Genomic DNA, 142,500 nt, shown 5'->3' on the forward strand with positions numbered 1-142,500 from the left:
CTTTGTACAGCGTTATGCAATAAATATAATGTTTAAAAAGTCATCATCAATCAGTTAGATTCCCCGCTCTCAATTATAATTATATTCTACAGGGGAGCCGTGGCTTTGAGGCTGAAGATATATCCTCTAGAAGAATGACAAGTCACATGACCCCAAGAGTTTTCAAGGAAATGAGTCACCCCCAACTGTTAGAAAGTAACGTTCTAATATGACAAATTGAAAAGAAACTGAATTGATCAGAATTTAAATTTTTTTCCAGGAGAAAAAGAAAACATGTACATACTAATTTTTACGTAATCTTTGAAAGCAACATTGTAGTAAAAACTATTGTGGTGAGGGCCATAGAAATAGTTTCCTGGTGATGACAAATGTACCAATATACGGACGTTATGTAAATTGTACCAATATACGGACGTTATGTAAATACCCACTATAAATATCAACTATACGACCAGTTACTGACGTAAATAATGTTCAACATTCAACATTGCTCCCAGCCTATGAATAGCCTCCTTGATGTTTTATTGTCCAATTGACAATTTCTGATGTGATAATTATAGTGTTAATAAACGACCAGTCTTTTTGTGATTTTTTTTGTCTCCGTATTTCTATAGTTTTTTTTACTACACCATAATTTGTGTACTTTGTCAAATGAACAATATGTAGTAATCTTGTCATCTCACCGACCATCGATACACGCAATCTACTGTCACGTGGTATGTCTTATTATAAGCAATCAGTAACTCTTCAAATTCGCTATGGTGACAATATTAACCTATAATAACCACATGAATATCTGATTATGTGACTAATTTACTCAAGATTTCCAAGACAGTATTAAAAGAGGTCGAGTGAATTGTAACACTAGATATCTGTCAAATGTCTGCTAAACAAACAAACAAACCAATATCCCTCATTATTCGTTTGAATTCAATAATTTGACAATTGAGAGCATGTTTTGGTTGTTAGCATTCAGATATCAGATATAAAATATATGGCATTGTTTGTCGGTTTATAGAATGCATACATAGTCAATATATAAGCTTACATGTTATAAATACCATCAAGACTGTCTGACACACTGAATTGTACATGTGTCTATCACACATTAAATCATTTCGAATTATATATGACATTTTCCCTTTTCCATAATTATAGTAAGAACAAACTACTACTTTATTCACAATCCTAAAGTATCGCAATGGAAAGTAAAAACGCTGCTAAAGCTGCTCTGGTATCATTTTGGGTCACGTGACTGGACATAAGCGATAATTAGTAAGATGGATTAGGCCTATTAAGACAACTCTGCAAGGCCTGGTGAGTGAAACATCTTGGCCAGAAACACTTATTCTATATGTTCAAATGAAACTGCTTAGTGTATATATATATATATATATATATATATATATATATATATATATATATATATAAAGGTGAGTAGGTCACATGATATTGAAATACACGCACACACACACACAAACACACACACACACACACACACACACACGCATATATATATACATATATATATATATATATATATATATATATTTATATATATATATGCGTGTGTGTGTGTGTGTGTGTGTGTGTGTGTGTGTGTGTGTGTGTGTGTGTTCGTGTATTTCAATATCATGTGACCTACTCACCTTTACTTGTATAACTATTGAATGGCTAATACAACGAGATGGTGACAGCTTCTACACGTGACATTAGAAGTCATTGGTCGTTATGAGATATACGTATATAGTCAAATGATGACATTTAAACACATTGGAAGTCATCGATCACCATCAGATGTACGTAGTACGTAGTCAAACGATAACATTGTTAAATGACGGAACACATGCATAGTAAAATGTACACACACAATCAATAAAGTAAGCTGTTTAACATGTATAGTGTACCTTTTGAATCAAGTTATTAAAATCAATCATAAATACTTTAATTTCAATATTGATAGATATTACAAATATTTGACAAAGTTACTATGTTTTTAATAATCAATATAATTTCCTAATTTTATTTCATTATTTGATCCGGTCACCAAAGGTCAAATCGATTATGATACGATGATGTATGCATAATACAGTCTTGACAAATAAATGCATCGTGGTGACTTTTGTCACACTGAGTTCATTTAAAATATGTAAGAGTTAGGGAGCCTTCAGTAATAACGGGGGGGGGGTCAAGCTCGATCTGTTGCGTAACATGTGACCACATCCCTTCCATTCCAATATATAAAAATAACACTGGTGTTAAAATGCTTTCAGATGTAAAAAGAGACAAACAAGTCTCGGGATCAATGGTAAGCACTCGATCCCACCGCTGCCACCATATTTATAATTCTAAAGACATTGATTGTTTGCCACTATTATAATCAGAGTAAATTTGTGTGAAGGCATTACATTAATCAATACCCTTGTTTTGGATCTAATTGGCCGAGCTGAGCTAATGACGTATCATGTCGTAAACAATAATTTTTAAACATAAAAAAAGTGCATTATTAGCGATGACGCTTGGCAAGATTGAGAACACGGTTATATTGTAATACTTGGATTATAATATGAAACAATTTCATAACTATTTTCTCATGCAGGCACTAGGACACCCCTCACCTCACCCCAGAATACATGTATGTCCGCGTCAATAGATTTGTTTCGTTTTTACTTGTTCACCAGGAAATTGTGTATGAGGCATCCCACCTACCTAGATATTTCAGACAATACAAATCAGCTGTTTGTACATACATGTATGGTGGATACTACCAGTTTACATACATGTATGGTGGATGCTACCAGTTTACATATATGTATGGTGAATACTACCAGTTTACATACATGTATGGTGGATACTACCAGTTTACATATATGTATGGTGGATACCACCAGTTTACATATATGTATGGTGGATACTACCAGTTTACATACATGTATGGTGGATACTACCAGTTTACATATATGTATGGTGGATACTACCAGTTTACATACATGTATGGTGGATACTACCAGTTTACATATATGTATGGTGAATACTACCAGTTTACATACATGTAGGGTGGATACTACCAGTTTACATATATGTATGGTGGATACTACCAGTTTACATATATGTATGGTGGATACTACCAGTTTACATATATGTATGGTGAATACTACCAGTTTACATACATGTATGGTGGATACTACCAGTTTACATATATGTATGGTGGATACTACCAGTTTACATATATGTATGGTGGATACTACCAGTTTACATATATGTATGGTGGATACCACCAGTTTACATATATGTATGGTGGATACTACCAGTTTACATATATGTATGGTGGATACTACCAGTTTACATATATGTATGGTGGATACTACCAGTTTGTAAAATTATCCAAATCTAGACTAAGAACTAGATTTGTGTAACAGTTAATTATTTCTTAGGTGACTAAGTCATCAACAACGAAACTTTAGTTAATCGAGGTATTTTTTTTACATAATGTTATCGTCAAAATAATTTGTTCGAGTCAGGAAGTCGAAATACGTGATGTAGTTTGCAGCCCGAGGGGAAGGGGGCATCTCACAGACGACCATACACGGATGGTTGTTATTTTTGCGCTCATAAGGTATGAGAAAGAGGAAAGCTTTTCTTCGCCAGACGATTTTGGAACGACCTGCCCAACTGTACTAGTACATTTGAATTCAACTTTAGCTCAGAATATTTCTATAATTTTCAAAATAATTCTTACAATTGTTAACAGTAAGATTTCATTTATCAAATTCTCAGCTATTTTAGCTATTTCACTATACGAACTGTCGTCTGCATGTATCGTAGACCCGTATAGTATCTATTTTGTGCTATACAATTGGTATGAGAAGTGGTGTCCTCGCCCCCCCCCCCGAGTTTCTTGACAGCGATTGAATTTGAAGGAGGCATCCCATTCTAACTATGACGTGTTGCTTTCCAAGTTTGTACGTTGGTTGTCATAACTACTAGTATTGTTCCCTGACACTTGTGTATTGTTACAGGTTAAGAAAGTTTCAATACGTGAACATGAAGAATGACTCGACATTTTCATTCATATTATGGTGGGAACATAACGTATGACTACGTCCTAATGTGTTCCATATATGCTCGAGCGGCAAAATCAAAGTTTCCAAGGGCACGAGATTGTTACTTCCCAAACTTCAATGTGCCCTCTCTTCAAGTATTTATCTAACGGTGGCGTATTCATAGATTTGATGCTTCAAGGCTTAAGACAGTATCATATGTTCAAATCTTCACATATCTTTCCAAAAAGTTCATTTTTACCCTAGCTGTCAGTTTTTTCCACCGTGAGTAATAACTTGTCGACAAGCTCATGCAAAAAAATCACATAAAATGTCTTTTTAGACAAGAATGTTACCACATTCTAGTAAGCTAGATGAAATTGTCAAATCCACAATAAAAAACAATCGCCACGTGGCTGTTTCTAAGACAGGAACTATATAAAACCTAGCATAGAGATTTGACTCGACATACCACAGGGAACCCAAGAACCGTGTGACAAACAAAACGAAACAAACAAACAAACAAACAAACAAACAAACAAACAAATAAAACACATACATACAAACAAACAAACAAACAAACAAACAAACAAACAAACAAATAAATAAATAAATAAATAAATAAATAAATAAATAAATAAATAAATAAATAAATAAATAAATAAATAAATAAATAAATAAATAAATAAATAAATAAATAAATAAATAAATAAATGAATAAATAAATAAATAAATAAATAAATAAATAAATAAATGAACAACAAGTAATAACAACAAATAAGCAAACGAACGACAAGTATAGGAACAAATAAAATAATTAAATAAGCCAGCAAATATACAGATACTCATGGGGGTATACTAGATATGGTTTTTTTCTATACCATCACTACAAAAATGATGGTATAGAAAAAAAACATATCTAGTATACCCCATGAGTATCTGTTTATTTGCTGGTTTATATAATTATTTTATTTGTGGTCCAATATATATATATATTATATATATTATATTATATATATATATATATATTTACTACTTGTTACAAGTAGTAAAATTTGATCTATAGAATAGTTTTAATTGATTACCAAAAACACAGTACAACTTGCCAAACTTCTAAAATCGACTGTTTAATTCATCATTTTCATCAAATTACAGTTTTCCACCATGCAATACTACGTATTAATATCGTTATGTTAACATATCAAATATTTAGTCTCAATTCAATTCGACATAATTGTAAACTTTTAATTTGACGTAACTCCACCATACGGTGATAAGAATGTTTGATTCCTTGGTATGAGAAAGTGAACTGTTTATTCTCTCTGCATGTCTCTCTCAAAAATAAATAAGTAAATGAATAAATAAACATTACTGCTAAAAGTTGCCTACAAAGTTCTGAATGGTTTATTATGATATGTTTGTACTCGGTTGCTTGGTTTTTTTTGGACGGCTAGGTGAGATACATCACCTATTAACCACTTAACGAGTATAGATAAATACTATGTAAACATACAAGTTGCGTAACAACAACCATAATGACAAAATGAATCATGTCACCATTAATTATATTTCATATCTTTACATTTTACATTACTTCACTGACTGTAAAGCCAACATACGCGTTTACAAAAAGTTGTAAAATACGCATGTAACGTTTTAAACACCAGCTTTTCTGCAATTGATGCAGAAAGTGAGTAGATGCAGAACACCAACACACTTTCAATCATTATCTTTGCTCTGTATCGATCACAATATTGATCAACGAAAGCAAACAGTCAGGTTGCATTGTACTGAAATGTACAGACGATCAAACGCGGCACTACAGTTCTTCACAAACTTGCACAGTGTACACTTGACGGAATCATTCATTGATTTGAGATTTGCTGTTCTACAGGAATTCAGTGCCGAAGTTTTTTTTAGTCTACGCTAGTATTACGTGGTACGCTATTAAAGTTCTCGTCAAAAATTGCCGTTAACTTAAACTAAGGTAAGTAACAGTGGAAGAACATTTAAAAGTCCACCTAAAGACGTCGCTACCTATGACGTAATGTCTTAGCAGTAGGAGCTAGAAAAGATTGGTTTTAGCGACTGAAAAGTATCATGATTGAATCTTTCCATGTGAACATTGACGTATCTATACACCCAGTGTATTCATATATATATATATATATATATATATATATATATATATATATATATATATATATATATATATATATATATATACATCATGTATTCACAACCATTACATTGTATCTGCTCGATTTAGTCAGCAAACTTTACATTAATTCATACAAGACTGAAACCACTGTCAGCTGTAATTGTAAGTCATAATTTAAATGTAAGGCGAGTTAAACCAAGTTGAACGGATATTGCCCACGGTTCACATTAATTCAAGTGAGCTTTAGAGTAATTTAACAGTATTCATGTGAGGCAGTTACTTGTGAGCTTACATTTTATACATGATACAAATGCCGTTACTAGATATTTACCAATATTTGGTGTTTCCACTTAAAAACTATCGTTTTGGGGAGCGGACACCGGTCACGGCATTTTTTGAACATTCGTTAATACCTAATAACGCCATTATTTTGTATAATGACCATCCTTGAATAGAATATCAGCTCACAAGAGTCTGCATGTGGTGTGAGGACATAATTTGTGTTTATGTTGGAATGAACTGGGTTCTTTCTAAACTACCCCAAGATTTCTAAACTCAAACAGCTACAAGTCTTGCCATTATTTTGAGATGCCATATATCAGCAGATCTAGAGTCCATTTTATCAAATGGATGCACGGTCCATCTTATCACCATTAACCAATCATGAAGGTTTACGAATACATTGTTGTTACTGTTGAAGTTTTGAAAATTAATGATGAATTCGGTGTGCTAGTGTAGATCTTGTTAAATAATATGCCTCCTATCAATCGATCCTTTTAATGTGGATCGGAAAACTTGAAACAATGTCGAAATATCGGAAATGTACATTATTTTAGACGGGATATGTGAAATAAACAAAAAACTGATTAAGACGTCTTGTTAATTGGCAAACAACAATTTGATAATGTATTTTCACTTGTCCAGCTTGTTGCGGTATTGGGTCAAAATTCTTCTTGTAGGGGGGGGGGGGCGGAGAGCGTTAAGATTGAACAATGAGCTTACTTTATTCAACGTTCGTGCGATATACATTACATTACGTTTAATTTGAGTAACTTTTCCTAATGAACAAAACATATTCATTTTGTTTTTCCTCCCGCTTTTATTGTTGATTAATTCTCTAAAGGTCCATCATGTCTAACGGCGTAACCATGGTGACCCCTCATGACGCTTTGGCTATGCCATACAACAAAAGATTGATGTTTAACGAAGGGTTGTACCCGTCAGGAAAGAGTCAATCACCACCGCCGGAATATATTGAGTCATCTAACGAATTCCCTAAAAAGAACTTGAAGACCTACAGTGATGTTGTTCAAGAATTTTCCGACAACACCACAGCTCATGGAATTCCTAGAATTATCAACGCGAGGCAGTCTTTGGCAAAATTTTTATGGTTCATCGTTGTTGCTGGTAGTACAGGAGTGTTTGTCTGGCAAAGTTTGGTATTAGTGTTCGATTTTTTCGATTGGCCAGTCGATGTGTCCATCGAGGTGATCACTAAAACTGACGGCGTTGAATACCCAGCCGTAACGGTTTGCAATATGAATCGTCTGCGTCGCTCTGAGATGGAGGGGACTCGCTTTGAAGGAATACTCGACATCGATGGAGGAGGAGATTCGAATATTTGGGATTACGATGGTTTTGAATGGTATTTCTATTCTGATAGGTTTTCCGACTCCGACTCAGCCACAGACGAACCATCGACAGAAGCGTCGGTAATAGCCGGTCGTCGACGACGATCACTGGAACGGGGATATGGTAACGAGGAACCCTCCTTCGACGAGTTCCATCCGGGTGAGGACATTTCGTCAGACAACGACTTTTCCATACCTTTAAAAAATCCGGACTCAGTCAATCCCATCTCTGAAGAGAAAAATAGCAATAAACATGGTCATTGGAAGCGTAGGAAGACAGACACGGGTACGAAACAGTCCAAATCGGGACCATCAAAGAACGATCGCGATTACCCCGACTTTCCAGACTACGAGACTGATCAAAAGCTACACGGACAAGTCCATTCAAGGACACAGGAAAATGATGAAGCAACGCGACAAAGACGTCCCATAGATAGAAAGAAATTCAGTGACGTCATGAAGAAACTGATGGAACCAGAAGTAGAAAGATTTAAGCAACGTAGGCAAGAAGACGTGGAGACCAGAAAGGCAAGAATGAAAGATTTGAAAAAAGTAAAACACGAAAGAAAGCTTAACCGAGAGAAGAGATTTGCTTCGTATGGTGGTAGTGCTGGAATGAACTATGAGGACAGCTGGATGAATGAATTTCAATGGGATGACATGGGTGATTTGGAAATGAGTGACTGGGAATATTACGATTATGGTTGGGATGGTGTCACAGGAGATGACGATTGGGACGGATTTTATGCTAATTCGAGAATGGAAGATTTCAGTGATCTTGCCGATGTTGCTAATCCAACTGATGATGAGTTTAGGGAGATTGGACACCAGGCAAAGGACTTCATCCTACAATGTACCTTTGATAAAAGACCTTGTAACTACACGTAAGTTCTCAAATCTTGTATGTATGTATGTATGTATGTATGTATGTATGTATGTATGTATGTATGTATGTATGTATGTGTGTGTGAGCGTGTGCGTGTGTGTGCGCGCGCGTGTGTATGTATGTATGTATGTATGTATGTATGTATGTATGTATGTATGTATGTATGTGTGTGTGTGCGTGCGTGCGCGCGTATATATGTATGTATGTATGTATGTATGTATGTATGTATGTATGTATGTGGATGTGTGTGTGTGTATGTATGTATGAATGTATGTATGTATGTATGTATGTATGTATATATGTATGTATGTATGTATGTATGTATGTATGTATGTATGTATGTATGTGTGTGTGTGTATGTATGTATGTATGTATGTATGTATGTATGTATGTATGTATGTATGTATGTATGTATGTATGTATGAATGTATGTATGTATGTATGTATGTATGTATGTATGTATGTATGTATGTATGTATGTATGTAATCAAAGTAGGTTGGTTTGAACTTGAGGTGCTTGGTTGTGACTCCGAGTTTCACGCTCAATGCGTTCATCAGACATTGAGTTACAACCAAGCACCTCAAGTTCAAACCAACCTACTTTGATTATTCCCGCCCTGCTTACCCAAGCATCGAGCACTCTATTCTACGAGTTTGATACTATTTACTATGTATGTATGTATGTATGTATGTATGTATGTATGTATGTATGTATGTATGTATGTATGTATGTATGTATGTATGTATGTATGTATGTATGTATGTATGTATGTATGTATGTGTGTGTGTGTGTGTGTGTGTGTGTATGTATGAATGTATGTATGTATGTATGTATGTATGTATGTATGTATGTATGTATGTATGTATGTATGTATGTATGTATGTATGTATGTATGTATGTATGTATGTATGCATGCATGCATGCATGCATGCATGCATGCATGCATGTATGTATGTATGTATGTATGTATGTATGTATGTATGTATGTATGTACGCATGGTATGTAGTTAATATAAATATACATTTTAGTACTATAAAATGATAACTTTATATTCGGTACCTCATAGTAAGCACGTATCATCAAACCAGATAGCAGACACAGTGACACTTACGTGTGTTTGTTTTGATCTAATTCCAATTGTAGTCATTTCTACCAATGGCAAAACAAGAACTATGGAAACTGTTTTACTTTCAACAGTGGTATAAATGAAGCTGTTAGACAAACTGGTAAATCTGGCTCTCAGTATGGTAAGTACGCAATGTGTGTGTTGTCATGGATACGAATCTAAGAGGGAAGTAGTTCGCTTTGTGTGCCTCAGTTTCTTCAATTCAGCGTTTATATGTTACAAAACTAATGTCACAGTGTTATATTTTTTCGCGATTGTTTTCTCGAATGCGTAAAACAAAAATTTAGGTTCGGCAGTGAAACAACTAAGTGGGGTCTGGTAACCGGAGCCAAACATTTTTTTTGGCCTAACACTGCGGGACGAACCGGTACCTATTTGTTTCATATTCCGCGAAGCGCCGACTGTGCCTGAAAGGTCAACAACGGGGTCAAATTTGACAAGTATCTAATGAATATTCATAAGGCAGTATACTAGTATTACCGTCTGGTTTACAACGATTTTGTTCGTACTTGCCGCATGAGATATACATGTATGTCGACAGGCCCTATATTATTGTGCCCGTGTATTAATGTTTATGAATCAAGGAGATGCCTAAACTGGATAATTTTCTCGCAGTAGTCCTTTATTTATATCAGCGCTGCATTTTGGATTTTTGGCGCCGTCATTTTTAGAGACGACCAGCCAACATGTCGTAACATTGTATCAATTTCCAGTGAAAAGAATATCGATCGATACGTCCACTGTTGAGTTACAGTGGAACGTTCGTTTGTATATTATTTACACTCCTTGATATTTTGTCGTGTTAGGACCTTATATCTTACATATATCAGCCATTATTTGGTAGTTTTGATTTTAGGATGAAGTGCCCTTGTAATTCGTACTTTTTATAACATTTACTGACCTATTTTCGTAATTTCAAGCCTACTTTAAAGATGCGTGTTGGCGTAAATATCGTTAGTTTTGTCAACGGCTAAGAATACTTGAAGATAAAATCATACTCAAATACAGATTACAATAATATAGAGTATTAATTCAAAATTCTAAAACGATACGAATTTAGCCTATTATACTCCGAAAATGGTTGCAAAATTTGAAAATCATAAGTCGAAATTTGAAAAAATTGAACCGACGAGAAGTTCGCACCCTGTTGAATTCAGTAAACGCCATTGTGGTCTATGGGAAATCATGGCATCGCCGTGGATACTCGTCACCTCATAAAACCCCTCGGTTTAACTTTTTTATTTTTCTGTTACTTCAACCAATATTTGAGATGACATGTCTCACTATGTCGCCCTAAAACTCTATCGTTTTACTTTTTCGAATTTCAATCCCATTCAGGAAAAATGTTAAGTTTTCCGTCTTTCACTCGGCGGCCGCGTATTTTAGTACGCCAGGCATATGAATGTTTACGACTCTATGAAATATTGAAATTATGTAACTATGGCTTTGATAATACCATATGTTATAGTACTGAACATCATGTACATGATACACTAAGTTTGACATTTGTATTTCGGTTTGCAGTGTAGTAAATATGACCGTACTCTTTGACTATGCTAAATTTAATTTACTGAGCCGTGAGCGCTTCTGAGACGTGATTGTCCAGTGAAGGTGTATACGCGTAAAAGAAACAAAATAGGGAGTGTTCGATCTGCAGTGAATAACACTTGACGGCAACTCTGTGTGTATTGTACAATAAACATAACGATTATGTTATAGATTTGCGTCAGAATAAGTCGACCTGCTTGTTCAATTTTGACTCTCTCTAGGATGAGGTAAAAATTGTTGCAGGTAGGAGAAATGTTTATGACGCCACCGTACTTGCTGAAGATTTTTACTTGGTTAAGAGCACTGGAGTACTTATAACTGAGTACCCAATTAAATGATCTGTATCGAATGTGGGTACATGGTCAATGCAAAATTATACATTAATTTACTCTTCCGTAATGTTTAATAAAAAGTAAATATTTCCAAATACAATTAAATGTATCACGTTCTTCATCATTGCATCTATGTACCCTATGTACTACATGTGATGATAATAATGTACTCTATATAGAACAAAACTCAGAAATATTGAATTCACAAATTTAAAGTAGACTGTTGCATCTTAGATAACATTATATCAACTGTTTGAATAACTTTGCAATGATTTATAAATTTGACCACCCCGTTTGCCTTTTACTTTTTTGGTTGTATGCAGGGCTACACTTGACGCTCTTCATTGAACAACCGGAATATGTTGGACTGTTTTCTCAAGAAAGTGGAGTTAGGGTATCAATATCGCCTCAAGATGTAATGCCCTTCCCTGAAGACATCGGTATCACTGTATCACCAGGACAAGCTTCATCAATTGGACTTCGCAAAGTAAGTCAACTAGACGAAGTTACAACACAAGACTTACAGGCCAAGATATACGGATAAATTGTGCAAAGTCCTCTAAATGTTCTACTGACATGCAGTGTTCACCTTGGTTGCACAACTCACTCCAAAAACAGCTGCTCAAACTAAAATGACAGCCAATAAAATTCTGCTAAATAACTTCACCAAAGATAATGCAAAATGTCATAAGACTGAATGACATCCAAACAATTGTCATGCACCCACAATATCCAAGGGTTCTTGGCTAGCGAGATTGGTTTATGAAGTAGAAGTTTACCAATGAAAGCATTCATAATTGAATTTCATTCGTCAACTTCAGTAATATCTCAATGTTTAGTCGTGTTTATATTGTATAGTGACCTTCTAAGTTTGACAAAGGGGATAAAACATGTCTTATGACTGAATAACTCTCAACAGACATTCCCAGTAAGAATTTCGCACGTATCATAGGGAAAATAACAGCATCAATTCTGGCAGTTTTCCAAACACCCCTTCACTACAGGGACTTGCAATACCTCTTATTTCTCAACCCACAGTAATAACATATTTATCCCTTAGAGGACACAATAAAACTGCTTTGAAAGGTTGGGAAACCAAATAAGAATGGCCAAACATAATTATGTCAATAGGCTATAAAACCGGTCCTATCAAACAACATGTCTCTTTGCTTCTAGCATGCTGTGCAAAGTGCAATTAATCCAATTCATTTGTGTACTTTTCCTGTCTATACGCTATGCAGTCACAAGCTGTAATATACAGGCCAAAAGGTACAGCCCTAGATATAATATACAGGCCAATAAATACAGGCTAAGATACACAGACCAAGACAAGACAAACAAGCTAGGATATACAGACCAAGACAAGACATACAAGCTAGGATATACAGACCAAGACAAGACATACAAGCTAGGATATATAAACTAAGATAATACACACAGGCCAAGATATACAGGTTAAGATATACAGACTATATATATATTGGTAGATTTGTAACAAATCGCTTAGCTTACTATTTGCGTAATATTCAAATAATATGCAAGTCAAAATGTATATTCTTTTATTTCAGAACGATATTTCTCGCCAAGGTGGTAACTATGGCAACTGTACCTCGGGTGACGAATACTACATCGTAAACACGGAGTTTAAATATTCAGTTAACCTATGTGTAAAGGAGTGCTTACAAAAGAACTTAATAGAGAGATGTGGTTGCGTCACTGATATTCTGTTGGACGAAGATAAATGCAGCTATGTCAACACCACACAGCGTAAGGACACTGCACTACGTTCATTAAGAGAGAGAGAGAGAGAGAGAGAGAGAGAGAGAGAGAGAGAGAGAGAGAGAGAGAGAGAGAGAGAGAGAGAGAGAGAGAGAGAGAGAGAGAGAGAGAGAGAGAGGGGGGGGGGGGCAGACAGACCGACAGAGGGAGAGAGACAGAGGCAGATACATAGACAGACAGACAGATATATAGAGAGATGGACTGGCAGACAGAAACAGAGAGAGCCCGAAATATAAAAAATTTATAAAAATTTAATGGTACAGATTGTTTTCCTCCGCAGAGCGATGCCGACAGCTTGTTGAAGGTCTCTTCGAAGATGATGAGTTGAACTGTACTTGTAAAAATCCATGCGAGTAAGTATTTACTTAATGTCCCAATATAGCTAATACTACAATAATTTTTCTTGGCGAAAATTCAACTACAATTCTACAGATAACAATTCAACATGACACTTTCCTTGCCAACAAGCCAAAATAACTTGAATTAAGTGAATCTGTATATGGTGACAAATGAGCCTTGAAAAACACTTTTAACCTTGTAACAGGTCATTTTTCGCTTGTTCACGGGTACCCTTTCACACAAGTAACATAACAACAGCCGTCGGTTTGTTCAAACGCCAACTAGTAAGGACATTGTACCTTCTATTGTTTCCAGGGAAACAAGCTACAGTACCATGGTATCATCTTCTCTATGGCCATCTGAACGGTATGAGTCTCACCTATATGGAGTACTTTCCGAAAAGAGTATTAAAGCTGCTATAACCCTCCAAGACGTAGATGCATCAAGGTAATAATGTGTGTAATGATAAATAACATCCACAGATTGCAGACCGTGAACACAGACATTTAGTATACAACATGTTCGTTGGCGGCGTTCTTTAATACAGGCTGCACCACGTTAACGTGTGTCCCTTAACATCATGTCAGTACCTCGCGATCGGTGTATAACCTGACGTCTGCAGTGTACACCATGAGGCCAATCAAGGAATCACTTTTCATATCGGAAGGAAATTGGGAATGAGATCAATATGTTTCCCCTGTTTTTGTTACTAACCATGTATATTGTTATTTACTTTGATTTCATTCAAGGCTTAACTTGGTTCGCTTGAAGGTATTCTTTGAAGAACTGAACTTCCAGAGTATCGTACAGACACCCAAACATAACGTAAGAACTACTTCCATGATTTAGTCTCAAAATTACCTTTGATATAGGACACTTTCTAACTCAGGGAGTGGTCCGGGGGAGTGGTACTCAAGTTTACCTTTAAGTCTTGATATAGTACACTTTCTAACTCAGGGAGTGGTCCGGGGGAGTGGTACTCAAGGTTATCTTTAAGTCTTGATATATTGCACTTTCTAACTCAGGGAGTGGTCCGGGGGAGTGGTACTCAAGTTTACCTTTAAGTCTTGATATAGTACACTTTCTAACTCAGGGAGTGGTCCGGGGGAGTGGTACTCAAGTTTACCTTTAAGTCTTGATATAGTACACTTTCTAACTCAGGGAGTGGTCTGGGGGAGTGGTACTCAAGTTTACCTTTAAGTCTTGATATAGGACACTTTCTAACTCAGGGAGTGGTCCGGGGGAGTGGTACTCAAGGTTATCTTTAAGTCTTGATATATTGCACTTTCTAAGTCGGAGAGTTCTACTCATTGTTTCCTGACTTGTTCAAGAAGTTACAAGTAATGATTAGATCGATGGATGGATGGATGGAACACCGGAACATCCCAAATACCGTACACTCATAATCATATTAGCAGACATGGTGATTCATAAAGGACACACGCCCAAACTACCCCATACACCCCACACCCCCACACACAGACTCACCCCCACACATGCTCACACATACCCCCATATACACATACATACATACATACATACATACATACATACATACATACATACATACATACATACATACATACATACATACATACATACAGACAGACAGACAGACAGACACACACTCGCACACGGTGACACACATACACAAACGCATCCAACCACCAAACAAACAAATACAGACCAAAAGTAAATATAGATTACAACGGTATTTAGATCAATGTGTCTTTTTTTCCTTCACAGACGGCATCATTGCTTAGCAGTATTGGAGGTACTCTTGGTCTGTACATTGGTTTATCTATCATTACCATTATGGAAATCATCGTGTTCTTATGCCATTCCTGCATATTCTGTTGTAGGAAGATTACAGGACGTGGATCAGTACATCCCTGAATGTACGTGCGCACATTTACGTGCAGGTGGAAAGTGGGGACTGGGGCACGGCTGACGAACGGGTCTATGTAGGGGAGGGGTTTTAACAAAACATAACTAGTTACCCTGATCAATTAAAACTACCCATACGTCTTTATGATACGAAGGCACACAATGCAAGTGACGATGGCCCGCGTAACCTGACTATAAAACTTTGATATTCCCGAATCGTTCCCCAAATCGACCATAGCTAGCTAGCTGACATGGACTCCAACTGGGTGTACATACATGTATATGTCTAATGGATATGATGATAAACGTGATGGCGTCAAACATGGATTCAGCAATGTCATATTGTATTATAAGCTATCAACACTTTCATATTCACTTTTTACGAAATTTACTATTTAAAAAAAATGATTTTTAATATATCAATATATACATTGTTAGTCACGTGTGATACCCACAATTTAATGAGCTAGACACAATTTTTGTAACGACCATAATGTGATATGCGAACATGTTATTTCGTCAGTTGCTTAAAAATCGATTTCAGTTGGACCAGTGGCCTGCCACTTTGTTCATATGTGTACGTGTCCAGCCGAGACATCATATAACAGTTTACTAGCTTTATATTGTAATACTTCAGAGATAAAAATCACGTGTTGTGTTTGATGTGATTTGATTTGAGTTGACTTGATCATGTGATGTGAAGTTTTGAATATTATATTAATTGCATTAGGCTTGTATACGGCAATGTATGTTCGTATCACAATAAAAACGAAATACAGCGCTACATTCAAACTTGTCAATGACAATTATTTTTTTTTAGAATTTGTGAAAATATTTCAGTGATAACTATTTCAATCAGATTCAGGTCTATACAAAGGCAACTTATCCACGTTACTGCGGTTTGATTGAATTATGTCTTACTTTCGATAGTGATGTGAGCCGTGACTAATTATAACAAATGTTGTCTAGTTAGTTCTGTCAAGTGCTACTAACATATATCATTGAACACCTTGCCCTTTAATAGCGGATGAATCAACCAAAAGGTTGTCTTACCAACTTTAATATCAAACAAAATAGTAGAACGTAACTTTACTGCATTATAGAATAATGTGTTAAAACAATATCAATCTTCATAAGTCATCGTCCTCGCTTTCAACAAGAACTGACATATTGTTACTTCCCTTTTATGGTGTCACACACTGTGTTTTGCTTCATTAAGATGGCTTAGGGGCGAGATAACTAGTTTAGTTAAGCCCCAGACCCCACCCCACCCCCTTCCAACGAAATTGGCCAAAATTGAAAATGTTTCGGACAGCGCAATCAATTTCAAATCATTACGTTGCGTATGTAGTGCTGTGAATACAAAGTCAGTATGTAGTAGTATGTAGTGCTATGAATACAAAGCCAGTATGTAGTAGTATGTAGTGCTATGAATACAAAGTCAGTATGTAGTGCTATGAATACAAAGTCAGTATGTAGTAGTATGTAGTGCTATGAATACAAAGCCAGTATGTAGTAGTATGTAGTGCTATGAATACAAAGTCAGTATGTAGTAGTATGTAGTGCTATGAATACAAAGTCAGTATGTAGTAGTATGTAGTGCTCTGAATACAAAGCCAGTATGTAGTAGTATGTAGTGCTATGAATACAAAGTCAGTATGTAGTCGTATGTAGTGCTATGAATACAAAGTCAGTATGTAGTAGTATGTAGTGCTATGAATACAAAGCCAGTATGTAGTAGTATGTAGTGCTATGAATACAAAGTCAGTATGTAGTAGTATGTAGTGCTATGAATACAAAGTCAGTATGTAGTAGTATGTAGTGCTATGAATACAAAGCCAGTATGTAGTAGTATGTAGTGCTATGAATACAAAGTCAGTATGTAGTGCTATGAATACAAAGTCAGTATGTGGTAGTATGTAGTGCTATGAATACAAAGCCAGTATGTAGTAGTATGTAGTGCTATGAATACAAAGTCAGTATGTAGTCGTACATAGTGCTATGAATACAAAGCCAGTATGTAGAAGTATGTAGTGCTATGAATACAAAGCCAGTATGAAGTAGTCTGTAGTGCTATGAATACAAAGCCAGTATGTAGTAGTATGTAGTTCTATGAATACAATGCCAGTATGTAGTAGTATGTAGTGCTATGAATACAAAGCCAGTATGTAGTAGTATGTAGCGCTATGAATACAAAGTCAGTATGTAGTAGTATGTAGTGCTATGAATACAAAGCCAGTATGTAGTAGTATGTAGTGCTATGAATACAAGGCCAGTATGTAGAAGTATAGTGCTATGAATACAAAGCCAGTATGTAGTAGTATGTAGTGCTATGAATACAAAGCCAGTATGTAGAAGTATGTAGTGCTATGAATACAAAGCCAGTATGAAGTAGTATGTAGTGCTATGAATACAAAGCCAGTATATATGTAGTAGTATGTAGTGCTATGAATACAAAGCTGGTATGTAGTAGTATGTAGTACTATGAATACAAAGTCAGTATGTAGTAGTATGTAGTACTATGAATACAAAGTCATCAGTATGTAGAAGTACGTAGTGCTATGAATACAAAGTCAGTATGTAGTAGTATGTAGTACTATGAATACAAAGCCAGTATGTAGTAGTATGTAGTGCTATGAATACAAAGCCAGTATATATGTAGTAGTATGTAGTGCTATGAATACAAAGCTGGTATGTAGTAGTATGTAGTACTATGAATACAAAGTCAGTATGTAGTAGTATGTAGTACTATGAATACAAAGCCAGTATGTAGTAGTATGTAGTGCTATGAATACAAAGCCAGTATGTAGTAGTGTGTAGTGCTATGAATACAAAGTCAGTATGAAGTAGTATGTAGTACTATGAATACAAAGTCAGTATGTAGTAGTATGTAGTACTATGAATACAAAGCCAGTATGTAGTAGTATGTAGTGCTATGAATACAAAGCCAGTATGAAGTAGTCTGTAGTGCTATGAATACAAAGTCAGTATGAAGTAGTATGTAGTGCTATGAATACAAAGCCAGTATGTAGAAGTATGTAGTGCTATGAATACAAAGCCAGTATATATGTAGTAGTATGTAGTACTATGAATACAAAGCCAGTATGAAGTAGTCTGTAGTGCTATGAATACAAAGCCAGTATGAAGTAGTCTGTAGTGCTATGAATACAAAGTCAGTATGTAGTAGTATGTAGTACTATGAATACAAAGCCAGTATGTAGTAGTATGTAGTGCTATGAATACAAAGTCAGTATGTAGTAGTATGTAGTGCTATGAATACAAGGCCAGTATGTAGAAGTATAGTGCTATGAATACAAAGCCAGTATGTAGTAGTATGTAGTGCTATGAATACAAAGCCAGTATGTAGAAGTATGTAGTGCTATGAATACAAAGCCAGTATGAAGTAGTATGTAGTGCTATGAATACAAAGCCAGTATATATGTAGTAGTATGTAGTGCTATGAATACAAAGCTGGTATGTAGTAGTATGTAGTACTATGAATACAAAGTCAGTATGTAGTAGTATGTAGTACTATGAATACAAAGTCATCAGTATGTAGAAGTACGTAGTGCTATGAATACAAAGTCAGTATGTAGTAGTATGTAGTACTATGAATACAAAGCCAGTATGTAGTAGTATGTAGTGCTATGAATACAAAGCCAGTATATATGTAGTAGTATGTAGTGCTATGAATACAAAGCTGGTATGTAGTAGTATGTAGTACTATGAATACAAAGTCAGTATGTAGTAGTATGTAGTACTATGAATACAAAGCCAGTATGTAGTAGTATGTAGTGCTATGAATACAAAGCCAGTATGTAGTAGTGTGTAGTGCTATGAATACAAAGTCAGTATGAAGTAGTATGTAGTACTATGAATACAAAGTCAGTATGTAGTAGTATGTAGTACTATGAATACAAAGCCAGTATGTAGTAGTATGTAGTGCTATGAATACAAAGCCAGTATGAAGTAGTCTGTAGTGCTATGAATACAAAGTCAGTATGAAGTAGTATGTAGTGCTATGAATACAAAGCCAGTATGTAGAAGTATGTAGTGCTATGAATACAAAGCCAGTATATATGTAGTAGTATGTAGTACTATGAATACAAAGCCAGTATGAAGTAGTCTGTAGTGCTATGAATACAAAGCCAGTATGAAGTAGTCTGTAGTGCTATGAATACAAAGTCAGTATGTAGTAGTATGTAGTACTATGAATACAAAGCCAGTATGTAGTAGTATGTAGTGCTATGAATACAAAGTCAGTATGTAGTAGTATGTAGTGCTATGAATACAAAGCCAGTGTGTAGTAGTATGTAGTGCTATGAATACAAAGCCAGTATGTAGTAGTATGTAGTGCTATGAATACAAAGCCAGTATGTAGTAGTATGTAGTGCTATGAATACAAAGTCAGTATGTAGTAGTATGTAGTACTATGAATACAATGCCAGTATGAAGTAGTCTGTAGTGCTATGAATACAAAGCCAGTATGTAGTAGTATGTACTGCTATGAATACAAAGCCAGTATGTAGTAGTCTGTAGTGCTATGAATACAAAGCCAGTATGTAGTAGTATGTAGTACTATGAATACAAAGCCAGTATGTAGTAGTCTGTAGTGCTATGAATACAAAGCCAGTATGTAGTAGTATGTAGTTCTATGAATACAATGCCAGTATGTAGTAGTATGTAGTGCTATGAATACAAAGCCAGTATGTAGTAGTATGTAGCGCTATGAATACAAAGCTAGTATGTAGTAGTATGTAGTGCTATGAATACAAAGCCAGTATGTAGTAGTATGTAGTGCTATGAATACAAGGCCAGTATGTAGAAGTATAGTGCTATGAATACAAAGCCAGTATGTAGTAGTATGTAGTGCTATGAATACAAAGCCAGTATGTAGAAGTATGTAGTGCTATGAATACAAAGCCAGTATGAAGTAGTATGTAGTGCTATGAATACAAAGCCAGTATATATGTAGTAGTATGTAGTGCTATGAATACAAAGCTGGTATGTAGTAGTATGTAGTACTATGAATACAAAGTCAGTATGTAGTAGTATGTAGTACTATGAATACAAAGTCATCAGTATGTAGAAGTACGTAGTGCTATGAATACAAAGTCAGTATGTAGTAGTATGTAGTACTATGAATACAAAGCCAGTATGTAGTAGTATGTAGTGCTATGAATACAAAGCCAGTATATATGTAGTAGTATGTAGTGCTATGAATACAAAGCTGGTATGTAGTAGTATGTAGTACTATGAATACAAAGTCAGTATGTAGTAGTATGTAGTACTATGAATACAAAGCCAGTATATATGTAGTAGTATGTAGTGCTATGAATACAAAGCTGGTATGTAGTAGTATGTAGTACTATGAATACAAAGTCAGTATGTAGTAGTATGTAGTACTATGAATACAAAGCCAGTATGTAGTAGTATGTAGTGCTATGAATACAAAGCCAGTATGTAGTAGTGTGTAGTGCTATGAATACAAAGTCAGTATGAAGTAGTATGTAGTACTATGAATACAAAGTCAGTATGTAGTAGTATGTAGTACTATGAATACAAAGCCAGTATGTAGTAGTATGTAGTGCTATGAATACAAAGCCAGTATGAAGTAGTCTGTAGTGCTATGAATACAAAGTCAGTATGTAGTAGTATGTAGTGCTATGAATACAAAGCCAGTATGTAGAAGTATGTAGTGCTATGAATACAAAGCCAGTATATATGTAGTAGTATGTAGTACTATGAATACAAAGCCAGTATGTAGTAGTATGTAGTGCTATGAATACAAAGCCAGTATGTAGAAGTATGTAGTGCTATGAATACAAAGCCAGTATGAAGTAGTATGTAGTGCTATGAATACAAAGCCAGTATATATGTAGTAGTATGTAGTGCTATGAATACAAAGCCAGTATGTAGTAGTGTGTAGTGCTATGAATACAAAGTCAGTATGAAGTAGTATGTAGTACTATGAATACAAAGTCAGTATGTAGTAGTATGTAGTACTATGAATACAAAGCCAGTATGTAGTAGTATGTAGTGCTATGAATACAAAGCCAGTATGAAGTAGTCTGTAGTGCTATGAATACAAAGTCAGTATGTAGTAGTATGTAGTGCTATGAATACAAAGCCAGTATGTAGAAGTATGTAGTGCTATGAATACAAAGCCAGTATATATGTAGTAGTATGTAGTACTATGAATACAAAGCCAGTATGAAGTAGTCTGTAGTGCTATGAATACAAAGCCAGTATGAAGTAGTCTGTAGTGCTATGAATACAAAGTCAGTATGTAGTAGTATGTAGTACTATGAATACAAAGCCAGTATGTAGTAGTATGTAGTGCTATGAATACAAAGTCAGTATGAAGTAGTCTGTAGTGCTATGAATACAAAGTCAGTATGTAGTAGTATGTAGTACTATGAATACAAAGCCAGTATGTAGTAGTATGTAGTGCTATGAATACAAAGTCAGTATGTAGTAGTATGTAGTGCTATGAATACAAAGCCAGTATGTAGTAGTATGTAGTGCTATGAATACAAAGCCAGTATGTAGTAGTATGTAGTGCTATGAATACAAAGCCAGTATGTAGTAGTATGTAGTGCTATGAATACAAAGTCAGTATGTAGAAGTATGTAGTACTATGAATACAAAGCCAGTATGTAGTAGTATGTAGTGCTATGAATACAAAGCCAGTATGTAGTAGTATGTAGTGCTATGAATACAAAGCCGGTACGGTATGTAGTAATATATAGTGCTATGAATACTTTCGTTTGTTGACACTTTACTTTATTTTAGTGCAATGCATTTGTTCTTTCTCAATTTGACATTTTTAAGAGGAATATCTGCAATTAGGGGTACAAACAGAGCCATCAAAAGTAAAATTGATTTTTGTACGATGAGAACTAAAATCGTTCACCCCACCCCTAAAGTAAAAGAATTTAGTTTTTTAACTTCCGTAAGGAAGTTTATATAATAGCGATGAAGTCTGTGTGTCTGTCTGTGTGTGTCTGTATCACCATTTCCGAACAAACGGCTGCATCAATTCAAACGGATAGACATGTTCTGTAGGGTAATGGCAAGAACTGATTAGGTTTTAGTAATAATCCGATGAATATTAATGACCAATTTGAGTAATTAATCGATCGAACGAGTATAAAGTTGGCGTCAGATTCAAATTCAGGTACGTTATTTTGAACGTTATATTGAGCGTCAGATGGCCTCAGATCCGAAGACACCTGACGGACTCAAACCTGAAATAATTACCGTTGAGACTACAGGGAAGGATTCTGCTTCACGCTGTTGGGTGTATTCGGATCTGAGGCTATCTGACGCTCAATATGACGCTACCTGAATCTGAATCTGACACCAACTTTATACTTGTGCTCGACACTGAGAAAGACTCTGTTTTCAGGGGTTTCGTGCCAACCTTATTTTGTGTTTCCCTTGGATCTGCACTCTGCATTGGCTGGACAAACACGAGAAAAAAAGAAGACTGAGGCAGGGTATTTAAGTGATTCAAACTCACCAGAAAACAATTTTTTTCTTGGCCTTAAAATAGGTTTACAATGAGCGCGGAGTTCACAAACAGGTGAAATATTTATTATTGTTACAATTTCGTCAAATATGGACTTATCATTTTCAAATTTCACACACTAATGCGCAGATGAATAAAGAGAAATTGTGTCTTTTTAGATTTTCGATTAGAAGTTTAGGAAGTATTATATTGACCTCGAACCATCTCCTTTTTACAATGTTGTTTTCCGATTTCTCTCGATAACAAACTACCGCTGTTTGTTGCAAGGCTTGTACATAATCATTTATCTAGCTCTGTATCTCAGGATATAAATACACTCTCACATATTTATCAAGTGTAATAATCTATAATTTATACCCAAAATGTATGTGGTCAAAATATGGAAAATAGACCAAGCCTCGCCTAGCCTACGAAGAAACATTGACCTCTATATAATTAGTGTACAGTGAGGGCGCGCCACTCAACAAAATCTTAACAATTTTCCGGTAGTGATTAAAGGAATGTGTAAACTCGTGGTTGGACAGAAGGAAGTTCAACATGCACATGCCATATCCCGGGTATGTAGGGGATCACAAAAGCCGAGTGAAGTCGAGGATGGCAAGCTTTCCTGTGCTGAGAATAGGAGGCGAGGCGGGCATTTCAACAACATTTTTGACAACTAACTTTCATTGGGACTTGACGAATCACAGATATAGAGCTACATTTCTTGCATAAATCATGAAATTGCAAGACTATATACCGTTACGGAAGGCATTCAGTTTAAATCTGGTTATATCCTACATTGAACTATTGATATCTCGTCCTTTACATACCATCTACTCTCTCTCTCTCTCTCTCTCTCTCTCTCTCTCTCTCTCTCTCTCTCTCTCTCTCTCTCTCTCTCTCTCTCTCTCTCTCTCTCTCTCTCTCTCTCTCTCTCTCTCTCTCTCTCTCTCTCTCTCTCTCTCTCTCTCTCTCTCTGATCTATCTCTCTCTCTCTCTCTCTCTATCTCTCTCTCTCTATGAATTCTGCCATGGGAACATTTATTTTATTTATGTTTACAATCTATATTTCTATTTACTAATTTCTACACCAACAATTGTTCAAGTTTGTAAGCTATCATTATGTGCGTGGTGCTATGGTATTCGATGTTAAGCAGCGCCCTCTACGTCACACTATAGGGAAACGTGAATATTTGTTTTTTTGGCCCCACCTTACATTGGTAGCGGCTAGGTTTGAACGCCTTCTACGGTACACTATGGGGAAACGTGAATATTTGCCCCCGCCTCCCCCCGACCTTACATTAAGTTTGATTGGTAACCTTGCTCACAGACAAGCTTAAGGAAGAGGAAATGTTTCTTCCTTGTCTATATGCCCTGTTGTTGTTATGTTTTTGTTAGATCCCCGATTTAATCCAATATCGTATTTTTTTTCTGAGAAAGGAGGAAACTGACTCATAGTTCAAATGACCAGCTGAGGTTCATCATTCATGATTCTAATCAAATTGTGGTCTATCTTGAACAGGTTCCAGCAAACTTTGCAATTAAAAATACATTCTACAAGGGAATGGAAAGGGGAAAGTCTGTCTAGCTTTCTACCGTACCCTCGTCGTGAAGCACAGGCATCGTCTAAAACGTACCCACCAAGAGACAGAAATATGTGCTCTGAGTTGCGAGAATGACCGTACATACTGTAATGATAAAATACTATTAACACAACTTACACAGTCTTTCATTAATATTTTTCCTTGATATGCTAAATCAAAGAGCATAACTATAAATTTAAAACGAAAATTAGTCCAACACGACACACCACATTGCACGTTTATTGTGACCTGATAACCATTCCAATTTCACACCGTCTTTGAGTACCTCGGATATCTGAGAGATCGAGACTAAAGTAAGAAAATGCGGGCATTATATTCGAACGACGAAATAAATAAACAGATGAATTTAATATATTCTGTAGTATCAAAGCTTTGAATAGATTGAACGGGCCCTTAAATGTAATTTACATACAATAGATAAGGATACTTACACGTTGATACATAACACCAAACTACTGTGAGTGGTTTCCTAGTATCCGACTTCCTGCGTTTTTATTAAAAGCAGAACTATAACTTTATCTATCTGATTGAGTACAAGGCGTAAGAACTGACGTCATTCAATACTTGCAACGACTTGCAATGAGAGTAGCATCGATGGAGCCAGTCACAGGTATGACACACGTACAGTTATAATTTCCAGTTAATATTCATTTATCCACTTTGATACTGCTAAACTGTAAGCCTAAGTGTTGCCATGACAACGTGTCTGTAATATGACGGTGAGATCAGTACTGCAGTGCAAATAGAATACGCATAGCAACTATTATTCTGGAATGGTGATAGTGGTTAAATACACTCTACACTCGTACGAAACCCAACGACTGGGTTGAAAATACGGGTACAAGGAGAAAAGACGTAAAAATGTGGTTGTGTTGATAATAAGGAAAGTCGACACAATTCTAATAGATTCCACAACTGTAGATGCAGACTGTAGTTTATATGATAGGAGTCGACCAAAGCTAGCATACAGTAGTGTTTTATAAATCTCATTATACATTAACCTAAATTAGAGAGATAGGAAGTAGTAGCAGTCTAGCAGGTCAATACTAGTACCTTGTCCATGTGTCATTCTTACTTTATTGAAATTGACAATCTTTGGATGTCGACGTATCTTGTCGTCAAAACTTAAGATCCAAGACAGTGACTATCAAGTTCATGAACAGTTAGATTTTCCTCTTGTATCTTATATTTATGGAATTGATTTCCAGTTCATGATATCATCACACAACTGTGATTACTGAGGTCTTAGACTAGTAAATCCTTAACACTGATGAGTGTGCACATTTCATGATATCAGACACATGTACACGCTGTGACTACTGTGGGCTAGTGAACACAACAATTCGTGTACATGTCTAGATATCCGACACATTCTGTGATTTCTGAGGCCACCAGAGAAGCCAACAGTTCCTGGCAGAAACGCCTAATGGAATCCATGACGACGATGAAATGAAACACGTCATAAGCCGAAATTCAGCATGTTACACTCCTTCATCGCTTCGTGGTAACATATTACACTCCTTATCTTGGTGGTAACATATTCCACTCCTTAGCTTGGTGGTAATTTACGACATTATAACGGTCGCTTCTCTTTCTGATATATGATATAATGTTAACAGTTATGATAATGTAACATGTTTCCGTCTTTTTGAAAACAGTTCAAAATGTAGAATAACACGTTAGAGTGACAAACACGTACTAGTATTACCAATATCAAACCAACAGGGCATGATGATGTACTTTATTTCTGACATTCAAAGCTCAATGCATCACATTTATTCATGTAACCACATAACGATATCTTCATCTATCAATAGCTTTTTTTATTGTTATCAAATTTTAATTTGAACGTACTTGGTAATTATTGACATATTGTAAAAAGTCATTCTGACGAGTAAATCATTACAATTTCTCTATCGCTCATATGAAGATATTATCTATAATCTTGAAATCTGATATTTGAAAACCATGTTTAGACAATAGACATTCCAGGTTTTCCTGTAAAGTGATTTTGTAAAATTTAGTTAGTCGACTCCTGGCTCTGGCTTTTGGGTGAGGCCGTGAGGCCGAACTCAGTGCTTTGATAAATAAAGTCTATGTTCCAGTTACACCACATACATCGTCTCGTATGCAGTTTATCCTTTCCCAACAATACTGGCTGACCATAAGTTGATAATTTATTGCTTCGCCATGTTGGACTTCCTTATAAAATCGTATTTGGCAAAAAGTACTACTGTGTTGGTGTTATTATCGTGACAAACTTGAACTATACAAGACTTAGTGTTTGAAATACAATTTAAAACCCATGTTATATGTTTACTATCGGTGAATGTTTATATCGCTTTCTAACTTAAAAGTGGTCTGAACCGAAATGTATACAAGGCTTCGTTTACATATATAAGTGTATAAGTACACTTGCATTAATTCAGAGAAAAGGCTGACTTTGCAGCTATGGCTTGATTTAAAAAATTATCGAAGGTTTGATTTAGTTTTTGTTCGAAACTGAAATAATTAATCTAGGTTTGAAAGTTGCCATGGTGACGCGTCACGGTACATTTCATTGGTCATGACACGGTTATATCACCACCTAGCTACATACACCAAACAATCATAGTGACTCTGAAGACTTCTAAATTAAAACATTTGACCATACTCAGATTATTCCTTCAAATACGATCCTGCAATCAATCAATCATTAATCATATATATATATATAGTTTTGGTAGTACTGGAACTCTTTCTTGGTTGTAACTCGGAGTTTCACGCATTGCGCGATCATCAGACAAGAGCAGTTGTCTGATGATCGCGCAATGCGTGAAACTCCGAGTTACAACCAAGGAAGAGTTCCAGTACTACCTATTGCGCTCTGCCACTGCGGTATAGAGCACTGTCTTAGCAGATTGATACTCACCGAGTATGCCTATATTGGGAGGGGAATAGGGAGACAGATACATATATATCTTGACAGTAGGCATGTGGATCTCTCTTGACTCGGAGGATGTGTTTTGAAATGTTGTAGTGGGAGGGCACAATACGAATAGCTTTCACCTTTCACTTAGATATAACTTAAAACTGTTTCAACATGTTTTTCCTTTTTTGAATAAATTGAGAAAAGTGACTTGTTGGTTGCAACTGCACAGTACACCTGATCAACTTGTCTTTTGTTATGAAATGTATTGTTTAATAGACCAAAGTAGTAATCACAGTGTGTCTTTTACCATGAATATATAGGATGCAAAAATACCAGCACCACCATCAAACATCACCACAATCATGATGCTGATGATGACGACGACGACGACGACCACCACCACCACCACCACCACCACCACCACCACCACCACCACCACCACCACCACCAACATCACCAGCATCACCACTGTACCATCAACCAGCACCATCATCACCACCACCACCACCACCACCACCACCACCACCACTAGCACCACCACCACCACTAGCACCACCACCACCACTAGCACCACCGTACCACCAACAAAGCACCACCATACCATCACCAGCACCAGCACCAGCACCAGCACCGTACCACCAACAAATCACCGCCGCCAGCACCAAAACAGCAAAATATAACTGTTGGTTACATACACATGCCTTTATTAATTATCTCTCTATGTGTGCAGGTTACGTTATCATCCTACTGTTATATGCTGTAGTATCATCGGCTCAGGTAGTGCGAGATACAGACCTCTACTTGGATGGTATTTGTGGTGAGGAAGTCCAACAATGTGTCTGTGGAAGTACTTCGGTGCCTGTCCACTTTACGTATGAAAGGTAAACACATCACATAAAGTCACACTCTGCCATAATATGCCATTTCTTATAGGCTAGTACGTGATAAAGTCACACTCTGCCATAATATGCCATTTCTTATAGGTTAGTACGTGATAAAGTCACACTCTGCCATAATATGCCATTTCTTATAGGCTAGTACGTGATAAAGTCACACTCTGCCATAATATGCCATTTCTTATAGGCTAGTACGTGATAAAGTCACACTCTGCCATAATATGCCATTTCTTACAGGCTAGTACGTGATAAAGTCACACTCTGCCATAATATGCCATTTCTTATAGGTTAGTACGTGATAAAGTCACACTCTGCCATAATATGCCATTTCTTATAGGCTAGTACGTGATAAAGTCACACTCTGCCATAATATGCCATTTCTTATAGGCTAGTACGTGTTTACATTCACACTCTGCCATAATATGCCATTTCTTATAGGCTAGTACGTGTTTACATTGGAGGCGGTGATGATTTCTCGTGGAATAACGTGACATAGTGATATTGTGTCTTGAAATTACATTCAGTGATTGTAAAAATGTGCATTGTTGATATTTTAGACCTACATATGGAGATTTGGCCGTCTCTATTTGTAAGTCGTCCACTGATAACAAATATCACCTTATAAGACTAACCACACAAACTCAAAACACCATTTTCCTCGTTTTTAAAGCTGCACTAGTTGCAACGGAAACGTTTTAAAAAAAATGGTTTATTGGGTACAATAAGTTCCAGAAATATAGTACACCATGAAAATTATTGCGCCATCTGTAGGTAAACGTATTTCTTGTAGCTGTATACTTGCATGATAAATCAAAGAAGTCCGCACCCAAAAATCAACGCCCTTAACGGTGATCACTTGATTAACTTGTACAATGCCAAATTATTGATATTTTAATAATTTTCAGTGAATATATTGTCGTTCTCTGATTGTAAAATGATAATCCAGTTACAACGTGTACAGTTTTATGACGGTGACAGATTCACAACCTGGCTTTCGCTCAAGATTTAAACTTGTCACTACACTATAGCTACCTACAGATAATATGGACCACTACTTAACAGATACAATGTCTTTTTATGTGACCAAGTTTAGTGAATATATCTTTGGTTATTTGATGAAACTAATGTCCCCTTTGCAGCCCTTGCAGGTTTAAAACAATTGTTTATATTTTGAGCCATGCTACTTTTCAGCCCCTTTCAAACAATTGATTATAATTAATTAGATTGTAGCATACATCTAAGAAACGGAAGGTGTGTTTAGTATAATGTACTGAGAGCTGAGAAATAATAGTTTGCATCTTTTATCAAATTAAAGTAATATAAGTTCACCATGTCCTCATGTTTTACTACTAGGTGTGTTCGTTTTTATCGATGGAAGCCATACTGCGATCCCTGTGGTGATCTGGAACCTGAAACTAAATGCCCCCAGTACAGGTATTGCCTCGAGTGTCAGGATGACCTTGAAGGGTGTCTTCGATGCCCTGCTAATAGATACGGTACTTGGTGCGCTGGAGGTAAGACCAGTGATCAGTGAGGGCACTGTTCATGATGCTGGCAAGATTTAGAGAAACGCTGAGATCATGGACACCTATTCGAGAAATTCTTTTCGTGTTAAATTTAAACTTAATATCAAACATGACATTGTCCCCATGGGTTATTTCTCAAACAATAGATTGGATTTTTAGGAAAGGATTTTATTGTAACTTGAGATAAAGTTAAACTGTGTTCCTACCTTGAAATAGAAATGCAAGCTATTACTAGGTCTGTTTATTTTAGAGGAACGTTGAAATTGACAGTATTTTATGTATATTTGTCAACAATGTCAGTTTAGACAATCTTGTCAATTTCAAGACAATTCAGGATCTTAAAAGACTACGACAACATAAACCCACTCTACGGTCTTGTAATCTCACAAATGAATGAAATATTGGTAAACATATCTTTAATTATTGTAGGCCAGTGTTTTTATAAGCCTGTAATCCGCCATTTTTAAACACAATTGTATACTGTAAACCTATATACTTTCGATTGTACACTCTTCAACTAGTTCCCAAACACGAATGTTTACACAATTTCTTAGCCTGATCTAATATTCACATGTTAATATACAAGTCTGATATTCACGTTTGTTTTCCAGCAAAATAATCGAAAAAAAGTCTTTAGCGAAAGTTTGCAGGTTTATAGCATTAATTCCAGTCTAACATCTGAGTGTTTTTTTTAAAGAATGTAACTGTCAAAATGGCGGTACTTGTAACCAAGACAACGGAATGTGTAATTGTCCAGATGGCTGGGAAGGGTCTGCATGTGAGATTCGGAGGAAAGGTTAGTATGATGAGTTTTGATGATTTGCAAGAATACATCGATCCTTAAAATGAGATACACAATTATATTATAAATTGACAGTCATCATTCAAATATTCTGCAAGGAAGTCACCCACTCAAAATAAATTCGTTATCATAGCCTTCAATATCTCTACCATTCCTCGGCCCTGATTGAAGAGAATTTTGAACGTTGATATCCAAGGTCATTTAGTTCCTTGCAACACTGCTTACGTATACAATGATACTTGTGTTTTGTTGTATTAAGTGCATGTACCATGGGCATGACGTAGTTAGTTCGATTCTATATCTTTTAGGCTTTGTCGATTCTATTCAGGGAAACGTTCACTTCTATCACTGGACATTGTACAGTACGTTTATGCGATGCTGGTACATTGACTAAATATCACTTTCCATCACTCGTACTGTCACTGAAAAATAATGTGAACACTTAGTGAAAATATTTCAGGGAGCATACATTTCTTATCAGTATTTTTGATCGTTGGTTATTTGACAGCCGAGTGTGGATTTCCGGGAAGACCAACAAACGGAGAGATAAACTCCAATTCTTACTCAGAAGGAAGTGTTGCAACATTTAGCTGCAACCACGGATATCGGCTTATTGGTACTGAGACAGTAACATGCAGGCACGATGCTCACTGGGATGGCAATGTGCCAACTTGTGGTAAGGCCCTCTATCTCCTCCTTAATTGTTACATCGACATACTTATATACAGACACATGGCTCGTGTGGTGAATACTAATGATAATACACGCTGGTTTCCTTTTAAGCATATATGTATATTTTGTTTTTATTAATACAAAAGTGACATGTAGAAATAAATAACAAAAACAACTGGCTTACAAAATAGCTGAAGACACACTTTGGATCAGTCAGTCATTTTGGCATAATCTCACACTCTCTGTAAGAGTTTGTAAGTTGATTTTACTAACAAACCTGATACAAGTAATTGTCTTCTATTTAATCCACTCACGTTTCATTCTATAGACACCCAAACACTTCAAACATGCATTCAACTCAAACATACAGAATTTCTTGAATAATCTAGACTGACATGTAGTTCAGTCCATAATACTATTGATCAAATAGTTTGACAAAAATCCATCACAGGAATTTAACACTATTAACATAAAAAAATCTGAAAAAACTTAAATTCCAGAAAATGTAAATACAGTTCCTTTAAACTGTTTCTTTCAAAAAGACAATGGGAATGGTTGCATCATCGTCATCATCATCATCATCATCATCATCTTCATCATCATCATCATCTTTAAAGTTTCTATTCCATCTTCACATACATATTAAAAGTTGATATATTTAGTTTCCATGGTTACACAATGTTTAGATATTTAATTTGTGCCCAAGTAAATGTCTGTATTCCCTTAGGATGAATAAATACTATATTTACAATAATATTCAAAACAAATTGTTCATGGCACCTAACAACTGACTGAGTAATCTATAGTGGTTATTTTAAACCCAGTATTTGCATATATCAATAATACACTACACTGGAGTGTTTATATTTCAGTCATTACAAAAGCCATGGGGTTAAATCATTGAATGTATACAGCCATCAATATACCACAATAAACGGCTGAATACCACCTTGCAAAGCCTGTAATATAAAACTTGGTGCATAATACCCTAGTTGTGTCTGTCTGTACCTATTATAAAGTCTCTCGGATCATAGATCCATTTTCAAGCAGTTCTAGAGAAGGTCATGACATTGTCTTCATCATTAGTTAGTATGTATTTCAATATCTCAGCTAGTCTGTCTATTGACTGGATCTGTTACTCCATTACATTCTACAGTACCAATTTGGTTCTCATCATTTATCTGCATCTCCAGAGGCATTGAATACCAACATGCAGAAATTTCATTACACATGTAACATTAAAAATTATGGTGTAATATGTAGTGGGGGATCAAGGTTACCACCCTGATTCACATTGTGAATGTACAGACTTATTCCGGTCTCTTCTCCATTACCATCTTTCCGTGTGTTTTACAATAATCTATGAGGCTTGGTTCGATTTTGTTTTACTTATGTTGCTCACTTATTTGCTAGTTAGTAATCAAACTGCTCTGTTTAATTTGTATACAGACTTCACTGAGTGAGGTAATGCATCAGTGTGACAAATCAATTTCTCTGACTTGAGTTTCCAACTATTCACTTCTGGTTGAATGTAGGAGACCACAGTGTAGTGAAGTCACAGATACCACCAGGAGAAAGGTTATGTCTTTAATTGAATGTAGGAGACCACAGTGTAGTGAAGTCACAAATACCGCCAGTAGAAAGGTTATGTCTTTAATTGAATGTAGGAGACCACAGTGTAGTGAAGTCACAAATACCGCCAGTAGAATTTAGAAAGGTTATGTTTCTGTAGACTTATGTGTAGCAGCGTTATATATCCTATGGCACATAAGTTCTATATCTGTAGACATCTAAGTAGTGGAGTCACATATCCAGTCAGTAGATTGAGTCTTCTGTGTTACAGTTAGAATGTTCAAAACAAATGCCAACTTTGACTGGCTTATACTTGATCACTATACATTCCCTGTTCTGATATACTAGCACTTTTAGTGTAAAACACAGTTCCATTTGGTATATTTTTTAGTGCTGCGAAGTACGGGTGATATTTTCTAATTATAAAGTCTGGATCTGGAAACAACAATAACAACAAATTTGTTAGGTACAATGCTGATCTTTAAAAGTTATAGGAGAAATAGGTATATATTTTGGCTTTACTGTGTTTTTTACTTGAAAACACAATGTGAAACAGCATAGACCAAATCTGTGTTTGTAACTAAACAAATGCAACAAATTGTTAAAATGTGTATAAGTTTGTTATTATATGTATAGGAAGTGATTTGTAAACAAACTTCTTTAATACACATTTTTCAACTTTTTCTTGCAGTGAATGAGCTATATGTGTGTACACAGATTAGATCTATGTTGTTTTACATTGTTCTCCAAAGTAGGAAAAAACATGGTAAAACCCAGTTTTCATCTATATGATTGATTGATTGATTGATTTTTATTACCTGTACAAGAAATAATTACAGATCACTTGGAAAAAAAAAATATTTATACACAATTTATACAGGCAATGGGAGTCAGAAAAAAGCTTTGCTAATCAAGTCTGACCCCTTACATTAATGGTTAATGGTTAAACATTCACAGGTGTTACTAAACGCACTTGCCCCTCCCCCCAATCCCCATCCCAATCCAAGTCATTTTAAAAGTGATGAGAAGAAAGTTCGGTGAAGAATGCCAACTATGCTATATATTCTTTTAGTAAATCCATATGGCCACTTTAACAAAAAAAGAAAATGAAAATTTACAAAAATGCCAATTTGTCAAGTTTCTACAACATTGCTAAAAACCAGATGTTCAACGAACATAAATGTATGTTCCTATAACTCACATTATAAATTATTTAATTTGTTGGCATTCTTCATATACTCCCTAGATGTTATACTACATTGTATGTTGTCTATTTTTAATGACAAGTCTCAGTAGAACTATGAAACTTCACATTCCTTTGTAAAACATGTAAATAGAGTACACAAAGATCTGTTTGGTATCTGATTGGCTAACTGTACTCTGTATCTGATTGGCTAACAGTACTGTGTATCTGATTGGCTAACTGCTCTGTATCTGATTGGCTAACTGTACTCTGTATCTGATTGGCTAACTGCTCTGTATCTGATTGGCTAACTGTACTCTGTATCTGATTGGCTAACAGTACTGTGTATCTGACTGGCTAACTGTACTCCATATTTGATTGGCTAACTGTACATTGTGACAGGCTAAGTGAGACATGAAAATTACTGCCAATGGCATTGTAGCAAAACTACAATTTTTAACAATTTTTATCCATATACTAGTCCATCCTAGCAATAGGTGTTCATTTGCTGAATGACTATCCAGTTGTCTATCCAACCATGTTGCAATCTTTGAGATATATGTGATCATTTGGCTGTTGCTATGGGCGTGGTCATGTTGCTAGATATATTTGCATACATTTTTGAATGTTTTTTTTCTTCACTTGTGTATGAATTCCTGATATTATCTTTGCAATATAAGTGATTATTTGGCTGTTGCTATGGGCGTGGCTTCTTGCTAGGCACATCTGCATACATTTATTGAATGTTTATTCATTTGTCTTTCTATTCCTGTTGCTATCTTTGCAATATACAAGATTATTTGGCTGTTGCGATGGACATGGTCTTGTTGGTAGGCAAATTTACATACGTTTTTGAATGTTTGTTCGATTGTCTATTAATCCCTGTTGTTATCTTTGTGAAATACAAGACCGTTTGGTTGTTGCTATGGGCGTGGTCATGGTTGCTATGGATATTTGCATACATTTTTTGAATGTTTACTCGCCTACCAGATGATGTTGTTATTTGAGCAAAATATACTGCCATTCGGTTGTTGCTTAGGGCATGGTTATGGTTGCTAGGGCCAATTGTGTCAAAATATTTTGAAGAAAATCTGAGGAATAACACTTCTAGAAACATCTTACCAAATTTTGGTCTCTTTGACCAAGTACCTTTTGAGATAAATTTTTGACCAAAATTCACATTTTTACACCTAATTTGCATATTACTGATGCAATCATTTTCATTTGAAAAAATTCCCAACTAGACACCAGAAGTAACATGACCACCAAATATCAAAGCAATCAGTCCAGCAGTTTTTGACTTTAAGTTGTTTACACACACACACACACACACACACACACACACACACACAGACAGACAGACAGACAGGCACTTTGCCATGCCTATAGCACTACTGAACCTTCAGTTCAGTTGTGCTAAAAAAACAGCTCTGTTTATATAGTCAAGATATTCTAAAGTAGAAACAGTTTTCCCCAGTCAATACAAGATAACCCATGAATGTATCATGTCATGTATGTAGCTCCAAACCACAATGAATAACAACAGCTGTTGAATAATTTAAGTTTCCAGAAAAAAGAAAACACAAAACAGGATATGACCCACCAATATGAATAAACAGCCACTTTATAGATGATGGAAATACTATAATAATAGTTGATACGGGGAAAAGTTGGCCAGAGACTGGGATCTTGTGACTGCGGTATATAGTTGATATGGGGAAAAGTTGGCCAGAGACTGGGATCCTTTAATTACAAGACGGGATGCACTACCAGCTACAATATATGTTACCCAGGCCGACATCCACCATCCCAACCACACTGCATTGAGTTAATTACACATTTTAGGCCAGTAGTAAAACTTAAAGGCCTGAAATGAGCAGAACTTATCTATTTAATATTAAGTAAATTCTCTACAATGGTATATTAGAAGTATTATCTATACCAGCAGATTAAATGTCTATTATGTTGATAGTAGCCTGCCTACCAGTTCAACTATCACAGCTTTATGAATGCAAACATCTGTCTATGTATTGGAATACCACCATTGAACTAAACATAGAGAACAAATATTAATTGAGTGTTGAACTAACTGAGAAAGTGGACCATAGAACAAACATTTCCCTTTGAAGTGTTCTCTGGATGAAGTGAAAGCTAGTCTGGATGCCAACATTGTCTCTAACGAAACCACAAGTGAGCAGAAGAGAGTTAGTGTAAATCGTAACAATACCGTACACATGTAGGAAATAGACTAGGTGAAAGCTAATAAAGTAATTTACAAGCTTTTTGAAATCTATTGAGCCAGGTTGTGTTGACATCATAATTATCCTTTTTAAATTTTGTTTTATGAAATGAATTTACTTCATTTATAGAAGTATCAACAGAAAAATGTTGGTTATGCTAATGATAGAAGCCTTCAGGTGCTGTTAAGGTTAGGCCTGGTGGTAAATTTTACACAGGTTATCTTTTAGATAATTTCCACAGCATAGAACCCAAATATAAACACTTATTTATAACTTCCCATTAACCAGTGGAATTTGGATCTCAGGGTACATGAGGTCACCCTGAGAAATTGCATATGATAAGGCTTGGATATGAAGAGACACATGGACATTCATACAATGACTAGTAACTATTAAAAGAAACAATACAGCTAAAACAGGGAGTGTTTGCCAGAATTATGTACATATCACTATCAAAAGAAACAATACAGCTAAAACAGGGAGTGTTTGCCAGAATTATGTACATATCTCTATTAAAAGAAACAATACAGCTAAAACAGGGAGTGTTTGCCAGAATTATGTACATATTACATATATTTAATGATCAAACGTTGATCGTTTGGCCAGTTAAGATTATTGTTTTACTCACTAGACAAGATCACTTTTACTGCTAAACACATTAGGGTTATGTGTGATGAGATAGACTTTTGTTGACATTCATTTAGATTTTGAAACGTCCCTCAATAACAGCCATGCTGTGTTCAGAAGTAAAAGTGTTGTTATCTATCAATAAAACTTTCCTCAATAACAGCCATGCTGTGTTCAGAAGTAAAAGTGTTGTTATCTATCAATAAAACTTTCCTCAATAACAGCCATGCTGTGTTCAGAAGTAAAAGTGTTGTTATCTATCAATAAAACGTTCCTCAATAACAGCCATGCTGTGTTCAGAAGTAAAAGTGTTGTTATCTATCAATGAAACTTTCCTCAATAACAGCCATGCTGTGTTCAGAAGTAAAAGTGTTGTTATCTATCAATAAAACTTTCCTCAATAACAGCCATGCTGTGTTCAGAAGTAAAAGTGTTGTTATCTATCAATGAAACTTTCCTCAATAACAGCCATGCTGTGTTCAGTAGTAAAAGTGTTGTTTTCTATCAATGAAACTTTCCTCAATAACAGCCATGCTGTGTTCAGAAGTAAAAGTGTTGTTATCTATCAATGAAACTTTCCTCAATAACAAACCATACTGTGTTCAGCAGTGAAAGTGTTGTTATCTATCAATGAAACTTTCCTCAATAACAACTATACTGTGTTCAGCAGTGAAAGTGTTGTTATCTATCAATGAAACTTTCCTCAATAACAGCCATGCTGTGTTCAGCAGTAAAAGTGTTGTTATCTATCAATGAAACTTTCCTCAATAACAGCCATGCTGTGTTCAGCAGTGAAAGTGTTGTTATCTATCAATGAAACTTTCCTCAATAACAGCCATGCTGTGTTCAGAAGTAAAAGTGTTGTTTTCTATCAATGAAACTTTCCTCAATAACAGCCATGCTGTGTTCAGAAGTAAAAGTGTTGTTATCTATCAATGAAACTTTCCTCAATAACAGCCATGCTGTGTTCAGAAGTAAAAGTGTTGTTATCTATCAAGTAAAACAACAACCTAACCTTGCAAAATGATCAAATTTGATTGGAAATGTACATGTTACATATATCACATCTTCTGGCAACACTGAATGTTTTAGCTGCAAAAACTATGAATAAAAGTGACCTAAGAGATAGAGTATATACATGTTTAAAACAGTTTTCATTGACACTATTTATAATATACATGTATAAGTTCATGTCCAGTTTTATACAGGTTTCTGTTCAAAAGTAATATACATGTATGCTTATGATTATCTTGTTGCCATCTTGATAAAGAATTTTCATCCAAAACTCAGTAATTATTCTTATTGTTAGGGGCTATATTACTTGTAACTTTTGCAAACCTATAACTTCATCTAGCAATGTTTGGAGATCATTAAACACAATACAAAGTCTGTACGAACACATAACATTGCTTACCAGTAGAACTTCTGACAAGTGACTGTCTTCTTGTCTTCTCATTGTTGTAACGAATACTTGATTTTCTCCGTATAACAATCAGAACTACAACTCCTAATATTCCAAGTACAATGACCAATCCTATAAGGCTGAACCTGAGAACATCTTCATTCAAAACCATTGCCATCGTTTCCAAGGTTACAGTAGTTGTTTGCAGTGATAGAATCACAGTCTTATTTTCTGAAAAACAAATAAGACAAACACACATATATATAATATATTAAGTAAATAAAGTTGTCTTGAAGATTGCAAAAATGTGAAACTCAGAATTACAGCTTATTAGCTAATTTTTGGATGAAGTGTCTATATATATATATGAGTCAATACACAGTGTTTCATGCTGTTGCGATCATCATATATATATAAATGTATATCTGATGTCTGATGATCGCTCGAAGTGAAAACTCTGAGTAATGGCTTATTACAACCTTATTAAGTCTATATATATATATATATATATATATATATATATATATATATATATATATATATATATATATATATATATATATATATATATATATATATATATATATATATATATATATATATATATATATATATATATATATCTTTGATATGATAAAGGCATCTCACAGGAGATAGCAGTGTTCAATGCAATATTAGTAGCACAGTACTGTATAGTCAGACTTATGCAGGGAATTAGGAGGTCAAAAGTTATAACTCGGAGTTTAATGCTTTGTGATCTTCAGATGACTGACTCATATCAAAAAACATTTCACCACCCAAGTAGTGGCAGACACAAATGTATGCAATGAATATTCCTGATTATTTATTGGTATGTTATTCCAAAGTTTGGATCCTGTAAACGTCATGGTAAATTGTCCTAATACTTAGTAGCCATTGCAATATTTAGATCATTCCTGGTACTTTGTCTAGTTCTGTACGTATTAATAATTAAATGCAGTGAAAAAATCATGGAATATGTGAGGTGTGTTCTTGTTGAGTACATCGTGAACAAAAACTCAAATTTGTATAGTTGATAAATGTTCAAAATGTCGAGTGAAGGGGATTATAACACCATTTAATTACAAAGATAACATATGATATACAGATAAGTATGCATCATTAGTGCATACATATACAATATGACAAGAATAGACTTTTCTACTGTATTGTCAGTTATTCTGACTGTTTACAAACTAAGTATTATAACATAGCAATTATTCAATACTTTTTACACACTTAAATGCCAAATAGATAATATTATATGGGTCATGCAATAGCCAGTGTCTCCACCTAAATCGATTTGAAACTAATTCAAACTGAATTTATTCAGTTACATCACTTTGATACTAGTTTCTGTCCTAACGAGATAACAACATGTAAGCAGTAAGTGTGAATTGATAAAGTGCATTTTTGCTTTTGTGTCAATTCTGAAATGATTTACTTTGAATTGGTTTGATCCCCCAATAAAATAAATTAAAATAAAATCATATCAGATCAGTGTATTATCTTGATTTATACAGTTCAGTTCATCATCATAAAATGCAGACACTACAATGTACATGGCCATTGGGGTATTATGGAAATTACAATCATCTCAGATTTGTAAATGATTCTTCCTTGCTGACGAGGAATGTTGTCATTTGTTCAACTGTAATATTATATCTTTATACTGGAGTATTACATGTACATGGCTTAAGGAATGCTGTAGATGTAGTAGGATTGAGACATAATTAATATATCCATCAGTATTCTCCCCACTATAGAGAAAGCATGGTGCATAGACTACACACTGTCCTTGCCACCAAGGTTGTCATGCTTAGCAGTTTTCTGCAGTATTGAGATTACAATATCTACATGTATGTGTGTATGTGTTAAAAGAAACCATACCTGTTTCAAAGTTGAAGATCTGCATCTTATACACTAATCATTATGCAAATCATATACAAATTACATGTTATTGTTATGTAAAATTATCAAACATGATATTTGACTCAAGGCCATGAATGACCGAAATCTCTTGAAAATCTGCCTGCATATGAGAGGAATCAGCTGAGGAAATTGCCACCAGTGAAATTTTGCTCAGCTGATTACTCTAGTGTGTACCTGGCTTAAGATATTACATTTCACAAAAGTAATAAAATAAAGTGAAAATCTCTTTCTGCTATTGTCCCTTTAAACATAAATTTCAGTCATTGAGACTTTATCTGAAATTTGTCAAACTTCCAAACTATGAAACAATACTCATTTTAGGGAAATTTCCAGGCCATTAAAAACATGTATTCAGCAGTATCATGTTGACATGTAGCTGAATGAGTCAAACAACAATGAAACAGTTATTACACCATGCAAAAACAAAAGTTATACACATCTTAGACTGTCGACAGTCATTTGTGCCTTTTTTGCTACGTTATATCTAAAACTAAAGTCGTTGTCTCGCTCCAACCCGGAGCAATACTATAACCACGTACTGATCAGCGAGTGCCTGAGGCACGAGCGACTGTCATCGCTCGCTGTATTTCCCTTTCTGTTGATTTTGATTGACAAGCTTTGAGAATGATGACCCCAATGTCAAACATTCTACAGTAAAAATGTTATCGTGTGAGGGCGCAACAAGGAAAAACAGTCGTTCGTGCCTTCGGCAATCGCAGTTTCTATCAGTACACATTAGTATTCAGTGTTACGGAGCGAGGCGACGACTTTGTTTTAGATGAAACATAGCAAAAAAGGCACGAATGACTGTCGACAGTCTACACACATCTGAAAAAGTCTTGAAAAATATGGGTTATGTTTTTTGGTCATCCTGTGTTATTATTACATATGCACCAGAGATTACTTGCACTGGCACACATGCATACTATTGGTATTTTCACTGCAATACCGAAAACATTATTGCATACTTGCATGCAAATGATATGCAAATGAGGACACTTGTTTGCTACACACAAAATCATGTGTATAATTTTTATGGAAATTTATGTAATAATAACAGAACCCCATGCCATGTTAGTTTCAGTGTGGTTACTCAGGGCTATTTGCACTCATGCTTGCAGTGTTTTCTGCTGTATTTTCATTTGCAAGCACGTGTGTGCAAATAGCCAGAGTGTGCCACATTTGCACTCGCGAGTAACGGGGTTTTGTCATATTATTTTATTGCAGTTATTTTCTTTGATTTGTCATAAATATTAAAGTGGCAAAGGTATACCTATACATGTATTACTCCCTAGTATTTTTGGTCATTCAGTTGGGTATGGTAATACTTAGTTGTGACATGAGGTTTATGTCACTCTGACTTCAACTTCCAAGCCTACTTATGCCACCTGTATTTTATTCCCCTGAACAAAAAGAAATATTAGGCATAGGCAAAAATAACTAGAAAACCTTCAGGTACATGTTGTAAATACATCAGGATTAATAAAACATGTACATCTGATTTCAAGATTTGTGGAAATATGTCAGTTGTGTCTCAGTAGATATAACCACAGTAATAATTTGATTCTGACCCTATCCTTTGAGTGACTGTCATTGAAGTTTGATCCTATACAAATGTAGATTATGTAACTGTAATTAAAGTCTGTCCCCCCCCTACCCCACATGTACATGTATTCAAATCTGGGACTCTGGGTCTGCCTATGGGTGTCAATAAAATCTTGTATGGTATGTGCAGAACCCGGTATTTTGACCTACTTAAAAATGTTACAAGTACTTGAATCAGGTGGCTTGATCTATGTTCATATGCTACCATTCTATTTTGGGTGCCCCCCCCCCCCCCCCCCCAATCAGTGTGTCCATCTACAGATTAGTTCAGCTTAATCTAATCTTATCTATATGCATGCTGCATAGATACAACTGACAGTACATCACATACCAAGTATGCAGACAATCACCCTTCATGTACATGTACACATGCCTTCAAATATCAGATGGCCACAGTGGAATGTAGCAATCATTATAGAAATTGTTTGGGAGTAGCAATTTACATCAATTCAGTCTGAATTAATATTTAACTACATTTAGCCTCAATAGTTTTCTTTGTTCAGCCAAGGAAAATTCAAGTGACCTAAGGGGGCCTGTCACTATGAGTTGCTAAATGAGTAGTGACAAACCCCCTAGGTTACAAGTATTTACCAGCTGAATAAAGAAAAATGTTGAGGATATATAAAATTATACCTCAAGCATAATTTATGAAAAATCTGGTAAAATAACAACAGTTTGGAATGTTTTGACATATTTTGAGCACTGCAAAATTAGTGACATAGACACCAATATTGAATATTAAACAAATTATCTCAACAGAACATGTTGCCTTTGTTTGCATACATAGAATGAATGAATGAACGAATGAATGAATGAATGAATGAATGAAATTTATTTCATCAGATAACAAAAATAAGCTACACTCTCAAAGAAATATATGATACAAATATACAAAACAGGGCTCGAAATTAACAGTTAGTCCCATGCCCAATGCCCATGCACAATCTCTACCACATGTACAGCTACATTCTACACTACAATACACAGTCACAGAAAATGGTAGCAAGTTCTCCTGATTCTAACGAGAGAATACAAATTTTTAAGCAATTTTTTTTGTACAAAACTGTTTTATGTGGCACAATGAATTATAAGAAGGTTGTATTTACTTAGATGCAATAAAAAATATTTAGTTCTATTTTTTTTTTAATTACTAACAAACCATTTAAGTGGTATGAAAAATATTTGACAATGAATAGTCTGCAAGTGTCACCTTATCATATTGAATAAATGATGTACCTGATAAAGCAGCTTGAGTAATGACTTGGTTAGTTGTGGTGTCAGTTGATGATACACTTGAACTTGAAGTTGAAGTTACAAAAGATACATCTGTACAGTTGACGATAACTGAGCTGTTCCCAATGTCACCACAAAGTTGACTTGTGTCACAGATGATTACCTTAAAGAAAGATAACAGGTCTAATTAGGAAATAAACATATATTTCAATAGTATTTCAGGTTAATTGTACATTGTATATGTGTGTGTGTTTGTATGTAGCAGCTAACATAAACTAGTACATGTACATGTACAATGTCAGCTATTGATGTAACCTGACTACCTTTGGAAATTGTTTAAGTATAACCATAAAGAAATATCTTTTTAAATTCTATCCAGCAATATTGTACTAAAAACTAATATATTAGACTTATATTATTAGATGGTTTCTTAATAGTCTCAAGTTGAACAAATCCTTCATGGCCTCCATTTTACAGAACACCTAATTTGTCAGTCAACATAATCTCTAGTCATAAATATTAACGATCGAATACAGTGTACAATTCATATATTTTATACGGATAAAAAGCTATCAGCACAAAGTTTTGTTTAAAAGAACACTGTGATGCTACAGGCTGGGGCTTAACAATACTGACAACTGGGGATGTGGTCCATGTACTAATACTACTATTGATAGTAGTCTGTTGAGCATGTTGTATTTTTCAATCATTCATTCATGTGTATTTAATTATTTAGTCTTTCCATTCTGTTAGTCATCACAGTCACAGTGCACAAAACTGCATTTATTTAGTCTTTCCTTTCTGTTACTACTGTTAGCCATAACAGTGCTTAAAACTATGTTTAGTAAGTCTCTAACTGCATACACATTGGTATAGTGTTTACATAGCAATTAATCTGTGTTGAATTGGTAAACCAATGTATTAAATCAAAATCGACAAAGACTGTTGTTGTTGTTGTTGTTGTTGTTGTTGTTGTTGTTGTTGTTTTTTCTTTAGTAATTCTTCTGATTTTGTAAGTACACTGTAGTGTTATTTATTTTGAACAACTGCAGTCACCACAGTTTGATATGTAATTGATACTCATGAAATTGAGTCGTTAGGCTCAATAAGTGTTCTCAAAACTATTTTCTAGTCTCTCACCCATAGTCCGGATGCTACTGTGGTCTCTTATACAAATCCACAAATGAGTGGAGGTGAAAATAGGGACTACATGTCAACTACTCACCCACAACTTTAAATTGTTTACTTGTTTGTATGTTAAAGTTTTTTCTTTGTATACTTTGTTTATCTCTTTCGTGGGTTCCAAATAAAATTCAATTCAATTCAATTCAAAGTACGCAGTCAAAAATATCTGGTTTATGTTTGGAACAAAACTTTTATTTTACTACATATACATGTTAAGTGTTCTAAGGCACATTATATTTTTTTCCATCAAAACCTATTTCTCTACATATGAATCTTTTAAAATTGACAGTTTAAATTTTAAAATCTAATTTAAAAGTAAAAACCTTTCACCTTCAAGCTAACTTGATTTTTTATGTATGTACACATATTTCATACATAATAAAAGATATCAATTGAATGCAGATAATATGGGGCCTTTCTCACCTTTATTTAAATGTTCAATTGTGTATCTTGTTGGGGTGTGGCGGGTGATATCCTAACCCAATAGCTGTACGTACTGATACAATACATAAATGATTTATTAACTTGGTCTGTATTTCAAGACATGATTAAAAACAGACTGCGGGCATCAACTTGTTTGAAAATGCCAATAAAATGTCTTTGATTTGTACAACTCTTGTCCTGTCTGGCCAGTTTTAATAATACGTAATAATTTTTATTGCATGGAGACGCTACAGAAAGAACGGTACAGTAACAAAAGTAAACACAATATACATTATCCGATACGACCGGTAATAACTCTACTGCACATAAAAAGCCCCCCCCCCCAACCCTTTTTTATCTGACTTACGATTGAAAGTAAACTTTTCTAGATCTATTGGTTCTGTTTCCATTTCTAAAATGGTCTATGGACTTCGAACTCTTTCCCTTCACATTTTAAATCGCCCCTCCCCCTTGTTCCTGACACGCCTACACTGCTACAGCGATCAACTGTGTCAACAAATTCTTCTAAATTTCAAAATCCTTACGATTCAGCAATCTCTTCATTAGCTATACGACAAAACACATACGTCCAGTAAGTGTATAATAGTAAATAGAAACCTACCTGCAGTGCTAACACTAGGAAGGAAAGACACAATGCCGGGGACTGGGAAAAGTCTATCATGTCAGCCATCTTGTAACTTGGAAACACACCTCGGTGGACAGTCTATGTAAACGAGCTTTTCCGAACGAGGCGCGGTGTCTACTACGCACCATAAAACTAACGACTTGGGTGATCGGTTCAATGTCACCTATTTTCTGTCCATGGTGAAATCATTCCGGCGAACTGTTGTTTGAATGCCGCTAGCTGGCCTGGGTTAATACTACACTAGTGTACTCAAGGCTGTCACTCCTTCCAATATTGACGAGTATAAAGTTAGTCTCAGATTCAGAATCAGATTCACATTGGAGGACAATTTGAGGCTATTCTCCTATTGGGCCTTATATTCAATCTCATTATGCTATCGCTATGCGCTATGTACACTACCAGAGTGTATGGTACCAGAAAGTGTGGTACAAGTTTTGAAAAAAAAGTGAATTATATGTTTTCGTGACAAGCTGAGACCCCCCCCCCCCCCCCCATGAAGGGAAACGTTTCCTGTAGTGGGAGAAGACGTGTCGAAACCCCGTAGCGTATAAATCAAGCGCTACCTGGATATTATTGCTTGTTTTTCTGCTTTTGTCTGGCATTATCGTGATTTTTCGTCACAATCTGATTCTGAGACGAGCTTTATATTCGTTTAAAAAGTTTCGAATGCTAGGGAGTATGATTTGAGCAGCCAAACGCGAACACTGTAATGGCATGCAAGGACTTTGCACCTGAGGCATGCGAGGGCTCCAACGTAAGGTCGAAAGGCCACGGTAAATTAATACGAAAGAGTGTAAATACTCCGCGGTAGCAATGGAATGTGACGAAACGCAGACATTCGCTGTTGTTTTTTGAGATAGTATAAATTAAAGACCATGGAAGTATTCGACGGGCGGAGAGACTAGTAGGGGCCTATACATTCTGGTCTCTAAATTACAATTTATGGCTGGTTAGACAGGTCCTGACACAATGATGCGTATCAACAACATAATTGAAATAAGTTGAAACTTAGATGTATTATAGTAGTACGTATAAGGTTACACAGAAGTAAATGTATTAATTGTTAGTGGACATTGGAGAGAGTCCTCTGGCAGCGTCTATAATTATTCCAAATACTAAATTAAAGTGAAAGATTTAAATCTGACGATTACTTTATGAAATATTAAAGAATATTTCCGCATCACAGATGGAAAATTTCATTCACTTTTTTACCATTTAAAAAAACAAAATAACTAATTTTCCAGAAAAAGCACAGAAAAAAGCTAAATTAGACTCGGGAAGCAAACAATTACTTAATCAATCAATCAATCAATCAATCAATCAATCAATCAATCAATCAATCAATCAATCAATCAATCAATCACTCACTCACTCACTCACTCACTCACTCACTCACTCACTCACTCACTCACTCACTCACTCACTCACTCACTCACTCACTCACTCACTCACTCACTCACTCACTCACTCACTCACTCACTCAAACAATCAATCAATCAAACAAACAAACAAACAATCAATCAATCAATCAATCAATCAATCAATCAATCAATCAATCAATCAATCAATCAATCAATCAATCAATCAATCAATCAATCAATCAATCAATCAATCAATCAAGCAAACAAACAACGGCTTCTCGAACTAATATCACGCCATGCACAGTTACTTCAAGTTGTTCTGTGATTGTCTATTAGAACTCCTTTGAGCCTCATAGTCAATATCTTCACATTCATTTGCTATCGACTCCAACAAAATATGCGGTTTTATTTTTCTATGAATCAACTTAGCGAGATAGGTTGACATTTATTAACGTTTTAAAACACTACTAGTACTGATGACTTCATATCAATAGTGGTAATGTTTATAGAAATATTGTTTTGTTTCTGGGCTTTTTAGAGAACGAACAGAATTTGCGGGGGGAGGGGGCTGAGGAGAAAATAATTTGGTTTAAATCTGTTATCGCAGCCCCCCATAAACAACTTTCCTATCCCCTCCCACCATTGAACACTATCCCCCCCCCTCCCACCATTGAACACTACACATAACAGAGACTGTTTCACGTTCAATTATATCCCGTATGCTTGACTAGAACATCGTCGCAAACCACGACCGTTTTACGGTCCCTACTTGTTTATTTCGAAGTGTAATGGAAGAAATATTAAGTCTATCTGGTTTGCGAGAATGGACTAGAAGTCTGGTACACAATACACATTAAATAAACTAGTGACCTCAGGTCGCTCCCATAAGTAATATATCATTGCTTATTAATCATCCAGTCCCTAGTTTGCTATGCAGGCCTTGTGTATAACGCTCTGTTTCATCGATTGTTTTGCCTTTAATACGTGGCGCAAGCACTCGCTTTTGTTCGTGTTCAGAGGCCATGTGACAATGAATAAATATTATTGAATCGATTACTCTTGCCGGAAAGAAAAATGTAGGGTTTCGAAGAATACAGGATGCTGAGTCAGTCATGAGACTGCATCATCTCCATCGACACAAACCACACAATAGGCCATCCAAAACATTTGCGCCTGAAAGTTTATATAGGAAGAAGGTTGCGTCGTACGCGTCGACGGTAGACTAGAGAGTCTTTACAACAGAAGAAAAGTGTTATGTAAGCTTTTGTTAGAAGTAAATAAGTACAGAAACGGCTGAGTCTTCAACTAATTTCGCACCTCAGTACTAACTCAGACCACTAACGAGGTCTGAGGTACTAGTATATAGGCGGGCTTTTTCGAGAAGGGTTGACGTGTAAGGGGGAGGGGAGGGGGAGGGGTCTAGGCCTATTAAAGACATGTATGCATTTAAACATAGACAGTGGAGAAGTCTTTATGGTTCAAAGTAGACACAAACTACAGATAAACTGAGATACAAATATATCAGGTTAATATTGGGCAAATACTACTGTGGAGTATGTTGGATGTCGTTACTGTAACCATAGTAACACTGGTATGATGGTACCAGATCACTTGAGACCCTTGTGGGAGAAGTAATGTCGGATCATAGTCTGGAAAATGTAAATCTCAAACTTGCCCCCAAAAATATACCAGAGCATGCATGCATTCGTACAAGGTTTTCTTTGTGCAAAAGTTCAAAATTAATCAACACTGACGCACATAATGAAAACCAAAAAATGCCATATGGCAAAATTGTAAACTAGTTATCAATCGTCAGGGATTTCTGGCGTGTCCTGATCAAATAATTTTCATTTTTTTGTTAGTTTTGTAAATATTGAACGCATTTTAGTCTTTTCCAATTTCTGAGTGTCTGTAAATGGGGTAATCCTGTAGACATCTCAAATGAATGAATGAATAAATGAATGAATGAATGAATGAATGAATGAATGAATGGATGAATAAATGAATGAATAAATAAATGAATAAATGAATAAATAAATAAATAAATAAATAAATGAATAAATAAATAAATAAATAAATAAATAAATAAATAAATAAATAAATAAATAAATAAATAAATGAATAGATAAACACATAAACAAATAAACGTATGAACGAATCAATTTGCAACATGTGTCAAGTCCAAAAGTGTCAACAAATTATTTAGTATCGTATACCATCATTGCGTGTGTCTGGATTAATTTGGGGAAGTGCACATACGTAGCAAAATATCACAAAGCGTGTGCTTAGGAGGGTAAGACCATATCTTCCATTTCAATGGTGTATTATGCTTTATAATGCAATGGTACTACCACTCGGTTTGACTTCACTGCAGTAATGTGGTCAAACAGTGGTACGACTTTGCTGACCAGACTTCAGAGGCTCCAAAATAGAGCAGCCAGGATAATCCTTCAGTATGGGCCTAGGACCCACTCTTTTACTATGTTAGAGAGTTTAAATTGGTTGTCGTGTAATGAGCGTTTTGCCTTTCAGAAGGCGTGCGTTTATTTTAAAGTTATTCATAAATTGTCACCTCTCTATCTTACTAGTGTTATGTTATGTTATGTTATGTTATGTTATATTATGTTATGTTGTGTTATGTTATGTTGTGTTATGTTGTGTTGTGTTGTGTTGTGTTGTGTTGTGTTGTGTTGTGTTGTGTTGTGTTGTGTTGTGTTGTGTTGTGTTGTGTTATTGTTTATTAAAGTGTCCTATGTGGACTTATTTAAATTATACAACACTTAAACAAAAGCGCCACATCCAGCCCTCTGGCTTATAGGACACAAAAAGAAATATCAAAATACATTAATAAATAAATATCACATACGTTTTAATGATAAATAAAGGTTTTCCTACGATTAAATGCTTCATAAAGAAAGTTTGTGGTATCAAATTACTAACATTGTTATAAAACTGCTAAATTAAAACTGTAAAGCTACAAACGTTTTTGTTGCTGTATCTATAAGTTACGTACACAATTCATCTCATGTCAGAGAGGATGACTTCCAGAATGGTGTAACTGGCCATATGGCTGTGTTTGTGTCAACTATCTGCACACGCACACATGCACACGCACACACTCACAATAGAATATAAATATAAGTGGGTGGGACAGTGCATGAGTTGTCTGTATGTCATTCTTATCCGGGTCTTCCTAATCATGGTCCTCATGCTGATGAGACAAACTGAGGGACTTCTGAATAGAACGCCCTCAAGTTGAGAAACCCCCACTTATTTTCACCTGATGGTCATCGCTTCTGTCGCCACAATCGTACGGTTACTGGTGCACTCCTATGCTAGCTCTCCACTCCTCTCACATCCGTCTATTTATGACCCGCGGTCTGTACAGGCAAATCTCAAATCTTCTCCTTCCCAACTGCCTCTTCCCCCTCCTTCCTTCCTTCCTTCCGTCCACCCCCCCTCTCTCTCTCTCTCTCTCCATCTCTCAATTTCCCTTTCCCCTTTCCTCACCACTTGTTTTGCAATTAACCACATTAAGGCTCATACCATTTTTTGTATTGACTGAATTCAACATTTCTTTCATGATCAGCCAGTCCTGATCACTCCCCATTACGGTACAGTCCTTTGTCCTCCGAGCTCAATGACCTGACAGTCATTAATTAGACGTCAATATAATTCTATTGATTTGTCTATTTTTAGAACCTATTTGTGTGTTGCCGTCTGCCACATCACATCTCACTATTAGTCCAATCAGAAATGACGATTCCTCTGCTACCACGACGATCTGGTTTGACTGCCCTGATGGTTATCACCTGGAGGGTAGTTTGTCAGCAGACTGTGTGAATGGACGATGGACACACTCGACTCCACAATGCTGTGAGTCATACGAAATATAGATATAGAGTATACTTGACGTGAACTCATATAAACTGCAAATGCTTCTATATATAGACTTCCTGATATATACATGTACTACCATTCAAAAACAACAACAACAACAACAACAACAACAACAACAACAACAACAACAACAACAACAACAACATACAGACAAATGTAAACTATAAACGGACAAACAAGTCGCGAAGACACAGAAAAACGAATATAATTTAGAATATACTCTGAATATTACACATTTTTTGTTTGAAATAATTGTTTTCAGGACCCAGTAACGAGATAATTGTAGATTTAAACATTATCGAAACCCTGTAGCATTTCATGATCATGTGAATTTCTATATCGTTGGCTGTTATATATACAGATAGCTTAGTGATATGGTCAAGATTATATAGACACGCTACAGCTGGTGAATACTTTTGGAGGGGGGGGGGCATAATTTTTGGACGGGGTTATAGATCACGGCAGACATAAGCTTCGTTAGTCAATACGAAAAAAACACCGTATTAGAATTAAATGTAACCTTTCATCTGTTCTAGTGAAATTATGCACGGATCCGGAAATACTGATGGAACTTGAAGAACGACAACTCTTGGATATCTCGCCGTCATCTCCCCAACAAGGTGGTGTTTTCGTGGAAGGCGATGTGATAAACGTGTCTTGTCTTACGGGATACCAACTGATCGGTGACGTCACACTGACTTGTTCAAGTGCTGGCCAATGGAATGGCCAGCTTCCAACTTGTGGTAGGTATCAAAGAAGGCTAGACAGTCGGTGTAACAGCTGTACACAAATTGTTATGGTTTAAGGTTCATGTATATAAAGATGACAAACTCAAGGGTGAAACATCATGGGTGATACATTTGTATATTATTGGCACTATATATATTTAACTTGCAGATTAATTTGAGAAATAAAAGTGTTGGATATGTAGACACCATCTTGCTACTGAATTGCCCCCGACTTAAATTTCAGAGAAATCACTGTAGCGATATGACGAGAAAATCGTCAACCTGGAGTCATGGGAACATATGCCTGTCTTGTGTATGTAGCGAAAACAACGACAACCGAATGAAATGATATGGCTGTAGGGAGCCTTCAGTAACTACAAGGCGGGGGGGGGGGGGGTCACTTTTTACAAATCGGTCCTCTGGGACGGATATTTTTTAGAAAATGGAAATTAGGGGAGGGTCACATTTTACTTTGACTCATTTTTTAATCTAATTTTGCATTAATTTTGGCATGATCCATATCCTACTGGTACCACATCCCACCACTGCCACCATTGTAAATTAATATCATGACATATCAGTGATATGCAATGGTGATGTGGAGATGTCAACCTCGGTCCTGAGGTTGTCAGTTGTATGCTCATCTAGTCTTTGGGGGTTCTGGCTTCAGCTCAGTCAATTAGATCCAAACGCAGGCATTGATTTAATACAAACTCACAGTGGTGGTAATAGTGGGAAACAACAAATGCCTTTAAAATCTATCAATGTGGTGGGATCTTACTGCAGAAAAATTATCTGTTTCTAGTGGGATTCGAATCCAGGACCTCCTGACTACTAATCTTTAGCTCTAACAACTACGCCATAGGGAGGCGATGTTAAAATATATGAACAGGGGAAGGGTCATATTTTATAGAATTAAAATTGAGGGAGGGTCACTCTTAGCACGACGGACTGGGGGTGGGGGTGGAGGGTGGGTGGGCGGGAGTTACATTTTGCACCAGAGACCGGACTTGATTTCCCCTCGTCCCTCCTGTAATTACTGGAGGCTCCCTTATCCTGAGTTCGCAGGGGCTGTTACATGTAAAATATCTACCGTATATGTTATAGAGTAGAGAATGTAGCCGTCCCTCCACTGTCTATGGTTATAGTTATCACAAATGTAGCCGTCCCTCCACTGTCTATGGTTATAGTTATCACAAATGTAGCCGTCCCTCCACTGTCTATGGTTATAGTTATCACAAATGTAGCCGTCCCTCCACTGTCTATAGTTGTAGTTATCACAAATGTAGCCGTCCCTCCACTGTCTATGGTTATAGTTATCACAAATGTAGCCGTCCCTCCACTGTCTATAGTTGTAGTTATCACAAATGTAGCCGTCCCTCCACTGTCTATAGTTGTAGTTATCACAAATGTAGCCGTCCCTCCACTGTCTATAGTTGTAGTTATCACAAATGTAGCCGTCCCTCCACTGTCTATAGTTGTAGTTATCACAAATGTAGCCGTCCCTCCACTGTCTATAGTTGTAGTTATCACAAATGTAGCCGTCCCTCCACTGTCTATAGTTATAGTTATCACAAATGTAGCCGTCCCTCCACTGTCTATAGTTGTAGTTATCACAAATGTAGCCGTCCCTCCACTGTCTATAGTTGTAGTTATCACAAATGTAGCCGTCCCTCCACTGTCTATAGTTGTAGTTATCACAAATGTAATAAACAAGAAAGGAACAAGACATGAATGTCTTGGAATTTTGACTCAAAATATGCCAGTGTGTTCCACCTGACCCCCTCACCCCACAGTTTTCATATCGGGATTTGGCAAAATCAAATTCATATGTCCTAAAAGAAAACAATTGGTGATTTTATTAACGTTAGACCGTGCAGTGAATGTCAGCACCGATGAACTACATGTAGCAGTCCTATCAACTAATCCAATGTACAGCATTCGAAATTAGACTTTTTGTGTGCCATCAGAAAGTTTGGGACAACGGCTAATTCGAATTTGTCTTACAACGTTGTATGTAAAAGGAATTGTCTTTTATTTTCAATAATATTATAAAGCATTTTCTACTCATGTATATAGTAATACGTTGTGATGACCCGCTATCCCCACCTCATGGTACGGTGGAGGCTAGCACGGATGATCTGAAACATGGCGATGCTGTGCAGTATAAATGTCACCAAGGGCACGTGTTAATCGGCGATAGTCAACGAACGTGTCAAAATGATGGACAATGGAGTGGAGAAACGCCAAGATGTGGTATGGAATACGATTTATTGACACAGTAGTACTTTTGATGTGAAGGTTTTAAAGTTTGTGAAATTTACTGACATATTATTCCAGTTCGGAGAGAAACATTATCACTTATGAATTTAAATCATTACGTGATCAAGGTCCGTAGGAGATGGATCAAAACGTCACATTCATTTCCAATTTACCATTCCAAAATAACTATAATATTTTGTACTATTTATTCTTGGAACCATGAACAATATATTCTCTACATCACTGTAGATTTTTGTCTAATTTTCTCCGTATTTTTTAAAGAAATAGTGTACTTCTATTTCACTTTCTCATTGGCAATGTAGTAATTGTTCTTTTTAAAAATGATTATATGAGTGTTTTTGTACAAAGCTCCAAACATACCATAAGTGTTTTTAGACAATCAACAATATCAAATCTCCAAGTCAGAATCCCGGGTTTGAACTTACAGACATATAAGAACAGTAGAGAAAATGTATATTAACATCATATTTGACCGTGACAATTTAAATAGCGATTTAAGTAATTCAGATTAATTATGTAATCTCTGAAAAAAGACAAGAATATATTAGATATGAGGTAACATAGAATACCAACGGTCAAACAACGTCAGCTTTTCAAACTCCTTTTTGGAACCATTGTACTACTTACTTACCACGTATAGAAATTAATTTCGATGAATTTACCACATTTCTATCAATGAAGGCTGAGTTTTATCTCTCATCCACATTTTTCTCCCTAATAATGCATTGAGAGTTGTGCATTCTATAGTTACTGGTGAGAATAGAAGTTTATAATTATGTAATGACTTCTACGTTATTGAAGATGATGACATGACATTAATATTGTGTCAATTTATTTGTTCACCAGAAAGCCACGTGTAGCATCATGTACATGTTAGCAAGCTTAGTGTGAACAATCGTTTACTTCCCTTTCAAATTTATTTCAGTTGCCGTGTGTTCTGAACCTGAGGTTCCGTCAAATGGAAAGTTGAATGGGGATTCAAACTTCGAAGGAAGCAGTATCAACTATACATGTACTGCTGGGTATCATCTGTTCGGGCCGTCCGAGCGTACTTGCCTCTCTAACGGACAGTGGAGTGGAGCTCTTCCCGAGTGTGGTTAGTGTTGTTCAGTATAATCCCTGGTTGGTGATTGATTATCGCAGATTATTTTCAACTTTTTCAAAGCTGAAATCGCTCTTGTCATTTATTTTGAGTGTTTCCTTTACGGGACACTTTGTTTCACACTTCACAATCTGAGAGTTTATTTGACCGCATATACATACAACATGAAACACCATCACCACCACCCCGCACCATTGAAATAAGAAATCTACCATTTTTTTTTACATAAAGTCATAAACGATAACAATTTGTATGGATTTAATCTTAGAATAAAGTTGTCCGATGTGCCCGCTAGGTTAACGCTGACTAGTTTCTCTGTCAGGGCTGAAGATGGTGATAACTGACGTTGCTAGGCTTGTCACACTATAGTAACAGTGAAATACAGCGAAGGTAGCAGACTGTGAGAGTTGTTCTATCTTGAGATACAATCGCAAATATAATGTTGAAATTATGACCAAATTATAACGTTTACTGTATCGCCATTGTTTGATTTGATACACAATATATGCCTGGATGAGTACAAATGTTCGCCATCGTATACATCGCATCACAACGCAACACATTACATTACTATAACATAACATAACATAACATAACATAACATAACATAACATAACATAACACTACATTACATTACATATATAATTCCATAATTACAAGTGTGTGTATGTATGTGCGTGCGTGCGTGCGCGCGTGTGCGCACGCGTAGGAACATATTAAAACGGATTTGATGGTACGCGTAATGGTGAAGAAATGTTGTTATTTCAGATTAAAACCATGTTTTAAAGATAAGTTGACCGTAACATTTTCAACCAATGTTTCAGTAAAAATTATTGAACATACAATTTCAAACTACGAATATGATTAATTTTATCAACAGTTGAAGGTTGTGTTTATGAAGTTTAAAACTGATCAGTCTGAGACAATGTTAGTTTTGTCATGTCAATATATCCACTGTGTTTATATTGTTAATCAGCTATGTTGTTAACATGATTATATGTGACTGAAATGTTACATAGGTTATAATCAGACTATTTCAGTCCCCCCCCCCAAAAAAAATATTGTACTGACCTTACTAAATATTGAACAACGCCAGAATTTAATTATTGGGGATTAACACTTGAACAACTTTATATCTAAACGATTTCATTTCATTTAACAACGTGACGTTACATTTTCAGTGGAACTGACTATGTGTAACGACCCTGGCACTCCTCGGAACGGAAGACGTGTCGTCGGTGGCGAAGAAACCACAACATTTGTGGAAGGCACTCGGGTCGTAATTGAATGTTTACCAAGGTACCATATGATTGGTTCAAGCCAAAGAAGATGCATGGAGAATGGGCAATGGAGTGACACGCAACCTATTTGCTCCAAAGGTTGGTCGTATTAAAAAACATTCCATAGAAAATGTTACTAGTTTTTCCTGTTTATAGTCTTTACTTTACTTCTAATAATCGTCTTATTCCCATCGATCAAACCTCAAAGACAAACCGCTGCCATCTGATATTCAATGGCGTTATAAGAAATTGCAACAGCCTCTTTACGACACCGCAGAGAGTCGTTATTTTGCAGTGTCGCGGAAGAAATAATAGCTCTGGTTTGTGAGTCCTGTCCTACGAACTTTGTCGACGCTCTTCTTCCCTCTCCTTTGGACATGTAGTCTAAAAGTGGTACTATTTGGGCAAAAACAATGATTGTGCCAAGCACTACAACTTTCTTGGACTTTTGTTGTCCTTACGTTTGTTATGGTCACCTGCCAAAAATGAACTTGCCTCTAAACCCAGAAAGGCATTAACTCAGATACAAATTGTTATAAAGAAACTAGGTGGTATGTCATTGCATAATTCATTCAAATTGTTTGACAGTTGTGTAGCACCTATGCTTTGTTATGGATCTGAAATCTGGGGTCATGAATTCTCCCCAACAATAGAAAAAAATCATCTCTGTTTTTGCAGGTTTTTATTAGGGGTCGGGAGTAGCACAAACACTGAAGCTATTTTGGGCGAGTGTGGCAGGGTTCCACCTTGTTGTACGTACAAGAAAAGATGTGTGACATATTGGCTTAAGCTTGTACATATGGATCGTTCTCAGTACCCTAGAGGTGCCTATGAAATGTTAAAGAAATTAGATGAAGCAGGTAAAACCACTTGGGCTACAAAATTAAAGCGCTCTTGTTTAAGTATGGCTTTGGTTATGTATGGTTTGAGCAACAGGTTGGAAATGTTGAATTATTTATGACTATATTTCACCAAAGATTAACTGATTGTTATCAACAAGAGTGGTATAATATAATTAATGAATCCCCAAGACTCAGGTTTTATGCGACATTTAAGTCTCAACTAGAACCTGAATTATATTTACAAAGTATCCATATATCCAGGTATAAAATAGTATTAGCTAAATTCCGTTGTTCAAATCATACTTTAGCTATTGAGACTGGAAGACATGTCGGTAAAGCTATCACGGACAGAACATGTATTTTTTGTTAAAATGAAGGTCTAAATGTTCTTGAAGATGAAGTACATGTTTTGTTATTTTGTCCTTTATACCAGTGTCTCTTAGAAAGGAACTAATACCAAATTATTTCATACAGTACTCAACACGAGATAAAGCAATAACCTTACTTTCGACCAGCAATCAACTTACACTTTTTCATTTGTGTATCTTTGTATTTAAAGCGTTCTTACTCAGAGAGAAGACGTGACTATCTTTGTAATTTTTATTTTATTTGTCATTGTGTTCCAAAAGTTACTGTAATATTTATCCTCTTTTCGTTCAAGGATGGGCGATGGCCCTATTCTTTTGAAATAAACAGTTTACTACACAATGTAGTCTAATGACGAGATGTCGGCTTATTATCGACAAATTAAACCTCATTTCAGATAGTTTTTAATACTTTAGGTGAAGTCAAGGTTTATTTTTCACATACAAAATTGTAAAATAGTAACAACAACAACAACAACAACAACAACAACAACAACAACAACAACAACAACAACAACAAATTAACACATTCCACAACACGTACCTGTGTAAGAGCACAAGGTTTACAAAATGTGAACGCCATGTTTATTTGTACTGGACTGCCAGGTTCATCATATATATTTTCAAAACACTAAACCGTGGAGCGGATACTAGATTTCCGTAGATGTGTATGTTATCCCTTGTTTAATGGTCGACATTATCCCTTGCTCTCCTCCTCACAAACTGGGATGTGTCAGAAAGGGAAATCTAAAGGTGTTGTTTGTTTCGGTTCAGTTGCAGTATGCGAGGACCCAGGAAAACCCAAGAATGTAGTACGAGAAATATTGCCTCCTATTCTCGGTCAAGATGGTCTCCCCCGACGGTAAGGAGCTGTTATCTAAGCTCATATTGTTTGGGAAAGAAGATGAAAACGTTGTCCAACACGTCAAATTCTTCCCATAGAAAGAAGCGACAATGAGGCCATGTCGCGACTACATGTATAACTACTACAATTGTCAACAACTGTGCTACAAGAGCTATTAGCCTTTCTTTCAAAACTATTGCTCATATGATCTGGTCTATATTATTGATGACTCGAGGACTTCACGTTAACAAAAGAATTTGACTTTCCTTACACTGCCTGGGTAGACGTGTAAATGAACCATGATTGTTCAATTAGAAGATCACCATAAAAACATATAACACTGTTTTGAAATGAACTGTCGGAATTCCATTATGATGTGGCGAGATATGTTAGCTTTGAAAATCTTTCCTTTTGGTTCTGATTATAGCTATGAAATCTATCGTATCTTACTTACTTACGAACCACATTTTTATTCATAGTAGTTAATTAACCAAAATACATTTTATGTTCTTGCTGACACCAGACATATTGCATCCAGATTGCCAAGTTTCTTCAGTCACTTTTCACGGAGTGAAATTCTCAGCGAAGCAGATGATCATGACATGTCGTCTGACGACGGCTCTGACACTGACAGTAACAACGACGCACCAGCTAAACTACCCGAAGGTTACTTTGTTGAGTATAGCCGAGTAGTGTACGAGTGTGAGTCTCCGTATTATAAGCTGAGTGGCTCAAAACAGAGAACTTGTTTGAACGGCGAATGGGACGGTAGACAACCGACGTGCACTCCAAGTAAGTTCATTCTAGTAAAACTAGACATTTTAGCATTTCGGTGAAGCTTGATGAACCCTTATTTTCAACCAATCAAAGTGGTGTCCGTATTTCAAATACATTATAAAAATTCCCAATGCAATAACACTAGCTAAAAACCTGGGAGTAATAGTCAGAAATCTACGACAGGCACACGTCAGTAATTTTGCGCCACAAACTAACACCCAACGTACGTACGTATATGTATGTATGTATGTATGTATGTATGTATGTATGTATGTATGTGTGTGTGTGTGCGTGTGTGCGTGTGTGTGCGCGCGCAGGTGGGCGTTCGTGCGTGCGTGCATACATGCGTGCGTGCGTGTGTGTGTGTGTGTTACTACGTAAGAAAAAAAAATATTTGTTTCCGGTAACATGACTTCAGGCAGGTAGGTCGTAATTTTATTTTTTTTTACTTTAGATTTTTGCTCGACCCCAATATAAGATAGTCGTCGGTCACAATACTTCCGCGAGAGTTTGACGAGGTGTAAAAGAAGTAGTAATGAAGACAGTTATAAGTTAAGCAGACGAATATGTTATGCAGACTGTACCGTTAGAGTCTAAAAAGATCTGGTTTCTCTCTGGAATACGATTTATTTTAAAAATTGACAACAGATGACACAAAGGAATAAAGAGATACATGGAAATAGAAGTCAATCGCTACCATTTGAACTTTTTGCATGCAAGAAAATGTTTAGGGTCGGGGGCTTAAATTAGCGTTGGTCGGGTTATCGGAAGCCTTCTATTTTGTTAAAATTGAGCCTAGTGTTAATTCTTCAATATATGTAACTGTGCATGTTTGGACACGATTTATACCCTTTTCAACTCCATTTCATTGATCGTTATTTATCTTTGTTTACCAAGTCAATGTTCCAGATTTAGGACAATACTGATAACTCATCTGTAATTCTATTTTAGGTATCATTCCGGTGACAACTGTACTATTTATAACTATAACAAACAAACACAAACAACCAAAATTCAAATTCTGAATAATCCCTAGATAATATGTATGTGTGACCCCCAAAGTAGTATATTGATACATTTTTTATGTGATACAGATAGCGTAATCTCTCTGTGTGGTTTCACTAGCTTGCAAGTACATGACTGCCGTGTCATATTTTGTTGTCGTGTTCCTTCAATGGGAGGGAGGACTAATTGTAACGATACTGTACAAATCGTTTGTCGATGTCCAACCGATAGACTAGACGCTTAAGTACAAATAAGAACCTCGCCAGACCAAACCAAAGCAGACCACAGCAAAGCAAAGCAAAGCAAAGCAAAGTAAAGCAAACATAAACACGAATACAAAATATAGCGTGATCAATACAATAGACTATCGTCAACCTTACGTGGTTTGTTACAAAATTATCATTTCCCCCAATTTCCCATTTTACTTAAAGGTGGGCAAAATATCCTTTTGTTTCATATGACATATTTATACGTTTATTTCACATTTCAGTATGCGGTAAAAAGTCTGTCAACAGACAAGAATACATCGTGAATGGTAATACATCGACAGTTGGTGAATGGCCGTGGCAGGCGGCAGTTTCAAGATACGTTCGACTCCCTGGTGGTGAAAACAAAACGTGGTATACAGTGTGTGGGGGTGCATTAATAAATGAGCGATGGATCCTGACAGCCGCACACTGTGTCGTTTATAGGTGGGTAGTTTAGCGCGATTTTCACTATTTCAAAAGTTTTATTTATTTATTTATTTATTTATTTATTTATTTATTTATTTATTTATTTATTTATTCATTCATTCATTCATTCATTCATTTGTTTATTTATTTATTTAAGTAATTAATTTATAAACAATCCAATAGGCATTGCCCAATAACAGGAGGAAGGTTCGGTGTTAGTGCAGGAGGAAACTGGAGTACCCGGGGAAAACCTGCGTTGTTCAGTAGAGTCAAACTGAACGACACTCTTCTTACTTACAGCGTGGTAAATTTCATAATCCTGAATGAGTTCAAACCCCGATCGCATTGGTAAGAGGCAAGTGGTTTAGCCACTCGGTCAGAGTTCACAGAAAATACTTATTGATCCACAAATAGCTAAAACTGAACATGTTTTAAGTTGTCCTTTGTCCCATCTACTATCGTGTTGTCAACAGCAACCACAGTCGTTCTTTCCGTGTTTTCTATATTTATAGAGTTATTTTTACCACTCTCCTATCTATAGTTTTACTTTTAATCTGTTTGGGTTTTTTTATCCCAGTATGCTGTCTTTTAAAATGTTTCAAGCTGATTATAATCATAATATTAAACAATATTTAATAACACGTGTAAAGCGCCATATATCCTACAATGTTGATAAGCGCTGAACAACAAATAATTTAGCTGACAGTGGTAAAACATACTTAAATAGAAGAGTCTCCGATGGATTAAAAATCACTTATTATAAATATGAACCACTGGTAAAAAAGTTGCTTTTGACAATAAAGTCACTTGTAGTAAAAGGGTGACTTGTAAAGTAGTCACTTGTGGTAGAAAAAAAACCCATTTATAATAAAAGAGTCACTTATGATAAAAAAAAATGTCTTTCTAAAAAAGATGAGTCTTAACATTAATTTTAAAACATGATTATAGTTGATCACACTGTCTGATGTCAAGAGGTGACTGTTCCATAAGACTGCTGCAGCATTGGAGAAAGCCTGTTTCCCATACGATGATTTTACCGGATTAATTTCAACTTACAGCTTGGACTTAGATTTTGGCTGACTTCATAAAACTTCAGAAGCTGAGATATGTATGGTGATGTAGTTCTGCCATTAGAAGTACATTGCAGTTGGAATTCAATCCATTCGATTCACTGATAGATATTGGAAGCCAATGGGGATTTTGAGGAACTCCAGTAATGTGGTCATACTTTCTGGTTTTGGCGATTAATCGAGAAGCAGTGTTCTGTACAAGCTGAAGTTTCCTTACACTGCTGAGAGGAATACCATACAATAAGCTGTTGCAATAATCTATCCTGGATGTAACAAAGGCATGGACTAGTAGTTTGACTGCATCATCTGTGAGATATCATCTGATTTTACCAATGTTCCTAATATGATAATATGACGATTTGTCACTTGCTTCTCCATGTCCATACGTTATACGGGCATCAAACGTAGTACTAAGGTTTCTTGCTTCAGTTGCAGGTATGGTTTCATTTTCGTTAATCTTCATTGCTGACAAATTCAGTTAAGATAGATTTTGACGAGACCCAAAATACAGTACTTCGGTCTTGTTAGAGTTTATGACGTCAAGAGATTTTTCGTCACCCATTTATCCATGACACACGGCTTTCCATACGTTAAATGGTGACATTGAGATCTCCTATTTTGAAACTTAAATACAGCGAACTATCATCTGTATACAGACATAGTTTAATATTGTGCTGTCTAATAATGGTGTTGCAAATGTGGTGAAAAAGAATTGGTCCCAGTATATAACCTTGTTGGATATCGTACTGATCGTACGAGTTTGATACAGTTGTCATGTTGGTGTACTGTTTACCGGTTTTCTGTAAAGTATGACTCTAACCATTCCATTCCTACACTTTAACTGTGCTAAACTTTAGCTCAGAGAGGGACTGTTCCTGAAACGCCAGCCATCCATCACTTTATTGGCCCGAGGACATTTACATTTGTATTTCGACAAGTTTTTATGATTTGAACCAAGCACTATACCTGAGATATTCATTCTGTTCAAAGGTGTTCAGCATGCGGGTCAGGAGGAGACAATTGTCAACAGTGTTAAAGACCGGAGAAAGATCAAGCAAAATTAGCAGAATAAAGCACATACTGTTGGTAGTTCTTTGGGTTTTCAGGACACATCATTCTGTGGTTTTCCAACAATGGTGTAACCAAGAGTTAATATTATATTAATAATTATTTGTTTCAGTAATGGGCCACAGCTCATCATACAAAGAATGAGATATTTTTACATGACAGGATTGGTCAAAAAGCTCATATGTACAATAAATAAATAAATAAATAAATAAATAAATAAATAAATAAATAAATAAATAAATAAATGTTGTTATAAGAAATGAAAACATTATAATGGTATAGCCGTGTTGAGTTTGTTTGGTACATTAACCGTAGATATTGACAAAGTGACGTCATTGACAATGGTTGGTAGCTGGATATCAGTAGCTTGTTTTAGGATAGTTGATGGTATTGGATCTAGGTTGTTGGTGTTATTGGGGGTCGGTTTATTATCTTGCGGACTGATTCTGTGTCTGATCGAAACTAGTTTTAACGGAAAATCTTTGAAGCTGTGTATTGACGCTGTGAGGTGAATATGTATCTAACAGTTCCAAATAGAAATCACAGTCACACAACTGTCAGTCATCACATCATGAACAACATTATTTTAATTACAATAATAACTATTGTATCAGTCACCAACACATCCTGGTACTCTATGTACGACAGAAACGTCAGTGACAGCATTGGACACACAGCACAGAAAACGAAGGTAACCGCACCTTCAACATTTTGGGAAGTTGCTCAATGTGGACATAACTAATTTTAAGAATATTTTAATTAATTTCAGAGATAGCACTACTGTAGTAGAAACAGGTGTTGTTCAAGTTAAACTGGGAAAACATTACAGAGACGACGAGATGGATGACAACCATGTACAGGAGTTTCAGGTATATTATAAATTGTAATTATGGATGACAACCATGTACAGGAGTTTCAGGTATATTATGAATTGTAATTATGGATGACAACCATGTACAGGAGTTTCAGGTATATTATGAATTGTAATTATGGATGACAACCATGTACAGGAGTTTCAGGTATATTATGAATTGTAATTAAAAAATATGGATGACAACCATGTACAGGAGTTTCAGGTATATTATGAATTGTAATTATGGATGACAACCATGTACAGGAGTTTCATGTATATTATGAATTGTAATTATGGATGACAACCATGTACAGGAGTTTCAGGTATATTATGAATTGTAATTATGGATGACAACCATGTACAGGAGTTTCAGGTATATTATGAATTGTAATTATGGATGACAACCATGTACAGGACTTTCATGTATATTATGAATTGTAATTATGGATGACAACCATGTACAGGAGTTTCAGGTATATTATGAATTGTAATTATGGATGACAACCATATACAGGAGTTTCAGGTATATTATGAATTGTAATTATGGATGACAACCATGTACAGGAGTTTCATGTATATTATGAATTGTAATTATGGATGACAACCATGTACAGGAGTTTCAGGTATATTGTGAATTGTAATTATGGATGACAACCATGTACAGGAGTTTCAGGTATATTATGAATTGTAATTATGGATGACAACCATGTACAGGAGTTTCAGGTATATTGTGAATTGTAATTATGGATGACAACCATGTACAGGAGTTTCATGTATATTATGAATTGTAATTATGGATGACAACCATGTACAGGAGTTTCAGGTATATTATGAATTGTAATTATGGATGACAACCATGTACAGGAGTTTCAGGTATATTATGAATTATAATTATGGATGACAACCATATACAGGAGTTTCAGGTATATTATGAATTGTAATTATGGATGACAACCATGTACAGGAGTTTCAGGTATATTGTGAATTGTAATTATGGATGACAACCATATACAGGAGTTTCAGGTATATTATGAATTGTAATTATGGATGACAACCATGTACAGGAGTTTCGGGTATATTGTGAATTGTAATTATGGATGACAACCATGTACAGGAGTTTCGGGTATATTGTGAATTGTAATTATGGATGACAACCATGTACAGGAGTGTCAGGTATATTATGAATTGTAATTATGGATGACAACCATGTACAGGAGTGTCAGGTATATTATGAATTGTAATTATGGATGACAACCATGTACAGGAGTTTCAGGTATATTGTGAATTGTAATTATGGATGACAACCATGTACAGGAGTTTCAGGTATATTATGAATTGTAATTATGGATGACAACCATGTACAGGAGAATCAGGTATATTATGAATTGTAATTATGGATGACAACCATGTACAGGAGTTTCAGGTATATTATGAATTGTAATTATGGATGACAACCATGTACAGGAGTTTCAGGTATATTATGAATTGTAATTATGGATGACAACCATGTACAGGAGTTTCAGGTATATTATGAATTGTAATTATGGATGACAACCATGTACAGGAGTTTCAGGTATATTATGAATTGTAATTATGGATGACAACCATGTACAGGAGTTTCAGGTATATTATGAATTGTAATTATGGATGACAACCATGTACAGGAGTTTCAGGTATATTATGAATTGTAATTATGGATGACAACCATGTACAGGAGTTTCAGGTATATTATGAATTGTAATTATGGATGACAACCATGTACAGGAGTTTCAGGTATATTATGAATTGTAATTATGGATGACAACCATGTACAGGAGTGTCAGGTTATTATGAATTGTAATTATGGATGACAACCATGTACAGGAGTTTCAGGTATATTATGAATTGTAATTATGGATGACAACCATGTACAGGAGTTTCAGGTATATTGTGAATTGTAATTATGGATGACAACCATGTACAGGAGTTTCAGGTATATTGTGAATTGTAATTATGGATGACAACCATGTATAGGAGTTTCAGGTATATTGTGAATTGTTAGCTGGTTATGTCATGGCAACTCCAACTTTGCTCTTTATTAAACTTTCCAATCACCGATTAATTATATTTACTAAATAAACACACTGCTCTCTGAAATAATTTTGAAACAAGACGAAATATTTAGTGTAACAGCAGCACATTGAATATACATGATACATGTTAGCTAAGATTTATAAGATATCACTCTATTCAACAATGTTTCCACAGATAGGGATTCTATGTCCCCATTTTGTGATAATTCTGTTTTCTACAGCATTTGTAAGAATTTGTTGTTCTGTTAAAATTGTGTTGAACCAATTGGAATGGTTAATATATGTTAGTTTTATATAATAACATATCAATCACGATTTATTACCTGCCTTCGATTTCGGCTATGGCATCATCAATACTACGGTAAAGACCACTAAGCCCGAGGGGAGGCAATGAATCGTGATATTACCCTTGCCTAGCCTACCATGTGTTATTTATTTTATAATACCGAACAAAGCTGAGTCAAACGTGGGTTGTCAAAGTTGAGTCGAGTCTTGGTACTGAAAATGTTACCAATTTACCATAATCTGAAATGTAGGTGTACCAAAAATTAGTTGACAAATTTTTGGAAGACTGATATACATACATGTACGACAATGCTAGTGAATGCCACTTTTCTTTTATAGTAACTGTCAACTTAAATGTGTGCCAATAATTCTGCATACTATTTATTTGCCATAGTTAAACGCGGGGGTTGTAATTGTGAACGACCAGTAGTGTTATATACAAAATAAATTAAGTTTCACGAATTGATGGTGACTACATTGAACACACAACGTACATAGGAGTGTGACCAATGCTACACAAGTTGTAGATGATACATTGACCAGAACATTGAAAACAATCACCGACGTTTCGAAAAGTAATATTTTTTATTGTCTCACGAGTTGGATGTAAGAAAACCGTGAGAACACCACTCGACGGATACTTGTCATGGGCAAGTGTGTTCAAATACTTCAAATGTTTCAAATTCGAAAAAACAAGTGATTTGACAGTTGCTAACACGTCCAAGTAGATTAGGGTATATTAATCTTACCGCGTGTCAACATGGTACATATCCTTCTTCTCTCAACTTGATTTTGATTTGCCATCGAATTTGCCATCGAGAATTGAACATAAGCGTAATTATTCCATCATAGACTTTGACGTATGAAAAAAAAACATTGTGAGATTGTCAGCCAGATATACAGACAATAATATACCACTAACAATTGTTCGAAAACTGCCTCAGCAAAACCACTTTGTTTGAATTGACAGCCCATGTTATGATGTGTATACCAAGTACAGAAAGGGACAGAATCACGTATTAATATCCCCAATCACCTTTTATTTTGTATTTTACAATTGTTACACTAAAAACCTCAGGAGAACTTCTAAAAGTGCGTATAGCTATCAATCAGATAGTGCACTAGGAATCTCCCATACGTTCCCATAGGCCAAAGTATTTACATGTTCAATCTTGGAAACTTACGCTTATGCCAGGACATAATGTGGGAAGAATCAGCCAAGCTTACAACAACAATAAAACCAAGTTACTTTTCAAGTTCTTGATCGATTATTTAAATACATCATAAACTATATGACGTTAGATCGGTCCGATAGGTTTTAGAAGTCAAAGACAGAATGTTAACTTTCCTCTTCCTCGTATACCATCTTACTGTATCTACGGGAAACCAGTTTTGAAATACAAACCCATTTCTGTCGTCCTCTGCTCACGGAGATGTTACTTGTTATATACACTTTACGTCATGGTTGTAGTTTGTACATCCTGTGTTCACGGAGATGTTACTTGTTATATACACTTTACGTCATGGTTGTAGTTTGTACACCCTCTGTTCATGGAGATGCTACTTGTTATATACACTTTACGTCATGGTTGTAGTTTGTACACCCTCTGTTCATGGAGATGCTACTTGTTATATACACTTTACGTCATGGTTGTAGTTTGTACACCCTCTGTTCATGGAGATGCTACTTGTTATATACACTTTACGTCATGGTTGTAGTTTGTACACCCTCTGTTCATGGAGATGCTACTTGTTATATACACTTTACGTCATGGTTGTAGTTTGTACACCCTCTGTTCATGGAGATGCTACTTGTTATATACACTTTACGTCATGGTTGTAGTTTGTACACCCTCTGTTCATGGAGATGCTACTTGTTATATACACTTTACGTCATGAATATAGTTTGTACACCCTCTGTTCATGGAGATGCTACTTGTTATATACACTTTACGTCAGGATTGTAGTTTGTACACCCTCTGTTTACGGAGATGCTACTTGTTATATACACTTTACGTCATGATTGTAGTTTGTACACCCTCTGTTCATGGAGATGCTACTTGTTATATACACTTTACGTCATGGTTGTAGTTTGTACATCCTCTGTTTACGGAGATGCTACTTGTTATATACACTTTACGTCATGAATATAGTTTGTACACCCTCTGTTCATGGAGATGCTACTTGTTATATACACTTTACGTCGTGGTTGTAGTTTGTACACCCTGTGTTCACGGAGATGCTACTTGTTATATACACTTTACGTCATGATTGTAGTTTGTACATCCTTTGTTCACGGAGATGCTACTTGTTATATACACTTTACGTCATGAATATAGTTTGTACACCCTCATTTGTTGGTAACATTAAAGCTTTGGATTCAGTTTACCCAAAGTCATGTAAACTGACAAACAAATATGGCATTTATCATTTAATCACAAACCAACGAACTTCAATTCCCGACTCAAACAATTTGTGAATGACAAACAACATGTTCGTTAAAGTTATGACAATATCTAACCAATCATTTTCTATTTGTTCATTTTGTTCTCTATTTTGTGTTTTATCTAAAGGTGTCAGAAATCCACGTTCATCCTCAGTTCCAGCCAATTAATCTGGATAATGATATAGCGTTGATACGATTGTCGTCGACGGCAACTCTCACAGAAAGAGTACGACCCGTGTGTCTACCCCAGGCATTCCTTGCTCGAGAACATTTACGGCAAGGTACATTTGGCGTGGTGACCGGCTGGGGACGAACCGAGGATGGAACGGTGGCAGCAGCACTAAAACAAGCAAGAGTGCCAGTCGTTGGATCAAGAGTAAGTTACCATTTCTGTAATAAATGGCGAATAAAGAGAGATTTTGTGTATCTTTCAATTTTAGTGTATTTAAAGAAGGTGTCGAAAGAATATCCAAAGGTAAGTTTGTTAGTCTGACAAATTTCTCATATTCAACCTTCATTGTAACGATAAACCAATATATCACACGATTACAGAACTGTGTCCTCACTGGCTTGACTAAATTGACTGTTATAGTCCACTCCCCTCCCCATCGCACTCCCTTGAGTTACAATGTACATAAAGCAAATGGCGACTAGCTCGTCAATTAATTATCAGTAACTAAGACAATGTAACGAGGGCAGTGAGAATCTATAAGATAAGAAGAACCTGTCAGAACTAATTTTAATGATTGGTGATATATATTATTTGAATCTTATTTTTAAATCATTGCAAGTTCTCTTCTCCATCGTTTGTCTTATCATTATATGTATTTGTTGAAGTGATGTGGAATTCTGCGGTTTTGGCGTGTCGAAGTGACCAAAACACAAAATAGCAAAACCGTATACATGGTTACCATAGTAAAGTTAAAGTACATTTGACCTAAATTGGCTTTATTTGAATAAATCTGAGTCTACTTCATTTCGTGTATCTGTCACACTCAAGTAGACTGTATGTCCACATAACCCATATTTATTTGTACCTGTGGTGTACTAGTTAAAAAAACAATACCTTAGAAATGTTAATCATGTTTCGATGTATACGTCTAAACTGAATATTACATATTTTGATCGTCAAATCAACCGATAAGTCAAAATGAAGATCACAATTTTCTCGAGTGTGCCAGATCGATTGACAAAATAAATCATTACAGGTCAATGAATTTTGTTTATTTATAGCAAAGGTCAGAAATCGCGAACTGTTCGCCCACGCCTGATGAAAAAGTTGGCTCATCTTCAAGTTTAGCCAGACTTTGCTTGTTGTATTTATACACTATCGCATGTCTAAATTTGGATCTTGTTTGTTTACTAGACTGTTTATTGTTACTATATATAGAACTTCTGCACAATGAGCATGCCAATCTTGTTACAAAAACAAATGCCACCGGTGTGAAGCGAAGATCGGACGATACGATAATGTAGAATTCAATGGATACAAAAACAACCATTAATCAACGCAACTGGGGCATGTCTAGGTTCATAAACTAAAAATAATCCTTAAATCTTGGCACGAGCTAAATTAAAGCCTTCGTACTTTTAAATAATATTAACGATAGCCTATGACCGCATTATACGGACACCGGACATTACAAACACGATTACTGTCCCAGCACCGAGTCCTAAACCTTACACAAACTTGCATCTCGCATGTTGTATATTAGTATCACGTACTCTTCACTATAAAAACACCACCAAAACTGGATAACAAAGTTTTTTATTTTCATTTCTTGGCGAGTTTGTTTCGAATGGAGTTACTAATATGTATATCTTGTGTACACACAATGCAAGGTGGATATTTCGGTTAATTTGCTCTCATGATCAGTTGATGTACTTGGACATTGGCCAGATGACCGATTTACTAAATATGTCCCACTGTTGCTGGTCGTTACACATATTATTAGTGTGAACAATGACCCTACACTCTTTGTCTTAAATGCTTAACATTTGCTGTTTAGACACACGCACAGAAATTATGAAACATATATTTATTAAGAAACAAACATCAATACTGTTTTTATTATCATATTAATACTACTATCATAATTATCATGTTGTACACAATGTTGCACAGACAACTTGTAATTGGTCAAAGACCATGCTGCGATTGATAAAAAAATGAATATTAGGAAGCAAATAAACAAGCAAGCAAGCAAACAAACAAACAAACAAACAAACAAACAAACAAACAAACAAACAAACAAACAATATCCACTTTTAAAAGTTGATTAAGTAAAACTAACAGCAAAGTAAACGCCGTAACGTAACGTTCATTTTGTTTGTTCCAAATACCAAATAGAAATAAGGTGCCAGGGCTAGGCTGATACACTACCATGACCCCAGTTTGAACTTTAAGAAGGCGCGACCTTTGTGCATCATAGCCGTAAAATGGCAAGGTGACCTATTCGTCCTCACGTCGTATAGTTTACCCTTCTAGCAAGTAAGAAAAAGAAATATCTCACGTGATTGAGGCTATTAGAGTGTCAACTAGACACTACTCATATAATGCAATGAGTTATTTCATTAAAAATACACTAAACACGCGTGCCAATAATAATAGTAAAAATGTGCAATGGAGCTTGCAGTAATTACAATGAGGATGGGGAAATTAGGAGGTTACATTTTACACATCGGTTCGATGGGGGTGGGGCATATTTTAGAAAATTAAATGAGGAGAGAGTCACATTTTACGTTGACTCATTATATTGTATTATCTAGTCTTGTGATTTTGATATCTCTATGGTGTAGCCGGTGCTGTACTCCCACAGCTGTCACGCCAAACGTTACCACTGGCACCATTGTATTGTAATATCACACACATCAGTCAATCGCTGTCGACAAGCAGGCAGTGAATCAACAGGCTGATAGTTGTGGTGTAGGAGAGGAGTACGTGGGTCTCACATGAGTGATGGGGTAGCAGTGTGGTGAGATTTTGGGGATAATGTTGTGGATTGGCGATGTTAACCTCCGTCCCTACAGTGTTGGTAGTGCGCCAACTAATCTTTGGGAGTTTTTGCCTTCAACTCTGCCAATTAGATCCAAACACGGAAATTAGTTATTGCAGTGCCTTCACGTAAATTCACTTTCATGGTAGTAGTAAGGAAACAACCAAAGCTTTTAAAATTACCAATGTTGTGGCAGTGGTAGGTCTTTACCATTGATTCCGGGACCCCGGTCTGGGACTCGTGTCCCCGGCTTTTCATGTGTGATGGCATTTTAACCCATTTTAGTAGGGGTAGAGCCGTGTTTTAAAGAATATATATTTAGGGAGGGTTATATTTTTTTAGAAAACGGAATCGAGGATGGTCAACGCAAAATAGCAGGTTTGATTCCCTGAAAATTGTTAAAATACCAATTTTATTTATAAGTAGTGTAGCAATAAGTTGAAATTGTGATTCGCAGATTTTAGGGTGTGGACTAAGCAAGCAAACACACACACACACACAAACACAAACAAATACAAATATATATATATATATATATATATATATATATATATATATATATATATATATATATATATATATATATATATATATATAGTTTTGATAGTACTGGAACTCTTTCTTGGGTGTAACTCGGAGTAACTCCGAGTTACACCCAAGAAAGAGTTCCAGTACTACCAAAACTATTACGCTCTGCCACTGCGGTATAGAGCACTGTCTTAGCAGATTGATACTCACCGAGTTATATATATATATATATATATATATATATATATATATATATATATATATATATATATATATATATATATATATATATATATATATTCCACATGTGTACTGCTTCACAGTTATGGTCAATACTAACAGATAATTACATAATCTGATGGCGAACAATATTACGATTAAGTCGAACAAAACAAAATATAACCAAAGCAGTTTTTATAAACGTTCCAGTTGTAGCCAGTACAACTTCAAAAGGAACTATTTTCTTTTTTTTCTACGAAAAGTTCTTTAAGATAAAGGAATAGATGAACTAACAATTTGAATTTAAAAGTTGAATACAAAAAATGAGGACAATTTTTGTTCATCGAAATAGTCCCTCCCATGTAGAAAATCAGAACACAATTGTTATGATTTTGTGTCGAGAACTTGCGCGAGAAATCGTTATTAATGAGAGTGTAGGTGATATTGATATACCTGGGGTAGGATTGTGTATTACGGTCGAGATTTTACACGAAAAAAAAGATCTAGAAATCAAGAAGAAATGCAATCTTTGACGAGTGTTGGTGATGGGACTACTTGTTATATTTCACTGTTTAAAATATATTACCCAGACGAGAGAGGGAGTGTTCAGTGTTATATATAGCATACGTCAAAACTGTGTTAACATAAGATCGGATTACCTTGCATTGACCGTGGATCATTTCGTAATCTAAAGATTTTGATTTACTTTATCTTTTCTTTAAAAATCTGAGTTCAACTTGTTGGTTAACTTTGGTAATGAAAAATCGGCGTAACTCTATATAATTACATTTTGACTAACAATTGTTTTAAAGCAACAAAACCATAAAACTTGTGACTCATTTTAAAACTTTACAAAGCGTTTGAAGGCCCTCGTTAGATAAGTATTCTAAGGGACTACGGTCGGTCGACCAAACTCGAAAATGTTGCATGTCTTCAAAAAGAAATATAGTAAATATTTTGGCAAGGGGCAACCGAGTTATTTTATTTTGTAAGTGATAATTATTGGTAATAATTTAAAAAGCAGTCTTAGTCCTAACAAAAAATTGTAAAATGGTACCGATTACGCTCAATTTTTGAATAGGTGGGGTAGGTAGATTCTATGTTATGTATATATATATATATATATATATATATATATATATATATATATATATATATATATATATATATATATATATATATATATATATATATATATATATATATATATATATATATATATATATATATATATATATATATATATAATATATATATACACATATATATATATATTCATATGTGAGTGTCTAGTTCAGGTACTTATGGTTCCCCTTGTTTTCATATGGTATCTGTGTTATTGGTTTCTTTTCATCAGATGTACAACAATTACAGATAGGAAGAACAGTTTTATATTGTCTTTTTTAAGTTGATATCAGTTTCCGCATCTACTATTTCTTACATGACTTCACACAATTTTCGCGATTTTATTTTTTTTTCTCTAGTACGTAAAAAAAAGTTTACGATCGGCGTGAAATACTAGGGGGGGGGGGGGCGGTAACTGGAACCAAACCATTTTTAGGCCTTACTTAAGTGATTGAATTTCACGACCAAAGTTTAACTTAGTCTGTTTTCTTGACAGATATGTGAATCCGGCTACGCTGAAACACAGTACTACGTCACTGTGACCCGAAATATGTATTGTGCTGGGTTTTCAGAGGGAGGCACAGATTCCTGTAGTGGCGATAGTGGTGGTCCCATGGTGTTCAGCAACGGTGAAGGTGACAGACAACGCTGGTATCTACAGGGTTTGGTCAGTTGGGGTAGTCCAGTGGAATGTGGCTTACCAAGACAATATGGCGGCTACACACGTGTAATTAAGTTTGTGAGATGGATAAAACAATTCATATGACGCGGATAAAAATCTAAGACTATCGAATAAGAAGAGACGAACTTTATAGAACAGAAACATTTCGCAAAAAGAGTGTTTAGAACATTGTATTTCCCTGTATCTCTAATAAATCTAGTCATCACATGCTCCAGACAACAAAAGCCCGGGAAGTTGTCAGAATACAGTATTTTGAACCTAGATGTGCAAAAGAATCATTTGAATGACACAGGGCACATGCAACGTTCAGCTGAATTAATGCCGTGTGGTTTACTGATGAGATCATATAGATTTACAGCCGTCATTTACCACTCGTTAACAAATAAGGACAAAAACAAACCATATACATTTAATAGAACTGTAGCTTCAGTTGTTGTTTTTTGATCACATAAACTCATTTCCTTTGTATTTTGGCTGATCATATGTACTGACGAAACATGAACCAATCATTTTATCTCAAATTTTATCTTGTAAACACGTACATTTTAATAGATATCCAAATATCCAAATTAGACCCTTTTCAATTTACCTTTATATACAATGTGTTTATATCCAAAGATAACATTTTTACACAAAAGGCTATAATCAGATCTAGCCTGGAGTGTGAAGTACGATTCTAAAACGGTACTCATTTCAAAACATTGATCAACCTTGGTTATAAAACACAGTGACTCTGCTAGCAAAGAAGGATAATTACAAATTAATCTAAAAATGATGGTAGACAAGTTACTGGATAGAATTATTATTATTATTAATAACGATAATAAGTTTATTTCTGTGTACAAGTTTTCGGTACATGACTTATAAAACAATTACAATTTTCAAGGTCAAAGGTGTAAAAAAAATAAAAATAACAAGAATTTTATGATGTCGTTAGTCTTTTTTTTTTACAAACTATTAAAAATATATTTTGCAAGTCCCATGATTACATTTCTGGTTTGTGTTAATTAAAAGAATAAAGTTTTGATATATAGCATTTGAAGTATAATATTGAGGGATATAGCATGCTCTGTAGTTAGATGTAAAAACACAGACCATTATAAAGTGATATTCGTCATCTGTTAAATTTTGTGAACAAAATTTACAAAGTCTAAGATTTCTTTCAATATTTAGTTGTCTACGTTTGATAAAAGCAAGCTTATTTTCTGAAGAGCATCTGAGCGTGCAATTACTGAGATGAGTTTTCTGTCTTGCAATACATTAATGTACATTACTGGTTGTTACAATGATTTAAATGTTGTATAGTGGTAGAGAGCTTTGTCTTTCTGCATATTTATATACCATTCCTGGCATGACACTTCAACTACCCTAGAAATAAACAACAAGAAGAACAATTCAGGATTTCCAACCTCTTGTGCCATCCAAACATCATTAAAAACATACGTTTGCAAAAACGAACTTGTGAAGCCCAGGTCTCTTTGCCATTACTATCCATTTTATACAACATTTTATAAGCCCTATAAGGGAGCCTGTAACTGTCCATATGGATAAACTTTAGCCAATATTTGACAAGTTTTACACATTGTACATGGAGGATAGTCTACCATATTCCCCAAGCACAATATTGACGTAGCATATCAATGAGTCTTTGCAAGCCATATATAGTGTTCAAAAACAAAACTACGTCATCTGCAAACAACAGAAGAAAGAGATCGTACAAGTCATCGATCTGCACACCTGTGTTACCAGAATGCATTGCACATGTTTGAAGCTCACTAATGAATAATACAAAAAGTACTGGGCTTAGCATGCAGCCTTGCCTAACATCAATGTTACGACTGAAATAATCAGACAGATTGTCCCCAACTCTTACACACGATTTGACATCTATATAAATACTTTTAATAATATCTAACATTTTCCCTCCTACCCCACTATCACTGAATTTACAGAACAGTCTCTTATGTTTTTTTTTGGAAATCGTCAAATAAACAGTAAAAAGGCAGTCTACGCCTATTGTATCTTTTGAATTAGGGCATTTAGAATAAAAATGTTGTCCGTTGTACTGTATTTACTACGAAAGTCAGCTTGGTACTATACAAGTGAGTTCCATTAGTTGGTTGTAAGAGACCAACAGGTTTTTAATAATAACTACTGCTGTTTACAAAAAAGGAGTGTAATTTTATTACGTCAAACCCAATTTTCAAATATGCAGTAATATTATCAGTTGTTTGGATGGAATAATGGATTATAAACTATCATATAATAATCGTCGGAGAAAAAAGTATAGATGTCCGATTGCTGAGAATTACAAACCTACGGTGAACTCTGAATATAAGACTGTACCACAACGTTGTGCTAAGTTTATGTACGAGACATACAATGTGTATGTATCAAGTTTTTAATCCGCAGTCATGTGAAATAAATGACGTAAAAACAATCACGTGAAAAGATTTGGCACAAAAATACTGGTGAATTCAGTGATTTAGTACTTTCAAAATGTTACACTGGATACGAACAAACATCGTAAATTGTGTTATACCCAGTCTGGTCTTGTACTTACGATTAGCTCCTTCCATCAATCATTTAACAGAATTATCATTTCATCAGGTCATTATTAGATGTGTCATAATGTTTTTAGAATTTCGCTAACAACAACAGTTTAATGGTTACTAGTGTTCCATCCACGGTGAATCACAGATTGACAAGATAAGATAAGTAATGTTGTGGTAGAATCGTTATCACGGACAAAATAACGATCTCCGACGTCGTCTTCATTATCTATGATGTCCTCCTCATCGTCGTTGTCACCACCACCACCACCACCACCACCACCACCACCAGCAGCAGCAGCAACAACAACAACAACAACGACGACGACGACGACAACAACAACAACAACAACAACAACAACAACAGTAACAATAACAAGAACATCACCACAACCATCACCATCACCAAAACACTACCACCATCGTCATTGTTCTATTATATATCGAACCTCATCGAATCATTACAGTCCATGAATTGACAAGAACTGTTTTCATTACAGTCCATGAATTGACAAGAACTGTTTTCATTACAGTCCATGAATTGACAAGAACAGTTTTCATTACAGTCCATGAATTGACAAGAACTGTTTTCATTACAGTCCATGAATTGACAAGAACTGTTTTCATTACAGTCCATGAATTGACAAGAACTGTTTTCATTACAGTCCATGAATTGACAAGAACTGTTTTCATTACAGTCCATGAATTGACAAGAACAGTTTTCATTACAGTCCATGAATTGACAAGAACTGTTTTCATTACAGTCCATGAATTGACAAGAACTGTTTTCATTACAGTCCATGAATTGACAAGAACTGTTTTCATTACAGTCCATGAATTGACAAGAACTGTTTTCATTAATAATTCTGAGTGTCTTAAATGCTTATGCTGATTGCAATAAGATAGTTTTGTTGAATGAAATCGAACTTGGCCAGTCATCCGGCGTTTACTGTCGGACATTTTATTCGATGTGTAAATGTTGGTTAGTTGATGTCTGTGAGGTTATGTCTATTTTATGTTTTGGACTGACAGAACTGTTATTAGTCCAACCAAATCTGTTGCGAGTTTATTTAGAGTGCTTAGTAAAATATTGGATGCAATCAAGGCTGTCACAAGAGTTGAGAGAATGCTTTAAAGATTTTCATTCGGCAGGACGTGATTTTTGAATATCCTTGTGAAACTCTTCTCATTTCATCTCTGTTACAATATACTACGACTTGTCAGACAGTTTTACAATATATTACAAAGTGTATCTAAATTTACTCCAAACGAACATGTTTACTCCCAAAAATACATTTTTCAAACATAACGCCCGGCACAGCTTTGTGATAGTTTATATACATTTAACTTGTCCACATCGTTGCGTTTATCATCTCGTGACTTATCAAATGAAGTCCATGGAACAGTAAAATGAATAATTCACGATTCCTAACCATCATGAAATGAGACAAATTACATATACATGTAAGTACTTGTTACTGGCATACCGAGATCAAAGTCTGAACTATTGCCCAAGCATAATCTTTACTACCTATTTAAAAAAAATACTCGTATTCTACTTTCTGAAGTAAGCTTACATGTAACCATAACATTAAAGTGACTGAATTCAAAATGGTATTACGATATAACCTATAATTGACCCGATGACGAAATTTTACTATAGGAATCAAAATGTTGAACAATGTTGAAATCATCTGTGTTGAACAATAACAAAAGACAATTATAATGTGATAGGAGGTATGTATCGACATTAACACAAAATTAGAAGAGTTTATTGAGATTTTATGTAGATATGTTCACTCGGGTGAAAAGTTTATATAAGCAGCTCGGACACTTTAAACTGAATAAATTCGCTAATAAATAAAACGTAGATTTCATATTGCACTACCTTGTAACGACAGAGATGTTATCAGAAAACTGTCCTGTACAAACAGTGTTGTACACAGGTTGAAACCATATTTTTCATCACCATGGCTACGAGCATATACATAAAAACAATTTATTTCACCCAACTGACATAACTGAAGTTGTCTGCATACATTGCCGCTCATAAAAAGAGACTAGTGTAATGTGTGTACCTACATATTGTCACTAATATTACCGTTTGATCACTGTGGTGCTGACGTAATAAAAGCTTGCAGTGTTTGGGATTATCTTAAACAAACGTCATGGATTCATAAACACAGATTAAGGGATAATATGGAAATCTTCGACAAATTTGATGCAGACAAACTAATTATAGTAAATAAGACAAAAGTTGCTTCAAGTTAGGTTTTTGATCATGATGATCAATGTTAGGGATTGGTGTAACTAATTGTCATTGACGAGGATTAGCAAGGCGAATTAATAACTGGTGTTGATGGGATGGGCAATAGTTTTATTGTCCCAACTGAGTTGAATTAGAGCACAGTGGAAAGAGTTACATTTCGATATGGATATATTGGTGGATAGTGCATGCGTTAGGCTATTTTGGTGGATAGTACATGTGTTAGGCTACTTTGGTATATTGTACTCTTTAACCTTTCTGGTTTAAAGGTTACGAGTAGACGGTTTGGAAAATGCAGCTTGTAGCTACTGCCATTTGTTTCTGAATAGCTGAAGTTATGGGCAAAATTTGAACCACAATGGTGTCCCAGTCAACCCAGCTATACAATTGGGGACCTGGTAGAATAACGTTTGCAATGTGAATATTTTAATGGTAAGCGTTTACAGGGGCTGCAATGGATTGTATGCTCTCCACTATAGGTCCGTGCTAGGTGCTACTTATTTAAAGGGTCGTTGTACCACTATAGGTCCGTGCTAGGTGCTACTTATTTAAAGGGTCGTTGTACCACTATAGGTCCGTGCTAGGTGTTCCTTCTTTAAAGCGCTTTAAGCAGTGCATAAAAGGGATATATACAAAACTAACATTATGATTATCTTGTACAAGTAGCAGTCGAAGAATGCACATATCCCCCCTGCACGCGAAGCTCTAGACACACTGGCCAACTTCAGCAACGTTTCAATTTGTAGGAACAGACCAGACCGTTACGGTTCAGTGCATCTTTTCCTTTTAACCACTACCGCCTTTTTCTCTTTCAAGTAATTTCACCTACACACCCCCTGATATAACAAGTGTCCTTTATTTTCATATTGCAATATTTCGATATTACTGTTAAATCGACATTAACTTAGGTATTTTCAGGTCATTTTAATTTTCGTTTGGAACTCAGTTCTCTCATGCTAAATACGTACATACAACACAATACCTGAATAGAATAGAATACCTGATGTTTTGAAAACAAGTCTTTTTTTCATACGAACTTGTTATTATTTACTCAATTAATGTGAGTGAAAGTGGACGTGATAATTTTGGCAATATCTTTATTTTCATTTCGTATCATATCCCAACCATCAAAATTCGCCGTTAGTGACGCCTTGACCTGACGTGTCCTTCATGTGTGGGTTTATCGACTTCGATTCGAGTGAGAATAGTGCTTTAAATATGTAGGTACTTTAAGCGTAGAAAAATGAGAAATGTCGCATGACTTGGCAAATATCCCAACTTAAATACACGTAATAATAAGTATTCAAACAATATACCGGATGCCCTTTGATGTAAAATTGTTTTCTGACAACATGTACTCGAAATATTTGACCTACAGTTAACCAATTTATGATTTAAAGCTGTAGAGTGTAAGAAGGTTTGACGAGGCTTCAGGTGTGGCCCTCAATTTCAAACCAGGCCTCATTGCGGCAACGATTGAATTCAAGCCCCCCCCCCCCCACATTTTCCCACAAGTCATATGAATGACTGAATGAAACAATATTGTAAATTCTTAATATCATATTAGAAGATAAGAGGTGACGTGAAAGGAAATGAAGACAGACCGAAATGGTCAGAGACTTGGCTAACCGGTTGGACGTACTGGGTTGATAATATTCTGGCTAACGACATTTTCAAGCCATAAGCAAGTCTCTTGTCTCTTGACTATCTAGTCGCATGATGATTTTAGTAAGTTCCATAAGCTACCAAATTAATTTACATTTCACCTTTATCCATATTCGTCATATAGCTTGGATTTATAACCCTTTTCACAAACCAAATAGAACTCCCTATAATATGAAGTCTTTATACTATGCATGGCGATGCCGTCGAAGTTACTTCATCAAACTGTGCAAAGTTTGTTTACTTGTTTACACACAGAATACACATTTTACTTAGTTATACAACAGGCACACAGCGATGGATACATTTCCCTAAAACGTCAAATTTGCTGCATTGATTGTGAATGATTTGTTCAGTGACACTGGTTTTTAATATTGAAAACAAGACAAGCATCAGTTTTAAAGATTTTATATAATTTTATTTGAACCATGGTGAAATAATACTATGTAAAACCAAGCCGGGAAAAGTGTGAGTGTGTGCGTTGTTTAAGAATGCCAATACAACACAATGACGTACATGATGACGTCAGTGTAACGTAACTTATTATGTACATGTATTTGTACCATTCATATAAGATAGTACAAACAGGTTTCATTAGTCGATCAAAATAAAAATAAAGAAACTTTTCGAGTTATCAAGTGTGTTATAAACCTGCAAAAATGTCAGTTAGGCAACATGATCTGATAAAGAGTGCTATTTTGTTCTTTATCAGTGTTTACACGTCGTATTATTTGTATATACAAAACCTGGACCAAAACCACACCAAGCCAACCTTGACCCGATATGCATAAAAAATGTATATCATTTAAAATGTCTGGCATTATACAATGAAAAGAACCAACTATGGCTATAAACCGTAAGTTTCTGTTTGTTTTATCAATCTAAGTTTACAAATACACTCCCCAAAAATAGTAGATCGGACAACTTCGACCAATTAAATAGCCCAGGGCAACTTCGACCAATTGCAATTTGATTGTTGAACTTGCCTCCTGTAGCTTTACACTTGGGAGTTAAAGAAGTTAAGCATGGAAGTGTGATAAAGTATATATTCATGACACACTACTCGTGAAATCAAATCAATATTTACAAATCAACCATTTGTAATCTAGAGCTATCTTTGCTAGGCTAGTATTACGCAAAACAAGTTAATACTGTACAAATTTACAAACTATGGAAATACATATATAATTGGAGTTGGGCTGATATGATGCACAAACCAGGCCGGTAATCAGTTCAGGAAATCACCACCTGTAAAATCCAAGTCAGATCATTAACCCATGTTTGATACTTTTTTGGATAAAAATAAATCGGAACAGGAAACGACAACGATAAGTGATATCACACATTGTAAAGATACCAATACATATATATATACGTATATGTAAGCATTCCACAATCTTTACATTGTCATTCTCCTTTGCTCTAACCAATTCGAATTTTTGAAAATCCAACCTTACGATTATTCATAAAGATTTTGACTGGATATCTAAACACCGACTCTTTAACCGACGAAGTTCTTGAAAAACATATACAACATCAAATTTTATTCTAACTCGTTATTTGTTTTCCCACGCGACCACTTTATACGTATGTGTTTCAACCTCAGCAACTTCAAAATAGTATTAAAGTTAGGAGAAATATAATGTTCAGTGAGTGGTAATAAAGCAAGCATTATCATGTTCTTTGATAAATAGTGTCAGATTATTTTAGCGAGAAAGAATAAATTCATCTTCTATGACTGTTGATCTGACTTTGTGGAGAAGCTATGAACGAACATCAACCAAATGTCTTTTTTTTCTACTGTTGAACCTGTAAACACACAGGTATATCTTGCAAAGTTGGCGTACTCTCTAATATCGAGTTAGTTTCGTCTTCGTCAACAATTACACTAGTTCCATTTGGCCAAGTGTTTGATTCTAAAGCCTCTGAAAAAAAGAGAGAGAAAAGACTGATAAGAAATTAATCCACGAGTATTTCAATATTATGAATTATCAGTTGGTTGTCCCAAACTGTGTTACTATTAAATAAATTAGTAAAATAACATTTACATTTTGATGATTCGGTTGCCATGGAAACACAGGGACAATGGTATTGACAAATAGTAGTTCTATGCAGGATTGTAAACACAGACATGGTATCAGTTTGGCATAGGACAACTCAAGTCACAACAATTCTTGCCATAGCCTATGATTTAACATCCCATACCCCAGTAAAATAGGCTTTTCGTTGAGTCCATAAAGGGATGATGATGATTATGGTGGTGGTGGTGGTGGTGGTGGTGGTGGTGTGTGTGTGTGTGTGGGCGGGGGATGGGGGTCACGATGACAGTATACCATAGTATTCTGTAGTCTTGTCAACTTCGGTCCAAGATTAGGATTTTGGTAAAGATTTGTCATCGGCGACCTCGCTTTTGTTATCTAAATTAAACAATCTATTTGTTTTAGTGATCGTGTAAATGTCATATCAAAACTTCATCGCCCATCCCTGGCGGAGGAGGCTTTGATGAATTACCCGCTATGCAGTCAGAATAACAGTTACACGTTCGTCCAAAAAATGCTACAATTTCAACGTGTAGAAAAAACTAAGATATGTTATACAGACATTCAAATATAATACGTTATTTCTTTGAGTGTTTTTAAAACACATTCCATATAAAGTGAACACGTTTGTTTGTAAGTAGCTTTCGTCTCCGTGGTGTTTACGGAATGCCATTCCTTGGTGACTATACTGCTGAACTAGGGTGTGAAAATTTAATCAAACGAACGGTCGGTCAGATTGAGATTTGGCAGCGCAATAGAAATTATGGGATAGTGTCATCCATGAATCATCTTAAAATTGATGTCTTCCTAGGGTTTAAAATGTGAAATGTCTTGTCAATGAATGGATAAGATAAGTCTAGTCGAAGTATGGAACTACTACCAGATGTTTACCCATCTCTGTTTACTTTTCCATGCTAGTACAAGATACTGGCGTAACAACATAGTGTATCATTTGTTTTGCATTCTACAAATTTTGATCAAACTTTCGCGATTTTCTACCACGAATCAGTTATTATGGATCTATACCACCATCCTCGTCCAAAAAGATTATTACTCGTACTCAATGAACTATTAATGTTTAGAAAATTAAATTAAAGATAAGAGACCGTTCACAGCAGACAGTGTTGGGGAATGAAAGGGTTATGGGCATGGTTTGGGAACTCCACAGCTGTATGTTTCTCTTATCATGTCCTCACAGAATACCACATTCATTATTCTTGTTCTTGAATTGACCTAAGGCGTTTCTCTTGTCTAAACCCAGCTACCAGTACAAAGTATAGTGAGCATGTGACTTAAGCCATCCTCTATGAGTTTTACAACTTTAATACCAAAGCAGGGGGAATCTAACACGTACATACGCCTCTAGTCAGTAAATCGGGAGTCTTTGCGCAAAGATCTCTTAAAAACCCCTTAAAAACCACTCATAAAATGACATTATATGTTTTGTGCAGTGTGTTTAGTCGGGGTTCATAGTGTGTTTAGTAGAGGTTCATTTAGCGACCATGAGAAAAGAACGGGAATCTTATCAGAATCTAAGCAGAATGGAATCGATAAGGGGCGATGTTTTGAAATAATCAGTCGGGATATCGACTGGCATCCATGGCTACTACTAAGCCTAAGCTTCTACGTCCACCATTATATACTGCAAAGTCGCCAAACAAAACATTGACATCAGTTCGCTCAGAAACCTTCTCATCACACCACGTACATCACAATGTTAACGATAAACTGTGCCAATTGTATCGAACATACACAGTGATTGTGTGGCTTGGCAAACGGACATCAAATATATACACCTATACCGATCCTAGAGAGTGTGACGAAGCTAACGGTGAAAGAAGTATAATAGTTGATAGTACATCTACGTGCCATAATCTACAAAGAGATTAGAGTAGTTGGCAACTACGGTCTCTGATTTGTCCGTAGATACATTAGAGATTTGTAAGTATTCGTTCAGAAATAATCTATTCACTCCATCGCAAGTTGTATTGTAACATCTAGTAGATCACACTGCCATCTCGTAGTCAAACTCAATTCAAAACGACAAAGTTACCCCTCATTTAAGAGTGAACGCTGCCTCGTCGTACCAAATGAGCACAGAAAATCGTCTTTTTAAAAGTGTACACGCAGGTTTACAATTTCTATTCTTAGAGATAGGCTGATTGGTTTGAAAGTGTCATCACAACCAAAACAATACTAAGTATTTGTGGTAGACCATTTACCGAACCAAACAATTGGATGATAACACATGTGTATGCACGAATAGAAGAGAGAGAGAGAGAGAGAGAGAGAGAGAGAGAGAGAGAGAGAGAGAGAGAGAGAGAGAGAGAGAGAGAGAGAGAGAGAGCCAGCCAAGACATGAATAGAAAATCACGTGACAAATATTAAAGATACTGCAACTATTATTTGATAACCGTAAGCATCTTGTCTTGGATGCATCAGTGGGTAAATTATTTGTTAGCCTAATGTTTTGTATGAAACATGTGGATATAACTAATTTTAGTTAGTGTAAAGTGAATTAAAATATTACGGATTTAAAATAAGACTATGGCGATTTTTATGTTTCCTTTAAAGTCAGTGGCACCCATACGCACGTGAAAGTCTTTTCTCTGAAACCAAGCCAAGTTTTCTACAAGACTCGTTGATAAAAATATAACTACAATGCAATTCATTTCGATGCTCATACTTACACAGGTAAAGGGAAGCTTACTTACTTAGTAAATCGGCGAATGAGGTGCTGGATATGGCTGGATGTTGTCCTTCGTTGGCTTCATGACGGTTATCATCGATTAATATGTCTTGGTGGTCAGCTTGTTGAGCCACACCATGCTTTGCTGCAACTGTCACTGCAAAGAAGGAATGAATATTTGAATCACTATAGACTTATCTTGAAACACGTTCATTAGGTCAGTAAAACATAGCAATAATTAGTTCTTGTATCACGAAAGAGATCTCACATGAAATCGAAATTCGAATTTTTCTTTTTCAGTTTGTACACTATGTTTGGAATCCGAGTTCTTGATAAGACACTTGTACAACACTCTATGTCTCATACAAGGCCACACGTGACGCCAGAATTATTGAACTGCGTGCGTCAAAATGTTCATTTGCATAATTCAAGTGACAGCTTGCATCATGATTATCGTATGACGGCTATCATACGAGACCTAGCGTAATCTCTTATTGGTCAAATCACATGTCAATATAAAACAATTTCAAATCGTTCTATCTGGGTATTGCCATTGGCCTAATAAAGTACGTAATCAATATTTCGTAGAATTGTGTTAACTACAAACTATTGAATCTTCGGATGAGTGATTCGAGTGAAATAGCGAGATTTGAAATCAATCATAAGCAAGGATTTTTTCAGACTGAAAATTTGAAACATCACAGTCATGTAGACTTACGAGTAATTGGGCTATCTTCCTTGCTATGCGGAGATAATTGGTTTTGAGTGTTCATATTGTTCGTGAAATCGTTGGATGTGGACGTTGGTTTCCCACCATTACAGGACAGAAGTGACCTTTCATAGTTGCTTTGTTCATGTATCTCATATTGGTGGCTGCTCTGTGTTGTCATTTGTCCATTGCTACTGCATACTTGCTTTGGTGATGACTGCTGTTGTGGTGTTTGTGTTTGTGTTTGTGTTTGTGTTTGTGTTTGTGTTTGTGTTTGTGTTTGTGTTTGTGTTTGTACTTGTGTTTGTGTTTGTGCTTGTTGTTGTTGTTGTTGTTGTTGTTGTTGTTGCTGCTGCTGCTGCTGCCGTCGCTGGTGTTGATGCTGATGATGTTTATGTTGATAGTGATGATGATTGCGTTGTTGTTGGTGGTGATGCTGTTGTTGTTGTCGTCGTTGGTGTTGATGTTGCTGTGATGGATCTTGCTGCTGCTGATGTAGACATTGCTGTTGGTGATGTTGGGACTGTTGTTGTTGCTGCTGCTGCTGCTGTTGTTGTTGTTGTTGTTGTTGTTGCTGATGGTGATGGTGATGATGATGATGTTGCTGTTGTTGCTGTTGATGATGATGTGCTTGTTGTTGACGTTGTGGTGGTGGTGGTTGTTGTTGTTGTTGTTGTTGTTGTTGTTGTTGGGATGGTGGTGGTGGTGGTGGTGGTGGTGGCGGCGGCGGTTGTTGTTGTAAATGACGATGTTTATTGTGCTGCGGTTGTTGTTGCAGTTGATGCTGAAGATGATGATCATTAACGTCGGGTTGGTGGCTAAGAGGTGCGTGACGTCGCAACTCATGTTGAAATAAATGATGCAACTGAGGTGGCTGCAAGATATTATTATGATGACGGTGATTATGTGGAGGATAATGGGAAGTCACCTGTGGCGATGGAGCTTGATACTGTGGATGTTTTAGTTGTTGGTGATGTTGTTGTAGTGTTTGGGCTACCAAATTACTCGTTAAAGCAGCCCATGAATTTAATAACGCCTGTGATGCACCAGGTAGATTCAGTTGTTGTGTTATAAACTGCTGTAGATTTTGTATTGTGTGAGCTGCTGATTGGGCATTGTTTGGAGGATAGGATGTTGAAGACTGGTATTCTGACGTCTCTGGGTTGCTCTGTTGAGAACTATTCGTGCCATTTCCACTTGGCCCGCCACAGGAACACGGACAAGGCGTCGGATTGGATGGAAACGGAGAAGGTGATGAAGGTTCGTGTCGAAGCTGGTTTTGGTGATTTGGCGTACTGGAGTTGATAGCCTGACGATCGGGAAGTGCAGGAATCAGTGGTGGTGTTGGCGTTGTGTTGGGGACACTGTGCTGGTGCTGTTGCAGATGAATATGAGGATATGACTGCAGATGAGAATTGTGAATGGAACTACTCCTCTGACTAAGAGATTTGATGAAGTCGGCGACCGACTGAGCACCTTCAGGTTGTTGTACATTAGGCTCTGAGGCAGGCGGAGTCGAATTGGTGGTCTTACTCACGGAGCATGATGTCGACGCAGAAGAACACCTGGAGTCTGACATACCCCTTTGCTCAGAAGAGTCGTCGGGTGTTACTGACGATGTATTGTCCAATACATTCTGACTGGATTCGTGCTCTTGTGGGAAACTTGGAAAGTTGAAGTTACAGGAACGATTCCAAGGAGGTGTTATAGGCTCAGATTTGATGGCACTGTGCAGAAGACTTTCAAATCTCGATCTGGTATTGAAAGATTGCAAATGATTTAGCAAAGCATGAGTGAAATCTTCTACGGTGTTCTGGCACTGTTTTTCTTGTTGTATCCAATGACACAACTCGTTCACAAACTGTTCCGTACCGGCATACACTCTGGGTTCATTTGGGTGGCCTTCAGATCGCACCTGTTGAATTTTATTCAGGTAGTCAATCGTCATCTCTAGAATTTCGGCCTTGTCGAGTTTCTTAGCGGCGTAGGCACTCAAAGTATATGCCCTGCACTCTGGCACTAATGTCTTTAGAGTGTTTAAACAATTGTTGATTCTATCTCGCCTTCTCTTCTCGATGTTTTTGTGGGTATCGAGGTAATTTCTGGATTTTTTTCTCCCAGACATGTCCTCCATCTTATCATCGGTCATCTGTGACGTAGAATGTCGCTTGGAGCTATGTCGAGGACTCTGGGAAACACTGTCAGGATCGTCTTCAGTTAAGTTTTCCATCTGGAAAGTACAGACGTTCTGATCTTCCGCAGTAAACCTGCATGCAAAGTGAAATAGAATGACATTTTTATTAGACACACTGGAGGGCTTTCAATGAATGGACTAGCTACTGCCTTATCACAAAAGGGCATCACGGCTCACCCCAAGTTGACTAGATAACGAAAGAACAGAGTACATGTACACCGCCAGTTAAACCCTGCCATCGGATTTAATCTCCGATTTGCATAATCTTTGCACAGTTATAACCTAACTGTTAACCACTACGGGTTAATAACCGAATGTAAATATTGCCCGTTTTAGAACGCTGAATATGCATCCTTTGTTGTTGGAACAATTTTGAACTGATCATAACCCCATAAAGCTAACCTGACTGTAGTTACTGTGGACCTATGTGGTAGCCGGCAAGTACACTCATTGTACTTCGTTACCTTAGTGCTATCATAGTCCAGTTGCAGCCACCAGCAGAGATCAATCACTACAAAAAGAGTCCTGAACGTACCTCAGGTCCACCAAGTTTAAATGTCAATAAAATAAAACCGTGGAGTATGAAATGTATACATACATGCCGTTGACTTGTCACTTGTCAAGTATATCTCCTCTATTTTGTAGCATACGCCAAGTCATAAAACCGATCCGTATTACACCTGTTAGAAATGTACAGTGAGAGAAGCGCTAAAGTCCACACTGGTTAAATTTGAAGTGTCACGTGTTAGATGGGCCGAGCAGATTTGGAGCTTATCGAAACGCTGACGTCAGTATTTAAGCCAGGATGTTAAATAGGCCAATGAGATTATAATAGATAACACTCTTCATACCTTAGCTATTCACATACACGACAAAGTTTTAATGTTGATACAGTATTATACAGGGACGTAACATACAGACATGCCACGAATGGCTTAACTTGAATAATGGTGAACATACAAACAAGGGATCAAAGAATGACTGCAGTATATCATTGCACTCTGTCCTCAGGCCTCACATTTACTTATACAATTGTGTTGAATATCTGGGCCTTGAAAAATCAAAAAGATATTTGTACGTTATCAACGTTAACGCTTCGCTTTGAAGCTCCAATCGGTCACTTCAATAATATGTCAGCAAAGTGAACGACGACCCTCTCTCTCCCTCTGCTGGGTCGTATGTTATATGCTAATCTGTCATGTATATCAATGTCGACCAAGGGAGACTGTAGTCAGCAGTCCAACTCATGTATTATTCATCATTATAGGCGGATCTTCCAAAGGTTTAAATATTTGGTAATAAGTTAACTGAAGTATTCGGTCTTAAACAGAATTGCTAGTTTGTTACAATGGAAACACTGATTATAGTTATTTTTAATGGTCAGACTGTTTATGGTTGATATTATTTTGAATCGTACATTTGTATATAAATGACCAGGATAATTCACCAGCGTCATGCATGTAACTCATAATAACTTAGCCTTGTAAAGTTAATTTGCACGAAAACTTCAATTAAATACTAGTACAAATGTACTGGTACTACTAAATGCTTGAGCCGCCATGATCGCTTGAGAAGTAACTAGCGAGCCGTAAATTTGAAGTCGGTAACTGTTGGCCAACTCACCGACGGTTTCCATTCCAACAATTCTGACGTGAAAACAAAATATATAGTGCGATGATTTGTTATCTAAAACATTGCTCTATTTTATTCAGTTCACTAGATTTATACATTAAAGCTCCGTGTCTCTTCTTTGAGGATAAATTGCAGTCAGCACAACTATTGCAAGTTCATCTTCAAGTTGCTAATCTCGTCTTACAATAAAACACATGAGCACTATTTATTAACTACAATAATCTATCCAAATGTACTGAATGCTGAAAATTAGTTTATTCTAATTGCGGACGGACACGCCGTCCAGGAGAAGACAAAGAACTGTATGAACCGAAAACACATATATATTTACAGGACTGGTTTACACGTAACATGAATTTTGTTTCAACTACATCTCCTAGGTAAGACATTGTTACATTCCGAGGTATTGATTTGTTTAGCCTGCTTTCAACTAGATTGATTTCTGTACACTAATAACATTTGGGATCACATGTACGATTTCTGGTATAGAGAAAACGAACGACACGCAACAACCGACTATTTGGCTCATCAACGACACACCACCGACTACATACACAGGTAACAGCGCCCGTTGATTGTTACATGCGTGTGACCTGAAAGCATCCTGCTGGTATTTCTTGAATGTTGGTTTTCCTGTACGTGAATGCATCGAGGTTTACCAAATGAAAAGAACTGTTTTTAATCAGATATCATGTTAAGACGTTAAGCATCAACAGGTGGTTGTAAAAAAGAATCGTCCTCTTGGTCACATGACTGCCATCGCCGTGAAATATAGTAAACATCTAACGTGTACTCAGCCCTATGTCTCTCTTAAGATTTTCTCCGTTCACATGTCTCTGTCCCCACTCATCCACCGTCCCCTTACTCTTCACCCGTAGCTTTATCCACCCACTCTTCCTCACCACAATGTTTTCCCAGCTTTACAGTTTCGAAGTTCGTTTATTGATCCTGTGTAACATTTTGCGATCTTCCCTAAGGTTATAGTATATAGACCTAATCAAGTTCAAGTTTACATGGAATCTTGTTAACCAAACATATTTTACAAAGAGATCTAATAATAAACAAATACAAACTAAAGAATAAATGTATACGACACACCAACAACACGCTTAAACAGATACATATATAGGAAACTAAGATCAGACAAACTAGTATATATGCCATTGGACAATTTGTTATGATGAAAGAGAGACTGTGCGTTCGATGAATTATTTGTAAACTACGTAAATGAACAATCGAACACCTCTGATAAACTCGACAAATTGGACCACCTTTGACTCTATTTCAAAGCGATTTTTTCTAACTTTATCACTTGGCCATTCATCTTAGAGTTACAATCTATTTCTTATTGAGAACATAGATACTGTAACATGAAGTCTGTCTGTCTGTCTGTCTGTCTGTCTGTCCGTCGTCTTGGCATGTGTTAAACGTATTTACTAATCTTCTTTATATGGATGAGCCATATGGAAGTGTACCAGCAAACACCACTTCTTCTCCTCCGACATTCTCTGGTTCTCTCTGAATTTCCCCGTCTCCCTATGCCTGTCTCCCTGCCATTCCCTTCCACCCTCCCTGCCCCCCTCCCTCTATATCTGTCTGCCAGTCCTTCCGCCTGTCTGTCTCCCGTACTGTCTCTCTGTTCTGCCTCTGTCTCCCCGACATTCTCTGTCGTTACATATGCGCCCAGTGTGACCTTTCCATCACATTTCATGTACTAAAATACTTTTAAGCCTAAAATTTACAGCGTGACCAACATAACAATCTATATTCCTCAGGGGTCCCTTTATAATATTTCTATCATGTACAAAATCCAGCAGTCAATATGATATGTATCTGACAATCATGCTAAAGTAACAAATTCATATATATAACGTATAACTTGTAGTTTCGTATGCATTGGATGTTTACAATTTCTTATTTAAAACAAGGTAGGTGGCAACGACTTGGAAAACTAGGCCTCAATGCCTCAATGTTGCGTGGAAAACGAGCACCTGAATTAACAGTACTGTGGTCAGTTTACATGTATTGTACGCGATAAGACAAACTACCGAGACCTAATTATTCTCTTCAGACTTTTATCATCTTGTCAGTTATCTTAGAGTCATAATTTATATCTTATTGTGAGTACATAACATTTCAATGTATTTAGAATTGACATGTTGAAGATAATGAAATAAATAATGACAGTGTTTAGTACGTAAGCTCACTTGTGATATATATAAATTATGGTACCAGATTCCACTGTACGGTACAGATGTTCTATATCTCAATCTGTCAAAGCACATGCATACTGTTATGATTAGTCTGTATGCGGCGAAAGCTTTGTGTAGACAATGAAGTAGGCAATGCATTAACATTCAACACAACACAACACAACACAACACAACACAACGCCACCACCACCACCACCACCACCACCACCAGCAGCAGCATCATCATCATCAACAACAACAACAACAACAACAACAACAACAACAGCAGCAGCAGCAGCAGCAACATTAGCAAAAACAACACAAGGCTGCACACTTCGACTCTTTAAATCACATTGGACCAAATCCCGCGTACATTGTCTGTCAAGTGTCAGCGAACATAGAACTCAATATATATGACTTTTCCATACTATGATATACCATCCTAGAACATTATCCACATTATGATAACAACCTCTCGTCTCCTCAAATAATTCAGAGTCCGAATGAGAAGGTTGTAATATACAGAGTAATACGTACAAAGTTTTATTGTTGTGTAATTATTATGTTGTGTTGTTTTGATTTTGTCGCTACGATTGTCTAATCACCATATTATGAACATAATCCAGAATAATCCAACAAATAAATGCTTTTACCATTCAAGTTTGGTAAACATGTCATTTCGAAGACAAATTTACGAAACACATGTACAAGGAAACTCAAGATTTAGCAGACAAGGCATGGCGATGGCAGGCCAGCCCATACATATAAGGTGTAATAGAGTTTGTAGCATAAAGTGAGGTTGACGTCGTTGTTGTCTATGCCAAAAGATAGCGATACTGTGTATAGTACTTTTATACTCGGTGACTTTGAACCAAGCATGACATTGGAAATTATGCACTTGGGATATACTTCAACGAGAAAAACATCAATGAAAATATTCAAGTCACTGAGTAAGACTTTGAACTTATCTATGATTGACTTACGTAGATTATGATGTACAATGTAGGTGATAGCCTTCATAGTATAGTAGTCGGCGTTCGATCTGTCTTCATCACGTTAAAAAAAACTGAACTGTTTGTACGTTGCAACCTATGTCATTTGATCTACCAAGTTTATCAACATATCTGATACAACAACAACAACAACAACAATAATAATAATAATAATAATAACAATAACAACAACAACAACAACAACAACAACAACAGCAGCAGCAGCAGCAACAACAACAACAACAACCACAACAACAACAGCAGCAGCAGCGGCAACAACAACCTATGATAGGAAAAGTTTGCCTCTGTGAATAAGTGAGTGAGTCAGTGAATCAGTCAGTCAGTCAGTCAGTCAGTCAGTCAAGTAAAGAATTGTCTTGAAATGTTAGAATATGCCAACTATCATGGAAAAGTGATAGACTTGATTATACTCTGAAAAGATTATTGTTGATAGCATACAATTTATTGTAAACTTACTACACGTCTTTTTAAGTTAACGCACCAAACAGAAATCATAGCTTTTTGAAAAGGAACTTTTAAAACTTACGCTTTGCATACGTACCTTCCAAGGCTTGTTTGGGCCTATGCTGCAGACTGCCATCAATACATATCGGATTGTAGTGATAAAAGACAGCGTAAGATATCAGCTTACTGATTCGAAGACCATCTCAAAAGACACGATTTCAAGTTGACAAGCAAGCGATGACCCTCACTTTAAAGCTCACGTGCGTGCTGACCGTTGCATGTGATATGATCGTACGATTGTTACATTTGGCATCAGTAATGATATCATTATATGCATATCACACGAACCGAGTAAAATTCAGCTAAACAAGATAAACAACTCGTTGTACATTTTATCTTAGTGTATATTCTTTAGTTTCCAACTTCAAATGTTACCCCGGTCAGTGGCATTGCTTACAACATACCTACTAATCATGTTCATTAGTACTCGGAAGAAATCTTATGTACGTCATCATACTTTAGATACAAAGGATTGTGGGACATTTTGTTGTAATGTGCGATGATTAGATGGATGGAACTTTCTGGAGGATTCTGGGTATTCAAGACTAGACTATTTGTGGTTACGAACTGTATGTGATAAAACGTTGACAGCAATGATTGGTTAAAATGATACCACATTCAACTTATTCAAACTGGTGGCAAGTTCTCCTTTCTGTTAGTCATTTTCGGTTACTACAGAATGACAATCGATCTATACAATCATATGGAAGAAAACATAAAGAAGAAAAGTAAGAACAGCAAAATTAACAGCGACACGAATCACAGGAGGGGCCGAACAATAGTAATAAAACCTTGTGTGGGGTGTAAACAACAGTTTTGCAACTTTTTTTACAAGAATAATTAAAGGGAGTATATATTATAAAAGAATCATTTTGTATGTTTTATCATTATATAATTTGTTAAACGCTTTGTATACGTCTTAAAGTACAAATTAACACTTTGTTTACGTCTTAAAGTACGGATTAACACTTTGTATACGTCTTAAAGTACAAATTAACACTTTGTTTACGTCTTAAAGTACGGATTAACACTTTGTATACGTCTTAAAGTACGAATTAACACTTTGTTTACGTCTTAAAGTACGGATTAACACTTTGTATACGTCTTAAAGTACAAATTAACACTTTGTTTACGTCTTAAAGTACGGATTAACACTTTGTATACGTCTTAAAGTACGAATTAACACTTTGTATACGTCTTAAAGTACGAATTAATACTTTGTTTACGTCTTAAAGTACGGATTAACACTTTGTATACGTCTTAAAGTACAAATTAACACTTTGTTTACGTCTTAAAGTACGGATTAACACTTTGTATACGTCTTAAAGTACAAATTAACACTTTGTTTACGTCTTAAAGTACGGATTAACACTTTGTATACGTCTTAAAGTACGAATTAACACTTTGTTTACGTCTTAAAGTACGAATTAACACTTTGTTTACGTCTTCAAGTATGAATTAACACTTGACAAATTTACCATGACAATAGTTCATGATATACTCCACAATAGTTGGAAACGTAAACCGTAATTTTTATCATTTAAGTCTACATGCCATACATTATTAAATGGTTGATACGATATTTCGGGTTGGCAACTACACCTGCAGCTCCTCGAAGTCATCTACAAAATGGAGACATTAATTGTCGCTAAATTAAATTCAAAATAACGGTACCACAGTGACTATCGTTTAGTTGTACCCAGTAAGATTAGTTTGATTAATATTTTCAAATTGACAGCTCTTAGCAAATTATAATGTATGTTCCATTTCTTTATCATATCTTAGACCACTATATCGACTGGACTCTCAAGTCGATGACGTTGGTTTAGATAAGACGGGTGTCGATATATGATATGTTACAAGTCAATACTTACAATGTCAACGTGTGATTCACATCTCACGTCAATGACGAATATCAAGAAATCAGGGCAAATAATAGTTGTTTTTATTACTGTCACAGGAAATGCATTCAATAAATATGTCCTTGTAAGATGGACTCTAAACTTAATCTGGTGATAATGAATCATAGTCCATAAAGTAGGACAGCAAAATCAATCAAAAACGTGAAACAATGACGTACCAACTTCGACAGGCTTTCCAACTACAAAATGTTTCGTTTAACTACTCAATCAAAACAACCCTAAACAAATCACTTATCTTGGCATACCTAGCAGTTTACTAGTTACCTACATATACCTAACCACCCACCCACCCACCCACCTACCTACCTACCTACCCACTCATCTACCTACCCATCTACGTACCTACCTACCTACATACCTACCTACCTACCTACCTACCTATCTACATGTACCTTCCTACCTACCTACCTATATAGTGTACTAGACCTACCTACTTATATACAAACATGCATGCATGCACGCATACATGCACGCATACATACATACATACATACATACATACATACATACATACATACATACATACATACATACATACATACATACGTACATACGTACGTACATATGTATATATATAGTATACGCGCGCCATACACACACCACAGTCCTCAAATCTCTAGTGATCAGCTGATTGTATCGAGTAAACATACAAATCCTTCGTTTTAACATTCAATGTCTTGCCTAGTAGGAGCACAGCTCCCCTGCAAGATATATGGTAGGTGATAGGATTGGGAAGAGGTAGTGGCTCCAAACGTCGTTGTAAGCTTCAGGATTCGCTGACCGCTGTCAAGTTTATTCACCTGTCAAGGCGCCATCGCCTTAATTACAGTGGCCATGTGGATGACAATTAGCTATTTATCTGTGAATTTTGATTGATAAAACAACTCTAATACGTTTTGTTCTATTTTGAAATACAATTTGACAGAACATATACCATTGAAGTCTGTGTTTGTAACTCAATAAATTGCAAAACATTGAAAACTGTGTCAAATAGTTGTTATTGTACATACAATTTTTTACACACTTTGTAGTTTTTTTGCAATGTATTGAGTTACAAACACAGACTTGGTGGATGTATGTTCATTTACAAACACAGACTTGGTGGATGTATGTTCATTTACATTGTATTTCCAAGTAGAAAAATACAGTAAGGTTAATTTATAAATAAAAAGATCCAAAATAAATACATAAATACCCATTTGTTATCCACATGGTAACCCTGATCCCCAACCCATAGTAAGAAGCTTAGTAATAAGCATCCTCAAATAACAGTATGTCATGTATATAGCGGCGTTTAATAACATGGAAGGTAAAAATGGCGTTACACTCGAGTCTCTCCACGTATGAGACAATGTCTATTGTCTATATACCCACACGAACTATTGCAATAAAAGAAATTACATTCAAGTCGTTATTTGAATAAAATAAGTATTTATGTAAAGACATGACAGCCTTATACATGCTGGACATTTCCAGTGTAAAGAAACTTCATGTTTTTTTTCTATTAATAGTACACACCTATTATCTTCCGTTGTCCGATGACGCAGTTGTATCACTCGAAGATGCCAGTGACGTCACGGCTAATCAGATCGCTTGATTGTATACAATGGACGGTAGATATTTTTATTTATGTTGATGCGAGATTAAATAATTCGGAATATGATTGATGTGATTAAGTGATTCTTTATAAAGTAACAAGGTTGTCCAAGAACACGAAATGTTGAAAAGACAATGAAATGTGTTGACAGGAAAACTAGAATGGCATTGAATTTTTCTGTTGCCGCTACAAACGGTCTGTTAGTCAATGTCAACTGTGAAACTAGTCGACGATTCAAACTGAATTACGATTGAATTGTATGGAAACTTAATTTCAAGAAAATGTCAACATGAAGTCGAGTTCAACGAACCTAAATGGATATTATGGCTGTTTGAACTTGGCCGAACCGAAAGCTCCAATGAAAAAGTTACTGGTAACAGTTTCAGACATTTGGAGCGCCATTTACATAAACTTTGTTTTAACAAGAACTAAACAGTTATAAACAAAATATATTCTAATGGACGCCAAAAACATAAATAAGAACACAGGGAATGACCAGATATGCAAATGACGTAAACAGCCAAATGATTCGGCTGCAGTACATGTCGATCGTCTGTCGACAGTATGAAGTTTGGGGTGAGAACGAAAATAGTAATACCACTATTAAATTTGCAGTAAGAAATATCCTTTTCTCCTTCTCATGGTCGTAAGTAAACATAATGTAAACAAACTTCAGTATCGTCAGTTAGATTGTCTAAGATAGCCCATCCTAGCTGGATACAGCTACTAAACATTGGTGGCGCTATTACACTAAACCATTCTAGATCAATGGACACATTTTACATGTTCAATGGTCAATTGCGAATTAATTGCCGTCTTTGACTTAGTTTTGCATTTTTGATATCCAAACTTTAACAGCTAATCCTCCCCATGTAACAGACTCCTGTCTGTCTGTCTGTCTGTCTGTCTGTCTGTCTGTCTGTCTGTCTGTCTATAAGTCTGTAAGTCTGTCTGTCTGTCTGTCTGTCTGTCTGTATGTATTTATGTATGTGTGTGTATGTATGTATGTATGTATGTATGTATGTATGTATGTATATAAATATCATATAAATTATTCATGAAGCTCATACAGAAACGTCACATCGAGTGGATTGTCAACACTCAACGCCTATCCACCCGTCAGAAAGGGTCTATGCCCAGAAATGGGCTGCAAGAACATGTATTCTGTTTAAAGTCTGCATTTAGTGATTTCCTTCACACAAGCTCAAAACTATATGTTAGTTTCATTGATATCAAAGACGCTTTTGGCAGCATAGATCATGATTTCATGATCAGGGAATTGAAAGAAGCAGGATACCCAGACCTATATCTTGATATAACCAGAGACATCTATACGGTTCCACATTTCAGGTGAAAACAGCAAGTGCAATTACACAACCCATCCAACACAATAAAGGCATTATCCAGGGGTGTCCGTGGTCAGTGATTGTTTTCGAGCAAGGCATTGACAAATGGCTACGCTGGATTGAGTGTCCTTATGGTAGAGTTCATACACCAAATCCAGTGCAAGGCTATGTTGACGATCTAGATTTCATCGCTAACTCTGAACAAGAATTAAACACTATGCAATGACTACAAAAACAGATTCATTCATGGTAGCTAGCGGTATGCAAATTAAACATCGCAAATGTGGGATATTGCATGGTCAGCGAACTGGAAACAACTGGAAAAAGAATGAAAAGACGGGAGATACACAAGTATCAATTCAAAATGCCCGTATACCAATGTATGAGCGCAAACAAGCGTATACATATCTCGGCTACCAAATGAATATTGAAAACTCTTGCAACAATGAACAAGTTAATATACTTATATCGGAATTTAAAGAAACCATGACAAAGATAGACGCATCCATGTTACCAACCTCTGCAAAACTTTCGGCTGTCAACGTAATGATAAGATAAGATAAGATAACACTTTATTTTAGCCGTTTAGAAAATTTTACATTTCTAATTTGGTATTTAAACAAAATAAAGTTAATAATGATCTATGAAATATAAATATTAAAATATACAGTAGTTCTAGTGTGTGTCTATTGACTACATGTATCATCCAGGTATATGTAGAGAGCGGTTATAATATCCTTATGTTTTGATTGTAGTATATATCTAAATTGCTCTCCTCTATCTAAGTTTATAAAGTTTGAGTTGAGGGTAGTGATAATACTAAACATTTTTTCTCTTTGTTTTGTATATAATTTACAATGAATTAGATGATGTCTTTCATCTTCTATTTCTTTACAATGTGTACATAGTCTGTCTTCTACTGGTGTTTTTGGTTTTGTATATCTACCCTTCTCAATGGCAAGTTGATGGCAACTTAATCTAAATTTGGCTATTGTTTTGATGTGTTGTTTATTGTTCATTACTTTAATGTATTCTTCTTGTTCCAGGGAATTTTTGAAGTTGTTGTATGTACGTAACTTAGAGTTTTCCCTTTTGTTATTTTCATTCCATTGATTGATATAATATTGTCTAATTGAGTTGTATAGTTCTTGTTTTGTTAAATTGTTGATATTCTTGCTGTTATATAATTGTATATTGTGTTCAAAGGTAGTTAGCCATGAACCTGTGTAATCATTGTTCTCCATGTCATTCATTGCATAATAGGCTAAGTTGTTATTGTCTAATGTCTTGAGGTATTTGTAATAGTTTATTGCTGAGTAGTATATTCTACTAATCAGTGGTTCTCTCCCAAGTTCCATTCTGCATCCTATTTTGCTCACTCTGTTGCTGACATTTAATATTTGGCGACAAAAACGTAGATGGAATTTTTCTGTCTCTGTTTTGTCCCAAGTTGTTTGATTTTGGAGAACACCCCATATTTCGCCAGCATATGTCAGGATAGGTAGCTGTGTTGTATTCATGAGTTTTTCCTTTATCTTAGTACTGTTTATCTTTGTCGAATATATCTGTGACTGGATTCTTGCAGCTTTGCTGGCTTTGTCTGACAATCTGGTTGCTGTGGAGCTCATAGAGCCATTTGTCTTGAATGTTACACCGAGATATGTGTATTGTTCTGTAGTTTTTATTTCTTCCAAGCCACATTTGAATTGTCTTGTATCTTGTTTGCATCCTGATTTTCTAAATACCATTATTTGTGTTTTGTTTGCGTTTACTTGCAATCGCCAGTCTGTTGTGTATCGATGAAGGTAGTCTAATGCATTCTGTATTCCATCATAGGACGTTGACATCAATGCAATATCATCTGCATACAACAGGCTGTTGATTGTTTTGTTATTAAGCTTTGGTGCATTTGTTTCAATGTTTGCGAGTCCGGTAGTGAAATCGTTTACAAAGATATTAAACAATGTCGGGCTTAGTGGACAGCCTTGTTTAACTCCATTATCAATTTGGAACTTTTCTGTTATCACGTCAGTTAATTTCACGATGAAGTTCATATTGGTGTACATGTTTTTCATTATGTTGTATACATTTCCGTTGATGTTGTTACATAGTAATTTATAGAGTAGTGCTTTCCTCCAAATTGTATCAAAACACTTTTTGAGGTCTACAAAGCAACAGTAGATTTTCTTATTTCTTGAATGGTATTTCTTTATAATAGTGTGCAGTGTAAGAATATGGTCGATAGTTCTATGTTTGCGTCGGAAACCTGCTTGGTTTGGGTGGATGATGTTATTTCTTTCCAGATAGTTTGATATTCTATTGTTAATGATCATACTAAATAATTTAGCTATCACATTACCAACTGAAATACCTCTGTAGTTGTTTGTGTCTGTCCTGTCTCCTTTCTTGTGTACTGGGGTTATAACGCTGGTATTCCATATTTTTGGATAGATTCCTGTATCTAGTACATTGTTGTATACTTGTGTCAGTGCTTGTTTAACTTTGATGTTGCTGTATTTTACTAGTTCTCCTGGAATGCCGTCTGGTCCACTTGCTTTATTATTTTTTATTGATCTTGTCACTTGTACCACTTCTGATAGTGTTATTGGTTTATTTAATTCATGATTGTTTTCCATTTCATTTTCTAATTGTATTAGTTGTGTTTCTATTTCCTGTATTCTATCCGGTGTGGTAGTGTTATTTTTGCCAATTTGTTGGAAGTGTTTAGTCCATATAGTGTGCGGGATTTCTTTCAATTTGTTGTTTTCTTTGGTATTTGTGATAGAATTTATCTTCTGCCAGAAATCTTGTACATGTTCGTTTTCATCTGCAAGCTCTATTTGTGATAGTATTTTTTGTTGTTTGTCTTTCTGCATAATGTGCATGTCAAAGCTGAATAAACGACCAGACATTACTATCATCGATAAACAGAACAAACATGCAATATTAGTTGAAGTGTCCGTACCCTTTCATGCACATATTTCATTGTGTTTTCAGGAGAAGTTTGACAAATATTTTCCGCTCTCACCAGAAATAAACACTACAGGCTTTCGTTCAGAAATAATAGTTAATGTCATTGGAAGTCTCGGAAATGTACATCATAAAGTCACAAGTGGTTTGATCAAAGTTGGTTTAAATAGAAGGAATTCCAAATCCATCACCAAATATTGTAGTGTAAGCTCAATAATAGGTTCTTACAAAATTTGGAGATTGAGATGTAGGTACTATAACAACCAGATATCACGTGAACGTTTGTCATAAGTGACCAAGAGAAACTCGTTCACTAGTCAGTATGATTTCCTGCAAGGTATTGTGTGTGTATTCTGTAAAGGAATTATGTAAATACTTTACTTGTACATGCTATTTTTATGTAAGTTGGAAATAAAAGAATTTGATATGTATGTATGTATGTATGTATGTATGTATGTATGTATGTATGTGTGTATGTGTGTGTGTGTGTATGTATGTATGTATGTATGTATGTATGTATGTATGTAATGTGTGTAAATATGTATGTATGTATGTATGTATGTATGTATGTATGTATGTATGTATACATGTATGTATGTATGCATGTATGTATGTATGTATGTATGTATGTATGTATGTATGTATGTATGTATGTATGTATGTGTGTGTGTGTGTGTGTGTGTACGTGTGTGTATATGGGGTGGGGTATTTGTTTTCCATGTGTTTAACCTTAATATTTGAGTTGACTCACAACTATAAAATAATTGAGTCACACCTGTACATTTTCTAAACGAAAACAATCTTGCAGCACTATTAGATCGACGCCGTTCTCCTGAAATAGCCCAGATTATTCAATATATATATGCTTTATTCAAAGTACCGTGGCCACCGGCCTAACGTACAGAAAACAGTTTATAGAAAAAACTGCTAGTGTAGAGGTTTGTTGTGACAATCAGCAATGGTACATACAAATCCACATAATAATAATAGCAAATACAACCAAAATTAGTCCATCATACTTTGGCGTAAACGGAAAGCAAAAAATACAAACTTTGCTAATTTATTCTGAGTATGAACATGATTTGTTCTCATCAAAGAATAAAATTTAAATTGCGAAGGAGGCTGAAAGAAATATTGTGGAATATACAATTCTCTCAATTGTTGATATACAGGGCATAATAAACAAAAATAAAATTCATCTTCAATGAAATTACCAATGTTACATAAAATACATATTCTTCTTATATTCGTCTCTCCTTCCCTTTTCTATCGCTAAATTGTGATTAGAAGCTCTAAATCTACAAAGAGTTGTTCGAAATATCATCTTATCGATATTTGACAGATAACTTTCATACTGCAGAAGAGATTTGAAATGTTTGTATGTGTCAAGATTTGGACTTTCTGACAAACCATTGACCCAACCCTGACCATCTATATCACGACATCTCTGCTTGAAGAGATTTAAAAATAAACGTTCGTCTCCCACTCCTTGCATAATCCATACCTCCCCAAACCCATACGAAAATAAAAGATATTTGTCGTGCAGTGCCCAACAGTTCCGTCCATTTTCAGTCATATTGACTTAATACAGGTAACAATGATGAACATACCTAGAATCGTCCATATTTAATATATGCAACCAACACTTAATTATCCTTACAAACATATTAACCTTGAGAGAAAAACGCCCAAGTTCCCCAGTAACAACGAGATTGGATGTGTTACTCTAAAGACGCAACACATAACGGCAAAATTTGAATTGCACTCGCTCAATATCTAGAGCTTTGTGAAAGCCCCAAATTTCACTTCCGTATAGAAGGATGGGAAGGATTTTTGTATCAAACACTTTCATTAAAACATTGATCGGTATTTCTCCAAATCTACTTAAAGATGATTTCAAATTAAACAAAGCCTTACACGCTTGATCGGACAAAGACTTCTGTGCTTTATACCAACTGTCCCCACTTGAAAAGAAAAGTCCAAGATATCTATAAAAAGAAACGACTTCAATAGGTCTGCCTTCCAGTACCCAACTTTCATACCTACGTAGTGGACCACCCTTTCTAAAAACAATAACTTTGCTTTTTATTCAAATTGATACGTAATTGCCACCTTCTACAATAGTCAGAAAGTCTGTTCAGTAATCTTTGAAGTCCAATTTTAGAATTACTAAAAGGAACAAGGTCGTCTGCAAATAAAAGGTAATACAGCCGTAGGAGACCCATGTGGACGCCAGAGTAAAAATCAGTGTCTAAGAACTCTTCTAAGTCGTTGATATAAAAACTAAATAAAAGAGGTGAAATAACTGAACCCTGCTGTAAACCAGTGTTACAGGAAAAAAACTGTGTTAAACCACCGGGTGTCATTACGCATGCTTTTACCGATTTATACATATCAAATAATACATTGAAGACTTTGCCTCTGATTCCACTCTTAGCTAACTTATAAAATAAAGAATAATGATCAACTCTATCAAAAGCTTTTTCGAAATCGATAAAAGCACAGTAGAGACGACCCCTGTGAAAAGATAAATACTTATTAACAATTGCTGCTAAAACAAAAATATTATCTATTGTGTGGTATTTCTTTTTGAAACCTGCTTGTGCCTCGGCAATTTTACAATACTCGTCAAACCAACTTTGTAAGCGACTACAAAGAATAGATACAAAAAATTTACCCATGACAGACAACAAAGTAATACCTCTGTAGTTTTGTGGGTCATCTTTCGACCCTTTCTTATGTAATGGAGTTATCATACCAGTTGCCCATATATTATGGAATTTACCCTTATCAAGAAATGCATTAAATAGGGAACAAATCATTTCGAGAAGAACTGTTGGTGCATTTTTGAATATTTCGATAGGTACTCCATCAATTCCAGGGGCTTTACCCTTTTTCATTTTCATAATACACTCAACAATCTCGGGGATTAAAATACGAGCATTCAAAATATCAAAATTGCGATCCTCAAATTCATGTGTGTCATCAACATCGAGATTATCAACATAGTCTTTGATTAAAGATTGAAATTCAGCATCAACATTTATGTCCGCAGCGGGGTTAAAAACACCTTTAAAGTAATTGTACCATTCGTCATTTGATATATTTGGTGATGGTGATGAACGACCTAAATTTAATGACCTCCAACAAGATTTAGAGTCATTACAATCAGCCAGTAATAACTGGTTACACAGTTTTTGTTTGTACGTTTTCTTTTTATCCTTTATCAGCTGTTTATGAATTCTTGTCGAATTAAGGTAGTGTGCTAAGTTTGTATTGTTTCTATTTCTGCGAAATTTTGAAAGAATTCGATGCATTTCTTTTTTACTTCGATGACATTCTGTATCAAACCATGAATTACGATTAAAACAACGTCTACCTGATACTTGTTGCGTTTTTAACATCGATGAGGCACAGTTTGCTGACAGCAGAATTTAAATTCAGTGCGTCAATGTGTGTGTAAAATTCTTCAATATTGACCTGTGTATGTTCTGTGTCCCATTTTGAAATGAATTCATCAAAAAACATCTGATTCCATATATATCTTTGTGATTGGTCCGTGTCCATCTGTGTATAAGGTTGACTTTCACGGACAGTAGATACATGCTTTAATTCAAAACACAGTGGCAGATGGTCCGATTCTGTACGTTGCCCATCAATAGTGACGTCATAGAAACGATCAAAAGTACTACTCCGACAAAGAATGTAGTCTATAACACTACAGCCTTGCATTGACAAGAATGTGAAATCTCCACTGTTGTGGTGTTTAAACAACCTTCCATTAACTATGCATAGCCCAGATGTTCAACATAAATTTAGGAGACTACGGCCATATGCATTTACTTCTAAGTCGTTTGACACTCTATTGGACAATGCAATATCATGATCAGTTATGTAATCTTTATCATCAATTGGCAAAAAACTGATATCATCACCACTGATGAAGTCTGGTTCATTTCCCACTCTTCCGTTAAAATCGCCAGTTATTATTACCTCGCAACCAGGGTAACGATTACTGTACTCGCAATCTTTTCATCCTCTAGAATGTCAAATATATTTTCTTCAACATACGGTGAATTCTGCGGTGGTCTATATACTACTGCAAATACAATTGGTTTTGCTCTCACATGATCACAAGAAGGCAACAAAATCCACAAAATGTTATCAGATTGGCTTGGCAATTTGGAAATTGTCAAATTCGGGTTTGCTTTCCAAAATACCGAAATCCCACCCGGAAAACGACCAAACGCTGACTGTCTCTGTTTGGTAACATGGATGCTATTAAACCCTTGGATAACGGGACCTGCACTTGAGGATAACCACGTTTCCACATCAAAGCTTGAAAGATAGTTTACGAAATCACTGTCTTCACACTTGTCCGTAAAACCATGGATATTCCAAAACATACATTTAATATTGTTCTCTGAGACTCTGTGTTCATTGTCAAGTTCTTCAGTTTCCGCAATAGTACTATTAACATGGCCTCGGCCACGTCCCTATTCACCATGACGTACCGCGGGGATAATTCGGTTGAAAGTAATGTCATATTTGTAGAACTTATCGTCAACTTTCAATTTGTCATATACCATAAAAGCTGTTTTACCGTCATTTCTGGCTACTTCCAAGAATGGTCCTAGTTTTCTCCGACTTTCTCTTACCAACTGAGAGAAGTCAATACAGTTGAAGATGGTTCATTTTAATTATGATGTATCCAAGTTTCCTATCAACAAGTCAAAACTCCGCGATTTAATAAATACGAAATAGTACAGTGAAGTATATTACGAAACATGATTTAATAAATACGGTGCGGTGTTAGAGGTGTTTACTTATTCAATGCATATTCTAGTCATCACTAATCAGTGTGGTTATGTAGCGCCCACAACGGCCATATCAGCATTATTCATGGGTCTATCATTTGCGCGAAACGTTGTCATGGACCTAGTACCTATGCTTCAGTGAAAACCATCAATGGAAATGAGTCTACAGATGTTTTTTGAATATGGCCTGCACATTCTACATCTAAAATGTGTCTCAGAGTATTAAAGCCGTATTAAACCCTCCCCACTCCCCCCACTCCTCTTTCCAGGTCTGTTGTCAATTTAATATGTAGGTTCTTTTTCTCAGTTGTTATGAGTGTGCTCTCACATCGTCTCATAAGTGAAACACCATGGCAACCACTTTTGAGCTGTATGATGTAATATGACGCCGGTAATGTCGATTCAAAAAGTCTGTGATTATTATATTGTTGTCTGTTACTTTACTGCTAAATGTCGAAATTTAATAATGTCAGTTATTTAGAAAGCTCAGTGTCAATAAAAATTATACTACCGTAACGTAACTAAACTAATAATCAACTAAGTTACTACATGTGTATATGACCGAATCCAACACTATTTTTATGTTCATACTATAATTCACAGTTTTAAGCTCTATTCCAACAAGTGGCCAATATATAATGTGCTGTATACATGTCGTTATTTTACGTACCTCCACCTCGTTTAAAGAGTAGTCACTCGTAACCTAGGTGATTCTACTCATTTTGGGACTGTGCATACCCAGATATCGAGACTATCATTGTCCTCAATTCACACATCATAACACAATTAGAGCAGTGTCAAGATTTAGATGATATGAGGCCATACTTTTATAACTTAGGCTTCTAACAAATTGTAATCTTAGTCATTACACTGATTACACTTCACAACAGGAATTAACACCATGTTACTAATTGTTACATATTACTAATCATAACAGAAGTCGACATCAAACTAAAATAAACGACAACTCCATGAACTAAATATATGTCTTAGCATGTCGTAAAATTATCCAAATACTTTATGACTGTTGTACTTTGATATCAACAACACAAAAATGGCCATGTATTCGCCAGATAAATCCTCATCACGTGATCTCATTAGGAACTATCTTATCGGAATACAATTCAATTAGTTGAAGTTTTTATGACGTCGACTAACTTGGTGAATGCATCGATCCACCGCAATGGCGTCTAATCGTGATACTTACAGAAATGGAGAGCATTGGAGTGAAGAAGCACTGTATAAGAAGGATGCTAAAGGATGCTTCGTATCCAGGACAACGGGTGTGTTGCTGACGGTCGTGGCCATCATTATAGTGGTGTTCGTCGCTTTAGTATTTTACTTTGCTCCGGCGACAGAAGAATGCGACCCGCCATTGGAAATCGTAGAGCCTCTTCCCCCACCTATGCCGTCCGATGAACCACCGACAGAGGATCCAAGGGGACCGTATAACGGGAGACTTCCTGAGACTCTGAAACCTGAACACTACGATATTTGGCTCAAAGTATACATGGATGATGTTGATGGTGATAAAAAGTTCACTTACGATGGCGAAGTTAACATTATATTAAAGTGTTATGAATCCACTGACATTATAACGTTACATTTTCTTGACCTTGACATTGACTATGATTCCATACAAGTTTCTTTACTTGATCTTACTGGGGAGAGTGTTCAAAGCACTATAGGTATAAAAGACTGGTATACTGAGGAAGTGTACGACTTCTTGGTTTTAGTACTTGAAGAAAGTTTGCAGGAAGGGGACTTGTACTCGGTGAGGATGAGTTACAATGCTGAACTCAAATACATACCGTTTTTTGGCTTTTATCGGAGCAGTTACCAAATCGGCACCGAAACAAGGTAATGTTTTACAACACTCTTCACTAACCTATTACAAGTAAGTGAAATATCAGACATATTTCCCCGATAATAGTGGGGGTCTATGCATTTTAAGGGATCTAACTATTCTGTCATATTTGTACATAAAGTAATATTGTTACTTTCTGACCTCCTTGCCTAGCTGGTAGATCATGTAACTATAGAACCACTCTCATATCTCCACTTGTTCATGGAATCACTTGGACTTTAGTGAATTAACTCAGACTATATACAATGTTATGGTTAACTTGGAACCATTTTAGAAGTAGCCAGGGAGCAGATGGACGCTAATTGCTTTGCCTTCAGCTCGCTCCTCTTCTCTAAAGCGAATCCATACTTTATTGCAATTTTAAATTCTTATAAACATAAATTATACAATAGTCAAATAATTGGATGATAAAATCACCAACATCATAGATGAATAAAACCGAAGAGTGTCGTTGCCTTCATTTAATGCAAATAATATTGACAAATCTGAAAAAATCGCTAAACAATTTGATGAGGCCATTGCTCTTCCATGGGTCCACAGTCATGTTGTCATCTCCGAATACAATTCGTGAAATGCAGTGTTCTTAGTACACCAAAACTTTATGAATATCAGAACGTTGTATTCTGTCACTCATGGCAATAAAAAAATATTATCGGGTGAATTTGGAATGGCAGGCAAGGATGGTAGTAGTTTGAACCAACCGAACGATTAAATGAGAAGTAGCCCAGAGACTTGCATTGGTTATGTGGCTTGGAATTGTTGTTCTGTCAAGCCAGTATGTCGAGTCAGATAGCCAAGGCTGTTGGCTAACTTAAAACAAATTGTCAGCACAGTGTTCTATATATATCTATATACATTCACAATGTTGGCACTGCGTTGTATCAGTCTATCCAGCATGGTTGACTTGTGCGGTGTTATTAGTCTCGTGTGCACGGAGACGTTATTATACGAAGACGACCAGTACGTTGGGTTAGTAGTCCGAGAGTTGAATCAACTCGAAGGGGAACAGGACCACGACAGAGACAATGGAGTATCCGTTGTTTTTCAACCACAATATGTCTTTGAATGAGAGAAATTCATATTTTACGATCGAAAGAAGAAGTTTCCTTGGATTGCACTTCACGCAGAGTTTATGATTTGCCCTCCAGCTCTACTACGAAATGTTCACATTACGTGTCTAAACTTGGTTTGTTGTGATGGGAGCCTCCAGCCTTTACAAGGGGAGGACCGAGATAATGGGTGGTGGGGGTCACCTTTTCCTCATCGGCCTCTCGGGGGAGGACCATATTGTAGGAAATGAATTGGGAGAAGGGTTACGTTTTACTTTGACTCATTGTATTGCCTAATATTGCATTATTATGTTTTTGTCATCCCATCGCTGCCACTGGTTCCAAATCCCATTGCGGCTAGGTTATGGTCAGGTACCCATGGTATCAGCCTTTATCAATCAAATTGCTGCTGACAACCAATGTAATGAATTAATTGTTAGTCGTGGTGTGAGGAGAGAAGTGGGTCTCACAGGTGTAAAATGGGAAAAGTTTGGTAAGATACTACGGATAATGTTGTGGAGATCATGACCTCTGTCCCCATAATGTTGGGAGTATGTCAATCAATCTAATCGTCTTGAACTCAGCCAACGAGATCCAAACACATGTATTTATTAATGCAATACCTTCACACACATGCACATGACGGTGGGAAATAGCCGATGTCTTTAGAACTTTCAACACTGGTGGTAGCGGTGGGATTAAATCCTACCCATGGGACTCATGTCCTTTTACATTTCTGACAGTATTTTAACCCACATTTTAAACTACTTTAACAGGGGAGGGTCATGTTTTAGAAAAAAAGAGTTGAGGGAGGCCCGGCCGCCACTTTTTAGCACGATGGAATCGGGGAGGGTCACATTTTACGCAATAGCGCGAGCCCGATTTCCCCTGCCCCTTGTAATTACTGAATGCGCCCTAATCACGTAAGTTTAATTTTACCAAGTAACAAGCTGTCGGTGTAGAGGTTATCACCATTGGGTGACAGTAGTACCAATTTACCAGATCATAAATTGGATTTTTATCGGACTCTACTTATCTAGTACAAACCTAGCATGCTCCTGTTGGTTAGAGATGCCTATCTATCATCATGGCAAAGGTTGAACCAGCGCCACTCGTTGCGGTATATAGTGGAATTCTCCAAATCAGATCGGATATGAAATGGAGATATACAGTTTAGTAATTAGGAATGATAAAGAACAGCGATGTCGTTTGGAAAACGGAAAATAAAACATTGAATCGAATAGAGAATTACTCGGGTTTGAGTTGTAAATATATCCAGACGCACGACCGTGATAAATGTTAGTCCTTTTCTATATCATCATCTCTTAATTTTTATCGGTAACAAATTACGTCCGTGCAGACATACAGCATTAGGTCCACGAAGACTGTAAGTCGACCATGTGGAGTGATGCCCAAATAGTTTTATTTTACACTCGTCAAATATACACATTTTATTGTGTAGGTGGATTGCTGGAGCAGTATTTGAACCTAATGGTGCCAGGATGACCTTCCCTTGTCTTGACGAACCAAACCTCAAGGCCACCTTTGACATCATCATGGTACATAGACCAAACAGACGAGCTCTTGCTAATATGAATGAAATCGCCTTTGAGAGTGACGGAGAATGGAATACTACATACTTTAATACAAGTGTAATCATGTCCACCTATCTCATTTCATTTTCGTTAACCGACTTCCCAAGTCTTGAGATGACCACACCAAATAATATACTGGTAAGGCATTTATCTCATTATAATATTTTGCATCAAACAAACCTGTTATCCAATCAAATAATACAATACCAATGAATGATACAAACCTGTTGTCCAATCAATTACGCCAATACTGACTAATCATACACGTTTTCCAATCAAATAATCCAGTGTAACAGTGATTTAGACTTAGTCTTTTAAACAGTTCGACTGTCAATAACACATCGATCATGGGTTGATAACAGATATCAATTATGGGTTGATAACAGATATCAATCATGGGTTGATAACAGATATCAATTATGGGTTGATAACAGATATCGATCATGGGTTGATAACAGATATCAATCATGGGTTGATAACAGATATCAATCATGGGTTGATAACAGATATCAATTATGGGTTGATAACAGATATCAATTATGGGTTGATAACAGATATCAATTATGGGTTGATAACAGATATCAATCATGGGTTGATAACAGATATCAATCATGGGTTGATAACAGATATCAATTATGGGTTGATAACAGATATCGATCATGGGTTGATAACAGATATCAATTATGGGTTGATAACAGATATCAATCATGGGTTGATAACAGATATCAATCATGGGTTGATAACAGATATCAATTATGGGTTGATAACAGACATCGATCATGGGTTGATAACAGATATCGATCATGGGTTGATAACAGATATCAATTATGGGTTGATAACAGATATCGATTATGGGTTGATAACAGATATCAATTATGGGTTGATAACAGACATCGATTATGGGTTGATAACAGATATCAATCATGGGTTGATAACAGATATCAATCATGGGTTGATAACAGATATCGATTATGGGTTGATAACAGATATCGATTATGGGTTGATAACAGATATCAATTATGGGTTGATAGCAGATATCAATTATGGGTTGATAACAGATATCAATCATGGGTTGATAACAGATATCGATTATGGGTTGATAACAGATATCAATTATGGGTTGATAACAGATATCAATTATGGGTTGATAACAGATATCAATCATGGGTTGATAACAGATATCGATCATGGGTTGATAACAGATATCAATTATGGGTTGATAACAGATATCAATCATGGGTTGATAACAGATATCAATTATGGGTTGATAACAGATATCAATTATGGGTTGATAACAGATATCAATTATGGGTTGATAACAGATATCAATTATGGGTTGATAACAGATATCAATCATGGGTTGATAACAGATATCAATCATGGGTTGATAACAGATATCGATTATGGGTTGATAACAGATATCAATTATGGGTTGATTACAGATATCGATCATGGGTTGATAACAGATATCAATTATGGGTTGATAACAGATATCGATCATGGGTTGATTACAGATATCAATCATGGGTTGATAACAGATATCAATTATGGGTTGATAACAGATATCAATTATGGGTTGATAACAGATATCAATCATGGGTTGATAACAGATATCAATCGTGGGTTGATAACAGATATCAATCATGGGTTGATAACAGATATCGATCATGGGTTGATAACAGATATCAATTATGGGTTGATAACAGATATCAATTATGGGTTGATAACAGATATCAATTATGGGTTGATAACAGATATCGATTATGGGTTGATAACAGATATCAATTATGGGTTGATAACAGATATCGATTATGGGTTGATAACAGATATCGATTATGGGTTGATAACAGATATCGATTATGGGTTGATAACAGATATCAATCATGGGTTGATAACAGATATCAATCATGGGTTGATAACAGATATCGATCATGGGTTGATAACAGATATCGATTATGGGTTGATAACAGATATCGATTATGGGTTGATAACAGATATCAATTATGGGTTGATAACAGATATCAATTATGGGTTGATAACAGATATCAATCATGGGTTGATAACAGATATCAATTATGGGTTGATAACAGATATCAATCATGGGTTGATAACAGATATCAATTATGGGTTGATAACAGATATCAATCATGGGTTGATAACAGATATCAATTATGGGTTGATAACAGATATCAATCGTGGGTTGATAACAGATATCAATTATGGGTTGATAACAGATATCGATTATGGGTTGATAACAGATATCAATCATGGGTTGATAACAGATATCAATTATGGGTTGATAACAGATATCAATCATGGGTTGATAACAGATATCGATTATGGGTTGATAACAGATATCAATCGTGGGTTGATAACAGATATCAATCATGGGTTGATAACAGATATCGATTATGGGTTGATAACAGATATCAATTATGGGTTGATAACAGATATCAATCATGGGTTGATAACAGATATCGATTATGGGTTGATAACAGATATCAATCATGGGTTGATAACAGATATCGATTATGGGTTGATAACAGATATCGATCATGGGTTGATAACAGATATCAATTATGGGTTGATAACAGATATCGATTATGGGTTGATAACAGATATCAATCATGGGTTGATAACAGATATCAATTATGGGTTGATAACAGATATCAATTATGGGTTGATAACAGATATCAATCATGGGTTGATAACAGATATCGATTATGGGTTGATAACAGATATCAATCATGGGTTGATAACAGATATCAATTATGGGTTGATAACAGATATCAATTATGGGTTGATAACAGATATCAATTATGGGTTGATAACAGATATCAATTATGGGTTGATAACAGATATCAATTATGGGTTGATAACAGATATCAATTATGGGTTGATAACAGATATCAATCATGGGTTGATAACAGATATCGATTATGGGTTGATAACAGATATCAATTATGGGTTGATAACAGATATCAATTATGGGTTGATAACAGATATCGATTATGGGTTGATAACAGATATCAATTATGGGTTGATAACAGATATCAATTATGGGTTGATAACAGATATCGATCATGGGTTGATTACAGATATCAATCATGGGTTGATAACAGATATCAATTATGGGTTGATAACAGATATCAATTATGGGTTGATAACAGATATCAATCATGGGTTGATAACAGATATCGATTATGGGTTGATAACAGATATCAATTATGGGTTGATAACAGATATCAATCATGGGTTGATAACAGATATCGATCATGGGTTGATAACAGATATCGATTATGGGTTGATAACAGATATCAATTATGGGTTGATAACAGATATCAATTATGGGTTGATAACAGATATCGATCATGGGTTGATAACAGATATCGATCATGGGTTGATAACAGATATCGATCATGGGTTGATAACAGATATCAATTATGGGTTGATAACAGATATCAATCATGGGTTGATAACAGATATCGATTATGGGTTGATAACAGATATCAATCATGGGTTGATAACAGATATCAATCATGGGTTGATAACAGATATCGATCATGGGTTGATAACAGATATCGATTATGGGTTGATAACAGATATCAATTATGGGTTGATAACAGATATCAATTATGGGTTGATAACAGATATCGATCATGGGTTGATAACAGATATCAATCATGGGTTGATAACAGATATCAATTATGGGTTGATAACAGATATCGATCATGGGTTGATAACAGATATCAATTATGGGTTGAAAACAGATATCAATTATGGGTTGATAACAGATATCGATTATGGGTTGATAACAGATATCAATTATGGGTTGATAACAGATATCAATCGTGGGTTGATAACAGATATCAATTATGGGTTGATAACAGATATCAATCATGGGTTGATAACAGATATCAATCGTGGGTTGATAACAGATATCAATCATGGGTTGATAACAGATATCAATTATGGGTTGATAACAGATATCGATCATGGGTTGGTAACAGACATCGATCATGGGTTGATAACAGATATCAATTATGGGTTGATAACAGATATCGATTATGGGTTGATAACAGATATCAATTATGGGTTGATAACAGATATCAATCGTGGGTTGATAACAGATATCAATTATGGGTTGATAACAGATATCAATCATGGGTTGATAACAGATATCAATTATGGGTTGATAACAGATATCAATCATGGGTTGATAACAGATATCAATTATGGGTTGATAACAGATATCAATCATGGGTTGATAACAGATATCAATTATGGGTTGATAACAGATATCAATTATGGGTTGATAACAGATATCAATTATGGGTTGATAACAGATATCAATTATGGGTTGATAACAGATATCGATTATGGGTTGATAACAGATATCAATTATGGGTTGATAACAGATATCAATCATGGGTTGATAACAGATATCAATCATGGGTTGATAACAGATATCGATTATGGGTTGATAACAGATATCAATTATGGGTTGATAACAGATATCAATTATGGGTTGATAACAGATATCAATCATGGGTTGATAACAGATATCAATCATGGGTTGATAACAGATATCAATTATGGGTTGATAACAGATATCAATTATGGGTTGATAACAGATATCAATTATGGGTTGATAACAGATATCAATTATGGGTTGATAACAGATATCAATTATGGGTTGATAACAGATATCAATCATGGGTTGATAACAGATATCAATTATGGGTTGATAACAGATATCAATTATGGGTTGATAACATATATCAATCATGGGTTGATAACAGATATCAATTATGGGTTGATAACAGATATCGATTATGGGTTGATAACAGATATCAATTATGGGTTGATAACAGATATCAATCATGGGTTGATAACAGATATCGATCATGGGTTGATAACAGATATCAATCATGGGTTGATAACAGATATCAATCATGGGTTGATAACAGATATCGATCATGGGTTGATAACAGATATCAATCATGGGTTGATAACAGATATCAATCATGGGTTGATAACAGATATCGATCATGGGTTGATAACAGATATCAATCATGGGTTGATAACAGATATCAATCATGGGTTGATAACAGATATCAATCGTGGGTTGATAACAGATATCAATCATGGGTTGATAACAGATATCAATTATGGGTTGATAACAGATATCAATTATGGGTTGATAACAGATATCAATTATGGGTTGATAACAGATATCAATTATGGGTTGATAACAGATATCAATTATGGGTTGATAGCAGATATCGATTATGGGTTGATAACAGATATCAATTATGGGTTGATAACAGATATCAATTATGGGTTGATAACAGATATCAATCATGGGTTGATAGCAGATATCAATCGTGGGTTGATAACAGATATCGATCATGGGTTGATAACAGATATCGATCATGGGTTGATAACAGATATCGATTATGGGTTGATAACAGATATCAATCATGGGTTGATAGCAGATATCAATCATGGGTTGATAACAGATATCAATTATGGGTTGATAACAGATATCAATCATGGGTTGATAACAGATATCAATCATGGGTTGATAACAGATATCAATCATGGGTTGATAGCAGATATCAATCATGGGTTGATAACAGATATCAATTATGGGTTGATAACAGATATCAATTATGGGTTGATAACAGATATCAATCATGGGTTGATAACAGATATCAATTATGGGTTGATAACAGATATCGATCATTCATAATAAGCAGATGGTAGTTGTGTTTATAAAATTTTGATTATTTCATTTTTCTTTGTAATCATAAATTATCAATGTCATCGCCGTCACCGTTACCATGATGGTGGTTGTTATCAACGTCATTATCATCGTTGTTACCATGGTGAACGTCATCAAACTAGTTTCGTGTCTGGGCCCAGGAAGACTATCTGTATGCTGCCAATTATTCACTCTACATCGGAGTCGCTTTACTGACATACTTTGAAGACTACTACCAAGTACCATACTCCATTCCAAAAATGGGTGAGTACAACTATTGTGAGAAATCTTTGTTTTTAAACATATTTCTTAAAACGGGTGTCTCAACCGGAAGTTTACCTGAAGGTATACTTGATATAGGCTTATAGCTATAGCTATAGTCAAAGTCTTCAAAATTGTATTCAAAACCTTTTCCACCACATATAGCTGCCAAAGGTTGTCATTTGATATTTCTAACGAGCAGTATTAGGTGACACGTTTTAACAACCAATATCAAACAATTGGACATGGAAATGTAACAATATACAAATAATTAATTCTGAAGACACATTGTTCAATTTCAGTGTTTTTGCCTTCTAGATATGATTGCATTCCCCGACTTTATTTCCGGTGCTCTGGAGTGTTGGGGCCATATTTTGTACCAAGATACATCTATGTTGTATGACCCGGATGTTCATCCTCCTACTACTCAAAAGCGAGTGGCTGAGATAGTTGCACATGAAATCATACATATGGTAAGATCATGTAGGAACAAAAACATACTTTTGTACTTTCCCCTTTCGATTTTTTTTTCTGATTCAATTTTTTAAAACAATTTTTCCTCACTAAAATCTGATATAGATTTTAGATGAATTTACTTCAAGGACACATTGCTGCGAAGCATTCTGTTATTACATACAAAGGATTGGGTCCTCGTAATAATGCTCAGTCGAACTCAAATTCTTCATTTTTTAAAGCCCATCCCGAGCACGATAGAACAATTTTATTATGTAAATGTTAGTTGTATTTAGAAAGATAAATCATGTGTTTAATAGTTTCTAAAAACCCAACATATTCTGACTTTGATTTCATATAACAATTGTAGGTCTATGACTCAAAACAGTGTTTGATTGATTGATGTGATTGCAGCCAATCTGTGTTCCGATTCAATTATTAAAGTTACAGATACTTCCATTCGACTCTACTACTGCCAACTATTTTTGGAGGTTTTACGAGAAACAGAATGGAAGTGGTAGAACGTGTATTTGAGACTGAATTCATGACTAAATTTAGTGTAAACATTACTTGTATATAAAACACTTAGACTTGTACAAAAGTGAATGTAAATAGACAGAATATGATAAAAATGTTATGAGAAATTATTGAGTTGTTTGACAAAACCCAATTTATCAATATTCCTATTTCAAGATTATTTGTCAGATTAAGTGACAGAGGTTGATGTGGATGTAAGTCAAACATTTATAAATGAGGAAATATTATTATATGTTATGGTATTCATATTAAATGTTTATATTATTATATGTTATGGTATTCATATTTAATGTTTATATTATGATATATTATGGTATTCATATTCAATTGTTATATCATTATATGGTATGGTATTCATATTAAATTGTTATTATAGAATATCGGCAGGTCTTATATATTGCACTATATATGTTTTGGTATATGACTGTCTGTCTGTCTAACTGTCTGTCTGTCTGTCTGTCTGTCTGTCTGTCTGTCTGTCTGTCTGTCTGCATTTGTTTGTGTGGGTCTATTCACAATTGTCACAAGTTGTCTTTTGTAGTGGTTTGGTAATAAACTGTCTCCTGATTGGTGGGACCATCTGTGGCTAAATGAAGGATTTGCCACCTATGTGCCGTACATGGGTGTTCACAGATTCCATCCAGAATGGAAAATTGTAAGTTAGTTACCGATCAATTTTTCTGAACGTAATGTTGGAGCTAAAGATGTTTTGACTGGCCCATTCCTGTACTTTGAGTATAAAATTCATTCTCTGCTAATTTGCCTCATTTTTGCAATCTTTTAACCGTCCCCTTCCTTTCCTTTCCTCCAATGTCTTTCTCCCTAGTCGATTTTTTTCTACAGTTATATTCTGCTTCCCTTTACAGTGGGACCAGTTTATGACAGATGATATGGCATCTGCTTTATCTGCGGATTCTACATCATCGCGATCTAAACCACTTGTGAGAAGTACTGGATGGATGGATGAAGTATGGTCAATGTTTGATACTATGTCCTATAGCAAGGTAACTATTATACATTTCATTTGCACGTCTAGGATAAAGTTACAAACGTAGTTCTTGATGTACTTTAGTATTTTGGCTTGACGGATTATATTTAAATAGCATTCAAATTTCGACCAACGTGAACAATTTATGTATAGCTTGAATTTTTTTCAGACACTTGGCCATGTTCAAACGTTTGTAGCCAATTGTATTGTAAAAACAAACGTCAAAGAATAAAAAAAAAAACCCGAACGACAGGTATAATACAGACGGAATGTATATTAAAATGTAGTGTACATGTGTAATCTTTGGTTTCTATTCTCTCTGTACACAGGGAGCATCCATCTTGCGATCTTTAAACACCTTTTTACGTAATGAAACAATCTATGATGGTTTACAATTCTATCTCAATGACAATCTTTATGACAGTGTTGATACTGATGATCTATGGGCAGGTCTTCAAAAGGTAAATAAATACATTTTGTATATATTAGTGATTGCACTACACTACACTACACTACACTACACTACACTACACTACACTACACTACACTACACTACGCTACGCTACGCTACATTACACTACACTACATTACACTACACTACACTACACTACACAACACAACACTACACTACACTACACTACACTACACTACACTGCAGATGTAACAATTTCGTCGTCATGACAAGTTGCCCCTTTTCTTGTACTAAAAGAGATTTCATATATCAGGAGGAATGTTTGTTTATTTGTTTCTTTGTTTCTAGGCAGACGATCACGACAAAGGAAATGACGTAAAAACAATTATGGACACGTGGTCTCTACAAGCTGGTCATCCGTTAGTAACTGTTACCCGCACTGATACAGACAAAGCCGTCATTACCCAAACTCATTACCTACTCGACCCTAACGACGAGCCGTCTGAGGAGTATGGTACATTTGGGTAAGTTTACTGTGACACGTACGTCTGATTGAACACATTTCCGAGATCAAAGGCTACACAATAAACGTGTTATATGACAGAAATGTAGATTTTGAAACATTTAAAGCTAATATTTCCATAGACCATGCCATACCATATCAATCATTGACCATTTTTAATTAAAATCAAATTAACATGAAAGTATATATATTAAACTTTCAGCAATGACGCTTTTGTTTGAAAAATGAAAGAGGTTTCGTAACTTTTATTTTAATATTTTTGTGTTAATGTTTTAGGTATGAATGGTATGTACCACTAACATACACACATCAAAGTCGAAATCAAATTTATCAACCCCTTGAAGCTTGGTTGACACCAGGAGAAAGTGAAAGTAAGCCAATTTTATCTTACAAGGGAGTATTCGATAACTGCATGGGCCGGAGAAAACCAAACACAGCCTCTGACATAAAATGTATCCCTCCCCGATTCCCTGTTTCATGAAATATTTGGCCTTTCTCAACCAAAATATGATTTTTCCTTATGTTCAAATATTTGAACTCACTACCGCGAGAGTACATTTGTGTGAAGGTACTGCATTAATTACTCTATCGAATTGGAAAAGATGACGGCAGGACCACCAAAGACTAGATGTCTATATTGCCTGGAACGAGAGTTCAAGATCGTCATCCTAGTTCAACGACATTATCCCCAATAATATCTTACGAAACTATTCCCCATCTCTCCTTAGAGATCCACTCCACTCCTCTCCCCAAATCTTACAATTGGTTCATTGAAAGCCTATCCGGAGCAATTTTACTGGTATATTCCGATATTATATTATGTGGGATGTGGCAATTGTAGGCTGTGGCAATGGTGGAATGTGACAATGGTGGGCTGTAGCGCTGATGGGATGCCAAAATCACAAAATAAATGCAAAGTTAGATAATAAATTTGGTCATAGTAAAATACGACAATGGCCTAATTTCATTTTCTTAAAACTGGCCATCCCTGAGAACCAATTTGTAAATAAAATTAAACTAAACATATCTCCAGATTTGCCCTTCCCTCCCCTTCCCTCCCCTCTTCTTGTAATCACTTAAGGATGGAACATTTAAGTCATCTACGAATAATGACAGCGTTTGATAAATGTATAGTACCTCATATAAACTTGTGTATGGTTTGCTAATATATAGAGCAGAGACGAGTTGAGATAATGGTGGATGAGAACCGAGTGCATGTACATGTATGTCTGGTTATATTATTTATTACTTTATAAAACAAAAGGTTATCATATAGCAATGTAGAAATTAGGTCATGAAGCAGTAACTAGCAGTGTGTTAATTTGTTGTATATTACTCCACAAATTAGTGATGTTCATGACATAGACATTGCTGTGGTAATTGTCTATTTTCCTCAAGAATTCTATTAGTTTGTAGCATATGACACAGTCGCCAGTGATATAAGTGTAATGCCAGTGCCATTTAGAAGCGCCACCAACGACTAAATCTTATAATCTATCGTTTTGTACCGTATATAAGAAACAATTCACCTTAAAGTTTTGACTTTGCTCTATAGACAAAGGCTTACATGGAGACAAATATTCACAACTGAAAGTTGTACACAATACATAGTTACCAATATATGAAATACGATACAACATTGAAATCACTCTTATTTTATTTTCTGAATAGCGGAAATACTTTTGGAAGACATTGCGGAGGACGACTGGATTTTATTCAATCCCGATCAGCGAGGTTTCTTTCGAACACAATATGATACTACGAATTTAGAAAGACTTCGGGAGCAACTGAAGATAGACCATAAGGTGTTTTTTCTTTTATTATCTTATCTAGTTATTATCTTATCTAGATGTTACCGTCTGATATACGTAAAGACAAAGTTCAGTTAGTCTTATTTTTCAGCCTTTAGTACATTATTTACTGCTATCAACCCACATTGAGAAATGTTGTTACTAATTGATCTTCTATTCTTCTTTGCAATATAGTAGACTATCTACCTATGTACATTTACAGCGAATTTCACAGTACCGTTCAGCTTTTCTGTTTGATACAACCACACAGAAACCAATAAGAAACTGGACATACTACACTTTAAGATAGCAAGATTGAAAAATGCGATATTGCTGTTTAAGTGTGACATATCCAGTTTCTTGTTTGTTTCTGCATGGTTGTATCAAACAGAAAACTAAGCGGTGTTGTGTAAATCACTGTAGTTGTTACAATTCATTTAGTATATGCTCTTATAGTCTTCTATGCAAGATTATATCACTTTACAATAAATCACTTACATGTAACACATTTAGAAATGTTGCAATAATCTAATCTTCTCGAGCCTAATGGAGTCTATGTATAGCTCGTTCGCATATTTAGTCGAAGATTGTAAGTATCTGGATTTGTAACATTTTATTCACACAGGTGTTTCCAAGTCAAACGAGGTCGTCACTGCTAGACGATGCACTGACTATATCACAAACAGGATACATAGATCACGTGTACGGATTGAAATTAACAGAATATATGGATAAAGAGGAGGAATATCCCCCATGGGAATTGGTTCTACGTGCAATAACTTTTACCCATCAAAAATTACTGAGGACGTCGGAGTTCGGCATGTTTCAGGTGTTGTATCTTGAGTTTTTGTCATTTTTATTTTCGTTAAGTTTTATATATATATTTGTTAGAGGGCGCACTTCTGATGTTCAGACACCTCCATCTTGTAATTACTGAAGGTTCCCTATGGTACAAGTTGTCACATGTTGCACGCTCCTGACTCAGTGTCACACGCAGTGAATTGTAACTGATAGTTTACGACAGCGACTTACGTGTAAAAGATGTCTTTGTAGATCGACAGCCAGTGGAATATTTTACCTATAATTCAATTATTTGGTTATGAAATATTTATTTTTATTTACTTTGAATTAAAGTTAACCACTCAAATGAAATTCAATTCTCTGTACATCTACAGTTATATTGGAAGTACCAGATTTCACCATTATACGAAAACCTTGGCTGGGACATCAATCAAGGAGGTTTACTAGACTAGTAAGTTTTAGCAAACTTCTTGTCTATCTATCTAGATAAAACAACAAGATCGTAATGTCTAATGCTGCTATGGGAATAGAACGAACTGCATAGAGGGAGTAACACAATCTTCGATATATTGATGTAATAATGATAGAAATCTCCAAGTCATGTTTATTGCCACCATGTTTTACATAAACAAATAGAACAAGTCAAATTTCATAAAGCTTTTACTGTTTATTTCATGATTAATATTTCTATGGTAACATGCTGAAATCAACAATACTTTTGACATTTGATTGCAGTAAAGAGAAGTATGTCAATAAAGTCTGGATATGAGGTTATTACCCAACATGCACCATTAATATCACCAATCATGATCATAAAATACAACACATATACTGATTTCTCCTTTTTCTCATTCTTTCCAAGTTACCAACGGATCAATGCAATAGAAACTTCCTGTCGTTATGGTAACGAAGACTGCATAAACAGTGCATTGAATTTATATCGAGAGTGGATGCAAGATCCTGATATCAATCCGTAAGGAAAACTATCATGTTAGTCTGACACATTTGTAGCCTCAAACGAGATTACTGATAATGTGTATGGGAGTGGGGCTGGTTGCTTGTATGTAGCTATTGTGTCTATGTGCATACATGAAGAAAGGTAGACAATATTATCAAATCCCGCCGAAACAAAGTTTAAGCCTTGCTTTTATAAATTTATCTCTAAAACCTATATTGCACTCGTTTATAAGTTGTCATGACAATAGACACAAAATGTTGGCGCACACATAGTATATATGTACTTTGCATCCGGAGATCTTCGAACAAAACGTATAAAACTGAAATTATTTTGACATTGGTAAAGCTAAGTCAGTGAACAATTAAACATATCTACATTTCTAAATTAATTATTATTTTTCTTAGAATTCCATCGGAATACACGGATATAGTTTACTGTACTGCTATCAGACACGGTGGACCTGCAGAATGGCAGTTTGCCTACGAACAATCCAAATTATTGCTTGGTGGAAATAGACGTTCACTTGAAAGTGCTATGGGGTGTTCACGTGATAGCTGGATACTTATGAGGTATTTGTTAAATATGGATTATATTGCAAATTAACTAATATTATAATACCAAATTATCTGTCTGTCTGTATGTATGTCTGTCTGTCTGTCTGTCTGTCTGTCTGTCTGTCTGTCTGTCCATCCAACCGTACGTCCGTCCGTCCGTCCATCCATCCATCCATCCATACATCCATCCTCCCATCAGAGCGCGCGCGCGCGCGTGTGCGTGTGTGTGTGTGTGTGTGTAAACGACTTCATGTCAAAAACTGTCAAACTGATTGCTCTGATATCTGGTGGGGACATTACTTTCAATATGTCCAGTTGGGAAATTGTTTAAGTGAAAGTGAACGCATCATAGGTATGCGTTTTAGATCAAAATCTAAAACTCAAAGTGTTGGGCGGTTTGGCCTGAAATTTGGTGGGAACATTCTTAGTGGTGTGCGGATTAAGAATTGTTCATGACATCAGTGATATGACTTTTTAAAGCTTACTCAAAAACTGATCATTATATTTTTCAGCTATCTTGAGAAATACCACAGTGAGGAAAACAGTAAGACGGCCATTGATAACATCAGAGATAAATCGTCTCAGGGATTCTCTCTCACTTGGGATTTTACAATGAAACATTTTGACGAGCTGGAAAACATGTAAGAAACTACATACATGCACTTCCGAGCAGATCAGTGATGTAATTAGTGTAATATTGTCCTTGCTTACATTGTATTGTACAGTAATAGAATGACAATACCCATAAAATGTAGGTGAACAGAATACGGTGGATATCACAGATATGGTCTCTGCGCATACTGTACATTTGTGAACGGTACAACGTATGCTTACCTATGATAGAAAATTCAATATACCGTAAACAAATTGTTGTGTACATGTATGTGTTCATACACTGTTGATATAACGACTTAATTTGGGACAGTCTACCCCTTTGATGTGGTATCCCCTTTGATTAGTTGAATCTACAAGTAAAATATCTGTTCGTTTGTAACTCTGGCATTTCTTTTACACTTTTGTGTTCCATGACGTTTCGTATATGCATTGGCTTTGAACGCTATCAGACTACAAGACAGTTAACACTAGTTAAAGTTTGAACACAATTTAAAGTTGTAGACGACACGTCTTCATTGTACTCTGAAGTAATTCATAATTCGTTTTAAAAAAATGAAAGTCCACAGCAACAATCCTGATAGCAATCTATCTTGCAGTCAGCACACAATTCGCTCTCATTTAATATTTAACATTAAATAGCGTTATCCGTATTATTATTAAATAGCTTGTACGTATACCCATTAACTTTCTGTTTCTAGATATGGTGACGGTGCGTACGATATCGTGTGGGATTTTGACAGTCTGATGAATACTAAGTACGACCTTGATATGGTAAGTCTAGAGTATAAACCACAAAATAATTGTTGTTGTTTTTTTCAATTCACTGTGGAAAAAAAATTCTTGAAGCGCTTGTCTAATTTAATGATATGAAAATACGAAACATATCAGAGACAATTTTAATAATGTGACGTCATTAAAACTATAGGCATTGGAAAGAGACCAACATATGTGATAAAACCAACTAAAACTATAGACATTGGAAAGCGATCAACATATATGATAAAACCGACTAAAACTATAGACATTGGAGAGAGAGATTAACATATATGATAAAAACAACTAAAACTATAGACATTGGAGAGAGACCAACATATATGATAAAACCGACTAAACCGATTAAGTTATACAGATTGACGGCCAGTTCTACCCTATTCGGTATAACGACACTTCTTTGTCGTTGTACCATCGAACTCAACCAACCAACCAACCAACCAACCAACCAACCAACCAACCAACAGCTCACCCACCCACGGGGTTATGGGGTTCTCGTTCTATCTCACTTTTAACAAATACAAGTATTTACCATGGTCTGAAATCCTCATTTATTTCTTCACAGATAAATATGTTTGGCATTAATCACAACAACATGTCCGATTCAGCTGCTAGGGGATTTCACCAATCAGTCCAAGTGATTGAAACAAACGTCGCCTGGATGGATAGGAATAGAGAGAGCGTACGTGATTGGTTAATTGATGTGACGAGTAACATGAATGTGGACGTGACTCACAACATGGAGTATGCCAACACCGTTGTTGAACAATTACATCCGATCGTATCTCGAAGACTTCATTCTAATATCCCCATCTCAGATTTACCGAGCAAGTCAAAGAAAGTTCAACATTTTGCAGAAAATGTCAGATTCTTAAAAGGCAGTCAGTAAACTAGAGACTATCAAGTATCAGTGTTATGGTCGTCACTATGGTAACACAGTGATAACGATATATCTTTTACAAGTATATATGAACTGATGATACGTTTCATTACAGTCCGTTTCATGTTAGCATTGACTGGCCCTGTTTGATACAACCATGTAGAAACCAATAAGAAACTGAACATGATACACTTTAAGATAGAAAGTTGAATGAAGAGTTTCTGCGCGCAACATTTTGTCTAAATGAATTGAACTAACACAGCCAGTGGACACTAACATGAACCAGGCTGTATGTCTGCGATCGATTTAATTAAAAAAAATCTTTTATTTCTGTCAGGCGTCACATATTGCAAATTGTCCAAATTGATGTACATATTGTAGTTAACCATAGCAAAGTATTTTTGAAAGGTGGACACTGACTGCTAAAATTATTCTGCTTTGTATGGACTGTGTATGTATGTATGTATGTATGTATGTATGTATGTATGTATGTATGTATGTATGTATGTATGTATGTATGTGCGTGTGTGTGTATATATTTGTGTATGCTTGTGAGAATAAACATATATATTGTGTTTGGTGGTTGATGGGTGGCTGTTATGTACCAGAACATCATTTCCCATTTGACAATGACATGATCAAATTGTTTAACTACTTTTCATATTCGTCAATATAATTATGGCAACAATACTCTGGTTTATTCATTTACGGTGTTGATGATTTTATCATCCAGTCATTTGAATATTGTATAATTTATGTTTATAAGAATTTAATGTTGGAATAAAGTATGGATTCAATTTAGAAAACAGAAGCGAGCTGAAGGCAAGGCAAAGAGCGTCCATCTGCTCCCTGGCTACTTCTAAAATGATCCAAGTTAACCATGAATTCCAAAGTCCAAGGTGATCAAAAGTAACAATGATGGAGACCATGATACAGTAGCAAATACTCTTTTGCTACAATTATATAATGTTTTAATGATTCACACGATTGTTAATATAGGGTCTAGTCTAGTCAGTCAGTCAGTAAGTCTGTGGTTACTTCATTTTACTAATTTACTGTGTCGAACTTTGAAATTTTTTATTTCGAAAACAAATATTTTATTCACAACCCAGTTAGTAATATACACAAGTCTGATATCATGCTGCTGTATATCAAACTGTTGAATGCAGTTCGTTCTATTAAGTGACTGTCGTGTATATGATGTTATCTTTTATACGTACCTTCACCTAGTTACAGAGATGTCACTCGAAACATCGATGGTTCTACTAGTTTTGAGAGACTGTGTTATCTACAATTTTTGTACCCTGAGTTCGAGACTATCATTAATTGTCCCAACTACGATTCATACATCAGAACACAATTATAGCATGGTACAGCTTTATGGTACATCTCTTAAGCTTCACTTTTGCGTTTTTTTCGCAAATTCAAAACCTCGTCACTATATCCAGTTATGAAGACCATTTAAACCTTTACGTTTCTACAACAACAACAACAACAACAACAACAACAACAACAACAACAACAACATCATCAACAACAACCACAATGTCAGAAATGCAATGTTAACAACAACAACAACAACAACAACAACAACCACAATTCATGTCAGAAATGCAATGTTAACAACAACAACAACAACAACAACAACAACAACAATAACAGCAACAACAGCATCATCAACAACCACCACAATTCATGTCAGAAATGCAATGTTAACAACAACAACAACAGCAGCAACAACAACCACAATTCATGTCAGAAATGCAAAGTTAACAACAACAACAACAACAACAACAACAACAACAACCACAATTCTTGTCAGAAATACAATGTTAACAACAACAACAACAACAACAACAACCACAATTCCTGTCAGAAATGCAAAGTTAACAACAACAACAACAACAACAACAACAACAACAACAACAACCACAATTCTTGTCAGAAATGCAATGTTAACAATCCTGACATATTGCTTATCTTTACACATAGAGAACACCTGACTTGCACCACATAAATTATATAAATATACTTTCATAAATATACAACTTTGTGCAAACTACACATACACACACACACACATACACACATATATACATATACATGCACACATACATACACACACACATACACACATATATACATATACATACACACATACACACATACACACATATATACATATACATACACACACATACACACACACACACACACACACACACACACACACACACACACACACACATTCATTCAAGCATACATACAACCGGCATGAATATTAACACGACATGTAAATTTCAATCACGTGATCACGTGTAGAAGTATCTTAAGCTTATCTATATACGGAGTTGGTTGAAGTTTTTTTATGATTGCTTTTCGAATACATCCACCACAATGGCGTCTAATCGTGATACTTACAGAGCTGGAGAGCATTGGAGTGAAGAAGCACTGTATAAGAAGGATGCTAAAGGATGCTTCGTATCCAGGACAACGGCTGTGTTGCTGACGGTCGTGGCCATCGTTATAGTGGTGTTCGTCGCTTTAGTATTTTATTTTGTTCCGGCGACCGAAGAATGCGACCCGCCATTGGAAATCATAGAGCCTCTTCCCCCACCTATGCCGTCCGATGAACCACCGACAGAGGATCCAAGGGGACCGTATAACGGGAGACTTCCTGAGACTCTGAAACCTGAACACTACGATATTTGGCTCAAAGTATACTTGGATGATGTTGATGGTGATAAAAAGTTCACTTACGATGGCGAAGTTAATATCATATTAAAGTGTTATGAATCCACTGACAGCATAACGTTACATTTCCTTGACCTTGACATTGACTATGATTCCATACAAGTTTCTTTACTTGATCTTACTGGGGAGAGTGTTCAAAGCACTATAGGTATTAAGGACTGGTATACTGAGGAAGTGTACGACTTCTTGGTTTTAGTACTAGAAGAGAGTTTGCAGGAAGGGGACTTGTACTCGGTGAGGATGAGTTACAATGCTGTACTCAATGACACACCGTTTTATTTTGGTTTCTATCGTAGCAGTTACCAAATCGGCACCGAAACAAGGTAAATTATGTAAAGTTTTACAACACTTTTCATAAGTAAGTGAAAATCAGATCACATAATTTATTGAGTGCAATTACGTATTTCCCAGATAATAGCGTGTGGCCTATGTATAATACGAGATCTAACTATTTTGTGGTTGTTTTTACAATCAATATTTCATTGACTGAATTTGATGTTTTACCCATCGGTCACGTGTGTATGGAGAAAAATATATGTTGTGGGCTGGTTGTCTAAAATAAATATGGAACAGGATCACGATTAGAGAAGAGTTACTGTAGTGTATATATCCATTGTTTTTCACTTCAACATGAAGGTCGATTAGTATTTCTCATATTATGCCTTTAGGTGAGTGAAGAAAGTGTTATCGGAATGAACGAAGGTGAATTTCTTAGATTGAATCTTACACAGCGTTAATGTTCTGTTTTCCAAGTTTACAATCAAATGTTAACAAGCAAGGTTAATTTTAACTTACAGGGGCTATGGCTGGTGTAGTTATCTGGTAAATAAAAAAATGTGTGCTTCCGATAACCCGACCGACCCTAATTTTAGCCACCGACCTTAAATAATTTTAAACATTTAAAACAAAATGATAAGAAATTCTTTGTCTTCTTGGCCTTCATACATGTCTGTTTTCTTTCCCCAGTGATGTCTATACATATTTCATCAAACTATCACAGAAGGGGGTATACTGACGAAGCAATATTTTTCAACAAATGAATACAATCGAAAAGATAAAATAAAATAAAATCCCGACCTACCTACCCTATCATCTGAGGCCATGTTATCGAAAACACAAATTTTTTCCTCCTTATCGTTCTGTCAGTGGTGTTGCTTCGCCTTTTTTTTTTATAAATTGGAGTGTTATCTCGTCGTACTGACCTCGCATTCTGGTATTGATTTGAGATACCTATCACCATGGCAAACATTGCATCATCACAACTTGTAGTGAATAACCCCATTTGATATGAAGAGAAGATGTACACCACTGATTAAGGTTTACAGTGGAATGTCGTGTAATTCTCCAGCGCAAATTTGATTTCCATTAGTAATTAGGTACTGGGTTGAAATCGTTCCGGAAATCAGAAAAAGGTGACAGACAAAGTATTAAATTAGGTTATATTAGAGTAAACTCAAGGGATTACAAAGACTTGACATATTAAAGCTGTAATCTAATCTGTAAAGATATGTGACAAACTGACAACACGACTATGCATTCTCTTCTATTCTATCCAGTGATATGATAGCAAATCTTGGCGAGACAGAAATATGTAAGATATTAAGATAATGTAATTTTCAGCATTATATGCTTATGTCCTATAAGCCATGTTTATAAAGTTGTACCTAAATACATGTATATGATGTGACCCCCGTGTACAGTACTATACTACTGTATGACTACATGTGATAGTATAGATCTGTACTACTGATTGCAAATGAGACACATCGATGTCAGATGGGCAGAATATCGAGCAACACCACATGACATTTGACCTCGTCACTGCGAAGAAAAGTACGGACTGCCATAATTATGAATGTTACTTTTATTTGTTAGTTGGTCGAACGTAAACGTAGATTGCTTAAACATTGTGCATCGAAACCCCCTACCCCCATCTTGACCCCTTCCCCATCTTGACCCCTATTCCCCTCACCGTGACTCCATCCTTCTTAGCTACAGGGTGTTTGTTTTAATCAACCTTTAATATATAATGTTTTAATGTTTCATATCAGTTAAAGAGATGAATTTGACATCTATTGATAGATATGAATCAATTGATATAGTTTCAGACTATATATAATTGTGTTGAGGCAAAAAATTATTAAACATTTATTTTATTTACTAGACTAACGTTTTTTTATTTATTTTTTTAATAACCACTTTCAAAACAATAACGAATGTACCATCACCAATTTTGTATATTGTGTGTACACACACGCACACACACACACACACACACACACATATCGTGGCAATAAACTTGTGTATTGTCGTCACACCGCTACAACAACAACAACAACAACAACGACGACGACGACGACGACGACGACGACGACGTAACATAACATCAACCTAGTAGATAATATGACAGAATCCCAATGGGCATACTCGGGGTATTTGCACAAGTGTTTGCGGTGTTCTTTGCGGCCACACTTTAACAAGAATTAGTAAGTGAAAGTGTAGTAGAAAACATTGCTACCCTCGGTCCCCACAAAAAAATATATAGCTACCCACTCTGTGCTCTAACGACATTCCGTTATGACAAATGTTTATCCGAACAACAAAATTCCATAAATAACCATATTTGCGATCAAACTATTAGGTGTACAAGGAACGGTCGATCGCTCATTCATTCATTCATTCATTCATTCATTCATTCATTCATTCATTCATTCATTCATTCATTCATTCATTCATTCACAACTATTTACATTTATTAATATATTATTATTATTATTTTATTATAGTATATTCAAGTATGACTTTGGTATATGTACAGGACTACATGAATAATATACACATTTTATTGTGTAGGTGGATTGCTGGAGCAGTATTTGAACCTAATGGGGCGAGGATGACCTTCCCTTGTCTTGACGAACCAAACCTCAAGGCCACCTTTGACATCATCATGGTACATAGACCAAACAGACGAGCTCTTGCTAATATGAATGAAATCGCCTTTGAGAGTGACGGAGAATGGAATACTACATACTTTAATACAAGTGTAATCATGTCCACCTATCTCATTTCATTTTCGTTAACCGACTTCCCAAGTCTTGAGATGACCACACCAAATAATATACTGGTAAGGCATTTATCAAACACTTTGAGCACAGATTGGAAATGACATAAATAAAAACCAACATTATTATTATAATTATTAACAGTTACACCAAATAATATATTAATATGACGTTGATTTCTCAGGACAATATTTTATATCAAAAAGAAACACGTTAACTATTCAATCAAATAAGCCAATACAAACCAATTATACAAACAAGTCACCCAATCAAATGTGACCATTGATCACTATCACACGCTTTCAGATATAGTAAGAACTCTAAAAAAAACCTATTAATTGCGTCAAATTAAATTAAAAACTACTGAAAAGCAAGAAGTGGACAACAGTTCGATGTATAACGATATAGTTTCACTTCATTTCACTTTCAATTTTGTAATCACAATTCCTTTTGTTAATTTTATCAACATCATCCCCGTCGCCGTTACCATGGCGGTTGTTATCAACGTCATTATCATCGTTGTTACCATGGTGAACGTCATCAAACTAGTTTCGTGTCTGGGCCCAGGAAGACTATCTGTATGCTGCCAACTATTCACTCTATATCGGAGTCGCTTTACTGACATACTTTGAAGACTACTACCAAGTACCATACTCCATTCCAAAGATGGGTGAGTACAACTAATAAAAACATTTTGTCTTGTAGCTAATGTCTTGAAACCGACGTCTTGAAGTGAACCTGGAGGTATGCTTGATAACAACTAACCTTAAATACCCAGCAAGCAAACTCCTGGTTTATGTTTTCCTATAGCCTGCCCCTCCCCGTCAGTTAGTGACCAAAGTGTCTTGGTTTATTTTTCCTATAGCCCGCCCCTCCCCGTCAGTTAATGACCAAAGTGTTTTGGTTTATGTTTTCCTATTGCCCGCCCCTCCCCGTCAGTTAATGACCAAAGAGTCTTGGTTTATTTTTCTCTAGCCTGTCCGTTCCCGTCATTTATTAATTATACTTTGTGATCCCTGACTTGAAGTGCAATCAAAGTTATCAATGTAAACCTTGCTGCAGTTCCTTCAATGCCAATAAATAATTGATTTTTTGAACGAATGTGTGAATGGCGGAATGTAACCAAATTAATTGTAAATGTTACATTCTGAACATACATATTATGTACCGTGTTCAAGTTTCAGTTCTTTATTGTTCCAGATATGTTAGCATTTCCTGATTTTCTTTCTGGTGCTCTGGAATGTTGGGGCCATATTTTGTACCAAGATACATCTATGTTGTATGACCCGGATGTTCACCCTCCTACTACTCAAAAGCGAGTGGCTGAGATAGTTGCACATGAAATCATACATATGGTAAGATCATGTAGGAACAGAAATATAGTTTTTCCTCTTTTGTCCGGTCAATTACATATATGTTTGCATAGAATAGACTTGTTTCGTAAATTAGTTTTCAAAGATATTAATCATCGTCGTCATATTTAGGCTCAGATTTTTAAAATAAATGTTGTACCAGAATCGAAAAGAATTTTAACACATTGATTGTCAAGTCCATAAAAGTTCACTTACTCAAACTGCCCTGTACTGAAAATTTTGCATAGCAGCAAATTAAGTCCAATGTCTGTCTGTCTGTCTGTCTGTCTGTCTGTCTGTCTGTCTGTCTGTCTGTCTGTCTGTCTGTCTGTCTGTCTGTCTGTCCGTATCTGCCTGTCTGTCTCCCTGTTTGTTTCTATAATAATAATAATAATAATAATAATAATAATAATAATAATAATTATCTATGCCAGATAACAGGATGTTTTCATGGGAGTTAAATTCAAAAAATTGGGCCCAGGATATGTTGAAATTATTTACAGAAATTGGTATACAAGGAATTTTTCATAATATGGAGCCATGTAATATTTCATTTGTCAAAGAAAAACTGAGAATCTTTCATGGTAATAATTGGGAAATTAATGTGAAAGAAAAGCCTAAGTTAAAAACATATGTTACTTTCAAAAAACATTATGGTCTGGAAAATTACTTAACGTATAATTTGTCACGTGGTAACCGATCACTTTTAGCTCAGTTCAGACTAGGTATTCTTCCTTTAAAAATTGAAACTGGTAGATTTTCTAATTTAGACCGGGATGAAAGAATTTGTGATTTCTGCAAAGACGCAGTTCAAGATGAGATACATTTCCTTTTTCACTGTGGAATTTATCGTGAATTTCGAGAGTTTCCTGTTATCAAAAGCTAGGGAAATATCTCCTTACTTTGACACATGAGACGTTGTCGAAAACCTTAATGACAACCATGCCATTTGACCTAGCAAAAATAAACAACACAACACAACACAACACAACAACAACAACAACAACAACAACAACAACAACAACAACAACAACAATAATAATAATAATAATAATAATAATAATAATAATAATGTATGTGTGTGTGTGTGTGTGTGTGTGCGTATGTATGTATGTATGTATGTATGTATGTATGTATGTATGTATGTATGTATCTGGTTATTTATCCCAATTGTTATTTTTGTAGTGGTTTGGTAATAAACTGTCTCCTGATTGGTGGGACCATCTGTGGCTAAATGAAGGATTTGCCACCTATGTGCCGTATATGGGTGTTCACAGATTTCATCCAGAATGGAAAATTGTAAGTTAGTTACCGATACATTTTTATGTACGTAATGTTGGAGCTAAAGATGTTTTGATTGTTTTCTTCTAATTTGCCTCATTTTTGCAGTCTTTTAATTTCCTCCTTCGAATTCCTTTCCCCTAATTCCTTCCTCCCCATTTGATTTTTCTCTACAATTATATTCTGCTTCCCTTTACAGTGGGACCAGTTTATGACAGGTGATATGGCATCTGCTTTATCTGCGGATTCTACATCATCGCGATCTAAACCACTTGTGAGAAGTACTGGATGGATGGATGAAGTATTCTCTATGTTTGATACTATATCGTATAGCAAGGTAAATGTAATTTAGGACCTTGCTTTCAACTACTAGTACTAGTATTACATGTGTTATCACTAAAACATTGTGTAGGAATATATATTATCTTTTCTCTAGGGTAATTTCATTTCAAACATTTGCATTCCGCTCAATCGATCGATCGATACAAAGTGAAAGACACACGGACTGATAGACAGTACAGATAGACGAACACACTAAATCGTGACAAATGCCGTAAACAGACAAAATGCATGTTTTTTTTTCAAATATATATTCACACATGTTTGTGTGTGTGTGTGTGTGTGTGTGTGTGTGTGTGTGTGTGTGAGTCTGTGTGTGTGTGTGTGTGCGTGCGTGCGTGCGTGCATGCGTGCTCGTGTAATCATTGGTTTCTATTCTCTCCGTACACAGGGAGCATCCATCTTGCGAACTTTAAACACCTTTTTACGTAATGAAACCATCTATGAAGGTTTACAATTCTATCTCAATGACAATCTTTATGACAGTGTTGTCACTGATGATCTATGGGCAAGTCTTCAAAAGGTAAATAAATACATTTTCAATTTATGATTACAGATTTAACTTATAACGTTTGCATAAGCTGAGTCTGTTGTTATTGTTGTTGGTTGAGGACTCGGAAATGATATTTTGCAGCTTATTGAAAGACACCTGTAGTATTGTACATAGTTACTGAAATATACTATAACCATCACTTGATATTAGAAGGCATCTGTAGTATTGTACATAGGTACTGAAATATACTATAACCATCACTTGATATTAGAAGGTATCTGTAGTATTGTACATAGTTACTGAAATATACTATAACCATCACTTGATATTAGAAGGCATCTGTAGTATTGTACATAGGTACTGAAATATACTATAACCATCACTTGATATTAGAAGGTATCTGTAGTATTGTACATAGTTACTGAAATATACTATAACCATCACTTGATATTAGAAGGCATCTGTAGTATTGTACATAGGTACTGAAATATACTATAACCATCACTTGATATTAGAAGGTATCTGTAGTATTGTACATAGTTACTGAAATATACTATAACCATCACTTGATATTAGAAGGCATCTGTAGTATTGTACATAGTTACTGAAATATACTATAACCATCACTTGATATTAGAAGGCACCTGTAGTATTGTACATAGTTACTGAAATATACTATAACCATCACTTGATATTAGAATGCATCTGTAGTATTGTACATAGTTACTGAAATATAATATAACTATCACTTGATATTAGAAGGCATCTGTAGTATTGTACATAGTTACTGAAATATACTATAACTATCACTTGATATTAGAAGGCATCTGTAGTATTGTACATAGTTACTGAAATATACTATAACCATCACTTGATATTAGAAGGCATCTGTAGTATTGTACATAGTTACTGAAATATACTATAACCATCACTTGATATTAGAAGGCATCTGTAGTATTGTACATAGTTACTGAAATATACTATAACCATCACTTGATATTAGAAGACATCTGTAGTATTGTACATAGTTACTGAAATATAATATAACTATCACTTGATATTAGAAGGCATCTGTAGTATTGTACATAGTTACTGAAATATAATATAACTGTCACTTGATATTAGAAGGCATCTGTAGTATTGTACATAGTTACTGAAATATACTATAACCATTACTTGATATTAGAAGGCATCTGTAGTATTGTACATAGTTACTGAAATATACTATAACCATCACTTGATATTAGAAGGCATCTGTAGTATTGTACATAGGTACTGAAATATACTATAACCATCACTTGATATTAGAAGGCATCTGTAGTATTGTACATAGTTACTGAAATATACTATAACCATCACTTGATATTAGAAGGCATCTGTAGTATTGTACATAGTTACTGAAATATAATATAACCATCACTTGATATTAGAAGGCATCTGTAGTATTGTACATAGTTACTGAAATATACTATAACCATCACTTGATATTAGAAGGCATCTGTAGTATTGTACATAGTTACTGAAATATACTATAACCATCACTTGATATTAGAAGACATCTGTAGTATTGTACATAGTTACTGAAATATACTATAACCATCACTTGATATTAGAAGGCATCTGTAGTATTGTACATAGTTACTGAAATATAATATAACCATCACTTGATATATTTGAGTAAAATAATTACAAATCTAGCTGATTTTGAATTTAAGAATTACGTACCTATGTTGTCGTTGCTTTGATTATGTAACAGATGCAACAATGCCGTAAGTTAAGAAAACTTGGATAACACGAACATGATTTTTTTCTTGAAAATTCAACCAATCTAACGAAAGAGATATCACAATGAATGTAGCCTGTAACTGAGTATTTTAGTTATTTTGTTTCTTTTTGTTGCATTTTTTTACGTCACTAGGCAGACGATAACGATAAAGGAAATGACGTAAAAACAATTATGGACACGTGGTCTCTACAAGCCGGCCATCCGTTAGTAACTGTTACCCGTACTGGTACAGACAAAGTCGTCATTACCCAAACTCATTACCTACTCGACCCTAACGACGAGCCGTCTGAGGAGTATGCTACATTTGGGTAAGTTTACTGTGACACGTACGTCTGAGGAGTATGCTACATTTGGGTAAGTTTACTGTGATGTCATATAAGCTTACAGCTGCCATTTTGTACATGGTAGTCAATCAGTAACAAAAATTACTAATTATACATTAACTTTGAACTTATCAATTATGAAGACATACCTTCATGGGATTAGAATAAAAAAATATACAATTATTATATTCTAATAATTTCTGACAAATGCAAACATATAACAATATTTATATTGGAGAGAATCTATCTTATCTCACTTTCAGCATTTTGTATTCAAATCAAAACAAATGTCAAATTCTATTTTGAAATCGTAACTTTTATTGTTGTGTTAATGTTTTAGGTATGAATGGTATGTACCACTAACATACACATATCAAAGTCGAAATCAAATTTATCAACCCCTTGAAGCTTGGTTGACACCAGGAGAAAGTGAAAGTAAGCCAATTTTATCTTGAAATGGGTTGGATAATAATATTAAAGATACCGAAAAAATTATGTTATAGTTAAATAACAGATTAATTATATTGTGTATTTGATATTGCATGCTGTGCTGTACTATGAACTTGATATGTTATTGTACAGCCAAGACCGCCAATGTCTGCGAACACAAACTACGTTAACCGAGTACCTGTATATTGGTTATATCATAGAGGCTCCTCTCCAAGATCTCTTTATATTATCAAATATTATAACTTTTCCATAAGATGGTAAATTCTAAAAGTGCTTTAGTAAATATCTCTCAATTTATTATTAAGTGGACATGACAAATAGAAACCTGAAATCCACCTCAATGCAGTCGGGGTTAAAAACAATAACATCTTATTGATTCCGTTCTGAATGTATGGAATGTCATTGAGTAGAAACCCTTAAAAGTAAGAACTAAATATGTATGAAGTACTGTACTTGGAAATTGGTTTATTAAACCAAAACTACTACTTTGTTAAACTGTTTTACTTTACTATATATATATATATATATATATATATATATATATATATAACTTGATTTGATATTTAATAAGCCTAGTTCTGATTAGGATAGAAAAACGGCTGTCTGGCAGATAGAGTTATAGTACATGTTTGTCCAGAAGAAAAGACAGATCCTATGTAATCCATTTTACTCTACTGATAAGATAACACAAATTGTGATATTAAACATACACCTGGCATTGGAGCAATTTCAATCATTTCTTATTATTAGTCGAGTACATCACTTTTGACGTTGGCAATCTCAGCTACTCACACAAGCGCCACCAACGATTAAATAATATAATCTATCGTTTTGTGCCGTTTTCACATGGAACAATTCACCAAGTTTTGATTTTGCTCTATCGACAAAGGCTTTAACAGGGACAACCATTCCCAACTGCAAGTTGTACACGATACATAGTTACCAATATGTGAAACATGACATAACATTGAAATCGTTCTTATTTTATTTTCTGCATAGCGGAAATAATTTTGGAAGATATTTCAGAGGACGACTGGATTTTATTTAATATTGATCAGCGAGGTTTCTTTCGCACGAACTATGATACTTCAAATTTGGAAAGGCTTCGGGAGCAATTGAAGAGCGACCACAAGGTTTTTTTTTTTTAATTTCATTATCATTCTTATTAAAGTTGTTGTTTGCTCGATACACTTAAAAAACAAAAAGTCCTGTCAGGTTTGTTTGTGTTTTTAGTACACTTGATGCAGAATTGATTATCGTTTGGCGTCATAAAATAGTACCCCCTATAACTTCAATTTTGAACCCTTGTAAGGAATCGCAACTGCATGCACTTTATAGTGTTCAGCCATTTTGGGGTATTTCCTGTAAAGGTTTATGGGAAAACATTTAGTGATGACGTCATTTTTAACACGTGTACATTTATCATGCATTGTTGTAGTTGTCAATACAAAGAAATCGGGTAAATTTAATTGTAATTTAAGAAAGAAATTGTGAATTGATTTTCTAGCCATCTATGCAACGAAGTCTATCTACAGAAAGTTTGTGCATTTAGTCATTTTGTACAGTACTGTATCAGAGTTTTGTAACATTTTATTCACACAGGTGTTTCCAAGTCAAACCAGGTCGTCACTGCTAGACGATGCACTGACTATATCACAAACAGGATACATAGATCACGTGTACGGATTGAAATTAACAGAATATATGGATACAGAGGAGGAATATCCCCCATGGGAATTGGTTCTACGTGCAATAACTTTTACACATCAAAAGTTGTTGAGGACGTCGGAGTTCGGCATGTTTCAGGTGTTGTATCTTGAGTTTTTAAAATTATTTGATTATCTAAATTATTTAATGGTAAGGGCCTTTGTATTTCGGTTGTACCCCACTGATGTACGATTATCAATATTGTGTTTTGCAATGCCAAGACCGCTTCGTTAGAGGGCGTATGTATGCTACGAATAAACAATTGACACAGTCATAATCCAACTATTAAATTTTCAGAAAGTAAACTTTTGGGGAATTCAAAATGTACGTTAAGACGGAAACTCTTTTCTACATCTTCAAAAGAGAAAGTATTCATAAATGCAAGACTTTCATCTAGCGACTCGTAGTGACAAGTTCCCCTTAGGTCACGTGCACTACAATAAGATATGTGTATCTCGCCCGACGAAGGTATAATAAAATTGTTGAGGTTTACGGCTATCTTTTCATAAGTGATATTCATAATAGTTTCGATGTAAGGGAGGCGATAAACGAAATACTATCTATAGTCTTCAGTCATATTGATGAAACATCGTTTATGGAACTGTGGTCTCAGCAAATATGTATGATTTACATAGTAACGCCTCTTTGTTTACATTTTGTTGTTGCTATGTATGCGCTCCATTTTGGATGTGATGAACAAATAGTGTTCACAAATTGAAGTTATTATTCATTTATAGAAGTTCGTCTATGATTTACATCCTGACGAAATATTATTCTTGCGTTTTATAATAAATATTTAAATTCATTCACTAGAACTGATATAATACATTTTATTCAGTACGCTGTCTTTACTAGATTCTGAAAATGAAAAGAAATAATAATATCTGTGAAGATTTGTTTCTCATTTAATTTATTTTTATTCGGAATTTTATGACAGCAAATGTTTCAATCGTGAGTCAAATTATGGCAAGAAAACAATTAAGCACAACATAACGTTTATCCTATAAGGTTGCAAGTTACATTTACGTTAGTGTGTAATCGTAATGAAGTCCTTGAACGAGGACGTACTGAGATCGACAAACAGTGGGATATTTCACTACTTATTCAATCGTTTTGATACATATCTGATTAAATGAATAAAGATAAGATAAATTTTAGGGTATGATATACTTTGATTTAAAATTTGAATTTAATGTTAACCTAATCAATGAAATACTTCTGTCAATTCATTCTCTGTACATCTACAGTTATATTGGAAGTACCAGATTTCACCATTATACGAAAACCTTGGCTGGGACATCAATCAAGGAGGTTTACTAGACTAGTAAGTTTTAATTATCAAACTAGAGACAAAATAATCCATAGATTGAGTGGAGCCAAGAAAACGAGTTACTTAATTTATCAAAGAGATACAATTTTCGATGAAGTTGATGCAAACTTTAATTTTAATGCATATGCCGGTTTCTGTTAAGCAAAAAAAATGTTTGTTTCCGATGACATGACTTCAGAAAATGGGTAGGTAGGGCGGAATTTTATTTTATTTGAAGTCAATTAAAAAAAAAACACGCCTTAAATTACTTCGTCTCAAAGATAAAACATCTTCACCATCTTCTCTTTTTCTCATTCTTTCCAAGTTACCAACGGATCAATGCAATAGAAACTTCCTGTCGTTATGGTAACGAAGACTGCATAAACAGTGCATTGAATTTATATCGAGAGTGGATGCAAGATCCTGGTATCAATCCGTAAGGAAAAATATCATGTTAGTCTGACACATTTGTAGCCTCAAACGAGATTACTGATATTGTGTATGGGAGTGGGGCTGGTTGCTTGTATGTAGCTATTGTGTCTATGTGCACACATGAAAAGAGGGGAGACCACATAACACTCCTATCCTACTATTTACTGCCTTTAAAGTTACCTAGAGTTAACAGTAGTCTCTGTACTTTGTGTAACCTAGCTGACGAAACCCTTATTCATTTATTTGTGGAATGTGAATGTACTACCATTATCTGAAACTGGCTTTTGTCACTGTTGGGCATTGCCCTAAAATCTCCACCTTCCTTGTCAGCTAATCAGATTCTCTTTGGCGACATTTCCTTTTCACACATGTTGAACCACATCATATTGATTACAAAAAAAAGACTATTATTAGTGTAAGTTATCAAAGGCTATACCATCCTTTAATATTGTGAAAAACTAACAAAAAAGATCGAATTTCATATCGCCTAGAGAAAAGACTGTCCAAAGTTTTGTGCAAAATGGGACTTATAAGTCAGTAATCGTGAAACACGGGAATTACATGTAATTAGTGTAGTGCCTTCACATAAATGAACTGTTATGGTGCGGAGCCGCGGAGTGGTGGGAAACAATCGTGATAATGTCTTTAAAATGATCAAAGTGATGACAGCGGTGAGATTGAACCCGTGCCATTAATTATAGGAGTCATGTCTCTTTTCACGTCTGACAACATTTTTACCATTTTAAAAAAGGAGAGAAATATTGTGGAGGTTTATATGTTTTAGAGAAAGGAAATTAAGGGGTCACTTGTTAGAAACAGAATCGGAGGAGATCGTATTTTACGTAACAAACCAGATTTGATTTCCACGATTTACTAAATTAATAATTCTTTCTTAGAATTCCATCGGAATACACGGATATAGTTTACTGTACTGCTATTAGACACGGTGGACCTGCAGAATGGCAGTTTGCCTACCAACAATCCAAATTATTGCTTGGTGGAAATAGACGTTCACTTGAAAGTGCTATGGGGTGTTCACGTGATAGCTGGATACTTAT

General features: G+C 35.5%; 5 protein-coding genes across 5 annotated transcripts in view; 4 read left to right on the forward strand and 1 right to left on the reverse strand.

The window, feature by feature from the left end:
- The first annotated feature begins 7,331 nt into the window (after nucleotides 1-7,331).
- LOC144435815 (uncharacterized) lies at nucleotides 7,332-15,740 on the forward strand. The gene is made up of 8 exons (XM_078124445.1): nucleotides 7,332-8,716; nucleotides 9,864-9,967; nucleotides 12,050-12,213; nucleotides 13,295-13,493; nucleotides 13,786-13,858; nucleotides 14,160-14,291; nucleotides 14,594-14,669; nucleotides 15,591-15,740. The coding sequence occupies exons 1-8, from the start codon at nucleotides 7,332-7,334 to the stop codon at nucleotides 15,738-15,740; spliced, it is 2,283 nt and encodes a 760-aa protein (XP_077980571.1).
- A 9,661-nt stretch (nucleotides 15,741-25,401) lies between these two features.
- LOC144454025 (clotting factor C-like) lies at nucleotides 25,402-75,119 on the forward strand. Its single transcript, XM_078145433.1, has 16 exons — nucleotides 25,402-25,461; nucleotides 28,493-28,643; nucleotides 30,012-30,172; nucleotides 30,882-30,980; nucleotides 31,495-31,662; nucleotides 50,785-50,961; nucleotides 51,522-51,728; nucleotides 53,793-53,969; nucleotides 54,922-55,092; nucleotides 56,280-56,477; nucleotides 58,360-58,447; nucleotides 58,953-59,221; nucleotides 60,702-60,903; nucleotides 63,793-63,892; nucleotides 68,807-69,055; nucleotides 74,044-75,119. Exons 1-16 carry the CDS (start codon nucleotides 25,431-25,433, stop codon nucleotides 74,311-74,313), a joined length of 2,718 nt encoding a protein of 905 aa, XP_078001559.1. The 5' UTR covers nucleotides 25,402-25,430; the 3' UTR covers nucleotides 74,314-75,119.
- LOC144437702 (uncharacterized) lies at nucleotides 31,758-46,064 on the reverse strand. The gene is made up of 4 exons (XM_078126711.1): nucleotides 45,701-46,064; nucleotides 43,474-43,633; nucleotides 38,695-38,913; nucleotides 31,758-33,665 (listed from the first exon to the last, which is right to left on the reverse strand). The coding sequence occupies exons 1-4, from the start codon at nucleotides 45,767-45,769 to the stop codon at nucleotides 33,538-33,540; spliced, it is 576 nt and encodes a 191-aa protein (XP_077982837.1). The 5' UTR covers nucleotides 45,770-46,064; the 3' UTR covers nucleotides 31,758-33,537.
- Nucleotides 75,120-107,516: 32,397 nt separating the features above from the next.
- Nucleotides 107,517-126,163, forward strand: LOC144435828 (aminopeptidase N-like). Its single transcript, XM_078124467.1, has 17 exons — nucleotides 107,517-108,193; nucleotides 110,712-110,982; nucleotides 116,755-116,875; nucleotides 117,191-117,345; nucleotides 118,404-118,517; nucleotides 118,729-118,866; nucleotides 119,180-119,311; nucleotides 119,611-119,786; nucleotides 120,062-120,156; nucleotides 121,457-121,590; nucleotides 122,201-122,404; nucleotides 122,751-122,827; nucleotides 123,239-123,349; nucleotides 123,739-123,903; nucleotides 124,401-124,529; nucleotides 125,202-125,274; nucleotides 125,840-126,163. Exons 1-17 carry the CDS (start codon nucleotides 107,517-107,519, stop codon nucleotides 126,161-126,163), a joined length of 3,096 nt encoding a protein of 1,031 aa, XP_077980593.1.
- A 2,388-nt stretch (nucleotides 126,164-128,551) lies between these two features.
- The window catches only part of LOC144435839 (aminopeptidase N-like), a 16,450-nt gene continuing 2,501 nt past the window's right edge, over nucleotides 128,552-142,500 (forward strand). Inside the window, exons 1-14 of the mRNA XM_078124478.1 lie at nucleotides 128,552-129,231; nucleotides 131,762-132,032; nucleotides 132,520-132,640; nucleotides 133,171-133,325; nucleotides 134,508-134,621; nucleotides 134,803-134,940; nucleotides 135,334-135,465; nucleotides 137,354-137,529; nucleotides 137,885-137,979; nucleotides 138,994-139,127; nucleotides 139,597-139,800; nucleotides 140,949-141,025; nucleotides 141,336-141,446; nucleotides 142,339-142,500. The exon at nucleotides 142,339-142,500 is cut by the window's right edge and continues 3 nt beyond it. Coding sequence (XP_077980604.1) covers nucleotides 128,552-129,231; nucleotides 131,762-132,032; nucleotides 132,520-132,640; nucleotides 133,171-133,325; nucleotides 134,508-134,621; nucleotides 134,803-134,940; nucleotides 135,334-135,465; nucleotides 137,354-137,529; nucleotides 137,885-137,979; nucleotides 138,994-139,127; nucleotides 139,597-139,800; nucleotides 140,949-141,025; nucleotides 141,336-141,446; nucleotides 142,339-142,500 — 2,570 coding nt within the window. The remainder of the gene's footprint in view (nucleotides 129,232-131,761; nucleotides 132,033-132,519; nucleotides 132,641-133,170; nucleotides 133,326-134,507; nucleotides 134,622-134,802; nucleotides 134,941-135,333; nucleotides 135,466-137,353; nucleotides 137,530-137,884; nucleotides 137,980-138,993; nucleotides 139,128-139,596; nucleotides 139,801-140,948; nucleotides 141,026-141,335; nucleotides 141,447-142,338) is intronic.

The sequence above is a fragment of the Glandiceps talaboti genome, chromosome 1 (assembly GCF_964340395.1).
Source record: "Glandiceps talaboti chromosome 1, keGlaTala1.1, whole genome shotgun sequence".
NCBI lineage: Eukaryota > Metazoa > Hemichordata > Enteropneusta > Spengelidae > Glandiceps > Glandiceps talaboti.

Coding starts and splice junctions, on each gene's coding strand:
- LOC144454025 (XM_078145433.1), top strand. CDS start 25,431: ATGAGAGTAGCATCGATGGAGCCAGTCACAG. Junction 28,644..30,011: donor GTCCACTTTACGTATGAAAG/GTAAACACATCA, acceptor TTTTACTACTAG/GTGTGTTCGTTTTTATCGAT. Junction 55,093..56,279: donor TGGAGCTCTTCCCGAGTGTG/GTTAGTGTTGTT, acceptor TTACATTTTCAG/TGGAACTGACTATGTGTAAC.
- LOC144437702 (XM_078126711.1), bottom strand. CDS start 45,769: ATGGCTGACATGATAGACTTTTCCCAGTCCCCGGCATTGTGTCTTTCC. Junction 43,634..45,700: donor TCCTAGTGTTAGCACTGCAG/GTAGGTTTCTAT, acceptor TCTTTCTTTAAG/GTAATCATCTGTGACACAAG. Junction 33,666..38,694: donor ACTTGTCAGAAGTTCTACTG/GTAAGCAATGTT, acceptor TGTTGTTTCCAG/ATCCAGACTTTATAATTAGA.
- LOC144435828 (XM_078124467.1), top strand. CDS start 107,517: ATGGCGTCTAATCGTGATACTTACAGAAATGGAGAGCATTGGAGTGAA. Junction 116,876..117,190: donor ATACTCCATTCCAAAAATGG/GTGAGTACAACT, acceptor TTTGCCTTCTAG/ATATGATTGCATTCCCCGAC. Junction 119,787..120,061: donor GAGGAGTATGGTACATTTGG/GTAAGTTTACTG, acceptor TTAATGTTTTAG/GTATGAATGGTATGTACCAC.
- LOC144435815 (XM_078124445.1), top strand. CDS start 7,332: ATGTCTAACGGCGTAACCATGGTGACCCCTCATGACGCTTTGGCTATG. Junction 9,968..12,049: donor TAAATCTGGCTCTCAGTATG/GTAAGTACGCAA, acceptor GGTTGTATGCAG/GGCTACACTTGACGCTCTTC. Junction 14,292..14,593: donor CAAGACGTAGATGCATCAAG/GTAATAATGTGT, acceptor ATTTCATTCAAG/GCTTAACTTGGTTCGCTTGA.